The sequence below is a fragment of the Grus americana genome, chromosome 6, assembly GCF_028858705.1.
Source record: "Grus americana isolate bGruAme1 chromosome 6, bGruAme1.mat, whole genome shotgun sequence".
Lineage (NCBI taxonomy): Eukaryota > Metazoa > Chordata > Aves > Gruiformes > Gruidae > Grus > Grus americana.
The window spans coordinates 16,868,680-17,010,429 of NC_072857.1; the positions used below are offsets into that span (position 1 = coordinate 16,868,680).

General features: G+C 49.2%; 2 protein-coding genes across 2 annotated transcripts; one reads left to right on the forward strand and one right to left on the reverse strand.

Moving 5' to 3' along the window:
- Positions 1-7,190: 7,190 nt before the first annotated feature.
- On the forward strand, positions 7,191-70,244 carry IGFBP2 (insulin like growth factor binding protein 2). The gene is made up of 4 exons (XM_054829942.1): positions 7,191-7,730; positions 63,739-63,962; positions 65,385-65,525; positions 67,804-70,244. Exons 1-4 carry the CDS (start codon positions 7,328-7,330, stop codon positions 67,969-67,971), a joined length of 936 nt encoding a protein of 311 aa, XP_054685917.1. The 5' UTR covers positions 7,191-7,327; the 3' UTR covers positions 67,972-70,244.
- Positions 70,245-73,497: 3,253 nt separating this feature from the next.
- Positions 73,498-98,770, reverse strand: IGFBP5 (insulin like growth factor binding protein 5). Its single transcript, XM_054829944.1, has 4 exons — positions 97,450-98,770; positions 78,727-78,953; positions 78,431-78,550; positions 73,498-78,018 (listed from the first exon to the last, which is right to left on the reverse strand). Exons 1-4 carry the CDS (start codon positions 97,778-97,780, stop codon positions 77,887-77,889), a joined length of 810 nt encoding a protein of 269 aa, XP_054685919.1. The 5' UTR covers positions 97,781-98,770; the 3' UTR covers positions 73,498-77,886.
- Between the last annotated feature and the right edge of the window lie 42,980 nt (positions 98,771-141,750).

Consider the following 141,750-nt stretch of genomic DNA (forward strand, 5'->3'; position numbering starts at 1 on the left):
GGCTGTGATACTCTACCAGAGATGTTCATGTGTAGCTGCCAGCAGAAAAGGACATTTTTATACGGGGTTGGTTGGTTCCTCAGTCCTTCTCCTGTGCCTTTGCTGAGGAGGGCAAGGGGCTGTGTCTGGAGGCAGAAAGACAGAGCTGGCGTTGCCCCAAGGTGCCCTACAAGTGGTCCCTGCCTTTACCACTGAGCAGGGACAGAGGTGGGACAGAGCTTGTCTGAGGCCAGGGGAGCTGTGGGGTGAGGACCTGTTTCTGCAAGATGCTCTGTCCCCTCAGCTCATGGCTTCATCTCCCTCTGCATCGGCCACATCTCCAGAAATGAGTCAGACCCAAGAGAGGTGCAGGCACAGGACCAGGGAAAAGGGACTGAGGAAATTCTTGGTTTAGGAGTTGGCAGGGGGTCAAAGGCAGCACAGCCCCATGTGCTCCCTAGTTCTGGAGTAGCTCCTGTTCCTCAACAGCCAGGAGGTTGCAGGGGCCTGGGGTTTCTTTTGTGTTAGAGATAAATATCAGTGCACCTTCAAATACTTCTCTTGCCCTAGGAGAACTCTGTGCTCTGGGTTAAGAACTGAATGGTCTGTCTTGTCCACGGCCAACACAAGACTGTTCCCTGTACTTTTTCCAGTACTTGTTTTATTTGTCCCACGAGACGAATAAAGTTACCTCCCCGAGGAGGCTTTGACACAGGCAGCTAGAGACCAGCAGCTGGAGTCTTTTCTTGATATGTAGTCGCACCACACTTTCCTTTCCTTCATCCTGTTCCATCCGAGCGCTTTCCGCAGGCTCGTGTAAGCAATCCCTGCTCCTCCTGGGGCTGCAGCCCCTTTCCACTCCATTCCTGCATGCAATGTTGTTACTCAAAGCAGTATCCCAGCGTGGTGCCTAGGAAAGAGCTGTTTTCTCTCCTGAGTAGGTTCTCCAAAGCTGTTATTACTTTTCCAACAGCAAATACAAAGCAAGTGGAAATGTTGGCTGATGCTGCTAATAAAATTCTTAAGCATCTACGTGTGCTTTGAAATGCTTTCATCCCGCTGCCCTGTTCAAGGGGTACCAGACACCGAGGGAAAGCCTGTTGATGTAAATGTCAAAGGGATCTTTGGGTTCTCATATTTGTCAGGGGGATCCTGCCCATTTCCTGTTCCCACTGTGTTATGGGGCTGGGAGGCTGTTCCAACCCGCTCCGAGGAGCTAGACCCTCTAGCATCTGAGCTTGCTGAAACAAAGGGATTTTGAGTCTAACTTTTATCTGGGGATCTAAATCCTGATGGAAACCAAGAAGCATGTCAGCAGACTCGGTAGGCGTAAGCAACGTGGTGGCTCTTACGCCTAGGCCTGTGAGTTTGTGGGAGCACTCCTGCCACTGAAGGGAAACCAGGTCTCAGTGGCCTGGAGAGAGAAGGTCTCTGAGGTCAGAGGAGCAGGTCCTCAGGCAAGAAGCTAGGGCTGTTAGCTGCCACACCTAGAGAGTATTAATCCCTGCTCTCGATAGGTTTAGGGCTGGGACTTTGTGATATCTGAGAAGATGCTGAAGTTTTAGGGTCTTTGCAAAGAGGTCTCCTTCTGAAGACTGCAACTGGGAAACTGCAATAGAGAAACTGAGGGTAGTACCAGGTCCTTTAGCCACCCGACCCCCACTTCAAACAGAGATTTGATTAGAGTAGGAATATCTTTGCAAAGATGCGCTGCTACCTTGGACTGAGATAAAGGCTCTTCCTTCCTCTCCCTCAGCTACATCTTCTTTGTCCTTGCTGGGTCCTCTTCTAACAGCAATGAACCCTGGTACCTGCTGAAGTCAAGGACATTCTCCACACAAATCCTCTCTGCTGTTATCATCCCTGTAAGCCGAGTCACTGTGCCTAACCAGCCTAGGTCAATATTTAACCTTTTCTGCATCACCGCCTCCTGGTCAGCTGCTTGGTTTCAAACTGCTTTGTACACTTGAGACTAACGAAGGCATCTTTGAGGGATAATTGGGGATGAGCAAGGAGTTTGACTACCGTAGTGTCCAAATCCACAAGCCTCTGCTATGTTTGGCAACTACAGACCAGACAAACTTGTGGCACCCTGCCTCCCTCTCCTGCACCCTCGCCAGAGAGCGGTGGTGCCTGGGAGATGGGCAGGCATGAAGCACCTGGCCCCTGAGCCTGAAAACCACCACTGCTTTATGCCTTCCAGCTAGTGGGTGGTTTTAGCTCTGCTAATCTCTAATCAGCACTGGAGAAATCTAAACAAACTAGCCTGGACCACTCCAAAGCATTCCTAATTACTGGATCAGGCTCACAGATAATGCTTTTAGGGCTGCTCTAAAAACATCTCAGATAGGGTAAGTGTAAAGAAAGTAGCCTATAATTGACCCTGCTGCTGACATCTGAACTCTGGCCAGGCTGATGCACCTGGGGAAAACAATTTGAGGATGGAGAGGGAAGCCTGGGGCATCAGGCAGGTTCAGACCTACCTCTGAGCATGACATATGGAGAAATACACAGCAGAGCTAAGGGTGCGGGTCAGAGCTGCAGGACCTCGTGGGGTACCCGTGCTCCTCGCACTGGAGTGAGCCAGTCTCTGGAGAGCAAGTGCTGGGGGGAGCATGAAACATGCTGGATGAGTTGCAGGGAGGGGGGAGGACAAGAGGCTGAGGTGTAATCACAGGGCAAACAAAAGTGAGTCACTACCAGGAGTGAGGGCTGGAGGGCAGGGACAGGCAGAGGGTGTGCTGGAGAGGGCGTGCAAAAACCCAGGTGGTTTGTCTTGTGTGGGAGCAGGGGGAGCACTCAGAGCCCACTGATTTCTCCAAGTGAGAAAACACGAGCTTTATTTCAGAGGAGAGCCATTCCCACTTCCACATTCAACCCCTTGTGCTGACCGAGCCCGGTGGGTGAGCAAAATTTGGTCTTGCACCACTTGGAATTTTGCTCCCTCCTGCATGCCCTGGCAGCACCAGGTAAGGTTTGCAGCAAACCTCTGGGCACCTAACCCTGAGGAGGAAAAAGAGGTGATGCTGATATAGCATCAACAGAAACAACAGCTTATTTCTGGGCCATTCTTTTATTTCCTTGAAAGCTTGCCATTTTCAGTGCGCTTGCCTTGGGGAGCAGCTAGTGCTATGGGAGGCTGGCCCAAATGTGTCTCGCAGTGCCTCCTCCCTGCAGTTCCCTGCTCAGCTCACTCCCACCACTGCGATTCGGTGGGTGAAGCTGCTGACTGGGGTGTCTGGAGTCAGGTTAAGTTTCATCCTCCCTGCTCCTGTGGCCGGGGATGGGGCAGCATGGGGCTGGAGCGTTGGAGACCTACAGCCCTAGGGAGCGTGTGGAGGGGCACAGGGAGCCATTCTGCTCCCACTACCGACTCACCCTGACCTTGGGCACATCCCCCTGCTGCTCCCCAGGAGGGATGGGGGTGAGGGAGGGCAGACCCCTTGCTGTCCTACCCTGATGCATTTCGCTGTGAGTTGGTGGCAAGTCCCAGGTCCCATCCCCTTGGGAAACCTTCACTCATGGCCAAAGTTTGCCAAATCTCCAGGGAGAAAGCGGGATGCTGGCCACCAAATACTCACATCAGGTCCAGCACACATCCGTGCAGCCTTCCCTTCCTCATCACCTGCCCCTCACCTTGCTAGGGCTGGGATATGGGAGGCTTTCTGCAGCCTCACCGTAATGCACTTTGTGTCAGTCTATTGAAACTTTAAAAATAATAAGACTGTTTTATTCTTCTTTCCTCTTTTTTCCCCCTCTTCTTCCCTGCGCCCCCCCCCCCCCCCATTACCCACTGAGCTAAAAATGAGGGAAAGAAAAATGCAGGAGGACACATTGTTTTCTCCTCCTCCACCCAGAGCTGTAAAATACTTCTTAATCATTGGGAGCAAGAGGATCTCTGTGCTGGGCCTCCACTTTTTGTTTGTGAGTTTATTTTTCCTAATTCATCCTTGACAAAGGACAGAGCCATAAAAGAATCAACCAGCACGTCTGTGGGAAAAAACTGCCCTGAAAAGGGTCGGAGGAATACTGTAGCATTTCCAAACAATTCCAAGGGCTAAAGCCTCTGTGAGATGCAGCTTCAGCTATAACTTGCCTTTCTAGCAACAAGCCTACATCTGTTTGGCAATGCCATATTTTGTAGGGTAAAATAAACCCTTGAGAACAAACAGGCCAGCTAATCCAGAGGGGTAAATGCCTGGGAACAGAGCTCACTTGTTAATCCTAAAACTGTCAGCAAAGACCCACTGGAGAAATTATAGCTGGCCATGGGCACTCAAGCTGTTTTCCCTCTGCCTCCCTGCCTCCCCCCATCCCCACAACAGCTGTAAAATCTTCTTTATTGTTCAGCTCATCTCCCGGCCGAGGGCTGCAGCAGCCGGGGCAGGGGGAACATCTGATCCATTGTATCTGCACTGGTGTTATTGCTTTGGTGACGGACAAAGAAAATGATGGCGACAAAAGAAGGAGAACAGCCCGAGCACCTACTAAAGAGGCATATGAACAGGAAATCCTGGCTCGTTCCCACATCTGAGCTGCGTACGGTTTCTTTCCCTCCAGGATCATTATGTTTAAGGTCCTCCTGCAATTCAGGCAGCTGAGCCGACGGAGCCCCTTCCCTCCCCCTCCTCTCTCCCTTCCCTTCTCTCACCAGATTTTGAGCCCTCCCTGTGGAAAAATGATTTGTGCGCAAGCAGCCTGCACAACGGTGCTCATAAGGAATTTGCCCCTGCCAGGAGTTATTAATGGTACCCCGGTAAATGCCCCCAGCAAAACTGGCCGCTGCAAGCATCAAGTGCCTGTTGAAAAATCGAGTTAAAATTGTCCCTTGGGGAATGACCTATTGGCCACCTAAAAAATGCAGGATTGGTTCGCTGTATAATTAAGTTCAGGCCATCTCTCGTGCTTACACACGCAGAAACCCAGATGTCAGCTTGGTACGAGTCAAAGTGCTGGGCTGCTTTTAAAGCACCAGCAGAAGACAGACCGTGGGGGCATAACATTTGCCACTGGAAGAAAAACCTACGTTGAATACTTGGAATATTTAACTGACTGCAATAGATAATTAGCCAAACCCTCTTACGCCTCCAAATATAGATTCATTAGTCATATGAAAATATCTCATTGGAACCAAATGTGAGTCATTAGTGAAGTCAACGGCAGATCATAAAAAAGGTACCGAGAGCCTCCTTCCCCCCATCCCTGAGAAGTTGTGAGAGTGCGGTGAAAATAATTCGCTCCATTTTCTATGGAACATCTGCTGGCAAATCTGTTTTAAAGGGAGGCTTTTGAGGGGCTGCTTGTGTGCGGCGCTGTGCATCCCATTCTCCCACTTCGCGATTTGTGGGAGTAATGAATGCAAAGTCTGTGCTGGGCTGTTTTATATATATTTTTTTGTCTTCTTGAAGAAATTCCCTTGAGTCAGGCTAAAATTTGGGTTCTGTAATGCAAAAGGGGATTTTGTAATGGGAAGCGGAATAAAAATATCTTTGTTATTTGCTTCTAATTTCAGGGGAACATTTTTGTTGGCTTGGAGTTTCAGTGTCCCCTACACTCACAGCAACCAGTGCTGCAACCAGCAATGAGTGCTGCTGCCACAGGGACCCCAAAACTAACTGGATTCCTCCAGAAGTGAAATAGGGATGGTTAAAAATCACTGCCCAGCTTGAGCGAGGTGCAAACAAGCAATGGTACATTTTAAAAAGTAAAGCAAATGGGCAGCTCTTCCGTGATGAGCTATCCGCGGCACGATGGGCTGCCAGAGAAAGAGACCGCGCTTGCATAAACTCTTATAAAACCCGAGTTATTGCTTGGGAAGACCAGGAACCGGGATGGGACTGTGTGCTTGGTCCCAGGATGTATCACAGGGATTTCATGGAGCATGCTGAACGCCACAGACTGTCATCCCACCCTGCGCTCATCAATCCCACAAACAAACATGTTGTTGTATAACTACTCCAGGGCCATGAGTAATCCTTTGCCGAAAGTTGTGCCTCACAAGTCATCAACAGCAGCATTATGCATTTTTCTTAATTTGAAAAAGACAAAACCAAACTAACAAAAAACTGCAGCAGCAAATGTTAACTTTAAATGCCCCAAAGCTGACATTCCCTTGGCTGAGGGAACACAGGCTGCCTCAGTGCCTGACTTTAACCATACACACAATGATATTAACTGAGTTTTCCAGCTTCATTAGCTCGGTTGCATTCCCTTGGCTTTGTTGTTACTTTTTATTAGTGAAAAAAGCCACCTCTATGTAATACCCCTTGTACTTAATATCCTCTGGGTAGCCTGTGACAGTCGGGCAGCAGGGAGGAGGAGTGTGATAGGGTTTGAAATGCGTATTTCACACCAAAACCGCAAAGCCCAGAGAGCTTTGCCTCTGCATCCCCAGTTGTACCCTGGCTTTTGGGCACCCTCCTGGGGCAGTGCCGCAGGGGAGGCACTGGGCCTGCTGCGGGCGGCTTTGGTCTGGGAGTGTAACTGCCCTGTGGGGAGCCAGGCTGGAGATGCGGGCAGCCCTACAGGCATGAAGCCCTGCGTCGCCAAGGGGGCTCACCCGACCTGAGGGTCCAGCTGCCATGGAGGCAGGGTGGCTCCCGGGCCCAGCGTTTGGTGGGGGATGGATGGCAGGACTGTCCATGAGCCAAGGTTTTACCCCCCACAATCCCCACGGTGGGACCTGGCCTGAAACGTGGCTGCTCGTGCCTGGCCTGGCACTTCTGGGGCAGCAGGGTGAGAGTGCCCCCCCACCTGCCTCCCAGCCCCCCTCTCGGCTCTCTCTGGGGGTGTGGAGATCACCCAGTCTGTCCCCCCCAACCCCCAGCACTGGGTGTCCCTTCAGGGCAGGCCCCCAACCCTCTTGGGGGGTAGGATCTCCATCCCTCCCTGTACTCGGTGTCTCTGAGAGGCAGCCCCAATCCCCACCGTGGGGCAGGCCTCGAGTCCTTCTTGTGAGGCAGATCCCCATGGGGCAGACCCTGACTCCCACAGCAGCAGGCTCTCGCCCCGTGATGGTCAGACCACCCATTTCCTCTTTGGGGTATCCCCAACCTCCTGTGCGGCAGCCCCCGACCCCTTCTGGATCTGATCCCCTCTCCTCTTTGGGGTAGCCCCCCCTCTGCCCTCCGGGACAGCCCCGACCCCCGCGGGGGGGGGGGGGGGGCGGGCACCGGGGCGGCTCTAGGACCCGGCGGCGACGCGACGCGCCCGGCCCCGCTCCGCTCCGCGCCGAGCCGCGCCGTGCCGCTCGGCTCCGCTCCTCTCCGCGCCGCGCCGCGCCGTGCCGCGCCGCCGGGGGGCCGAGCGGCGTGTCCACCTGCCGGCCCCGCCGCCCGTCAGTCCCGCCATGGCGCTCGGCGGGGTCGGTCGCGGCGGCGCGGCGCGGGCCGCCTGGCCGCGGCTGCTAGTGGCGGCGGCGGCGGCGGCGCTGGCGCTGGCGGGGCCGGCGCTGCCCGAGGTGCTGTTCCGCTGCCCGCCCTGCACGGCGGAGCGCCTGGCCGCCTGCCCCCCGGCCGCCCGCCCGCCCTGCCCCGAGCTGGTGCGGGAGCCGGGCTGCGGCTGCTGCCCGGTGTGCGCCCGCCTGGAGGCCGAGGCGTGCGGCGTCTACACGCCGCGCTGCGCCGCCGGCTTGCGCTGCTACCCCGACCCCGGCGCCGAGCTGCCCCTCCAAGCCCTGGTGCAGGGGCAGGGCACCTGCGCCCGCCGCCGCGACACGGTCGAGTACGGCGCCAGCGCCGAGCGCCCCGCAGGTGAGCAGCGCCCGGCACCGCGCACCCCGCGCAGCCGGCACCGGGGACCGCGGGTCAGGCACGGCGCACCGAGAGCCCCGCGCCGAGGACGGGGCACCGAGAGCCCGGCGCGCTGCGTGCTGGCTAGGGACCGGGCACCGCGCACCGGCAACCGGGAGCCGGCGACCTGATGCTGGGGACAATGCGTTGTGCACCGCGCACCGAGCATGGGGCACCGGGCACCACGCACCCGGGACGGAGCGCCGGGGGCAGCGCCGGGGCAGCGGGGCACCGGCACGTCCAGGGGACAAAGGGGATCCTGAAGGGTGGCCTAAAGGGGGTCCTCCTGGGGCAGAGAGACCCCTCGGGAGGGCAGGGAAGGGGGATCCCTGCGGGAGAGGAGAGGGACTAGGGAGGGACAAAGGGGGCAGGAATGAGAGGGGCGCTGGAGGCGGGCAAGAAGCGTGAGTGCATCCCTGGGAGTGTGGGGAAAAAGGGGTATTTGGGGGTGCAGATACCCCGGGGTCAGAGAGTGATGTTTCCTTGGCACGGAGCAGGAACCCCAGGGTCGGGGTGTAATGAGGGGGGGATGCGGAGACTGCCCCGGGGGACGGGGTGGAGGTTGGTGTCTTCTAGAGAAGAAAACCCATGGGTGAAGTCTGGGGAGATGCAGCTGTGGGGGAGTCCTTCGGGGAGCAGAGGGAGGTGGAGGTTTAGATTTGGGTTTGGTGGGGGAGTAAAATCACCACGGAGGGTGGCGGATGCCCCAAAGATATGGGGAGAGGCGGCATGGGAGGACCATGTGCTGCCTGGTGGGAAGGGGGTTACGGAGGGACTGCGGGGGCCCTGCTATGTGGGGAACCTGTTCCCTATGGCTACCTTCCCAGCAGAGCCCACCTTGGAGTTGGGGTGGCTGCTGCCAGCTCCTGTGGGGGTCGTGGCCCCCCCGGTCCAGGCACTGGGTGCTGGGGGAAGCGGAGCCCCGAGGACGGGAATGCCAACAGGCTCCTGACCTGTTGCTGCGATTGCTGTGGGAGGGAGCGCTCCTGGGGATGCCGATACAGCAGAGGTTTTATTAATGGTTTCTCTCCCTTGTGATCGGCTGCAAGCTCGTTCCCTTTCTGTGGGAGGTTGAAAATTGCCGAATCAGATCTGAGAGTAGAAACCAGCACTTTCTCCTTTGAAATCATCCCTCCTTGACTTCTGCCTCCTTGCTGGTTTTGCTCCCCTTGCTATGACTGGGGCTTTGACCCTGTTTGCATAACTAGTTCAGCAGCACGACTTTGAATAATTCCCTCCCTTCCCTCTTCTTGAGGCTTTATTTAAAAGCACTCTGAACCAGGCTCTTCCTCTCGGCTTCACTCTGCAGGAGGATGGGAGCGCAGCTGGGTACCTGCGCACACTGCTCCGCTTGAGGAGGAGAGATGGAGAGAGGGGGATGAAGAAAAATCGCCAGCAGGGAAAACTTTTGCACGTTGCAAGCTGCTGCTTCCGTGCACGCAGGCTGCAACTGCTGCGGTCCCCACTCCTGTCCCCCCTCCTTTGCCCAGCTGCAAAGGGCTGTGGAGAGCTGGGAGTCTGGAGAACACGTTGATGTGAAATCTTGCTTGACTACAGAATATGAGTGTCGAGGGAGTGAATTTTACACTCTCCAGAAGAAGCCAAGGGCATTTAGATTTAAGGAATCTGGCGCTGACTTCCAGGCTTTTATGCTTTTACAAGAAGTTGGGGGGGTGGGGTGGGCAGAGCATTGCAGTGATGGGTTGAGGTGATTTTCTGAGTTAATGCTGCTTTTTTTTGCTTTTATGAACTTTATTTCAGAATTATGTTACTTCACTGAGTATTTTGCTTGATTTTATTATCTTTATTCCTTTACAATGGATGTGATTTATTTGACCATATCTCTGTGTGTAATACACACACGTAAATAGCACAGTTTAATGTATGTGGTGCTCTGTGATGTCCATAGGGGGTGAATAATAAAAATACTGGCACGTCCTTAACCAGCGTGATGTGAAACATGCAGCTGGAATATTCACAGACGATCATGTCTTGGCAGAGGAGCTTGGACATCCAGAAAAGGGTTTGCTCTCTTCAGATTACAAAACTTTTAACAGGTTGTTGTAGCCATTAGGAAAAAAAAAACCAAAACACAACACCAAACCAAACCAAAACACAAAACAACCAAACCCACAACGAAAACAAAACCCGAATCTGCCAGCTTCACTTGATACTCTTCTGTTCAGGCTCACATCGTCGCTTCCATCTGCAGCGTGCCTGCAAAACATACGACGGAGAGTTTGCTTTTCGTTTAAAGCAGTGACAGGGAAAGCAGTCTGGCACCCGAAAGAGCAGGGATTGGAATTCCCTTTCAAATGCTGATGTCAAGCTAGTTTCAAGAGTGCCCCTAGAGCAGGTTTTTGCCTGCAAAAGGCAGGTGTTGAGGCTCTTTTTTTTTCTTTTTTTTTTTTTTCCTTAAATGTGCTTAAAGGTATTTGCCCTTTTTCCCCTTTCCAGCTTGAAAAAGGCTCCTTTGGCCGATTCAGGACTGGAATGCAGAGCTCGTGCTATTCCTAAATTAAGAGGTTGGCAAGTTTTTTTGTCCCTGATGAGAGGCAGAAGGATTGCCCAAATGAAACAAGGAATAAAACTCTGCAAATTCTCCTGCTGTGGCTCCAGCATTGTTTAGTCTTCCACTTAGGTCTGTAAAGCCAATCCTGAAATGGTTGTAGGCGGAAAGTAACATAAACCACCATGTAACTAGGAAGCAGGGGATGTTGCTCATTGCACAAGAGGCTTTGGGTATTTTGAAGATGTTGGGAATGTTGGAACAAAATAGCAGCAGTCTGTGGAAATCAGGCTGAGAACTTCTCCCCCCCCCCCGGGAGGTGAGTGCACTAACTCCCACCAATGGTGGGAGTGAGACGGAGGCTCAGCACCTCCAGGGATCAGGGCCTCTGAAATAGTTTCAATGCCACAGGACCACACTCTTTTACAGTTTATTTCAGGTCATCACGTAACAAACTTTACGTACTGCCGACTGGAACCGCCTGCGCTGGGGACAGAGGGTTGTTATTGTGCGCGCGAAGCTCGCAGGGTTCATGCCAGTCTTGAGTGTGTTTATTCTTTCAGCACCTCAGCGAGATCAGCACACTGTTTTTTGCAGATGGACTAAATGATGTGCCCGAGGTCTGCCAGGACACAGGGAGCAGAGTGAGGGCTATCTGTACGTCATGTTAGCAGTCTGTGTCTTGGCAAATCATGTCCCGGTCCCCGACAGCCATCTCCTCTCCAAGCAGGTCTAGAGTGGTCCAGGACTCAATGGGTCCTGGAGACACAAAGTGCTTTGAGAGGCGTTACAGGTTCCATTGGGGTCTCAGCCTCTCCGGTCTCAGCTGGAGGGTGGGGATGCTGCCTTCTGCTTTGGCCATCAGGAACTGGAATCAGGGGCTTGCATGGTCTTCTCCAGGTCTCAGCTGCAATGTCCTTCTCCCTTCCTTCTCCTGAGTTTAGCTCTCACCTTGTGTCAGAGTAGGCTGGCTCAGGAGCTAATCTTGCAGAAAGCCAGCCCCAGGAAACAAGTACATGGTTTTCTGTCAGATCAATGACCTGAACTGGCTCAAGGTGCAGCAGGATGCCAGTGCTGCTCCAAGAGGGAACTTGTGCTAGGAGGTGGAGCAGGGCAGATCTTAGCGATGTCAGCAAATGTCCTAAATTGTCTTGCCCAAGTTATGAGAATAGCTGAGGAACATCTATTTTCTCCTAATGGAGACAAGGTCCTAGGGAATAAAACTTGTTCCACTCTGAAAAAAATGGTTCTTGAGCCACTGTTCAAAGCTGACCAGTTAAGGGGTCTTTTTTCCCCTTTGCCAGTGCAGTTCAGTTGGGTTTGTAGTATTGTTTTGTTGTTGGCATGTTTACACTAATTCAGTGGGATCTGCCTCAGAACCCACTGCTGGCTATTGAGTCCTGCTTTGGAATCTCATTTCTTTATTAAAACAAATGTGGGTTTTTTTAGTCCATGCCAGTGCAAAGTAAGCTTTCCGAATGGAAAGAGAGCTGTGCAAAGAATGCAGCCCTGGGCAAACTTGAACTTGCAGGGCTGGGGTCGCCTCATTCACCTGGTCAGGGACTCCACTTTGAACTCCCATGATACAAAACCAGCATCAAAATAGTTAACTGTTAAAAACGCAGCTTGTTTTAGCATCCAACTAAAATCCTTATTTGGGTAGCCCCAAATGCCACACATCCTTCCTTATGGGTCAAATGTCAAAACCTCCATTTCCCCTTGGGAGGCAGCTGCTAAAAGACAGTTTAATGTATTGCTCCAAAACACAGAAGATTTTGAGGTTGGAGGTAGCATAATATAAGTGGAATTTTAACAGCAACTTGAAAACCATGCCAGTAATACTATGAGTGCATTTTTCACATCCAGTGAATTGCCAGGAAGACTTCTGCTTTTCTCCTGCTTTTATAAGGAAATGAAGCATCCATCATGATCTGCATGTGCATGTGTGTATCTGTCCTTCTGCCCCCACAACTTCTGACCCGTCAGTCAAGTTGGCCAGATCTAACTCAGCAGTGGATGTCCTGAGGGCACTGTGTTGCTAAAAAGTGGGTGAGGGGTAGAGGAGAGCCAGGCTATGAGTGTCCCCCTCATCCTGTGCTAGATGCCTTTTGAGGCAGAAGCACATGAGCAAGAGGGAGGTTAATTATGAGTGCTGCAACCAGGCGTTCAGCCTGGCTTATGCAAGCTTGGACATTCCTAGACACCAGCGAAGCCAACTGCAAGAACCAAATCCACAGCAGTGTGTTAATATAGCGGCTCTGCCCAGGATAAACTGAACGTCTGCAGAGCTCCTTGCCTTAGAAGAAATTATGAAAAGTGAAATGCAAGTAATAACAGCTCTAAGGGTGATACATGAATGAAAAAACCACACAGTTCATCTGTCCTCACTGCCTCTGGGCAGTAGGTGGACCAGGTCTTCAAGCTCCTTTGTGACAGCTGTGTCTGGTCAAGAGCTAACCTGGTTGGGCCCTGGGCTGGCTGTCATCTGTAAGTATTACGACAATAAATAACACCTTGTGGAGCAGCTTCTTGAAAATAATGCTACCCCCTGCCCCAGTCCCACTACAGTTTGCTGTGGTGGGGGTGATGGTGGTGTGAAAGTGGTGGTTTGGAGGGAGGGGGCAGCCTGGGAAGATTTCAAGGCCCTGGCCCAAAGGAGAAATGTGTTTTCATGCTGTCCCTTGGCAAATGATCTGTTTCCTTCTCGGTCTTTGCAGTTGTTTCCTTTCCTCTGGGTTTCAGGCACACACTCGCTGAGCATGGTATTTGTCAAGGGAACAGCAAGAAGCCCCGTCTGTGAGAAAGTCCATGTCGTTTGTTTTATCCACATCCAGGAATTGAGCCGAGATAAACAATTTGGGAGGCAAAACAGTGAAAACTGGAATGCAAGAGGTGTGTTTGTGTATGGCTCTGTACTAGACCTGGCTGCAGTATTAGCTGGGGCTAATTTATCTGCCTGATGGGCAGCTGTCGCTGTTATCCACAAACATGGCTGGATTTGTGAGGGCAGGGTTTCATCCCAGAGGCCAGCAGCACTCCTGTACCTGCTTTTCTCGATCGCATGTTCAGCACTAAGGAGCTAGGAGGAACTGTGGTTTCCCTGGTGGATTTTTTGTGTTTCTGCTTGGATTGGGCAATTCCAGCTTTCTGAGCATGGTCACATCTGCCTTCTCTGCTGGGGCTCTGATTCCTTCAGGGAGGATCTTTTGCTCTAGGCAGACAAAGAGGAAGGCCAAGGTAAAATGTGAAGATGCTTTTAAAGCATTTCTGTTACAAGAGGAGGACTGAGCTTGGTGGTATACTGAGTTTCCAGGTGTAAGAATTCCTGGTTTCTTTCCTTGAATCAGGGTGAAATATGTAACTTCGATCCAGTGGCTGCTTAGCAGACCCACTCCATATCAGAGGGATGCAAAGCCATTGCCATTGCATACGCTTCCACTATTGCTTCCACCCATCTTCACTCCTGGCTCTTCCTTGGGGAGGCGCTGCCTGAATCAGCGCGTGTGACTGGTTTTGAGGGTGTCCTTTAGCAGCACATACTGAACACATTGGGCTTGGCTTTGCGTGTCCTTGCTGACTGTGTGCATCTGCCAGAAGAGGCAGGTTTGTCCTCAGTGGAAGAGTAAGGCTTTGCCTGATGGCATTAGCCTTGTGGAGAAAGCTGTGTTAGTGCCCTGTGACTGCCTGGGGAGGGAGGTGTGTTACGTGTGCCTTCGCCATGTGCCGTGCATGCTGCCTCAGGGGTGCTGAGTGTGCTATGGGATTTGGAAGCTAACCGTGGTGCGGTGCTCCTCGTGTTGACTCGGAAGAGAAGGAAAAATCCTTGTTGGGGGTCCTAACGTTGTGCAGATTATTCTCGGCTGCCTTTCATCCCTGCTGAGCTGATCTCATGGCAGTCGTGCCCCACTCCCTCCCTGTCCTGGGGCACATCCTTGTGCTCCATCATACAGGTCTTTGGACCCTGAGTGAGCCATGATAGGGAGTTAACCCAACCAAATCTTCACTTTTCTGGAAGGATGAGTTTTCTGCCAGTTTAGCAGATTGCAAATCCAGTCTTATTACTATTTCCACAAAGAAAAACTGCCTTCAGTAGACCGAGTCTTTGCCTTTGAAACATCTTTGCCTACCTTCAGCAGTCACTGCCAGAAAGCTGGAAGGTGTTTCTCATTCACAAAGTGGCCAAGCATGACCTCATTAAATGTGCGAGTTGACAACTAATTACAAGCAAACATGATGTGGTGGCTATCCTAGGCAAAGGCTTAAGAGAAAGCGGTTAGTGCACGGTTATCAGCGCTTTGCTGCAGCCCAGCATTTGACAGCTTGTTGTAACTGCATTATTGATTGTCTTCTGTTCGGTGTTTTGCCCCACACGTAATTTAGCTGGATACCAGTGGGAAGATAAAGTCTCTTGCTGCATCAGCTTATGGTAGAAATAAATTGTTTTAGAAGGGAAAGGGTCAGTAATCACGTGCCTTTCTTACAGACTGGAATACTGGGAAACATCAGGTCACTTTTATAAGCTTTAAACTATCCTTTGACATTGCAGCTTTTATTCTGAAGAAAGCTGCACTGTGCCTCTTGGCTGGTAAGGGAACAAGTTCACTGCCTGGTGCTCTCTGTAGTCAAAGATCCCATTAATTCTGCCAGCCGCAAGGAACGATTTCTTGGTATTTCTTTCTGGACTGTAATTGAGAGTGACACAAAGCACTGGTGGGAATTGGACCATGTTGAAATCCCTGCTTTTCCTTACAATTTTCTGCAGATCAACCAACTCAGGTGGGATGAGGGGATTTCTAATGCTCTGCCCTTGAAATTAATAATGTCTCCAACACCTTACTGGCTAGAGGCAATTTTAGAGAGGAGTTTTTTGTGCCTCCTTTCAGCTTCTCCTTGTAGCCAGGTGATTCCTATGACAGTGATGTGCTGTTGCAGTCACTTGCATGCAGTTGTCTATATGAGAGTCCTGTAGTCCTATAATGTCTGGAAAATTCATGAAGCTTTGCCCAGTATTTTTGCTCGAGACCACAGCAAGATTTCCTTGGTAAGATCTTGCTTTGCAGACTTCGGCCAAGGCAGTCTGTTCTCAGCTCTTCTGGCTAGTTGTAGAAGACCCGGTCCATGCTAATGGACTGCTCTTGACTTGGTGAGGAGGTTGTCTGATAACCTTCCCACGTTTTCCTCTTGCTGTTTTAAAACTAGAAAAGGGTGGACGCCTGATGCCCACGTCTCAGGAGTGCTTGCTGTTCAGTCTAGGGGGGACTGGTGGGTGCAGTGAAGATGTTTTTGTGGTTTGGAGTGTCCTCCAAGACTTGGTACCTCCAAAGATCAGATGTGTGTCCCCCATCATGACCTGTCTCCTATAGGGTAGGGAGTGCCCTGTATTTTAGAAGTCCCAAATTTTGTTCTCAAGGGGAGCAGGACAGATCCTGGGCATCCCCAGTGAAGGCAGAAAAACAGAAGCAGTGAAACTGTCCAGAATCTGACCTTTTCTTGCATCTGGAAGGTTGCTCAGGGGTCACTTTCTGTTTGAATCCAGGAGGTTTTGTCTATGGTGCTCAGCGCGCCGTTTGGCTGCAAGCTGAGCTGGGGGGAGACGCAGGGTTTGCGACCGGCGCGATGGCAGCCCTCCCACACAGCCCATGTGGAAACACTCGTCTCCCGTTGCTTTCAGCGGGCGAGCGGCTCGCCTCCATCTGGTGCTGTTTCATCTGGCACTTCAAAAGCAAGCAGAAATGGGGAGAGGAACTCAGGTTCAGTGAAGAGGAATGGCATGAGGAAGAGGAGGAGGAGGAGCGAAAGGGGTGGCCAGGATGGGACTCCATCCGCATGTGCCGTTGGAGCCCAGAGCTGGTGCTGGGGCTCTGCCCCATAGACCCGACAGGGATGTGGAGCTACCGAGGCTGCAGAGAATCCAAGGCGGTTGGCTCAGGGGCTCCCCAGGGTGCGTGGTTTGTGTCCCCCGGGTCCTGGCTGCTGGGAGAGTTTGGTGTGGAGGTTGTAGGGTTGGAGTGGTTGGCCACCATGGTGTTTCTGTTTGCAGTGAGGCTAACCCAACAGACCCAGGGCTTTCTGTGGCTGTTTTTTGTTCCTTCTGGTCCTCCTGGCTCACCCTCCAGTTCCTGCGCTAAAGACAAATTCCATTTATATTGGTGAACTATGTCTTGCTTCTTGGGGACCCTTGTCAGGGGTGCCGCAATCCACCCTCCACACGGTAGCTGCTTTGCTCTTCTAGGTTTGCAGCTGAAGCAGTGTGAGGAAAATGCTGAGTGACAACACTACAACGACTCTTACCACTGCTTTATGAAGGTTGGAAGAACTGTTCCAGGCTCCATCCCAGGCTCTGACAAGGCATCTTTTTGGCCAATGGGTCAAGGACAACATTCCTGTGGTGGAACCTTCTCTCCCTCTGTACTACTAGTCTCCAACAGCCATTCTTTTCCTGGCATAGTACCTACCACTAAGCAAGGGCCATGAGTTTGATACGATGCCTGATGTGTAGAGGGCACTTTCCTTTCTTCTGAACATCATATGAACCAAATTGATATAATGGCAGGGAAATCACTGCTGCACCATCTTGATCTGACTGTGGTGTGAATGGACAGATAAATGATCTGACATGATGGAAAGTGGGATGGGGAGGCCTAAAGCAATGATTTTCCATGGTAGAGGACCTTTTCCTTTGGCCATGGTGAACAGTGCTGCGACCACAGCTTGTGCAGAGGTAGTTTTGGGAGGATTTTGTTTAGACTATTAGAAATTAGGGTTGTTACAGATAGTCCGTTACATAGGACGTTTGGGGCAGAAGGTCTGGATTTCTTGTGGTGTTCAGGGAATATTGCCATTCCTGGGACTGGATGGTGGGACAGCACTAGAAGTACTATTTAAAGGCTAACCCTCTAATCCATCACTGAATTTAAAGATCAGTCTAGAACTGGGAGACAAAAACGAGACTAAGGCAAAATGGTGCCTTCTTACACAACAGGTCAGCTCCCTGTGGGTATTCTGAGTAATTTTATTGTTGTTGATTTTAGTGACTAAAATAAGTTTATTCCGTGCTTTTTTTCCCTGCCAGGCCCCACAGACCCTGTCACCCCCATCTTGCAGGGAATGAGACAGATTCCATTAATTCTTGTGCATTATTGAGGGATTTCAGTCAATGAGATTCTTGCCTGGAATTCTCAGTGGAGGAGCTCGGCTTCCCACTGCCTGCAGATGGGACCTGAAAAGCGCAGCCTCCTAGCATGCCCAGCTGGGTGGTGGGAATACAACTTCTGACATCTCCAGGACAAATTTGGTACCTTGCTCCCTTCAAGGCACCTGTCACTGAGAGCATGGCCAAGGCTGGGCAGGTGGAAACGGTTCATTTGCAGAGCTTTGAAAAATGCTGAAATTCCTGATTTGGCCTGATTTTGGAGGTCTAGGAAGGTCTAGACCTCTGTGCACATGACTGAGGCATGCTTGGTCTGGGGGGCACTGGGAGGAATTTGGCATGGAGCCTTCTGAGGCAACTGTCTTGTTTAGTAAAACTCAGGCTGTGGGAGTTGGTGTGAGGAAATAACAACATCCACTTTGGTTTCTGCAGTCTCTGTCCCAGGGGCTGGTCGGGTGTTGCAGGAGGCCACAGGAATCCTGCTTGTGACCACAGCCAGATTAATGGCCATTTTGGCAGCTTTTCAGGAGTGAGGAATTTGGCCACTTTCACAATTATGGCTAGAAATTCCACATGAATTAATTAGTTTTATTATGGGACATGTCCTTCCTGCTCCTCCAGGGCTGCCTGAAACACTGAACTCATTACATGAAGAAATGAAAATAGTACTAAAAATAAGAACTGGTATCCCAAGCCTTTGTGAGGAAACACACAGAGTATACCGACATCCTCCACCGGACGTGCTTCCCAAGCTGTGGCTTTTGGCCAGATGAGATGTAAACCCAAGTTTTAGATCAATTGCAGCTACTAAAACGCCCCAGCCTGCTCCATGAGGGTGTCTTCCTTCCAGGTCTTGGCCCCTACTCAGCTTAAGCCATTCATCTAGGCTTCTTAATGACTCCCACAGTTTCAGTTTGATGCAGTGTTCAGATCTCACCCTTGGATGTTGCACAGTGGAGGCTGCATGTCTTCAGCCTCCTCTCCCCTTAGGATGGGTTTCCATAGTATTATTCCTATCTTGCAAGGACACCGTTTGCTTCTATGGTAGTAAAGTGCTTCGAAATACCCTTAGGAAAGGGTGCTCTGCATTTGAGTTTTGGTCAAGGGTATGCAATAAAAATGACAGCATGGGACTTTGGAAAGGTCTGCTCAAGAGTAGTCAGAATAACATTAGACTGAGTAAATATTTTGGGAGCTCAGGGCTGATAACTTTCCCTTGCTTACGTTTGTGAGGAGTCAACCCACCTCTCACGTGGCTTTTAAACAAAGGTTGTCCATAGACTCAGTGTGCTTTTATTTTAATCCCTTTTTAGAAGCACTGATGTTGTCTTGAGATTTGCCTGCTGGTAAGGTGCAGGTGTGCAAAATGCACGCTGCTTGCCGGTCACTCCAGTGTTTGCTTTACGAATATTACTTCAGATACTTGTGTTTGGACAGGGGGCTCTCCTTTTGAGTCTAACCCCTCCTTTCTGCTCAGCCCCACCTTTGTGAACTGGGACTTGACTTGTTTGCTTTTTTTCCCCCCTTGGTTTGGATGAAACGAGTTCAACATGGCAAAGCTGAACAATGAGGTGGTAAAGTTCCTGCAGGTCCCACTGCACAAAGCATGGTTTGTTTGGTGCTCAGCCCTCTTCAGAATTGTGACCCTCATCCTGCAGGGACTAAGGCCAGCTGAGCTGACAAAAGGCTGAAACACAAAATTTTCAGCATTAACAAAATGTGCCCAGTAAAAAAGAGTAAAAAATGACAAGGCAGATATAGATTCTTTTAATCTCAGACAGTTGGAAAGCTTCTGTCTTTCTAGTAATGTTTGTTATTGATTTCGGTCATTGCTTTCCTCCATTTTTCTGTTTACTCTTTTTATCAGGCTGGTTTCAAGGATTTGTTACCTTAACCCCTGGCCATTTGGCTGGCTCTGCACGTGCTGAAACCAACCTCTGCAAATTCAGACCACCCCAAAAGCGCTTGGGCAGTGCAGATGTGACTGGGCAGCAGACCAACCTGGCCAAAGGTCCATCACGTCCATAATCCTGCCTTAGGTGGTAGCCAGTGGTCTGCAAATTGGGAATTTATGAAAAGAGTATGGAGTGGGCCTTGCGAGGGAAGAACAGTGCTATGGAAACCCATCACGCTGCTGACACCATTCAGCCTGCGATTTCAGGGATTTCCAAAGCACAGCCCGGTCTGCCAGCCACTCACAGAGGCACCTTCTTTGTTGGGTGAGCTGCCCTCCTGACTTCTAGCAGTGGGGTTTCAAGTGCTTGAGAAGCCATGCGACCGCTCAGCTGTGTACATCACTGTGGTGTCTTGAGGCTTTGGGATAGGAAGATCTCCATGTACAAGACCAATTTGGGGTTGCTCTTACAAATCCATTTGCTACCTGTTCCCATCTCCCGGCATCTTGCGTGTCCAGGAGCAACAGCTGTGGCAAGAAGGGAGGTCCCATCACCTGGGCTGTGCTCAGTGGAAGCATTCTTGCCCAGATCTGTTTTTACCCTGAGTTACGTGCTGGGAGAGTTCAGCCTCTGGGTTGTGGTTGGCAGCGTCCTGTCCCCTGGAGCTGATCTGCCCTAGCAGAGCTGAAATGTCCCAGCTGACCTAAAAGACTGCTTGCGATTGAAATGCAGCGCCTCCCTATAAATATTTAACTGAGTCTGTGTTTGTCTGTGTTTTTTTCCAGTTCTATTTTCCCTGTCTATGTGGGGATAGTCAACTGAATGTATATCCCCTCCATGGCATCCTGTGATGAAGCGGCATTTTTGGCAGTTAAATTACGCATCTTGCTTGTCTCCCGCCATTACTGATGTTCAAGACTGACATCAAGCTCAGTGTTAAGTGTGTGAATGCTCCTGTGGGAGTGTTTACAACCCACTGTGGGCTGCCCACTGCCTATGAACTACATCCTGAGAAACTCTGCACAGTCTGCAGTGAGCTTTTGCAGCTCTTCTCTTGAAGCAGTGGACTCCCATCAGATTTATGAAACTTTTTTAATGGGGGAAGTTCCCCAGATTTTGTCCAAGAAAGAGCTGTGAATGGGTGGGACTTCAGGCTGCGTGGCAGAAAGTGTCTGCAATGCAAGACTGCAATTAGTGCGGTAACACAAGAAGGTGCCTCTGTGAGCAGCCGCAGACTGGGCTGTGCTTTGGAAATCCCTGAAATCGTGGGCTGAGCAGTGTCAGCAGCGTGACCTGAGCTGCGCTGACTGCCTGACGCCAGTACCTGGGGCTTGTTGTGCAAGGTGTGCAGTCTGCCCTGTACTGGAGTAACCCCGAGCTGGGTTGCTCTCTTCTCTCCCCAGCCATGGAAGCGTGCATGGTGCCTGGAGCCGCAGCCTGGCAGGGACTGGGACATTGCAGATCAGATGCTGTCCCCGTGATGGAGCTGGGGAGTTTGGCTGGGGGTGTTAGCTTCATTGCAAAAGCAGTGCCATGAGGTAGGGTCACTCACCATCGCAGCTCACCATGGAGAAAATGCAATTTCCCTGTTGTCACAGTGGTGAACGGCTGCATTGCAGAGCCCGAGACGCAACGTTGGTTCCCTTTCGCTCCAAACCTGGCCTCGTGTGGCATAGGGGCTGGTACAGTGTGGTGCTGCCGTCCTTTCCTGCCTTGCGTGTCACGGGAGAGTGGGGCTTTGCTGTTTTCAGCTGGTGAGTCGGACCCTGAGCGGCCTTAGGCCAGAGTTGCAGGTTTGCCCTTTTTCCAGCTAGACACGTGCATCTGTTTTAAGGCAGCCAAGGCACAGAGCGGGTGAGACTGAACCTCCCCAAAAACCCGCAGGTCCCCAAGGAGCTGGTACGGGGACCTCGGAGCTGGTTTAGACACCAAAGTTTGGGCAAACATATGTTGCAATGCTGCGTGGAGGGACTTCTGTCCAGGGGCTTTCCTGTAGGGAGACATACCCAGGAAGCAGAAAGAGCAAGTGACTAAACATCACGGTTACATTCCTGCCATCTGAAAAGAACTCCCTATTTTATTTTGGCTGTGAAAATTAACTTCCCTTTTCTCCTCCCTGAGCAGTCGAGCTGGCCTCCGGCGGCTGTGCCCTCCCGGCGGATACACAGGACGGTCCAGGTCAGGCTGAAAGGAAAACTCTCCTACTGGGGGCTTTTCACTGTTGTGCTCCTTTCTAAAGAAAATGTGCAGGACTTTTCTGGCCCTTGTGAAGGCCAAGATGCAGGTCTGTAGCTGGAATAGGGTAGGACTGGCCTCATTTGGGAGCTCATCAGGGTATTGAGCTGCTCACTTCCCTCCTGCATCCCCTGTGCTGCTGTCTGAGCTGCATGAGGTGGGGGCTGGCATCCAGCTCTTTGTTATTTGTGTAATTAATCTCATCCCTCCCCGACTGTGGTTCTGCTGCCCCCAGGCACAGACTGGCCATGGGCATCTGCGTTTGGTCTCTGCTGCGCTGTGAAAACCTCACCTGGAAGTCAAGGAAACTGAGGCAGGTACCGCTGGGTGTGTTGTTCTTGGGGATACTTATCCTGTGGTCCTGGAAGACTCAGTGATGGGATCGCATCTCAGGAAAGCAAGTTTCTTAGCCTGAACAGCTTGCTAGTTGCTCCAAAAACCATGATGGTGCCACATGTTGCTAGTTTGAAGATGCTAGGGTGAGGAAAACACTGAAAAGGCTCCAATGCAAAATCCCCTGGGATTTTTTGGAGTTTATTTTAATACTCTTTCCAATAGCAGAAGCCTGGACTTTTGTGGGATGAGAGCCTGATGGGTAAGGAATGATCCATCAACTGCTGCACTCAGGAGAAATCAAGAGCTTGGTCCTGATTTGCAAAAGGCTTTTGGCGGCCTTCTGGGATCATCTTGGTGCCAAGAAGAAAATATGCACCATTACCATTATACCCATGCTGACCACGTGCATTCAGACCAGCGTGTTCATCCCAGCCCCTCTTGCCTTCTTCCTTTGCTGCTGTTTTTTTCCCTAGAGCCCTGTACATTTTTCCCATTGTGTTTTTTTGGTCAGCAAATTTATTTTTTTCCTGCCATAACGTGCTGTGCTCTCTTTCTTCCTCTTGTTTTCTCTTCCTGCATTTCTGCCAGCCTCATCTTCTCTCCCCATGCCTGCTCTCAGATTTACTTTGCATATTTTCAGCAGGGTGCTAGCAGGCTCATTTTGACCTGTCTGGCTTGGTGAAGACCTGCTGAAACCTGCCGTTGCTCCAGAGAGAGCATCCATCAGGGGCTGTCCCTTCGGGGTGGGAGGGTCAGGCGCAGAGCAATGCATCAGCATGTTTGGGAGCTGTGGAAGTGACACACTCGGGGTTTGGAGTACGATGAAGTCCACATGTTGGTTCCTGCTTGGGGCTGATCATTTCGGTTTGGCTGCCAAACCATTAAAAAAAAAAAAAGACAAAATCTAAGGTTTTATTCAGGTAGCTTTGAAATATTGGCATTTCTTCTTGGGAGCACAAAGGAACCTCAAAACAGGCTTGCACAGATTTTGAGGGAGATCAGCAGCAAAAAAAGTTTACCATTTGAGCACCTTTAAAGAAAGCAAAGGGAATGAACAGTCAGACTCTCAAAAGTGGCCCCAAAGAGCATGCCACCAGTTTACCCAGTGACCTAGGATGTGTGACAAGTGGCCCCAAACTCTTCCCGAGATGTGAGCACAGGCTGTCTGGGCTTCTGCATGGTAACACTTGGGTCTTTCCAAACGATGGCATTTCAGTTCACGTAAGCAGCTGGTGATGTTTGGGGAAGAGACTGGAGGAGTGCAGGGATCTCGCGTGACTTGGTGAGCCTCCTGAGCAGCAGCTGCAGGAGCCCCAGGATCTCTGGCTCAGTAGGTATGAATGAGTTTAGTCCCAAATGGCCGGGCTCTTGGTGTCCTGTGTTTTCATTGCTCTTCCAGTTCTTGCTGAAATTGTGCCATAAATGTACCTCCTCGGTGGAGCTGCTGGTACGCAGGCTCCCCTCCACCAACCGGCCCCAGTACTGACCATAATCTTCTATTTCTTTTCCTTCTAAAAGGGCCAAAAAGAAGCCTTGGGTTTCACCATAAGCAGACCTTTTTGACTTGGTTGTTGTGATTAAACACAAACAAAACCAAAACCTGGAACATTTTCTGTATGTCCGGGTTTATTTCCTTTTTTCCAGGTCATCAGCCAAACCAAAAGGCCCCAAACAGACCAGGGTGTTTGCACTGTCCTGGTTTTCATGCAAATGCGCAGTTACTTTATAAAAATGTGTGCAAGAATTTGAACTACTTTGGGGTTTTCCTACTTGCTCTCTATCTCAAGGGCATTTGGAGAGAGCTGCTCTTCTCTTGCTGCTCTACTGAGATGTTTTAGCCCTGGCGCTCTCCCTCCAAGATAAGGCAAGGAGAGGCCATCAGGAAGCTATGCAGAGAAGCAGCGTGACTGTGAACCCAAGTGGACTTTGGAGCAAAGCTCAACAATGAAGGTTTTTTTCCTCTGGATGGGTTAAATGTCTGCACCTGTAGCCACCCCTTTTCCCCCCTCCTTCAAACTGAACAGGGCTTTGCTGGAAGCCCATCCCAAAGCTGGGGATGGTGGCTTGCTGTCACGTACAGCGGGGCAAATCCAGCACCTGGTCTGCACTTGGATCAGTGCCTGTCCAGTTTCCAGAGGGTGGGGGGACAACTCTGCAAGGAAAGTTTTCCCAGGTTTTGGCAAGTCGAGTGACCATCAGGGCACGCGGGCTGAGATGTATGCGGACCTTCAACCCCTAGCTCTTTTTTTTTTGCAGTTACCTGAGGTGCTGTCTGTCTCCTCAGCATGCAAATCCCTCTCTGCTTTGCATCGCCTGTAATTGAAACCGGTGCAAATTGCTTTCCTCCGCCGCTGATATCCGTTTTCTGACTTAGCGTTTCTGCTGTTGTTGAGTTTTGGCCTTCACCCTTTGGGGGCTGGCACCCACCGAACCCAGCTGAGAATGTGGCCCTTTGTGCCGGGGCTGTTTGCGGGAGCTGGGGAGCCTTGCCTTCCCTGCTGCGAGCCTTTTTGGCTGGCAAATGCGTGCCCTTTTCTGGTGGGGAGGGATTTAGGGGTGAGGGGGAGGTGAGAGCGCTCCTTGTGCTGGAAGAAAAATGATGAATGACTCTCTTGTGCTTCTGAACAAAACCAGGAAATCGGAGCGGGGGGGGGGAGGGAGCAAAAAAGGAGGAAATGAGAAACAGTAAAGAGGCCTCCCCCGCCTTCATATAAGCAATCACTCCACAGCATCTGGAGCCCAGTAAAAGGGCCATTCCCAGGAGACCTCGCACTCGCCAGCCACACAGATCTCCTTTATTGGAAACTCCCGGGGCTTGCACCCCCACCTCCCCTGCGCTGGCTCAGAGGGCGACCCGCACCCGAAAATGGCTTAACGAGGGCAAACCAAAGCTCAGTTTCCATGGCCGTCGGCACCGGAGATGCACGTGTCCGGCTCGGCTGGCAGTCCGCGGTCTGGATCTGGCCCGAGGATATGGTTGCATTGCTGTCGAACTAGCTGGAGCACCCGACACGATGTTTGTGCTGGCACGCTGCCTTGCAGGAGGAGGGCTGACAGTACCTTGTTGGCGTCACGTTACAGCCGCGCAGATGATGCGATACTCTATCTGGCGTGAAATCTGCTGGAGCGGAGTCGCCCCTCCTGCCCTCTCCCCTGAAGTTGTTTTGGACGCATTGGATGCAGCAGGGATGAGCGTGGAGTGGGTCACTGGCCATCATGGTTTGGGTCTGATTTTAAGCACCCTCAGGATGGAGTTAGCATCTTGAGAAACCCTGACATAAGCTATTTAGTTAAAATGATGCGGGCATACATAACTGGTGGGGCTGGAGGTGATGGCACTCCTGCACGAGCCATGGCTGATGGGGTCTCCATGGAGAGAGCGGTCCGGCAAAGCTCTGCTGCAGCTTGTTCTGATGTAGCCACATCCAACCTCCATCGCCACGAGGCGTTCGAAGCACACTGTGGTTTGGTGGCTCAGTTTGAAGAAGGTCCTTTGCTGTTTGTTAAAAAATATATCTGGTAGGGACCTTAACAGGCCAAACTCTTCCTCAGTGTAACCTCACTGGCATTACTGGGATCCTCTTCCTGTTTCACAAATGCAGTGTCCTCAATGTGTATCTCTGCTTGGTACGTTCCCAAAGGAGCTTCTTCTGGAGGGGCTGGGGAGAGGGATGGCTGGGCACGTGGAAGGGGTTGTGAGTGCTCACGGGGAGGAAAAAAACAGAAACACCCTAATTGCAGAGGAGGCGCAGACACCCTGCTGTTGTAGGGAAAAACAGTGAATAAAATTAAGTTGCATCCTTGCAAAGTGGTATCTTCAGGTTTTCCTAACTAGTTAATGGTGGGGTTGGTGGCGATGCTAGGGATTTGACTGTTTGGCTGGGGCAGCCTCCATGTAAGTCAGCTGAGCTCAAGAGGAAAAGCAACATTGCTCCTGGGTTTAGAGCAGCTCCCAGGGTTGCTCAGGCTCTAGAGGGGGTTGCAAAGAGGGACAGTGTTGTAAAACCCCTCAGCTCTTCTGCCTGAACCCGCAGGACAGAGCCTTCCTGAACTTACTCTACCTCTCCCCTGGTGTCCTCAGTGCTGGGTGCTTGAGGAGGGTGTGGGAAGCCAGGCAGTTCCTCCACTTGTTCCACTGCCTGTGTGAACCCCGGGGTAAGCTTCGGAGTGATCCCTGAATTGCACAAATTTGAGGGCAGTGATCAGAAAAGGCACTCTAAGCCCTGTCTGCAAGCTTATGACTCACCCCATGCCCCCTTTGGTTTTTATATGAATGATGCTTTCCAAGCAGGGTCCTTGGGTGGCCAGGGAGGGGGGTGTGCTGAGTCAGCACTTGTTGCTGCTCCTGTACCAGACCCTGGGCAGGGGCATGAAGTTTTGGGGAAGCCCCAGAGCATCGCACCCTCCTCCGCTGGCTGCCCCTGTGTGAGGGGAACCTTGTGCTTTCATTAGAACCGACTGGTGGCATTTGAGCCTGGGGAGTTTACTTTCTCTGGAAGTCACTTGATCTGAAGCCCTGGGCTGGTTGGCTGGGTCACTGCTGTATTTCTGTCCCAAGCCCTTCAAATTAGCTGGGTCCACTCAAAGGGAGAGAAATCTTTGGGCTCATCTTCCTTGGGAAAAGCACTTGAGGGAAGTCTGACTCCTTTGTGGTTTCCATAACACCACACTGAGGTGTCTGCGTGTCCTGATGTCTTACTAATTTGCCAGTGATGATTTTTTTGGAGTTATTTTTAACAGGCGCATTGTGCAACTAATGGGCTTTTTATTGTGGTAAACAAGCCGAGCTAGGCAGGAATGCTGCCGAGGCTGGACTGGCAGGCTTGCCTCTCAATGCTGTAGAAATAACTTCTTCACTTTTTTCCTTAAAAAAAAAAAAAAATAGAGAAAACCTGTGGCTCTCCTGCAGCCTGATGTTGCTGCTCCCACCAGTCTCCCCCATAGAAGTAGCGGCAGAGGAGCTGAGGTGCCTGCTCTGCACCTCATGGCCTGATTTTTGCATCTGAAACTGCTCTCTGCTTTGGTTTAAGGGGCTGTAACCTTTGGCAGGGAGGTAATGGCTTTGCCCACTGTCTCTGGATCGTGCAGAGCCCAATCCTGACCTGGCACAAAATGCTGCTCCCTGCTGGGATGCTCAGGGCTGAATGCATGGAGCTGGTGGGTCTTGGCAGGGGCTGTGGAAACCCCTGTGTCTCTTATCATGCTTCTTGCTTGACAAGCTCAAAACTGGCTGTGGACACACAGCATTTCAAAACCCTCCTGCAACGGGAGTGAGGTTGTATTGGAAACCTGTGCAATCAGGGGAAACGCAAAGTGTGTGGCCGTTGCCTTCAGCATGCCCGGTGGTGCTGGGTGTGTGAGCCCCGACCCATCACCTCGGGGCTGTGCGTGGGGCACGGGGGCTCACACCAAGCTTGGAGCTGCCCACGGGCTCAGCCTCCATCCCTGCAGCGTGTGTGCCACCACTGTCTGGGCTAACCTCAAGTGAAAAGTAGCAAACTTCAGTGGCCAAGAAAAGAGTGCTGACCTATTTTGGACACTTATTTATATTCAAGTTGCTTCTCTCTGTCTCTGTGAAAAAGCTGTTGTGACTCCAATACTTTAAAAAAGTTTTTCCCCTCCCATAGCTTTTGTTTTTAACAGGATATAATCTAGGACTAACATATGTATTTTCCAGTAGCTGGAATAAATGTCTTATTATCTTTTAGTTTTCTTGCTGAAACAAGGCTTTTGGCAAAGCCAGCTCTGTAATACAGCTAAACCTTTGGTTGCATTGTGTCTCGGTTTTTACAGGTTCTCTTTTTATTTAAAGTCTTTGCTACATTTCAAAGTTTTCAGACCAAAATGGAAAAAAAGTTGAAAATATGTTACTGCTGTCTCTGATTATAAGCCACAATGAAGAGTCATCTAAAGTAGGGTCACAAAAATTATGGAAAGCTGTTGGTTTTAGTTTCTGGTGTGTGTGGTAGGGTTTTTTGGTTTTTGTTTGGGGTTTTTTTTAAGGTATAATTTACTTCTGTCACTTTCTGGCTGTATCACTTTGCTGAAATCTTGATCTTCTCCTGAAAGGTCTCATTGGTGAAAATGTTTTTTAGGGTTATTTTGTCTTGTTTTGACAGCTAGCTATTCTCCAGCTTTATATGCTGCAGTTCACGGTTAATTTCTGATGTCTTTTAAATTGAAACTGTAGTGTCTATGACAAAATTGTATCATTGGAATATTCATAAAATTTGAACAGCTTGGTCAGTGCAGCCATGTGCACTAACCCTAGCTGGATACCTGTCATCATGCTTATTTTAGGACTTGCATTTCTTACTGTCAACAGTAGGAATACAAGTTAGATATTTAACCAGCAAGAAAAACAAAGGCAAATGCTATGGATACGTCATCCATATGAATGAGTGACAGTTGGTTTAGTCCATTGTATTCCAGGATTTTTCCTACCTTAATGTAAGAGCTTTTGTGTGTGTCTGTTTTCTTTTCTTTTTTGTCTTTAAGACCTGAAAGAGCAAGGATGAAAAAACTGGGAGTGGCTCGATTTATGGAAATTGCAAACCCTTTGGCTTCACTAGCCAAGCTTGCAAATTCACTGAACCTACCAGCCTTACGCTTAACTAGCTATGCCCTCTGCGAGCGCGTCTACATGAAGATCATATCCAACCGCCAGAAGGTCAGTGGGAGCCTTTCCATCATCCTTGCCTGCAGCTGGATTTGATCCAAAGTATATCAGAGAAAGATTAGGGAAGTTTCTTTGTTGCGCAGTTGTGGTACGTGGCTTTTGTCTGTCCTATCTGTGTTCCTGTTTTCAGAGCGTCTGACATGAAATTACCAGTGTCATGTGCCCAGACAGACACACAGCCACATATACCCCCACGTGCTCTCAGATGTCTCTGTGCATCAGTGTAGGTGGATTTGGGACAATCCCATTGCACTGTGGCAGAAGGGCTGTGCTTGTCCTGTGGGCTCCTAAGGCTGATGGCTCTGTGGTTGCCATCAAACATAGCTGCTTCTTGACAGTGGCCAGTCTGTGACTGTCCCCGGCTCGCGAGGCTGGTCCTGTGCAAGGTTTTGGAGAGGAGGACTGGAGCCTGTCTTGGCCCTACATGCTATATTGTAAGAGGTTTTTCCCCCGTGTTCCTCACTGGGCAGCCAGATGCTGTGATGCAGTCTGAGGGTGCTGAGTCTGTGGTGGTCTTCATCCAAAGTCACCAGGGAGTGGAGAGCTGGAGGCAGAGCACTCATGATACAGCAAGGGAGAGTTTTTCAGCCTCTTTCAAAGAGGAACAGCATTTGAGATCTGTAGCCTCTGATCCAGGACCTTGTACTGATGCAAAACTGTGCTCAGCATCACTCTTAGCAGGAGTGGAATATAACATGGCCAAGTGAAAGCTTCCATGCTGTATGCTGGGGTTTGAAATGCCAAATGCTCTTCAACTTTCAGTGGTTCGTGTCCATTTAAAATTGTTTGTGACCTCTGTATGTTAAAAGAATTTGTAAAGCTGATCTGAAAGGAGGTACGTCTGAAGGTGAAACTAGTTCCTGCTGCTGCTGGGATCAGAGGTATGTAACAGCTCTGTGTCCCAAGTGGTGTGTTACTTGGGTTTGGTTGTTCAGACTTGGCCATGGAGAGACCAGACTATGAACCCTGCAACGCAAAAGAATTTTTTTATTTTTTTTTAATAATTTACATGCGTATAAGTGGTTTCAGTGGACACCATTTCTTTGCTTTCAGTAGAGCAGTTTTAGGTAACGGATCCCCTAACAAAAAGCATAGCTTAGAGAAATGATGGGCTCCAGAAGAGATGCTTTTTTTGTCTCCTGAGTACCCTCCATAGACTGCTGGAAATGAGCAATGCTCTTGGCACCTCCTGGTCAAACCTGCTGGGGTGCTTTCACATCAGCAAGGAAACCGGGAGTTTACCAAACCCATCTGGGATCTGCTAGATTAGGCATGATGGGAGGCTGCCGAGTCTGGATGCCCAGGGACTCTCAGGAATTAATGATGTGTATATAGTCTGGATTAGTATTATCTATAGAAGGTTTAATGCAATACAGTCATTGAGAATTTAAATGCTCCTTGTTCAAAGCAAGCAGAATACTCCCTGCAAATAAGAAGGTAAACTCAAAGGAGGGATGCTCTGCATTGAGTTGGCATGTTTAACATATTTTAGCTACTCTACTCTGAAAGTGAATTCAGATTAAGCTTCCCCTGTGTACACAAGTGAGTTGAGGGATTTTGTTATGCGATGAATTGATGCAGTAGAGCGGAAGTTGTAAAGGACATCTGTCCTGAGCACAGGGAACGTCGCTGGAGCTGGCATTCACTGTCCCTGACTGGCAACATTGGCAGAGCTGGGGATGGAGAACACTTTGGGGAATGCATTGGAACTCCCACTTCAGTGCTGAGCCCTCGTATATCCTATACATGAAACATCAGGTCTGAAGCCACAGTTTTCCTATACTGGGAGCTCATGGAGAGGATTTTTTCCTTTTCTAGTCCCTTACAATTCAGTCTCTTGTACTTTGGCTTAGTTATCTTCATGGTGCTGGTGGTCTTGCACACATGTGTGTTGGCTCCACACCTTACACACCAGAATATCAACAGGGTAAATTTTTTATAAAGTTACTGGGACAAAGTTCTGGTATTCTGGATTGTCAGGTTTTTGGAGAGGTTTGGATCCAAATCTGAGACTTGGGTGTTCTTCTTTCCCTGTATTGCTGCCACCATATTTGTCTCTAAGCAGGAAGATTCTGATTAAATTACAGTGCAACTCTGTTAATGTGCAAGTATGGCAGCTCCCTTAAGTTTCATATTAATTTTTATTTTTCATGTGGTGAGTAATCATGCTCACACATCCAGAGGACTGAGGAAAGAGCAGTGCACAGCAATTGCTGGATATGCATTTCAAAATTCCCCGTGGAAGACTGTCTAATTAGATTTAATGAGCTGGCTGGTGAGCATGCATGTGCGTGTGTGCTTTCACCACCTCTCTCTCGCTAACAGGATCAGATGTGTGTCTGAGGTAAATTGGATGAGTACGTGGGAGAGATGTTTTTGCCCTTGCAGAGTGCAGGTTTGAAGCGGACTTTTACCTGTGTTTCTCATGTCTGTCTCAGAGCCAGCTGTAATGAATAGCTTCCATCGTGGAGGTGAAGCATTTGACAATGCAGGTGGTAAATTGGAAGTGAGGTTTGCCGTGGTTTCAGCTGCTTAGGTGAGGAGGGGTGGGAGCAGAGCATCTCTGATAGCTGATGTCCCATCCTCTGTAATGTACTCCCAAGAGCTGCTGGTGCAGGGGGTAGCAGAGCTACAACAGGTCACAGGACCTGTGCCACCAAGCTACTGGGGAAGGTTTTAGTTTAACTAGAGACAAACGGTCGGTGAGGCTGAGATTTCAGTGGGTGAGGTGGATAACAACCATCAGGTTTGCACCTTGCTGCATCTCGGGTCTATGCCGTTGGCTGGTTTCCCACCCCTCCATTGCTGGAGACAGCCCTGAGTTGGCTGTGTGTAATTTGGCTTTTTTGCAGGGGTCATGGCCATGGGTCAGTGCTCTGTTTCCAGGAAGGACCAGTCTGGGTAGAGAGCCCTGCCAAGAGGGTGGCCATTTTAATGAGGGGTTTCTCTTTGTGTTTTTTTTTCCTTTTTTTTATTAATTAACCTTTGTTTTCTGTCAAGAAAGCTGTCCCGAGGCACGACTTAGCGAGGCAAACATGCCCGGACAAAGGGAGCATTAAGCTTGCACAGAAGGAGAGGAGAGGGTTACACCTCTAATTACTTTGTGTGAATGTAATTTTTTTTTTTCCCCTCTGGTGACTGATGGGTCTTGAAAGGACTTGCTGGGGTTGTTGCGTGATTCACTGGGGCAGAGCGTGTTCTGGGCTGAAGCTGCGGGCTGTCTGGGCCTCGGATGCCGAGGGCAGGCAATGCCCTCATGCTGGTGTTGCTCACGCCTGAGTCAGCGTTTGTGCAGCACATCTGCTCCTGATCTGGGGGTCAGGCCGTGGGTTTTGCTGCTTGCACCCTAGCCGAGCCGGACAGGAGGATGGAGAGGCTTGGTTCTGCCATGTGAGCACTGTCTTGAGTGGGGTGGTGTGGGAACATGTGGAGCAGCATCTCCTGGTAGCAATGTGGGTGCTTGGAGCCGTCCTGAGCAGATGTGAAGCACTGAGCTGCAAAATTGCTTCTGCCAACGAAGGGGCTAGAGAAGGAGGCAATCCTGAACCCCTTTCATGCATCCCTACCCCCAAATAGAGACATAAGCAGGGAAAAAGGGATCGATGCTCTCTCACCCTACCAATGAGCAGCAGCCTCTAACTACCCAACCTTCCATCCTGTCCTTTTCTCTGGTCTTCAGGCCTGGTCCTGGAGCTCATGATAGACACTGAGTTTCTCCTGAACAAAATGGGACCTAGGTTTGGCTGGGGGGGGCAGTTAGGTTCTCATGATGTTTGCGTGGGAAACAAGAAGAGGGAGGAAGGGGAACTGGTGGAAAATGGTGAAAAAGCAGTTGTGGGGCTGGTGTTCAGTGAGTGGGAGGAGAAGCTGGGGCTGCCTAGGAGAGGGGAAGAGGAACTTACAGAGTGGGCTGCAGTCCTGGCCTCGAAGCCAATAGATTAGGAGGGCTTGGCAGGGAGTTTGGGATATGGTTTTAGGCAAACAGTGTAAAATATGATGTGGAATTCAAGGAGGAAACTCCAAAGCCAGTGGGCTTGGCTCCTAAAGATCCCACTGGAGGGAATGCATTTTAGCCTGGCTTCTATAAAGGTTTTCCCTTTCCCACTAGGTTTTGGATCCATTGACCAATTCACTGCAGGTGGGGTGGTGCAGCGGTCTGACTGATGATTTCCTTCCTGAAAGTTTGGTGAAAAACACTGGCCAGGTAGAGGAAGAAAGGCCCTTCTAGTGCCCTCTTGGAGAGGAAGGCTGTAGTGTGGGCTCAATTACCATATTAGACATCAGGTTATCTACGTGGATGTTAGTGCCCAAGATGCACTCATGCGCAGCACTGCTCCTGAGATAGCTGGCTCTCCCTTTGGGAAACAATGCACTTTCTGCACCAAAGTCATGCAGTCATTTAGGTTGGAAAAGACCCTTAATGTCACTGAGTTCAACCATAAACCTAATGCTGCCAAGTCCACCATGTCCCTAAGTGCCACATCTACATGTCTTTTAAATACCTAGAGGGTATTTAAATGTCAATGCTTGACAACTCTTTTGGTGAAGAAATTTTTCCCCATATCAAGTCTAAACCTCCCCTGGCACAACTTGAGGCCATTTCCTCTTGTCCTATCCCTTGTTACTTGGGAGAAGAGATCAACTCCCACCTCACTACAACCTCCTTTCAGGTCATTGTAGAGAGTGGTAAGGTCTCCCCACAGTTCAGGGATGGTCTCTACCCCTTCTTCCACCTCCTAATTTCCTATTCTCACCAGGTGAAATGCTTTGGACACCCACTACTCCCCTCTTGGGGACTGCTGGTCATTTTGGCTGCTGCTGAGAGGATACTGTCAGCCCCAGGGTTTTGGGATGGCTGTTGGTCCTGCGAGGTATGGACACCTTCCTGTGCATCTCAGTTGGCCATGGTAGGAGACAGGATGCAGGGTGAAAATGGGCCTTTGGTCTGGGTCAGTTTGGCTGCTTTTAGGGTTGTATGGGAATACAGTGAGACCAATATCTCTTGGGGCGATGTGGCCAGAAGAGATTTTTGCAGGGTTAGTTTTTGCATATGGAAAAAGCGTAACCCTGCCGTAGCAGCTGGGAAATGCAGGGGAGGGTGCCCTTCCTCATGCTAGGTGGTTCCAGGTTTGCATCCTATAGCTCGAGAGGTGGGGCTTCCCCACCTCTGGCCATGCCACTCAGTAAGTTCAGTAGATCTTATTGTTGGCACTTTTTTCCCTGCTTTTCCAGCCTTCCCTTCTTCATTTCACCAGTTCCTCTTTCCTGCTGGGAAGTGATCCCATGCTTTAATAAATCTCAGTGTTTTAGGGAAAATATTGGTCAGCAAATCTTTTCCCCCCTCTGCTATGAATATCTCTTACATTGTTTTCATTAATGAAAAATTTTAGCATCTTTGCCATTTCGAGCAAATTTCTCATCCAGCTAGCGTGAGGAAATCTGTCTCCAGTGTTGTCTGGTTGGTTGGTTCCCCCAGCTCTTCTCTGCTGATGGAAGATCAGTTGCATTTTACAGCTTGCAACAGGGTTATAAGATTATTTTTTTTTTTCCGAGGGGGGCGGGGAACCACCACCAAACCACCCAACTGTCTGGGGGTTCTTTCATTAAGTGGAGCTGAGGGACTGCAGCAAACTACCTCTTTCCTCTTTTGCAGGAATCCCTTTTGGCTTGAAAGGAATTATTCATGCAGTTACGCAATCCATGTTGAATTTTCAATTTGTCACAGTTTTCCCCTGCCCCCTCCCTTTTGTCCACCAGCCCAGCTAGGCTCCTGCTGAGTCTCTTCATTGACTAACATGCTTTAGAAAGAGTCCTAATCTGTAGGTGCAGTCCTGATCTGGCAACCCTCCCTTCTCCGAGATCTCTGCTCGGAGCAAGCGGCTGTGGTGCAGAATGTGGGTCTAGAGTCTCTCCCAGTTTAAGGTTACCCCTGCCGGGAGGGAAAGCCATCATTTTTCATCACAAATTCTTTTCTGAGAGGCTGCAGTTGCCTGGTGTCTCGGTTCCCTCCCTGCATCCGTGTGGGAAAGCCGCTAGCATTTCCAAGCGGTTCACATTCCTTGCAGGAAGAAATCTCAGCAGCAGAGGACTGCGTGATCTGCAGCCATAACCTGAACGTGGTCTCAGCGCAAAGGTATTGGGAAAAGTTCAGGAGCCTTCGCTTCAGTAACATTGGCTCAGATGGGCGGTGGCTGAGCTCAGTGTTTTGTTTTGCTCAGAAAATTCAGATGTGGGATGGAGGTGTTCCCTGCTTGTCCTGACGTAGGAGAGCTCTGCCATTTGCAATAGGAACCTGAGCTGCTGCTGGCACCCGTTAAATCTCAGATAGGAGCCTGCCTGTGCTACGCATCAGTTTAAAATCATAGCTTGGCACAGATTATTGCTTCGTTAGTTCTATCTAAAAATAATCCTCTGCTTCCAGGGAACCTGTGTGGGGTTTGAGTCTGTGTAGGCATGAGCATCAGTGTCGTGCAGGGCAGAGGTTTCTCCTGCTGGCAGAAGCAAGGCCATTGAGCACAAGCCTGCCCTTCCTCCACTCCAGTTGTGAGACAAAATGGCTTAGCCTAAATCACCCCAGATGCTTGAGTGTCTTATGAACAGACTAAAGTGGAAGCGAGGGGCTGGATGTGTTGAGACTCCTGGGAGCACTGCATGCAGGTGGCTGCCGTGGCTCAGCTGGTGGCCCGGGAGGCTGCTCTGAGCAGGGTGCGAGTGCCCTGTGCTGCCCCAAATGTACTTGCACCTGTGCTGCTCTCGGCTCAGGGGATCCTGTGCGCTGGTGGGATGCCCGATGGTTGCAGAGTATCTGCAACAGGAATATGAGGATGGGGTTGTCCTGAGAAAACGGTGTGACTCCTGATCACTTTCACTCCCATGTGTTTTCTCCCCCGGAGGAGAGGGGGTCTGAGCTGTGGGGTGGCCTCGTGCTGAAGGAGCCATGCAGTGGGCGATGCCTGGGCAGCACCAACACGCACGTTGGCTCTGATTCATGGCAGTGATGCAAATGTCTGTGGGATGTGGGCTGGAGCTGAGCTGCTGTGAGACGGGACAATGTGGATTATTTTTTGCATTTTACTCCTCCCATTCAATACTTTGCAAGGATCAGTGGAAGGGACTACACATAAAGCTAGCTGTTGCCATCACAAAAGCATTTTCTTTTGACTTCCTAAAAGCTCCAGCAGAGAAAATAATAAAAATTCACTTGCTGTTCTTGTTTCCAGGGTGTTCATGCCTTGGAGATGCACCAAGATGGTGGAATAGGAAGATCTAAGGGAGGGTGTACATCTCCTGGGGCTGTGGTCAGGAGTCTGAAGAAGTATTAAAAAAAATAAAAATAAACCAAAGCAGAACAAAGCTAATCAACCTTTCCCTAAAGACCACTTTTGCTGCTCTCCCTTGGTGCAGCACAGGCCTTGAACCTGACACCCCCATCTTTCCCTGTGCAGATTTCTGTTACTAATTTCTCTTGCTGCAACAAGTGTTAAAATCCCAGCTGCTAAGCAGCAGGCCTGGGCTGTGTTTCAACCCCCCCGCCCCCCTTTCCCAGGGGCTGTCGACGTGCCTGTGCTTGCATCCTTTGTGCTGTGTCCTCCATCCTGACGCAGCTTTTTCCTTTCCCCTTTCCCTCTGCCTCTCTCATTTGTGAAGGCTTCAGGCTGGGGATGTGATGTGTGGTGGTGTTTTGTTGTTTGGGGTGTTGTTTTGGGTTCGTTTTTTTTTTCTGGGGGGGGGGAAGGGGCATGCCAGCCTTGACAATGTTCCTTGAAAAGTGTCCCAACCTGAGGAAAGCAGAAAATTAGTGAGAATATTTGAATTGCTAATTCAATGGCTTCTTGGGTGACGTGGCACAGGGGCAAGTACTGCTCCTTGCAGACAGGGCTATTTGGAGTTGAGAGGTCTCTCACCTGGAGAAGGTGCCCCTGAATTCCTCAGCTGTAGTGTGGCCAGCACAGCCAGCCGGCAGGGTCCCCCTGACCTGCTGTATATTGGGTCCTAAAGTTGCCTTAAGTGAATTCAAACTTATTTCCTCCTGCTTGACCTAGCCTCGTCCCCGGGTTTCCTCCATATGGGATATGCCGAAGTCAGAAATATAGGAACACCTCCAGGCCTGGATGGTGTTTGGGGTAAAACATCACATTCCTACGTGCAGGGCTGCCCATCTCTGCCCCTTCCCTGGGGCGCTACCCCACTGGCATCGTGCATGCAGGGACCACGTCTCTGTCTCCTTGCTGCAGCAGCCGGGGGCAAGCAGTGAGCAAGCCTTGCCTGCAGGCTTTGCGAGGTGAGCAACTGGTTTTCTGCTTCCCCATGGGCTGCTCTGTAATACATCTGTCCCCGCTTGTTTGTGCCACCGCCTGAGCCCCAGGAATGGGGAGAGCGGGCAGGATCCCCTGTGCTGCTCCAGGATCTGACACCGAAGCTCTCGGCATCTTCACTTAGTGCAGGCGAGTGCGTGCATGTGTTTTGTGAGGCTGGGTTTACTGTGCCTGTTCTTTGTCTCTCCCCCACCCCTTAAAATTCCCAAATCTTGCATTTTTGATCCCCGTGATGTGCACGCACGCTTCGTGTATCCACAGTGCTCTAAGCATCTGATCCTTCCCCCTTAACGTCTCTGTGGCGTGCCATGCCATATTAACTCTGTCGGGAGGGCATGTGGGTGATGAAGTGCAAACATGGTCCTTGTTTAGCTCTTGCACTCAGTAAAGACTCCTCTTTCTTGTTTTAAAGCATCGTACTGGCTGTCCCATTTTGAGGCTGGCTGTCTTCCAAACAAGCCTTGTGTGTGGGCACGTGTGGATTATCTTTGTCTCTATGGCTACCCTGAAAACTTTTGAACCAGAAAATTCACTGGAAGGATTGAGCTAAAAGATACTGGTTTTCCTACAGCTTTTATGAAAATAGTTGCTGGGTGGTGGGACTGTACCTTGCTCATGTCTCCTGATGGATTGTAGCAGAAACTCAGCCAGTATTAGACATCAGAGAACCAACAACCTACATCTCAACCACAGTCTCAGGAAAGAGCTACATAAAAAAAACCCAACCAACCCTTAAAAATCAAGCTTTGTTGGCTCTATCACTCCAGTGTATTAATATTAATTAGGTCATTTTACTAATTACCTGTTCATCTGTATGTAAGGGGCAATTGATAGCTTGCTGATGGGTCCCAGCTGGAAACTGTACAGCATGAGAAACAGACCTTGAGAGTCACGTGTGGGCAAGAGGGGGTTGATTATCACCTCCAAGAGCTCTTGCTTGCTAGGGTTTTAAATCATTTTGGCAATCCCTAAGGTTGCATGTGGGATGGAGAAGTGCTCTCGCTGATGAGGGTTAAACATGTGCTTTTTAAGAGAGAATTAGTGCATGTAAGCTATTCACTGCTGTGTGCTTGCTAAGAGCTGCTGTCAACATTTTGAGAAGATAACAAGTAACAGCAGTTACCAATATCATCATCATCATCATTATTATGTTTTGGCTTTTTTCAGGCACCTCCCCACTTGGGGATTTAAAGATGTTTCTAATTAGTCAGTGTTTTTGGCTCTGGGAGATGACTTGCTGTGACTCCTGTTGCAGGGGTGTCTGTCTTCTGGGCTTCTCTGGAGCTTATCCTGGGGTGAGCATTGTCTCTGCTCCCCTGGTGAAGGTCACACACTCTGTGGTGAATGTGAGGAGCTAAAACAGGGGACTGGAAGGGGTGCCTCATGGACCACCTTGTGTTATCACATTTCCTGTGGGTGTTAGGTCTCTTCAAGGGGAGACATTGATTTGGGACTCATTGGCTTGTCTTGCACTATCAGCTGGATGTGCCAAATCCTCTGCCTTGTCCAACTGCAGTGGTATGCAGCTGCTGTCTGGCATCAGGAATTTCTCCAGCTCCACCTTGATTCCTGGTGCTTCCATGCTCGGCTGGACTTTGGGGATATGCAATGCTCAGGGAGGAAGGATTTGGTGGTAAGCAAACTTATAGCCTCTTCTCGCTCTTTCTAGACTGACTACAGGAGTCAGGTCTGATGGGTGACTTTTCAGCCTGTTTTTAAGCAAACATAAGTGGTGACATTCTGCATGTTTCAGTTGTTCCATTGCATTCCCAGTGTAATAGTCTTTGAAGCCATTTAAGCTATTTGTTACTCATTTTGTGAAAACTGGCAGAGATGAGACCCTTTTAATATTTTGAATTTGATGTCAGAGAACTGCACGGAAAGCATTCATCCATGTTGGTCCCCTGGACAGCTCCTTGGTTCTGCTCCCAGGAGGACCCACCAGTTCATTTTCATTTTTGGCAGAAGGGATGCTGAAAATGGCCCCATCCTCCCTCAAGAGTATTCTGGTAGAAATCTGGCCATTTTAAGGCAATTGTTCCTTTCTGTCTTGTCAAGCCTTTTCTTTCCTATTCTCTGCATTGTCCCCAAGAGCTGCTGCTTCCACCCCTGCTGATGGCAAGCTAACATCTATTGGATTATCCTAGTTCCTTCCTCAGTTCCCTTTCTCCAAGTGTTTCTGGATCATGCAGCACAACCTTCAAGTTCAGAGTAAGCAGCTACAGAAACTGGTGTAGTGCCCAGAGGCTCATCCAGGTCGAATCCTTGTTATGGAGTGGGTTTGGACTGGTGCTTATTTGGCATCAGAGCAGAAGGGAGGACAGGGTCACAAAATTAACATTGCTCTTGGAAGACAGACAGCAAAGCCTTGGTCCAAGATGTGGAAACATGGAGGGGAAACAAAGAAAAGAGGGAAGAGTGTCCTTTCCTAAAACAGGAGTTGTTGCTTAAAGCAGGGAGTGAAATAATGTTAGATATAATTGATGTTGTGGCATAAGTGGTGGAGACAAGGCAACAGAAGCATGGGATAGCTGCCTCTGGACATCTGTACGTGAACAAACAGCTGTCTCAGGAGGAAATTCATTTGCCCTGGGAAGAACTTACTCTGGATGGGGACTGGTTAGGGCAGGTTTACTTAAGCACAAGGTTGCATCATGCACCCTTTTTCCCTTCCTGTAGGCCATCTGGGGATTTCCTGGCTGATCCTGTTCATGCTGCTTTCCCTGAGTGCTTGAGATATATCTAATAGGTGCTTGTGAACAGCTGTGGTGGAAGAGCACAGAGCTGGCCTAGCTCATTAAGGGAAAATGGGTTCAGAGTAACTAAGGTGATTTGGGGGCATTAATCAGTGCCTTCAGTAGAAGATAAGGGTTGAGGTTTTCTTTCTTTTCATTGCAGCAGTCTACTGAAGGCACCGATGGATCTGGTGAGATAGGTAAATGCATTCATGGAAGCAATGAAATAAGATTCTCCACTGCCTTTGGCAAGAGTCCTTTGCCCTGCTGTGTTGCTTCAGCAAGGATCTCTCATCTTCCAGTCATTAGTCATCCTCTTGTTACTTTGTTTTGTGGAAGAGATTATAACCAGCTGAGGAGATATGGCAACATGAGAGACCAGGCTGCATCATATACCATTGTATTGTTCCTTTGTCTTTGCCTTGTCCTCCTTCCAAACCCGTGGCTATCCAGATCATACAATGGAGAGCAGGCAAGAGCATTCTTTATGGTGGGAGGAGCAGCCAGTCCGGACTTGCGCAAGTCAAGTTGCCTAACCCTGGAATTATGCTATCCATTGTGGAAAAAACAAGGGCTGGAGTCTGGGAGTCAGTTCCCAGCTCTGCCACTAATGCCTGCATGATCTTGAGCAGATGACCCTCAGTTGCTCCAGCTTGTCTGTATGTAAGCATTGCAATAGTGCAGTATTGATTTCGGAGAACTTAGAAACCTTGATGCATTCAAGGAGAGTGAAGGCTCTGGGATGGAGGTCTTCTCCATAATATGGCTGGTTACTGCAGCCTTTGAGGCAGCCAGGCCCCAGGAGGTTCAGCAGGAGCAGGTGGATTCGAGGGAGCTCATCTTCAGGACTTGAACCTGAAGATCCGTATTAGCTAATCCAGTCATGAAGCAATGAGATTAGGGGTGCTCAGCTCTTCCTTTAAATCCTGACTGTTTTTCTTTGATGAAGAAGTCTTTAGGAGACAAGATTATCTCTAAATGGGTTTGTTCAGCAAATTGTATGCTGGGACTCTGTTGTCCTGAAGGGACCTCAGGTCAGCATGTTCGTCTTAAGTGATAACAATAGCATTTGATGAAGTGGCTCAGGTGTAGAAATAGATTTATCACTTCTAAGAGGCAGAGTCTGATCCGGGGTCTTACGGTTCTTTCAGGACCAAACCTTGGTCCCTCTGAAGATGTTCACTGACTGGGGAGCTTGTTACTGCCTAACTTTTCTCAAGGGCAAGTTGGAGACTACTGTTTCCTCTTACGTGCCTAGACTCACGTGTGTTTTGGCACGTACACCTCTTTGATATGAAAAATGACTGGGTTGAGAAAATGCAAATCACTTCTGCAAAACTGCTGATTCTTGTTGTATGGGAGGAAAAAAAAAGATGCACCCAAATCTTTCCTGAAAGTCCCGGGTTTGAGGAGTGTCCAACCTCTGCCACACTTAGTAATCACAGTGCCTGGTGCCAAGCAAGAATATGAGTTTTTCAGCAGGTAACAAGGGGATATGGTTAGGTGGATTGTGTTTGGTGCTGCGGGGAAGCAGCTGTGTTTCCCCTGCCTTGCTGGGTGGTTCAGGGTGGGAGCCACGTCAGGGTAAGCATCCAGAGGCAGCTGTCTCTCCTGGGTTTCTGCATGGGGTCAGCTTTGCTTAATCTGCATAGTCTGAGATAAAAAGCAAGGCAGATGCACAGCTCAGGGTTAATGCCTGGGGTTGTCTCAGTTTGGGCAGCTGCAGTGTGTGAGGGTTTTTTGTGAAGAGGTGATCTTTGGAGTGAGGCAGGTGAGGTAATTACCACAATCCTTTTCCTCTCAGATTTCACTAAACAGCTCCAGCCTTTGCAGGGCTAAAGAGAGAAAGAAACCTGACTTTTTTCTTTTTTTTTTCCTCCCTTTTCACTTTAACCTGTATGTGCAGAGATCATAGTGTGGCAAAATAAAGTGGAATTATTTATGTGGCACTAAAAGCATGGTCAGTGTCAGAGCAAGGGACTTGTACCTAAATATCTATTCAGTGTGGCTATATGACTGTCCTTGCCATAGTTACAAGGACTTCTATCTGCTGGCTTGATGCTAACAGTCATTCTGTCAAGGATGAGATTTTTATGATCCTTTTTTATAGATGTGTACTGCTGGGTAGACTGATAAAATTACTTCCTCAAGGTCTCTTAAGAAGGGGGAAGCAGGGTAGGAGGGCTTGAATCCAATTCTCTTGAATCTCAGTTCGTGAACTTGGCCCTGAGATGTTTACAGGACCTTTCTGGTGTCAGGATTGACTTCCCTGAAGTCAGCTATATTGCACCAGCGTTAACTGCCTGAAGCGGATTATGGCCAGGGCCACGTTAGCTGCTTTCAAGGACTTTACTATGAAACAGAGTGCACAAAAATTGGAGTGGGAGCAGGAACAAAGACAGTACTGAAAGCACAGCTCTTTGGCCTCACAGTCAGTAACAGAATGGGCACTGGTACTTAGTCTACCAGAATCCATTTTTGTCTTAGTCTAATTCATCCTCTTTCTTTTGCATTTTCCCTTTTTTTGGATAACGTTAGTTTTGATGAAAAAACATGCCAGAGCCTGTGATTTCCATGACAAGTCCATTCACAGTCACTCACATTGGTCTGTTTGAGCATTGTCTCAAAGATGAGGAACCAGTAGCAAAGACTTAAATGATCTTTAGTGAAGGGTTTTTATGGTGGATTTTTGTGCAGTAGTGTGTTTTTGTTTTCTTTAATAGTATCCTCAGAAAGGAGGAGAGTCTGGGTTGCTGTGACCGGAAGTCAAGGCTCCAGAGTTCATGACACCACAAGCACTAGCGTGTAGACTATGTGGACTGGTAGTTGTGTTGTCCTAGCTGTAGCAGTCTAAAGACATAGGCAAGGCAAGCTTTGTGGGGAAGGATAACCTCTCTTATCAGGCTGGTGGCCAAGCTTTCAGGCACACAAGTTGAAGTCTGGAACAGAGATTGCAATCTTCAAAGCTACATTCAGTGTGAGAGCAAATACTCTGAGCTTAATGGGGTATATCGGTCAGGTAGATTGTTGGAGAGAAAGGTAATTCATACCTGCATATGAGAGGAGTGTTAGCAAAAAAAGTGAAATTAAGGAAATTACCTTCTATGGGGAAGAGGGAGAAGAGAATTTACCAGCTGTTGAACGTCGGATTAGCTGAGAGGATGCAGGACAGAACTACAGCAGGCAATAAAGCCAATCTCCCTGTTGAAACCAGGATTTCTAGTATCTAGCAGAGTTATAAATGCTTGTTTCCAAGCTTGCCTTTTGAAGGTGTTTTATGAGCCTCTTTTGAGGGCCACAGCTTGAGGGGTCAGAGGCTGCTCAAATAAAGGGATGTGCCTTTTAATAGCATCAGTAACTGAGTTCTGGGACTACTTTCCAGAAGATGGTGTGAATGCTCAAAATTTCGGAGTGCTCAAGGGGAGAATGGGGAAATTAATGTTTGAGGAGATTTTAACCCCCAGTCTTCGATCTCCGCCCACTGTTGTCTACTGTAGGAGATAAGACTAAGTGGACCTGTGGTCTGAGCTGGTACAGTTGTTCCTGTGATGGTCTGGTGGTTTTGGGAGACATCCTGGTGATAGGACCACTTGAAGGTATTCACAAAATACTTCAGGAGACTGCAGTTCATTTAAGTACCCTGGGAAACAGCCATGGGAGGATGGATGGATACACAGATAGAGCTTCAGACTGTGAAATGAGGGGTGGCAGGGGTTGTGTGGATAGATCTCTCTGTAATGTTATTAGAAAGATAAATGTTACCAGAATAATATTGCTGTGGGAACTTAGGAATGTATCTTAATATCTAGGAATACACATTGGCAAACACATTGTATTAATAAAGTAAAACATAGATATTCCTGGATATGATAGCCCAGATTTTTTTTTCATTAAATAGTAACAGCACCAGCAAATGGAGGTGCTATTTTAGGTTTTGTTTTGGTAACTAGTGTTGATGTTACAGGAGGGCCTGGTTGTACAGAGGAATCTTGGACTTAGTGCTCATAAAACGGATTCCTTTTAAATTAAATGGAAGCCTAAACAAAAGTAGGTCTGGAACTAGGATACCTGTCTTTGAAAGGGCAAACTTTGAAAAATGAAAAAACCTAGTGGGTGAAGTCATCAGGGCAGAGAAGTATGAGAATCTGAATGCAGAGGATGCAGAGCCTCTCTCGAATTCAGAAGTGCAGAAACTATCTGGACCAGCAATCCCAAGCAAAGGAGGAAAACATGGCAGGAAAGGGCTCCAGGCTGAAGCTGGTGAATAGCCACCTTAAAAAAGATAGCTGGGATTAAACAGAGTCTGTAAGGAATGGAAAAAAAGACTAATCGGCAAAAAAGCAGTATCTTAGAGGTCAGGAGGGGTAGGGATAAAATGAGCATTGCCAAAAGTCAAGCTGTGTTAGGCCTGGCAAAGGAAATTAAAACAAATAGCAACAGGTTTCTCAGCTATATAAATAAAAAGAGACTTGAAGCCGCTGTGCAGTGAGGACCAACTGGAGATTAAAGATGATCTAGGTATGGCTTCGGTATTAACCAAACTTTGCTTCAGTGTTCAGTACAGTTGGAGGGGATGAGGAGATGGAAGCCTTGAAAACTGAGGGGAGAACCCAAAAGTCAAAGAATTAAATTGACTGAAATCAGAGAGCGGAGGCCAGGAACATCGGCCTCACTTTCTGAAAGGACCAGGACAAAAAAAAAAATAAAATCACTGTGTCATGTATAAAGATTTTTAGGTCATGGTAAATAGGAGACAGGGACCCAGTATTTCAGATTGCCAAAGGTGGGGGAGTGATTCGAACAAATACATACCCATTAATTCAGCCTCAGCTGTGGATGACACTGGCAGATCTGGAGGACAGAGTAATAGAGGACTTGAAGGTAAATGCCAAGCGGATGAAGCAAAGGTGGACTGTGCTAGGCTGAGCCGATACTTTTGTCTGGTGGGATTTGGCTGCAGAGGACCCCAGGGATAAGAAGTGAGGTGTTCCTGGCTGTGGGTTTGCAATGATGGCCCTGGTGGAAAACTGTAGGTATGAAGGTGTTAAACACTTGTGCTTGTGCTGAGTTAGGCTCATTGTCGTGGAGAAAGATCAGGAAGAATCTTCAGAATAAGTGATGTGGAGGGGTGACAGGGTCAGGAAAGGGATAAAACTGAATAGCACAAGAGTGCTGGGATGGGCAGTGAAAGATGAGGCTGGAGACTTTGAACAGGATTTTGCTAGCAAAATCTGTCAGTGGACAACTAAGATTTGTGTGGTTTAAGCGATCCCAGGGTGAGGGTAGACTGCCACTCGAGCCCTGCTTTGCAAAGATCACCCAGGCTCAGCCTCTATCCAGAGAGAAGTGTCCCACAGGGAGAGGGAAGTGTTAACCCCTCTGAAAGCAGCTGGCAAGCCCTTGGCTGCAGTCATGAGCTTGAAAAAATGGATGTGGGCAGGCACAGGTGCAGGGACGAGCTCCAGGGGAGTGGGAGCCTGTGCCACAGGGAGTGCTTGGCAGGGGAGGACTTGGCTGCTCCCTCGAGATACAGGAGGGAAACAAAGACGGGGAGGGGAAAGAGCGCCGTGAGCTAGAGAAGAGTACTGGCACAAGGACAGCATACCGTAACTCGGCCCTAATAATATCCCATCTAGAAAACACAGCATCTTCTGCTGGCTGGAGCACTGTCCTTCTAGGACATCTTCTCCAGGTGAAAACTTGAGGGCAGGGCAAATGCTTTGCTCTTCCCAAGGAAGGTGGTGTGATGTGGCTGATGGCAAGTCCCACATCCAGTGGTCAGGAGGCCCTTGCACTAACACCAGGGAGGATTTTGGTTTTGCCTTAAACAATATGTTTTTTTAAAATCTTTTTTAGTTCTGTTTGTGGGCCCAGTAGGTTTTGTCGGTGCACAGGGAAACATAGGGCCAACCTTGCCATACTAATGTTCCTTCGTCTTAGCAAAAGGGAATTTTTGTCATGGGAGAGTGGTTGTTAAAAGATTGGTATTTATCCACCAAATTCAGAATAAAATTGTGCTCTCAGAATTTGGGGTCTGGTTCAAAGTGCTGTTGGATATAGGCTAAAGCAGTGTTCCTCTTTCACAATAAATTACTGTACTAAATTTTCAAAAGGAATGGAGATGTAGAGATTTTTTTGCTGTCTTTGTTAATACTGTTTTCTAGGTGCAGGACCCCAGTCTGCCTGCCTGTTTTCTTTTTATAAAGAGATTTTATTTTTAATTGTAGCAAACCAAGCAGCATGACGTACTCTGACCTAAAGTGAGTTTCCATGTATTTATTTATTTACTGAGATTTTATTGCTCAGCATTTCAGGGTAACAGAAGTGTCGTGTGTGTTTGTTTTCTGTAGGCTCTGGAGTTTGCCCTGCAGCCAAACCAAATTACTGCATCTTTGGGGGAAATTGAATTGAGGAAATCTGTACTTTCAATGAAAAGGGATTTGGGGAGTGGAGAAATGGCAAGTGCTCAGAAAGTGAGTATTTGCAATGGGGACATGGCGGAATATTTTAAAACAAAGCCCTTGTACAATGCCAATAACTAGATCATGTGGTAGAGTTAGGAAGCCCTTGACAGAGAATTGTTTGCTCAAGAGGAGGTATCAGGTACGTTGCTTGAGGCCAACAGCCTGGACAGAAAGAAGGAAAAGGATAGCTGGCATCTCTGGTACTTTAATTGCAAATGAAACAAAAATTGGCAAGAGAGAAGTTGAGAAGTCTCATATGCCTTTAAGGCCTCCAGAAGGCTCTTCCCCAGCTTACAGTGGTCCTTTGTAGATTGCTGTAGAGTGATTTATTCCTGTGACTCAGTGAGGGATGGATTTTAGGCGTTTGCTTCTCCCCACCTCTGAGCTCCCCCGGCACGGCCATGCTGCCTTTGGGGCAAAGGAGCAAGATGCACTTCAGACTATTTATGGCTTATTCTACAGTTTCATTCTGGGAACATCCCAGGGAGGCTGATGGCTGTTTCGGTGCCAAATATTCATCAGCCTTCTGCCATTTTCCAGTTAATTTGTCTGGATGACTTCTCCGATGACTTCTCACATTTTCCACCACCTGATGCTCTGTTAAGAGTTTGTTCCTTTGTCCGTCTCTGGGACTGTTTCGTTGTATCAATGCTGCCTCGTTTCCTGTCTGATTTAAGGATTTATGCTAACGTGATCAGTTGTGACAACTGATCACAGTTGCTTTTGCAAGGAATCATCATCTGGAGACCTCCGTCCTGTGCTCACCAGCTCTACAGTAGCAAGTCTGATCTGAGCACTGCCCTTTTCTTTGGTGGAGGTATTTGGTTTAGGGGTCAGCCTATGTGATGTTAGGCCTTCTCCTAGGTGCATCCAGCTCTGGTACTCTCAGGTTCATTTCTCCAAGCTTTAAGGCCAGAAGCATGGTGTCCCATCCTCAAGCCTGACTCCTCGTCCAGTTCAGATCACAAATTTTTGCCATCTGAATTGCTGTTTTGACTAAAGTACTGCAAAAAAACCTAGCTTTGACTTTAAAATCACTCACAAGAGGAGATGCTATCACAACTCCTCAGTAAACTGTGCTAGTGGCTAATTATTTGGATTGTCCATGTCTGTCTCATCTGGTAAATCTTCAGTAACAGTTGAGTATTTGCAAGAATCATAATTCCTTTCTGGTCTTCATAGTTAACTATAGGTGAAGTAAAATTTTCCCTGGTTGCTCTTTTTCCATTTTAATATCTTATCTGACCAATTTATCCTGTTTTCCTCTGCGGCACTCCATTGCATTTGCATTTTAGGAAAGAATAAGAAGCTTGTGGGGAATTGTCTCTACATGTTTTATTCACTTTTCATTATTGATTAGCAGTTTCCATTCTCATCTTCTCTTACACTCACTTAATAATAAATATTTATGCTGCACCATCAGTTTATATCATATTTTGCAGACATCAAGAAGCAGAGTCCTGCCCCGCTGATCTCTGGGCTTTCTATGTATCTCCTGTGCTGCTTGGGGAGGGCAATGGGAGCAGAGATGACACAGCTTTGCTGGGCGAGACCCAAATACTGGAGGTGTTGGGTGCATTTTGCCCCTTTGGAGCTCACTGTGTAACTGGAAGATGCTCCTCACTTCTCCCTCAGAGAGGTGAGGACATAGCTGCTGTGATATTTCATGCAGAGAGAGTGGAAGTACCCTGATAATTCACTTGGTGTGTCTAAAAGAGGTGGCCCATGCGGTGCATTATGCAGTCTGATCTGTGGACGGAAACAGCAGTCACTGTTAAAAACCCCACTGATCTTTTGTTCTCTGTGCGTTGGGCTGTTGTGTGATGGGACCTGCAGATGAGCTTCACAGGGCTTGCTCAGCCACCTGCATGAGAGTCCTCCTCTGCTGGGATGGAGGACCCAGCCTGCTTCCACTGAAACTGAACCTGCCAACTCTGCTGTCTCGGCTGCTGTAACAAATCCTGTCTTTGAGTGCTTCCTCCCTGCAGAATTTGCATTACGGCTCCTGTGAGGTGTTAAATGCCACCAGTAACTCTTCACTGCTGACTACAACCCCCTCCCTCCAGGGCTACCTGTTTGCTGCTCCTCCAGGCACACTTTCTAAGTGAGTTGGGAGGGAGACTCAGTGAAATGAGTTTAACTCTGCTGTTACAGCTTTAAGGATGTCTCTGGTCTGGAAGAGCTGGATGGTGAACAGATTTGTGGCTGTGTAGGGACCAACCCAGTGAAGCCTATAGAGATGAGATCAGCCCGAGGATTTTCTTTACCCTGGTATTCAATAGGAAGAGTCAAATGCAAACATGATGATTGCAAGCGCATGTGGCTGTCCATCTTGAGGCCCATTCAGTGAAAACTGGATTTATATGTTTGCCAAGAGAAACACACTTTTTCCCCCTTTAACCCTCAGCAAGCCTTCCAGCTTTAGCCCGGCTGACATCATCATGGTTTATTTAGCAAGGCAAAGCACAGCGAGGCAGAGGGAGTGGTGTGAGAGAGGCCACGGCTGGGCTTTGAAAGGCGGGGATGGGGCAAGGGAGAGAACAATTAGGAAAAAGCAAGTGTTTTGGTGCAGAGTTTGAGTGGGACTTGTAATGTTCAGTGGTAAACAGCTGGTTAATCAATGCCAGATCGTCTGTTGGATGTCCTCTTAATTACTTCAGTGTGTGCCAGACACTGATATCCTTGAAACCTGAAAAATCTCATTAGAAGGTGCTTTCATTGGGGCCCAGCCAACATGCTTTGCAGGCTTTTGAGAAAGAGCAGCCCGTGACGAGAGCGACTGCCGACGGGCTGGGGCTGTCAGGGCAGCGACAGGGGTGGCACTGGGGGGGTCTCTCCCCACGTCGGGGTGCCCTGCGCAGCTCGTCAGGAGCTTGCGGTGAATCCCTCGCTCTGGGGTGGCGTCCTGGCCCTCCAATTAGACAGGCAGCAGTAAGAGCTGCTGCTGCTGTTTTCCATGTGCTTTGGCTTTGTTCCTGTGCCCTCAACTTGTGCCAAGGCCTTCTGTATTTGTGAAAAGGCTGGGCATTTTTCTTTCTCTTTAAAGAGGAGGTGTCCTGGCTTCCAGCCCCTCGTGAGGGCTGCAGTTGATTTCGGAGGCATGATGGAGGTGTGTGTGGCACACAGCAGGTGCGTGTTGCTTTCTGAAGGTCACCCCTTGATTAAGGGGTCTTCAAAACCTGTCTCAGCAGAGTATGAAGACCTGCATTTTGGTGTTTAGGTCTTTCTACTGACTTGTTCCTGTAGGCTGAGATGGAAAGCTATGGAATTGTGAATAGGGGAAGGAATGAGAAGATCACTATTTTTCAGTTTCATTCAGCTTCCCATGAAAAGATCAAGCAGGGCACAAATTGAACCATGAAAGTCATTGCTGTAGAAAGATGGAAATGTCCTTGACATAAATGACTTCTAAAGGGAAGTATAGAAATTCATAGAGGGATGGGTGAAATATGAAGATCCATGTGCAGCCTCTGGCTCGGAAAGTCCCTACATCATGGTTTTCCAGAAGCAGAGGAAAAGATCGGTTCTTATGCTCCTAACATGTGCTGCTGACCACAGCTGTAGCTGCTGGTGGATCATGGAGATAGCAGCCCGGTGCTGGAAGAGCACACTGGTGCCTTGGCAGGGAGACATGAAGAAGAGTCATGCGCTGGGACCTCAAACAAGCTGCGTGCAGCTGGATGGGTCTGCTCTGCTCCTCCCTCAGTGTGGATGAGCCTCTGCGTCATGGTCAGCTTGTATTTTGGACTTGTGACTGGTTTGGCCTCTGCACAAGGAACTGCCACAGCCCTCTCCCTCTCTGTGGCAAGCATTGCTGCAGATGCCCTCCACTGTCTCCTCTCCATGGCTTTCAGTTGAGGGGGGGGTTAATGTGTGTTGCACGTAAGCCATACTCGGCTCATGGGGCGCGTGGACCCTGAGTGGAGGACACACAGTCAGCGGCTGTCATTGTAGGTTTTGTTTTTTACAGACCTGCGGTCTCTAAACTCTCTTCCTTCCCCAACTTCAGAAGGTGACGTGTCCTTGTGAGGATGACTTGGGTTGGTCTTCCCATGGGTAGAGTCTAGCTGGGTTCAGTTGGAAAGCCTAAAGAGGGATTTTTTTGATAGGAAAGATGTCTCTGCTTTATGCATATGAGCCTTCCTGGAGGAAGGCGAGAGGACTCTCAAACCCACAGCAACACCCACTAGCAGTTTGTGATAGGAAGTGCAGAGCTTAATTACATTTTGACCCTCTTTCACTTCACTATTCAAATGTTTCTTCTCCTGGGCTTGAAGTCTTGTTGGACTGGGGCAGGAAGGACCTGGGGAGCTCATTCAGCTGCTGCTAGTATGTCTTGCTTTTTGCTTGCTTCAGGGGTGGCTTTTGTGTTTAGACATCTGAGAAAAGATACCAGGCAGCAGGGATAAAAGATGGTTGGACTCAGCAATGCAGCATGAAATCAAACTGGAACATGGCATTGGGAAAGCTGACAGTGCTGTGAATATCTTACTCTTGTAGGAAGGGAGACAGGCAGGACATTGACGCCTGCTTCCATCGGAGGAGTTGAAAGCCAGAGCTTACAAGGAGGGATCAGAGTGATGCTGACTGAACAGGACTCCCTTGTGGGTGGGCGGCAGGGGAACAAGTAGCTGATGGTCAGAGCTGGCAATTTGGGGAAATGACTGGTGGGGGTGAGAAACATACCTGGTGGGTACAGAAAGCAAGTGGTGTCACTGAGGAGCTTGCTTCTGAGTGTCTGAAGCAGATTGTGGGGATTGCTGCATCACAGCTATGATTTTATCTAGCTGCTTACCCTGAAGCTGCAGTAGTCCTGGTTTCAGCAGGTCATCCTGCTTTTAGCAGGTATAAAGCTCCTGGGCTGCATGTATGGGTTGCATCCTATGTTAGTATCAACTAGCATAATGCATCTGCTGTGCATTTGGTGCTGGGAGAAAGCCAGGCTGCCCACTGAGCGGTCCCAGCCACGGCCCCAGAGAAATACTGTCTGGGGCAGTGTTTTTAAAGCCAGGCTTCGGAGATGCTGCTGGTACCTGCCCATGCCAGATCATGGCCTGAAAGTTGTGGGAAGATGCTGGGCACAGGTCCCTAGAAGGGGGCCAGCCGTGGTGCCCCAACCCCTTCCCACAGGAGAGACCAGTCCTGTTGTTCTCCCAGTGGCTGGGAAGCACTTGGGGTGGTTTAGCAGGAAAACAGCCAACTTTGCAGCCAGTACTCCTCTCCGTTCCCAGCTACTGCGTGCCTGGCTTCTACTTTCACAGGGAAACACAAGCATCTTCCAGCATAGGAGCTGGCAAAGGGACTTGCGGGTAACCTTTCCTCTGTCTGGGGGCATGAAGGACCTTTGCGTTTCCTGGAATGGATTTCAAGCGCCCCATGCATCGGATGCAGGCTTCCTGAGCTGGGCTTTTCTGTTGTTCAGGCCACCTGGAAGGATATGCCAGAGCAGGCTCGCAGCGTGATTGTTTGTGAGTGGTAGCTGGCACTAGTGCAGCCTGCGCTGGGTGGATGGAGGGGGACGTGCGGGCTGTGTTTTGATTCTGCTTTTCCTGTTTGTTGTAACTTGGCAGAGGCAAAGTTTCAGAGACTGCAGGGGCAGCAAGATCCTTTTTCTTTTCTTTCTTTTCTTCCTGGCATGTACTGTGACACCTTCTGCCAGTAACTGATTTTTTAAAATATTTTTTTCCAGGGGAAACAGAGGCAGAGTGGGAGGGGAGGATTGGTGTGTTGAGGTTCTGCAGCTTTGGAGCACATACACCAGAATATTTAGGATGGGGTTCATTGTCTAGAGGGGAGACCTTCCGAAAAGCAGCCCCCAGTGTGTGAGCAGCTGTCACAGGGGCTTTTGTTCCTGCTTCAGGTGGGCTTCCAGTAGAAAAAAATTTTAAAAAAGAAGGAAAAAAAAAAAGCAAACCCAAACCACACAAAACCCTCTCCCCAAGGCCTGTTCAGAAAATGGAGATAAAGCAGCAATAAAGTCAAGTGCGTAATTAAGCCAGATGTACGTGCTTTAAAGCACTAACAGATGTGGCAACTGTGGCTCTCATGGAGTTTTATGGACCAAGCGCGATGCATGCGGGTGCATGTGCCTATTGCTTCTAACAAGGAATGGTGCAGCAGCACTTTTATTCTTGGGGGCGATGAAAGCCCTCGGAAGGTATGTGGGTGCTCAGGGCTGATGTTTCCTATTGCCCCTGTGGCTCCTGCCCCCTTGCCCCTGGGTTGGCTGCAGTTATGGTGCTTTTCAGTTACAGTGGTCTGTCTGAGAGCAGTGAGGGTGGGTTAATTATAGCACTCCAGGGCAATTTTATCTTATGACAGATTCTCACCTTAGTCCTCCTAGGAGGTTGCGGCAGTCCCCTGGATGTCCTCCTTCCCCAGATCCTGGGGAGTTACATGGCCTCAAATGACTGCCACATTTTGTTTTGTAAATTTGGGGGTTCAAAGATGCAGCAGAAAGCTGTGAGATGCTTTTGGCTGTAAGAAGATGGATAAAGGCCAGGTAAAATCTGTTATTCACATGCTGTACAACACCTGCAACGTACAGGGTGAGTGATACCTGCTGCAGAGCAGCCAGCTGGGTTTTGGCTGGGGAGGCTCAGCTGGGCCACGCTTAGACCATGTGCAGGGCTGGTTTGGAGAAGGACTTAAACTTACCAGTATGCCACAAGGCAGGCAAAGCTGTCCAGTGTTTTGAGATGAACTCCATGCAAACACCCATACCTCTTGAAGCCAGAGGATTCTCCTGCATTTTCTTGCAGAAGCTTGCAAGCTTCTTGTCTGGCTTGTTAACACAGGCATGGGTAGCTTATTGTAACTTGGTGACCACCCCACCACCATGTACCATCAGCTTTCCCCTTTAAAGGGCTCTTTGCCACAAGCCTGGGTATCTTCCAAGCCTTTAGGTGGTACCTGGATCCTCCCATCAGGAGAGGGGTGCTGTGTAGATCAGGTGCACGGCAAACACACCAGGGCACTTGGTGCTGAGCGTGCTGGCTGGATGTACATGAAAAGGTTTCTGGAGCTGTTTGAGCAGAAACTGACTGTTGCATGTCCCAGCTTCCCTTCCCGTGGTTCAGCTGGCTTATGACATCTGTCTCCATCACTCCGTGTTTTGTGGCAGTCTGTTTTTTAAGCTTTGTGATGCCTCCCTCCTCCTTGGGAATGCAGCTGACTGATCTTCCCCTTTCTTTTCTTCCTTCCTCTACCACAGTTTTATGACTCTCTCTTCCTGCCTTTTCTCAGTGGGAGTCTGCATACTCCTGAGGTTGGAGCTTGGGCAGCTTCATGGGTGGCCCAAAATACAGAGTCATTTGGAAACAAAGTGAGATCCAGCCCCTTTCTCTATAAAGACAAGAGACCAAAGCAATGACACTGCAGAGTGAAGCAGCAGGCTGCCTTGCACTGTTTCCCTCCCACCTGTGTGGGAAGAAACTTCCCCTTCTGAAGGCCAAGTGACATTGATCTGACCATGCTGTATGTTCTGGAGGTTGGAAGTCACTGAAGGACTGACCATAAAGATAACTTGCGTTACATGGAAGTGCATGACTGTTGAATGCCATAGACAGTTATTACAGATCAGCCGATCTGCAGTAAATTGTTGCCTTCTGGTAGCCTGTCCATGAGTTTGAGCCCTTCATGGCATTACTGCATGTGTGTGCGTGTCATTCAGCAGTGGGACACATCCACAAGTCCTAATTTTGGCCGAAGTCCTGTTTATTTCAATAGCAGTGTGGTATCAATATAGACTTCATGCCTAGATAGTGGCAGTTGCCTTATTTCAGTAAATTTGCATTGTATGTTAACAAATAAACGTGCATAATATACACATGCAACACCATGTTCAGTCCCTTCTCGTGGTGTACTCTAACATGGGGGTTCAAATGCAGCTCTGCCGCTACCTGGGAGAAGGATAAAACAAGGGTTAAAGAAATCCAGCAAAGTGACTGCACAACTAAGTGAAATATTGCCCCAAGAACAGATGAACAAAGTACTTTGACATAACTTGAAACAATTGCAATGTTGTTTAGCTTGAACATCAAATGAAGAAAAAAACCAAACCCCACAATCTGTGAACAGCTCAACTTGGGGGTTAAATGTGGGTTATGGCAACTCGGTAATAGCCCGTTGAGGGGGGGAAGGATAATGTCTGTGAGTGCTGGAGGCAGCTGGGAGGTTCTGGTGGGCAGAAGAAACTCACGACTGAATTACAGCAGATACTGCTTCTTTCCACTTACAGTTCAGTGCTCTGGCTTTACTTGGAGGCACGTGTGCTTTGTCCCTGGGGAATGCAGGTTCCTGGGGAAAAAGCAGTCACAGGGTTGGCTTTGAGGGCTGGTGCTTGGCTAGGGGCTGCATGGGGACAGTAGGTCCAGCAGACCTCGAGATGACACTGGTGGTAATTGCTGTTGGGCTCTGGCAGGGTTTCTGAGAAGGTAGGAAGGAATTATCATAATAATAGTGCGTTTTGAAAAAGGCAGACTTCAAGGAAATGCGCAATGATATTTGGGTGGGTGGTGAGGGGAGCCCTGGACTGAGCCGCTGTCTGGAAAATCGACTGTGGAAAAGTGAGATGTTATTTAAAAACTAGTAATACAAATGGCTGAAGTTCATTCCATTTGCATGCAATAGTCATAATAACTGGAGAAGCCAATGTGGCTAAGGGAGTGGAGCAATACTGGAGATAGGCAAGAGACAGCTCTTGCAGGCAGGGTGGGGCACTGCTCTGACCTTTTGGGGGTTTTAAGTCTTTTTTGCTTTACTTGTAGTATTTTTTTCCTCCTGATTTTGAAGCTTTTCCACCTTTCTGCAGGGTGGAAGGTCAGACTTTTGGCTGGTCCGCACGCAGCCTTCCCAGATGTGCAGAAACACTCTGCAGTAGGCTCCTCTGGTCGTACCCTGTCCAGAGCTGCTTCCCCACCAGCTGTTGATCTTCATGGGGGTTGTGAACAGGCACCAAAGGGCACAGTTGGGCTTCCAGAGCCAGATCACATCTTTCTGGTGAGCTAAGCCATCCTTGAGGAGCCAGAACAGGCAGAGGGCATTGCCAGAAACAACCCCTAGCTTCTCATATGATAAAGACCACAAAATTTCCCTCAGTCACCTCTCCTTGGAACCAGATGTCTTGTATTTGGCTAAAGCACCCTATCCAAGAGATGCATTACGTGGGTTTGAAGACCCCGATCGGTGGCTATGAGCACTTCGTCCAGTAGCACATCTTTCCTTGGTGCCAGTTTTAAATTGATTTTTTGACAGTCTGTCTCCAGCTAACTTGGTGTTTGCTTGTCACTGCCTGCACCTAGAAATGTAATCATCTTAAAACAGGAGAAGAGTCTGAACAGGTCCTGTATATTACACTTTTTCCAAAAATGCATGAGGGAGGCAGAAATGTTCAGTGTGAATGCGGAGAGGAGTTCCTTCTTTGTGATTGTGTGTCCCTCAGATCAGCAGTCCTTCATCAGCCCTTTCTGGCAGGCTGCAGAGTGTCGTACCTGGGAAATCAGCCTCGTTAAGATTCACAGCTCCTGTAACTCTGCCAGGCTCTGGCTCTCCTGCAGGAGAGAGAGGTGCTGCATCCCAATGGCGATCAGAGATCATCTAGATAATTAACGTGCAGGCACCCTCATGGAGGCTGCGGGAAGGAAAGCTCTTCTGTGCTACGTAGTCTGGCCTGTGAGATGCAAATTGGACTTGGGGTCAGAGAAGAGCCGATGTTTCCTAAAACAAACTGGGGAAATAAAGGTAACTCAAACACAGCAGTAAAATCAGTAGGAAATGAGTGAGGTGGGTTTGTGATCTGGTTTCATTCTGGAAATTCATAGGAACTGAGGATTTAGGAGCTGAGCTTATACTAGAAGTCAGTGTAGGCTTTTTGGGGTGGCTGGGGCACCGAAGACCACACGGATGCATGCGAGTCACCAGGGAAGGAGAGCAGACACTTGGCCTGGTAAGGTTAATGGCTTATTTCATTCAGGCAAAAGCTCCTAATGACTAAGTAGCAGCTACTCTGGAGATTTTACAGACGGGGTCAAGGTCAAATCAGGAAGCTGCAGTGCAATTAATTTAAGCTTGGAAGTGTTTTTAAGTTAATTCATTTGGTTCTGCTGGGAAGGTCGCAGCTTTGCGGAGGGCTAATCGGAGAAGTGCATTGAAAGGGCTGAGGTATGGTTCACTAACAAGGGGGAATGCTTTTTATGGTGGCAGGGAGCTCAGAGAGCCTCACTCAGCAAAACCTTCCAAACAAGTTAAGGCCTTTTGCCTGAGCTAGCTGCCTTCACACATGTGGAAGTTAAGCACGTGCCCAAGAACATTGTCATCAGCCGCAAGATGAGACCCTCTGGCTCCTCAGCTTTTAGGCAAGTTGGAGAGTCTCTGCTGTAGGTGCACATTGGGATGCTCAGCAGCCCCATGCTTGGGGGAAGAAGTGGGTGGAGGAAAAAAAAGCAGGATTGCAAGTGGAAGTTGGGTAAATGAGAGGACTTGAAGCGTCCCCCTGCATTTTTGAGGAACCTGAACAGCGTTATCCCTTATCGTTCTTCGCACGCAGTGAACAGCTGGCGCGGGAGGGAACAGGATGTTGCAAACACCACTTGCAGGCTTGCTGTTGGCAGGAGGAGGGCTGGAGCAGACCTTCCCCAGCAGTGGTTTGTGCTCTGCTGGGTCCACAGAGAGTGGGCTGGTGATGTGCTACACAGCCCCATCAGTTGAATCGTTTGGAAAGAAAGCAAACCCTGCTATTTTATCTCTCTTCAGTCTGGCTGCACATTTCCATGAAATGGTGGAAACTTACTATTTTTGAGAATTCTGTTCCTCTTTGAGATGTAGTTGGCATTTGCTGACGTGCTTGTAGATATATTGGGAGGTGGAGGAGGACTAATAGGGAGACAGGCAGTCATGCAAACACATGCACATGCAGAAACACATAGAGGCAGGCTGGGTTATTGCACAAGTCCTGACTGCTTGGGAAACCAGTCTACAAATATGATTTAAAAAAAAAAAAAGACTGTTTGAAGTAAAGCCCAGGGGAAGGGACATCTCGGTTCCTCTTCTTCCCTCATCTGACATCAACTCTATTTCAGTATCAGTTCTGTGCTTGCTCCAGGGTGCCAGAGGAGTTTGTGTTTGATGGGGCACAGTCACACTATAGGGTACTGTGCACTGGGTAAGAGGTTTTTCTCTGGCTCTGGACCTAGGTGGATGGAGGAGGGAAAGTTGTTCTCTCCAGTCACCAGGAATGGGCAGAGAAAAGAGAGCGAAGCAGGCTGCTTGAAAGCTGCGCTGCACCAAGTCAACGTCCCTGGCACTTTGCAGGAGCATAAAGCATTTCCGGCGGGATGCCCGAGCCAAAGGAAGGCATTGGGTGCCCCTTGGATCACCCCTCGGTGCCAGCTGCTCGGGGCAGGGAGAGGAGCTTGCTAAGCAACCCCTGGCCAGAACATGCTGTTCCCTCCCCAGTCCTGCCCTCCCCGCTGGTAGAGATGGGCTGAAAAGATCTCATAGCAAAAAATAAAGGGTGTTTGCAGAGCCCCAGGGCTCTCGGCCCCAGGGGGTCTCAGAGTGCTTTGTGGACTGGTTATCACAGAGGTAAAACAAGCTCTTGGAGACTGATGCAGGAATTTTCTGGCTATGATGTGCAATTGCCTTGCTGTTACTGAGCAAGTTGGTGTGATGAAATAACCCTGGGGAGTGCAGTCAGGCAGAGGATCCCAGGAACCTGCCCTGAGGAGCTCCCTGGCAGATGGAGAGATGCTCCGAGCTGATCTCCATCTCTGTGTCTCATGGGAGCCCATGGTTCTGAGACATGTGGGAGATGAGCCTTCCTGCCAGCCCTCCCAAAAGCTGGATGGCACAGACAGACCTGGGCTGCCCAGGAATGCTGACTCTGTGTCCTCTGCAACCGAATCAAGCACTTAAACATCCTGCGCAGAGCTGGATGAGGCGAAGCGGAACAGGCTGCTGACTGGGGAGAGGGGGCCAGGAGGAGGTATGGGGGTTCCCTGTAGTTGAATCCAGAAAGGGCTCATGCATGACTCTGCCCCAGTTAGGCCTGTCAATGGCTGTTAAACCCAGTCTAGATGCAACCTTTGGTTCCTGAACCGCTGATTTCCAGGAGGAGAGCTGGCGAGGGATTGCTCTGTAATTTTGTCGTTTCTTGTGTTCCTCCCCCGAGCATCCATTATTGGCCTCTGTCAGAGATGATGTCCTGGGGCAGGGAGGCTTCTTTTCTGCTCTGCGTCCCTTCTGCATCCCTTCTCCTATCGCCCCCTCTTTGACATGGCCCATTTCTCATGCTCCTTCTGTGGCATTTCCCAGCCGTGCTTTTTTTTTTTTTGGTGCAAAGTGAAGAGTGAAACTTGAGCAGCTGCTTTGGTTTTGTCTGCCTCTGGAGAGCTGCATCCAGCCCAGCTTGATTATGCCTGGGGCCAGACCGTGTACCGGTGCCCCCGCGTTTCCCCTCCGCTGCCAGCTGAATGCTGACGGATGCTGTGCTGTGGCTCAGCGCTTTGCAGTTTGGCAGCGGTAATCAGCAAACCCTGGGTCCTTTTTGGGGTAGGATGGGCCAGAGGGCCTGGGGGGGACTTTGTTCTTGGCAGCTCCTGCTGCGAGGAAATTGCAACGCTGGTATAATCCCTGCTGGCAAATGTTTTCAGAGGTATCAGAGCTCCAGGTCAACAACACCCACAGCAGAGCTATTGCACAGGAACCTTTGCCCAGGGCTCTCCTAGAAATACTTTGCAGACTGATGAGGCAGAGGTCACCGGGACTGAGGTCGGGGTTTGTCTGCTCCTTCCCCACCTTCCTGCAAGTAATTCTCTGGCCATGGCTGTTGCACATATTAAAGGTCAGGTTTAAAGGCCCTGTCTGCTTTCAGGCTGTGAAAGACAAGTGCTGGGCTCCTGGCAGCCTGGGACAGACAGGTCTGCTCCTTAAAATAAAAAGTGACAAGCAAAACCCAGAACAGGCACTTAAATTATCCTAAAATGGTAGAACTTGTGGCCACAAGAGACTAAAAGTGGAAGGGAAAAAACCCCCCAAAACTAGATGAGACATGCAAGACTGCTCGGTGTGAAAAATCACTCTGTGGATGCTACGTTCCTGCAGCCCCAAGTGCTGTTGGTCCTGTGCATGGTGCAGTGCCAGGGCAGGAGCACAGGTTCCTGGGTTCGCTCATCGATTCCCTGTGTGGCTTTGGGCAACACTCTCAAGTTTTTTTTGTGCCTGTATTTTTTACTGTGTGCAACCCAGGATGAACACCTCTCAAGGGTAATTAATGAACTGCGAAGCACTTTGATGTCTTCAGAGGGAAAGTGCTGGCCAAGGGAGGCTGCGATTGCTGCAGGAGGGAGATTTAAGCCCTGTCCAGCCTGGGACGTAGCTGGGACCAGAGTCTAGCGGGGCTCCAGGCAGGTTGTTGAAGGCCACTTGGGTGAAACTTTCTGTGGGTCTGGGACCTTAATCAGTACTTTAACACTATGCAAACATTCTGGGCAGATAAACAAATGCATGTGAAACCCTGTGGGCAAGCTGTTGTCAAAGGAAAACTAGCGCAGAGAGAGAGCAGCGATGGAGAGGGCGGCTCTGGTCCTTGGCATGGTGCATGTTCCCCGTGATACAGGCTGGCCCTCTCGTGCTAAGTGAGTGCTACTGGCTCAATCCCGTCCCGCAGCCCAGATACGCTTCAGGGCTCTTCAAAGGGATAAAGATGTATTTTTAACTTCAGGCAGCTGCCTTTGTTTGTGTGGTGCTTTTTTCATCTTCTAGCTCTGGAAGTGGCAGGTTGTTTTTAAGCCCCTCTGTTTCTCAGCCGTCTCAGCGGAGGTGCCTAGAGGTCTCAAACCAGATTCCCAAAAATTTCAGCACTGGAAATTGGTAGCCGCTTTTGAAACTCTTGGCAAGACTGTGCAGCTCCCTACAGACGTTAGTTGATGGCCATTTGAACATGCTTTTACCTCAGCCAAGTCCTCGCCCCATTGAAGCAAATGGGAATTTTCCTTGAAAAAGGCCATAAAGAAATCATTTTCTTGGCATGGAGAGAGGTGTTTCATGGGCTCCACATCAGTGTTCGGGAGAACTTCAGCTATCTGCTTTGATTCCTGCCACACTTGTCCCACCCTGCACAAAGTGCTCTACCTTTTGATCCAAAATAGCACAGGAGATGTTTTCCACATGCCATAGGAAAATGGAAGAACTATAAAACTTGTTTTGGAGTTTGGCACCAGTCCATTCACAGATATATTTAGCGTGAATTGAAATTGGGCAGCAAAAGGGCGTTTGCCAGGATGACAAACGGATTAGAGTTGTATATCTGAGGCAATTGCATACCTGCCCATCCCATGCCAGTAGGGTTGATGGGTGGCTTAATTGATTCATGTATAGTCATAAGCAAGCACGCACAATTTGCTGCTTTTGGGCAGTGTTAAAAAGCATTCGCTGGCTGTAAAAAGCATTGTTTGGCTCACGGCATGCTCTGTTTTCTCCCAACCTCAAGGCTTGATGTCTCCAGTCGTCGGTTGTTGCTATCTGGCCCATTTGCTCTTTAAAATGTGGTCCATCACACCTGATGCTCAGCTTCCTCCTGTGCATACAGCTTGTCTGTAAAGGAAATCTGGGTGCTTTGCACATGTGGCCAACTTCTTCTGTCCTGTCTCTCTTCCCCAGTGATTGAGCCATCTGTGCAAGCCCCAGGTCAGGAGAGTTCCTACTTAAGAGCAGCACTGGGTTTGGGAGAGAGGAAAAGCTGTGATGGGGCTCTGGCATTAGCCCCATGTGGCTCAATCCAGCTCAGCGGCAAGGTGATGGTACAGCTTGCAGTTGATAGCAGCTTGACCTTCCTAGCTTCTACTCCGGGCTTGCTCCTGTGACGGTGCCTGGGGAGCCAAGACCAATCTCTCCTGTCCCTGGGTGTGTTCATGCACAAGGGCTTGCACGCTCTGCTCCCATCGGTGGTTTTCTTTGGGCTGATATTTGTTAGCATTGGAAAGTGAGAAAAATGAGTGAAAATATTATCAGAAGCAGGTTTTGTGAATAAATCAGCCGACAAGAGGCTTACCAGCTCGCCTTCGTTTACTAGCACAGTGCTTATTTGGGCAGATGTCTATATATTTTAGTTGGAGGCAGGAAGGAGTGAGAATCGATGGGGGAAGGCACCACTTCCAGTTTGCTGCTTTTCTGTCAGTTTGTACCATCGGTTTTCTGAATGAAGCAGGGGACTGCAATGTGTCTGAGATGCTGCCCTGCTGCTGTACTTGTTCTCCTGTTGAGAGCTCGGTGGGATACCAAGGAGAAGAGCACAAAAGACTGTTGGAAGGCTAAAACCCCCTTAAGAAGCTCATTGAGGATCAGAGCCTGGCCGGTCTTGCCCGTCTCTTGCACGGTGCTTTTTCATTTGATCCTGTCTGAAGGGCGGCCTCATGGCCTTCTCTCTTCTCACTATGTGTTTCTAATTAACGGGGAGACTGTTGTATAAACAGAAGATTCCTGCTCGAAATATTCCTTGACCGGCTCCTAGGATGACAGCCAGATGGCAATTGCCAGGCAGCAGCCCAGACTTTGAGCTCGCCCATCTGGCTATCAAACCTGGTCCCAGTTTTCATCTGGAACCAGTATTGAGGAAAGTCATGAACTTTGCCAGATTGGTTTTGCCCCGTGTTTGCTTTTCAGTTGCTACCTAAGCAGCTAAAAACCTGCAGACCAAACGCATTTAGTATTTCTGGGAAGTGGGACGATCCCAGTATTGGGAGATCTGAGGCCAAAATGGTGAGGAAGTTCAAAAGGATATTGGACAAATCCATTGAGGGATGGGTCTGTCAGTGACTTTTAAATCCTCTGGGTCAGATGCAGTCTCCAACCATGAAAGTGCTTTTACTGCTGGTCTGCAGCACAGATTGGGAATGGTCCTTCTGGCATGTGTCCCCAAGCAGCTGCTGATGGTCTCCTGTGGATGGTGTGCTGGGCTGGGGTGGCTCTTTGATCCATCCCACTTGGTCCATTCTCTTACCATCGGTCTGCAGGCAGCCGCATGTTTGCTGAGTAAGTTCAGACAAAACTCTTCTTGCAGTTTCCCCTGTGTGAACCTGGGGTTGTCACACCTGAAAAGAGCTTGGAAAGCTGTGGCAGAAATAAAACACTTGCTATTATGATTTTTCACTCTGTCATGACAGTAGAGCTATGCTCTGACAAAACATCACGATGCAGCTTCTGAAAAAAAGGAAATGTTAAAGTCTGTCAATGCTCTGCGTGCTTGCTCTTCCAAGAAGCAGGAGAGATCCATAAATTAAGCATTGTGACATGAGCTAAAGCATTGCTTGCTCTCCATTGTGCACAGTTTGATGTGATTTCTTTACTTCTATGTAAGTGCCTGAGTTCTGGAGTGCTGAAATCAGAGGTGCTGGAGAGAATGCTGATGTTGGGAGGCTGGGTGCTGCAGTTCCTCCTTGGCATATGCTAAAAGATGCTTCATGTTTGTCACCACTGTGGGATCAGAGTGGCCTGGTCTGTCCCTGTTGTGGGACCTGTGGAGCTGCTGAAGAACTTGTACATAGAGAGGTGTACTTAGCCTGGGTTATTGCAGTGAGAGGTGATGTGCGTGCGTAGGTTGAACCATAATCTGGGCTGGAAAGGATCTCAGGAGGTCTTGGTCCAAGCCCCTGCTTGGGGCAGGGCCAGCTTCAATGTTAGATCCAGCTACAGTTAGACATGCTTGCTCCGCCAGACCAGACCAGGCACCAAGGAGGGCTCAGCTGCCACTTTCTGGGCTTCTGGAGATCTGTCCTCATTGCCACCGCAAAGTCTAAAGGGACTGGTGTCTGCAGCATTGTGACCATTGTGTCCTACTTTGGCAAGGATTGCTCTCAGAAATGGCACCCAGTGAACTGGCAAACTGCACAAAGCAGAGAGTGGAGGAGGTGGAACAAGTCCAGTGACTATCCCCAGATTTCTGTGAACTGATTTTGAAATGGCTGAACTAGCTGGGGGTCTTGCAGCTTGCAGCAGTGGCAGAATTAGGCCCAGGACATGTGGGGCTGTTCCATGGTCATCAGAAGTGGCCAAATGCAGAAGCAGGGAGGATAAATGAGTAATGCACTGTACGACAAATGAGGTGAAAGACGATATGGCGAGGACAATCGCTGAAATGGTAGGATCTCTGAGGGAAAGTAGGGTGGCCATAAAACAGAGGCAAGGTATTTTTGAAAGCAAGCCTGAGAATTTATTTTAGCATGCTAATATTGAGTAAGTATTCCTGGAGATACTCTGGGGGATGATAGATGGACTCAAGGTATTTTACTAATCACTGTGGGTTTAAGTTTTGGAGCCGAAGTACACTTGGCATTCCTAACCCAACTGGACTTCTGATGGGAAAATTACATTCTTTGGGAAGTAATTTAGAAGGTCAAAGAAAAATGAGAAAGAACTTCTCCAGCAGCGATTTCCCCTGCTCTCTAAACTGTCTTTTAGTGTGGTAATAACTCCAGAATGAAAGGATCTATTCTCACCTTCCAGATGAAAGGGCTAATGCAATTTAAAATTTTTGCATGGAAAGATTTTATGGCTTGGTAACCAGCCATGCTTGAAAGCGATCCAGGATGGGATGAACACGTGAGAGAGCGCCTGGCTGAGCTTGACCCTTTCCTTGTCTGCCCTGTCCTCTGCAGATAATGGCGATGACCGGTCCGAGAGCATCCTTGCCGAGAACCACGTGGATGGCACCACAGGGATCCTGAGCGGAGCCGGCGGGAGGAAGCCCATGAAGACGGGCATGAAGGAGCTGGCGGTTATGAGGGAGAAGGTGAACGAGCAGCAGCGTCAGATGGGCAAAGTCGGCAAGCCTCATCACAACCACGAGGACTCGAAGAAGTCGCGGCTGTCGGCGGGCAGGGTGAGAGGGCAGGGGGGTGCAGGGAGCTAACGGAGGCAGCTGCGGGCTCACCAGGGAAATGCTGAATGCAAAAGCCTTGGTGACATTGTGACATTTGCAACAAACTGTCTTAAAAAGGGGGGAAAAAAAAGAAAAACCGGGGGAGAGGGGGAGAGGAAAAAAAGGAAAAGCAAACATTTGTTTTGGCCTGAAGCTAGGGCCGAACACACCATCTGATGAACTTTGATGTGCTGGCAAGGAGGTGTTATTTTCATTGCAGCTTCACCTCCTGACAGCAGAGCTGGAGAAGGGGGGTCCCGCTGGCTCGACACCTACCTCCACAGGGGTGCGAGCGTGCCCTTTGCCTGCCGACTGGCTTTCTCACACCCTTTTTCCCTAAGCAAGACGCAAGGGGATTTGGGGGGTGGGAGGGTGTTTGCCTGCTGCAGGGCAGCCCCAGTCCAGGTTGAGGGGGGGCCCCAAAGCCCCTGAGGATGGACTGTGGGGCTGTCACATAGCGGGGAGAGTGCCCGGAGTCCTCCCTGTCCCCTTCTTCGCCGTCCCTGTCTCTCTGCTCTCCAGTCCTTGGCCGTGGTTTCCCTCTAGTGGGCAGATTGGTCAAGGCAACGAGATGGGACAGAAAGCCACCCTGAAAGGTCTGTAATACATCTCCCTGTAAACATATAGAGTATTTATATCTGAGGAGTGCAGGGACAAAAAGAAAGGGGCCTTAAGAGTCCTCACTCCCTCCAAGAAACAGGCAAAGCAGAGGTTCAAAATAAGGTGCAGGCACTATCAACTTAGAGAGCTCCCACACTGCTGCTGCTCCTTTGGATAAAACCCCAGCAACTGCAAAAGCAGAGAGGTGTGGGCTCCCTCCGGCTCACATCAGGCGTAATTCAACCAGGCTGCCTTGGCTGGGAGCCCTGGCTTGGGGCTGCTGTGGAGCAAGAGGGGTGCCTACTGAGGCTGGCTTTGCTGGGTGCTCTCGTTCCTGGGGCTTTCCCTCCACTCCCATGGGGTCTCACGTGCTTTGAGTTGCACTTCTGGGCCAAAACTGCATCACAGGTGTGGGATCTGGGTTATGCTTATGGAAACCGTCCTGGTCTGTCTGGATTAGTCCTGCTTCACATCACTTGTCACCACCAGTGGGACCCATGGGAGCATCTCTGAGGCTTCTCCTCCTCTGTGTCACCAGGGCGGGTGACCTGGTGTCATGTTGGCTCTTGGCCATGTGAGGCATGTGGGAGAAATGTGTGCATCTCCCCATGTGTATCTCCGCACGTCGGCATGTGCGGATGTGCCTTTGGGTGCCTGCACACACACACACAGGTGTTCATCCTTACTGGTGTTTCCATTGTCCAAAATGTTGATATTGTAAATGGTCCCATTGTCCTGATGTGGGTTTTTTGTTTGTTTTTCTGCTTTCTGGGCTCTTTTCAGACCCCTTGTCAGCAGGAGCTGGATCAGGTCCTGGAACGTATCTCCACTATGCGGCTGCCAGATGAGCGAGGTCCCCTGGAACACCTCTACTCCCTCCACATCCCCAACTGTGACAAGCATGGCTTGTACAATCTCAAACAGGCAAGTGGGGAGACCCAGAGTCCCAGGGCTGGCTGTACTCCCAGAAGTTGCCCTCGGCTCGAAACACGTCCCCCTCCCCATGCACAGCCAAGGGGGACATGCAGCAGCTGAGGGATGGGCTGATGTCACGCACATGGTGTGAAGTGTGGGGTAAACAGCAAATGTCGCATGTGGCATGGACAGGTTTAGTAACGCCCAGGTGCATCTGCAGCCACAGGCAAGCAAGTGGAGACGTGAGACCCACATCCACACGTGGCTGCAGGCAGCCCAGAGATGGGGAATCAGTTTAGTTCAGAGCCCCTTTTTCCCCTGTGAGAGCTCCTTGTCTGCCTAGGATTATTTTCACGTGCCTTGAGCCAGGTCTTGTCCTGGCTGGACCCTGCCACAAGGGAAAAGCGGAGAGGGTCTGAATGCTGGCCAGTCTTGCAGACAAAGCAGAAAGCACTTCTCCTGGGGTCAGGAAGGTTTCTAGCACATTTTACCAGTTTTTCTCCACAAATCGAGGTTCATCCCACAGCTCCAGGAGGGATTCCTTCCAGGCAAGGTGGCGTTTTGGGTACAGCATCCTCCTGAAAGTATTTACAGGACCCAAAAGGACTCAAATGACTTAATGTATGTCTGAATTTTGACTTCTTGGCTTAATTCATGCAAAACCAGCAGGTGTCAGTGGCTGAGGCATGGGGAAAGAAATGCCAGGAAAAACCTCTTGGCAGCAAAACTCCAGGGTCGACTGGCAGCCACGTGTGAATAGTACCTGGATACGAGCCCCCCTTACAGCCATGCATAACTGAACCCCTGGAGGGGACCCCAGAAAACCTGCTGTTTTCATGCCTAAGCCTTTTTTTCAGGGCTACTTCTACCCCTTGATCAGCAGCATTAAAAAAAAAAAAAATAGTATGCTCTGAGATAATCTCCCTCCATCCCTTCTCTCCTCCCTGTCCTGACTGGACCTTCACCCCCTGCCTCCCCCTGAAGAACCCCACAGGCTGGCTGGATCCCTCAGCATGAGCACACGTGAAAGGGGTGCATGGAGCAGAGCTGGCAAATTCCCAGTAAGGAGATGAGCTGTGTCTGGGGACTGAGCCTGGGCAACGCAGCAATGCATCGTGTACTACAAAAGAAAAGACAGTTTCTGCTGTTCCTTGTGCCTGGGAAACAAGTCAGCCTGCACTGGAGGGTGCAGATGGGTTACACGCTGGTCACTGCTGCAGAAAAAAAGAGAGGGGGCAAAAATTGCTTTCTCTTCTTGCCCCCCACCCTGCCCTGGCTAAGGGCAAATAAGGCAAATGTGAAGCAATACTCATTTCCTTCCATCTGGGTTTCTAGAGCTGAGTATCAGCTCCTTTGCATTTTCTGGAAATCAGATGCCAATAAAAGCATTCCCAGTTGCTCCCACCTCCTATGGGTCAGCACTTGGGCAGAGGGTGCCGGATGCATTCTGCTCCTGGGGAGGCTTTTTTCCCCTCTCTTTTTGTACTTTTTATTCCCATGAACAAGGCTGCATTTTTTTGCCTCACTCCAGCTGCAGAAAATGGTTTGAATTCAGCTTTATAAAGTGCATGCAGAGCCCAGCCTGCTGGAGTAACCTCTGTGTCTCCCACTATGCCCTGTTCAGAGATGTATCTGCTGGGGATGGAAGGATGAGCATCAGGTTCAAAGTGCATGCAGCCCTGCTAGGGCAAGAGGTGGATGATAATCATTAGGGCAAGAAACTTCTCTCTGACCAGACTAGGCTGTGGAGGGGGCAGAGTCCAGGCCTGGATGCACCGTGGTCCCTACCTCTGTGCTGGGACAGAGCGAGACCCTGTTGGAACACGTTTGGGTCTGAGCATGGAGGCCTTGCTCTCACATTTGGTTTGTTTAGCCTAATTTGGAAGTGAAATCAAGCTTATGCAGCCCCTCTGTCAGTCTGTCTTCTCTCTCTTCCTGCAGGGATTTTTGACTGTGTGGCTGCTTTCATCCACAGCTGGTAGAGGGTGATGCATCTCGGGGACAGTTGTCCTTGTGGTTCATTAAAATCAGCTTTTTGGTTCCTGACACAGCCCCTGGGGGAAGAGGTCCAGCCATCAGCCTGGACCCTTGGAGCAGTGATGCTGGTGCACCACAGACCCTGGGGTGTCCGAGTGCAGCATCCCTGAATCCTAAATCCAAACTAGTGCCAAATTGCTGGAGAAACCCAAGCTCTGCCTGTGTTTGGACTTTGGGCTTGTGGGGCTGGAAAGAAGGTTTTGTCTCCCAATTTCCTCACCTGATGCCTGCCCTCTCCCTCTCTGTGCAGTGCAAGATGTCAGTGAATGGGCAGCGTGGCGAGTGCTGGTGCGTGGACCCCATCCACGGGAAGGTGATCCAGGGTGCACCCACCATCCGTGGGGACCCTGAGTGCCACCTCTTCTACACAGCCCATGAGCAGGAGGACCGGGGAGCACATGCCCTGCGGAGCCAGTAGACGGACGTGATCCTGCTCGCTGGAGGTGGCTTGCTGTGGCCCCAGTGCTGGATTTTACATGGGTTTCAGCGTGTCTCTTTAGGCTCTGGAAGAGACTGGGGTTGGGTCCTGTGTGCTGCCCTCCTTCCCCTGCTGCCCAGCTCCTGGGGAGGGGAGGGATAATGGGAGGGGAAGGGCGGTGGGGGGGTTGCAAGGAGAAGGGACTGCTTTCCTATAGTCTTTCACCCAACGTAAGCCAGAGAACTGGTCTTTTTTGCTCCTCGCCCTGTGACCCTGCCCTCCCTGCTGCTTTGTGGCATCTTCCTGCACCCTCCAGCACAGGGCGCCTTGTGCTCCCCAACACATCCCAGGGGATAAAACCCCTCGCCACGGGCGGGAGTGGTACAAAAAACAAAGGAAAACCCCACACTTTCCACCTCTTTCCCTCCCTTCCCCGAGACCAAAGACTGTAAATACTGCGTCGCCTGCCTCTTGCGTCCTGCCTGTCCCCTGCGCCCCAGCCCGGCCATCGGTCTTGGCCTGGGATGTGGTGTGGGAGGGAGGGAAGGAGGAAAGCCCCTGGCTGCCCAGCTGGAACATGCCACTGTGGTTGGGATGCATCCCCCAAGGAGGCATCAGCGAGGGAAAGAGCTAAGGATAAGACAGCCCGCCCCCAAACACCCCTGGGTGCTTCCCTTCCTGGCGCTGGGGCACAGCCAGCCCCACAGGGACCAGGCTCCAGCCGCTGGTCCAGGAGGACGGGGCCTTTGGGTGACAGCGAAGCTAAATGCTTGATTTTCCAGGGGATTTGAAGGGCTATTGCCCAGTATTTCTTAGGATCAGCTTATGATGAGGGAGCTAAAGTGAACTTGCTGGGGCTGGGTGGAAGGATGCCTGTGTAGATTTAGGATAACAAGCCAGGGAATGTCTGTCTCTTTCTCTCTCATTCAGTCTTTCTAGATAGGAAAAAAACCCATCTAAAACCTGCACTCCCAAGCAGCTGCCCTTGTCCCTCCATTTTTGCTTGGGACTGGAGTGAGCATCTGCTATTCAGCACACACTTTTTCTTTTTTTTTTTTTTTTTTTTGTAAGTAAATTACAGTATATATCTTGCTTTGTAAAGGCCCTGACACACATGCACCCCTCTGCCCACGTACACATTTGTATAGATTAAATCCAAGCGATTCCAGGCACTCTGAGAGGTTTTGCTCTGGACATACTGCTCTGAGGAGAGATGTGTCTCTGCTGTTATTTCACCTGTTGATTTCTTTCTGTACAGAACACACCGACGCTGAGAATAAATAACTTCCCCCGTCGCCTAAGCAAGGAGATTTTATTATTTTCTTATCTTTTTTATTCTTTTTCTTTTTCCCCCTTTTTAATATGGGTACTATTTGCAGAGCAATTGCAAAAAAACCTCTCCTTACAGTAAAGTCTCTGGCTTTCCTTAAATGAAATCCAGGGGTGGGGGTGGTGGAATAAAGCATCTCCCCATTTCTGGTAAATGCTTCTGAGTAGCAAACAGCCTCCAGATCCCAGGTCCTCTACGAGGTTAGGTTCAATAGGGTGGAGGGAGGGGGTTCCTCGGTGAGCGTGGGTGCTAGCTGGGAGCTCCCTGTGCTTGCATGGTGGGGACCAGGCAGCAAAGCTACCTGACCGTGACTGGGACCTGCAGCGATGGGACCAGCCCCTGGTGACTGCCAGCACACCCCAGAAATACCAAATGGTGCTGGAGAAACACCACATTGGGGTCCCCACTGCTGATAGCCCCTCACCTGGGGACTTTGATCTGTAGAAGGAAAAGCAAAAAGCCCAACAGGCTCCGGAGGAAGGGGAGCGCTGGGGTTTGTTGTTTTTTTCCCCCCTTCTTGGCCCCACATTTCAGATCCCAAGTGTGAAGGGCATAGGTGGGCTCTGCAAATTAAGCCCCTCATGACTTTGCAGGGGTTTGGGTGTGGCAGTGGAGGAGACAGGGAAAGGAACCCCTTTGGAAAGTCAGGGATGGGGATGTGTGCATGTGGATGTGTGTGAGAGGGCGCGAGTGCATGAGAGAGAGAGAAAACACACCTGCATGCAAAGCCAAGTAACTGTAAAAATGATGCTACCTGTTTTCTGTTAACATCTGAGGGTGTTCTGCTTTTTCATGTAAACCTTGCACATGCTGGCTCTCATCTGCAGTTTGTACTTTTTGGTTTGTTTAGGAATCAGGAAGTTTTCTTTTGTGTTTTTCTTTTTCTCTTTTGGAAAAGCTGAGCTGCATAAAGTTGTAATAAATTAAATGGGATGCCAGAAAACTCTCCTCTTCCCCCCTCCCCACTCCGCTCTGTTCATAGGACACATTTCCTGATGCATCACATGCAAATTTGGGCCTCTTCAGCTTTTGTCCTGGGGTTGTTGTAAACACCGAGCCCAAGAAGTGGCAATGGGAGTTGGGCCTTTCATCATTACTGGTCCCAGTTCTATGAGCAGGGAGGAACTGGTGTCGCTCATCCACTGGCCTGCTATGTTCCTGCTCTACGTGTCGTACTTTGGGAGTCTGCAAAATGCAACCATGCCCTCGAGTCCTCTCAAGTCAGCATCTGGCCAGCATGTGTGCGGAGACCATCTCCTTGCCTGACAGCAGCTAGGTTTGGTGGAAGAGGGTGTTTGGGTCCTGCTTGGCTGGGCAGAGAGGTGGCAGCGTGAATGTCCTGTCCAGCACGATGCTCATGAAGCTCCCTGAGGTGCTGAGAGGCTGCACGAGAGCAGTGGTTTCCTGCTCCTTGAACAGGGGAGCAGCTTCACAGGCAAGGTCCCTCTACCCAGCACAGGGACCTCAGGGACCTTAGCAGATGCTTGGGCAAAGGCTATAAGGAAAAGGGAGCTCTGCTCTCTCCAGCTTCCCAACCTTGGTATTTCAGGGCCTTCTTGAGTGGCAGTTGCATCTAACCATGCTGTTTATTAGCCAGCAGGTGGACCTGTTCTCCATGAATCATCCACGCTCCTTTAAGCATCTCGCCATGGTTTTGGTCTCCTCTGCACCTCATGCAAAGAGTTCCTTGGCTGAGCAGGGCACTGCAGGGAGGAAACCATCCATGGATTTCCATGGAGGAGCCTCCAAGGGCTCTCCCCTTGGCTTGTTCAAAGAGAACAAAATTTGAGCCAGCCAAAAAGCCAGCCTCAGTGTTTCTTTGTGAAGCCTTTGCCCAGAACGGGCTGCTGGGAAGGTGCAGGGAGGCCTGGACTGTGTGTGGGATCAGGGCTTGGCTGAACTGCTTCACTCATGGGGCTGTGGAGATGGATCCCTTGAAGGTCCTGCACCAGGGTGAAAAGTGCTGCCTAAGGGAGCATGGTGGCACAGCTTGGTGATTGGGGCACCATGGGGAGGCAAAGAACAATAATAATTAAAAAAACCCCAACCCACACTGCATTCAATTAAAATTGCAGCCTTGAGGGTGAGGCTCCATGTGGCCCCCAACTGCCAGCACCCAAGTGACTGGTTTCCCTTTGGCCTCCCCAAAGGAAGGCAAAACTGTGGGGCTGCTTCCCTATCTGTTTTTTCCTACCCCATATCATGATGTTGAGTGGGATCGATGTGTGCCAAGGGACTGGGCAGTGGCAGGGAGCACCAGGACAATGCATGGGGACAGAAGGCAGCAAGCACATGGGGCTGCAGGGGAGGGGGGGAGGATGGGCAGGATGGGGGTGGGATGTAAGCTGGAGAACATGGGAAAAGGAGCAAAATTAACACTGAATACCATCCTGTTTTCTGCCCCTGGGGGAAGCTGAAGGCAGCTCAGGAGATATCACAGGAGGTATGCCAATAGCACTCTGGGCCACCAGGATGCTTCAAGCCAGGTGCTGCCCAGGGAGGGCTGGGGGTGGAGAGGTGCCCAAGCCCAGAGTCCAGCCATGCCTGGAGCTACACTCCGGTGCAAGGGCTAGAGGTGGCCTTTGCACCTGAGTCAAGAGCCTGAGGGGGACAGGAGCCCTCAGCCCAGCAAAGGGGGCTTGCAGCTGGCCAGGCTCCTTGCAGAGGGGCAGAAAAACAGCAGTAAGGCAAGGGGAGAAAAGTGCTTCTGGTTAGGTTTTCCCAGGGCTGCAACACAGCCTTGAAGGCTGCAAGCACATGTGCACATGTGGGATGGGTGTCACTGCTTGGATCCTGGCTCTTCTGGGGTTTCTTATGGGCTGCCTTTGTGCCTCCTGTACGCTGGGTGATCAGGTGTGTGTTTGGGCATCAGGACGTGGCCAGCAGCCCGTGGGGTACTAGCTGAAACCCCGGCGACTCTGGTGTACATACACAAAACTATCTACACTGGCAAACTACAGTTTTAGTGCAGCACAAAAATTATACACTAATATAACTAATATAATTACTATAAGACTGTATGGCTATATCTATGTACAGCTATAGCTACCTATATACATGCATATAGCTTGTGGATAGGAGTATGACCTACTAGCCCACTAGCTGGGGGTAAAAAAACCCAAACAACCTTTTGGGTGGAAAGCCCATTGTCAGTGCCTGTGCAGCTGAAAGCAGCAGCTGGGCAGGCAGCACAAGGCAGCACGGGCAGCGCAGGCAGGCTCCGCGCGCCGCCTGGTGCCGGCTGAGACTCCTGCACCGTGGGGTGCCCAGGGGGGATTGGGCCCAGCCTTGCAGTGTGGCGTGGGGGGACAGCAGGGTGCAGACCCCCCCCACCTCACTCACTTGGGCCAGCAGGTTTGGCCCCAGCTGTGCTATGGGGTGAGAAAGCCGTGGGGGAGCAGGTGGCTGTCCCAGCTCCAAGCGGTGCAGATAGGATGGGGGATATGTGTTGGCACACCCACAGTCCCCAGTGGGGGCCAAAGGGAACCATTTTGCCTCCCACCCTGCTCTGGGCACATGGGGTGATGCTGGCAGCCAGTCGAATGGAGGGGATGGGGGACACAGGAGGAGGGAGATGAGGGGGCAAGTGGGTGAATGAAGGGTGATGGCTGCGTGGGCAGATCCAGCAGTGGGGAGGACACAGGGCAGCGGGAAGGGCCACCAAGGAGGGCTACCATGAGGTGTCCGAGGACCACAGCCTGGGCTGCACCAAGGATGGCACAGGCATGTTCCTGCACACTGGGACATTGAGACAAATCTTCCAGCTGCCCAGAGAGAGCGGAAGCTCAAACACCACGTCTGATCCCAAACTGTGGGGCTCAGTTGGGGATAGCATCTAGGGGCTCAGCACCACTGGCAGCCAGGCAGTCTACCCCCATAACCCAGCTGAACGTGGGTGCTGTGCCCCACCGCCACATCCCTGCAAAGAAATTGCTAAAAAAGGCAGGGCAGCTCTACTTTAAGGATGCTCTAAACTCAAACTTGCAATTTTACCAGTGCCTTAGCAGATTGCTCCAGTGTCAAAAGCTCTCCTAAACTATTGCCACCTCGTTACCCCATGCCCTGTACCTCCTCAGCACCTCTATGGAGCTGGCTGAGCCTCCCAGGGGCACAGCGCGGCTGGCCAGGGGATGCTCGGGGCCGGAGCAGCTTGCTGGCAGGCCCTGGCACAGAGAGGGTCCACAAGGGTCAGGCACAAGCTAACTGAATGCATAACTTTATTAAATAAATGCTTTGTCATGAGAAAAGACAAAGATCAAAGAGTAACATAAATTATAAGTTGAATAAATAGTATACAGCAATCTTCACTTTTTAATAAAATGTGAGATTTTTTTTTTTAAGTACAAAATGCTAAACAGAGCATTAAGCTCTTCTTCCATTGTCAGTTTTTCACAAACTGCTTTTTTTTTTCCCACCAGTAAGATTATGAGTATTTCTTGTTTACTGGAAAAAGAAACCATAACAAAAACAAAACAAAACGAAACAACAGAGCTACTGTATGTACGTAAAGCTATAAAAAGCTACCGTAAAATGTGTAGTGAGTATTGCTTAAAGATAAAAACCAGGCAGGAAACTCGGAATCTGGTGTGTTTTAACAACTGTGTTACAACGGTGAGTAACGCGCGCGGTGATGTCTGTCCCGGTGGCAGCGGCGGGGGGGCTGGCGGGGCTGGGGAGGGGGAGGCACATTAGGCAGGGCTCCTAGCCAGTGCCAGGACAGCGGTCTGGAAGCGAGGTGAATTGTCGGTTGTTAAATATACAATGCTCCGTTTGGGAAAAAAAAAAAATCAACAATAACAACAAAAAAACCCCCCCAACAACAAAAAAGAGTTTTCATGGGGAAAGGGGAGAAAAAAGAGAAGGCGGGGGAGAGAGAGCAGAGAAATAGTGCAAAATGCTCTTGTACTAGTGGTTTTCAAAGTCCACTGCAGTACAGACAAGGGGTAGCCCAGCCGCCGAGCGCTGCTCCCCGGGGAGATGTGGTGGAAGGGCTGTCCTGACCCCTGCGCCATCCTTGTTCTCTCCTTCCCAGCTCACATTCCGGGTACAGGTGCAGGCTCAGTGCGAACACCGTGGCTGGAGACCGCCCCCCCCCGCAATCCTCACCACCCCCCACCCCCCCCCCCGATGCACAAATTGCCAGCACTTCCCCATCTACCTCAACCCACCCCCACTGCTCACCCAGCCCTCCCCAGCTCCCAAATCTGCCCCTTTTGGTATTCTCACCTCAAATGCAAAGGAGTGCTGCTGGGTGCTGAGAATGGGAGCACCTCATCACTGCCGCCCTGGGGGGTGGCCAACCCCTCCTGAAGCTGCTCTCACCCCCCCAGCCCAACCCTGGTCCTAAACATTAGTGCAGCCTGCAAACAGCCTCGTCCTGCTGGGGATCCCGGAGGGAGCAGGCAGCCAGGGCGCTCCTCAGTGCCCTGCTCCAGGAGCCAAGGTGGTTTTGGGGGTGATGGCAGCACAGTCCCCCTCCTTGCCTCCTCCTTCTTCCCCCAGGTTGGTGGGGACAGGACAGGCGGTGCCATCCCAGCACTGGATGTGCAGGCAGAAGGGAGGTTGTGCGGGATGGATTTTTGGTGCTCTGGGCTCCTGGGGCCATGGCTGAGACTCCCTTTTGCAGGGGGAGGTCAGGGAGGCACCCTGTGTCCCCCTCCCAAGCTGACCCTCACCCTGCAAAAGCATCAGCCTGAAAGACAAGGTTCATGGGGAGCTGCTGTCCCTCTGCCCACTCCCATCCCGCCCTGGCAGCACGTCTCCTTTCTCTGCAGCCAAAGGCTTTCAAGTTTTGGGAAATCAAACAACAAAACAAACAAATGAACAAAAAAAAAAGCAAGAAAGAGAGAGAAGGAGGGAAGGGTCCTGGGGAAGGTGGTACTGGCCTACAACAGTCAGGAGGTTTTGCACGGGGATTGGCGAGCGGAGGAGATGAGAGACAAGTGGCAACAATGGCGACCTGTGGCCCTTGGGGCTGGCACAGGGTCCTCCTCCTCTTCCACCTGCCTTCTTCACCCATTCTTCACCCCACCTTTACTGCACCATTAGCCCCCCCCACCCCAGTCAAACTGACCGTGCTCCATCAGCCCCACTGAGCCCAGAGGGGTCCCTCTCTCGGCCCTAGCACTGTGCTCCCCTTCACCAATACAGGGGTCACTTCGCTCCTGCAGGTTTTTTTGGGGGACAGATCTGCTGTTGGTGGCACCCCCTTCTTTTCAGCAAGGGAAGACACCTCAGCCACAGCTCCAAACATGCCCCACCATGGGATCTCCATGGAAGTCCATCGGCAAAACTCGCCCCCACCATAACTCCAGGGGAAATAACCACAGGACATCCAGTCCTGCCCTCAATTGGGGCAAGTGTCCTTGTGGGGGGACTGCAGGATGCTTGGGGGAGCGATGCTGTGCCATGGGAGGCTACAGGGGTGCCCAGTCCGTGATGGAGAGGACCCTCCACCAGAGCCCCTTGGCATCGAATCCCCCTTGTCCCATCCCTGCTGGGTAGGACCCACTGGTGCTGCAGACCCCCTTTCCTCCCTGCCCAGCTCCATCAGGCTCAAAAGGGCTTTTCGGGGTGCAGACACCTTCCCCCTGAGACTGGCTGTGTCCTTTGTGCAGTGCTGGCTGCCAGCTCCAGCCGTGGCAGTGGGATGTGGTCCCCAGTGGGTGTGTGTTTGCCCACTGGGATTGGAGTGCCCAGACCCCACAGCTCGCTTTCCTTTCCTTCCTTCCTTCATTGCAGGATCTCCTCCCAGCACCAACATCCTGGAGGCCCTTGTCATGGGGAAATGAGAGGCAACAGTCCCAAAATCAAATGTAAAAAAATAAAAACAACAAAAAAGTCAGGAAGGCAGCTGAGGGCTGTCCCAGCACGCCTGAGGCAGTGGGTCTCCATGGCGTGGTGCCTGCTGTCACTCAGCAAGGAGCTGGATCCCAGGTTAAACGTGAGGGCCAGTCGCAGGATCATACTGCAGGGTGGCGGGAATCAGCCGTGGCAATGTGAGCAGTATCCTCAATGTGAAAGGATGGAGACTGACATTTTCCTACCCATGGGAAAGGCTATAAACCAGCCTTAACAAAAATCCAAGACAAAACAAAGTGTAGGTTTGTTTTTTTTTTTCCCCTGGAGCAAACTGCTTTTTTGGCTGTGAAAAAAAAAAATTAAAAATATATCTCCATAGTTGGTCTTCCTTGTGGTGGCAAAGGGTGGTGAAGAGTTTTGGCCCCGATCCCCCTGTCCCCACACAGGGATGCTTCAGTGTGGACAGCAATGGAGTATCTGCGGTGTCAGCTCGGATGCAGCCCTTGGCGTCGGCAGGGCCCTGATCCCACAGGCGCTGATGCTCCTCTGTAACTCTGCTCCCGTGTTCAGTCTGGCAGGTTATTATGCTTTTTTGGGAGGGGGCAGCATCTCTCCCCCTGCTTACAGTTAAGCCCTCCAGATTGCAGGTTTCAAGGCGAAATTTTGCAAGGAGGAAAGCCACGTCCGTGCACACACACACTCGCACACATGCACAAATGCTTCCACACCTGGATGGACAACAGTCAGAGTTCCACTTGTCCAAAAAGATTTCTGACCTCCTGTTTGAGAGGAACTGGATGGAGAAGGGTGTCTTTCCTTTTTGGATGATTTCTTTTTGAAGTCCACGAATATTTCTGGGGGGAGGTATTCGTGCCGTTGCAGGAGCTGTATTTCCCTCCCCAGCTCATCTCCAGACACGAAGCCAGCAGTCCCACTCCTCCTCCCAACGTGTCGAAATCTGCCTGGACCTCGGGCGGTCGTTTGAGACTGAAGTCAAATCAAATTGACTCGAGTGAGTCCCAGCGATGTGGGGAAGAGACTCTGGAGGACTGCAGCGAGGAGGGGGAACACTGGTGGCCGCAAGGTTTTCTCTCGAGACCCTTTAGAAAATGACTGGCTAAACTGAAGAAAAAACCCCAAAATTAACCCGCCTGAAACCCGTACTGGAAAATCACCAACTCGGAGAGATTCCTGCATCAGGGTGGCCTCTGCTTGCGGCAGGGGGGCACAGGTGGCATTGGGGAGAGGCGCAGGATGGCGGAGCGGCCGCGGCAGGTTTGTCTCTGGCTCTGTCCTTTCCTTGCTGAGTCCTTGTTGTCAAGAGGCTGCTGTAGATTCCGAGTCCTCTTTTCTTTTCTTTTCTTTTCTTTTCTTTTCTTTTCTTTTCTTTTCTTTTCTTTTCTTTTCTTTTCTTTTCTTTTCTTTTCTTTTCTTTTCTTTTCTTTTCTTTTCTTTTCTTTTCTTTTCTTTTCTTTTCTTTTCTTTTCTTTTCTTTTCTTTTCTTTTCTTTTCTTTTCTTTTCTTTTCTTTTCTTTTCTTTTCTTTTCTTTTCTTTTCTTTTCTTTTCTCTTTTTACTTTACTTCTTTCTTTCCCTTTCTCTTTTTTTCCTTTTTATTCCTTTCTCTTTTTTCGTTTCCTTCCTTTCTATTTTTTCTTTTCCTTTCTTTTTTTCTTCTTACATGAGATGAAAAGAATCGGAGTCCCGGGGCGCGGGGAGGTGCGGAGGGGAGGGTGAAAGGGAGCCTGGGTAGGTAGTGATGGGGCGGAGGGAGGGGATGCGACTTCACTCCACGTTGCTGCTGTCAAATGCATGGCACTGCAGGTCTCCGCTCAGGTAGTCAGTCCCTGGCAGCTTCATGCCATATTTGTCCACACACCAACACAACCCACGCTTCCGGCCTCGGGAGGGCTTGCACTGGGGAGACACCCAAGGGCAGAGATCAGGAGCTGGCCACCAGACGCCCTGCGGCTCCCTCGCGCTAGGGATCCGGATCAGCCCTGCGCTTCGCCCCTTTCACCCCAGTGACGCAATCCCCTGGGTAGGACCTAGCTCCTGCGCTCTGCTTTCAGCACATCTCCATCCCCGCTGCTACCCCAGCCCAGCGCTCTCTGACTTCTCCTCCTCCCACACCAGCTCCTTCAGGCTGCTTGCCTCAGACCAGACTGCACTCGGAGCCATCAGCAAGGCCACCCACCACCAACTGTGCCTGGAGATGCTCACAGCAACCTCCCCACCAGCCCAGCAGAAGAAAAACTTCCACCCTTTCCATCCAGAGCAGCGGACCCTCCCTGGGTGGGAAGCATCCCTCCATGGGGCTCTTTCTTACCTGCTTCCTCTTGTAGAAGCCTTTTCGGTCGCAGTTGGGGAGGTGGACAGCGCGAGGGACCATCCGCTGGCTGCTCTTGAGCTCCTGCAGGGATGCCTCCATGTGCCTGCGGCAGGGGCCCTGCAAGCAGGGAGAAGATGGAGCATGAGAAGGGAAGTGCCCTACAGCAAGCCTCCAGCTGCAAATGCCCCCAGGTCCCCTGTCCTCCCCATCAGCACCCACTCCCCAGGGGGACGAAGCCTTCCCGCAGCCCCCTGCCCACGGGAGCCCCGTGGAAGGAAGGCGAAGGCACCCACCAGCTCAAACTCTTGCCGGAGCTCGGGGATGACAACGCGGGGGTGTGCCGTGTTCTCCGCCATGCCCACAAACTTGGCCAGGGTCAGCTTCTTTCTGCGGTCCTTCTTCAAGGCCTCAGCCTTCAGCTCAGAGAGACGCCCGTGCTTGGGCCGGTAGGCCTTGGGCGGGTAGGTCTCCTCTGTCATCTCCGACGTGGTCGGCTCCTCATGTTCTCGGGACTCCCGTTCTGGAAGGGAAGGGATACCAAACTGTCAGGTCTCCATGAGCTGACTGCGGCTTGCTTTTGCATGGAGAGCCTCCTGCCCAACCCCAGAGGACATCTTTGCACCAGGCAGGACGGGAACAAATGACCAAAGAAATCCCTTTCCCAGCTGCTGCCTACAGCCCTTGCTTTATCCCACTGTGTGGGACTTGGCATGGCTTTCGTGTGACCCCCCGAGCTCAGGACAGGAAGATGTCTGAGGGCGCAGAGGAGCTAGGGGTCAGGATGGACTCCTACGTACAAGGCCACCATTGTTTGCAGCATGTCAGTGGAGGACTGGTGGGAGGGTTATCCCAAACCCAGAAAGGACCAGATGATACACAAAATGTGGCAGAGAAGCTCCTGTTTAGCCATGGTGAGAGGATTAAGTGACAAATTCACACCAATCCCGCCTTGCAGATGGAAGAGTAAAAGCCAGGGATGCTTGAAGATGAGACAACTCCAAAATAAAGGTCAATCCCACAGCAAAGCCACCACGTGGTTGGGCAGACATTTCGGCAGCGATGCTGAAGATGTGGCTGACAAGTGCTGGGATCTCCAGGGTCCTCAAATCTGCAGCCCCACGCTCATGGGACCGAACCAGCCCTTGTCCACTGGCATCTACTGAGCAGCTGGCAAAGCCCAGGGTAACGCTGCCAAGCGGTGCTGCCTAACCGTAGATGCCACCAATAGTACTGATGGCAAGGGAGGAGCGCGTATAGGCTCTGCCCGCGGCACTTGCTTTCCTGTACACCCCCTGGATTGCCCCAGCATGACCTGTGCCAGCAGGATGCAGTCAGGAGCCCTGTGCAGTTATATATAGGAGAGAGCTGGTGACAGTCTAAACTTAGATGACTTGTGACATTTAGTACAGCCACCAGAGTGAAAAAGGGTTATTTCTGGACTAAATTTGAATAGAGTTTAAGGCTCCTGAGGCTCCCGGTCTTCCAGTCCCTGGTTCCCAGCAGCCTGGCACTGATGCCAGGTTTGTGCTGGGGCCAGCGGGCAGGCATAGAGGAACCCACCGTGGCGGGAGGCAGAGCACCAGGGCAGCTGAAATCCCTCCCTGCACCATGTCTCCTGCAACTTCGATGCCAGTGAACCCCGCTCGTCCCCTCCGCAACACTACGGTGAAGACAGCAGGGCACCAATTCTGCCCCTCCTTCTCCCTGCAGACTGGCAGCTCCCCGGAGCCCAGATGCACCCCCATGGGGAAGGAGGATGGCTCTGCTGCCCAGGGGTGCCCAGGGGTGCCCTGGGAATGCCTGGCGAGGGGGGACAGAGGCGCTGCTCAGTGGCAGATGGCAGCACCAGCCCATCACACACAGCCCTAGCGGGGTGGCCTTGGAGGTGGCCAAGGGGACGGGCTGGTCACTGGACGCCCAAGCCTGCCACGGCTGCCAGTCTCCCCTCCCTCCTTGCCAAGACAGACCTGCCTTCTCCCAGCAAAACTGGAAAGTTTTCCATGGCCGCTTATTTTATTAAAGCAGACTTTATTTCTTCTCTTTCCACAAGAACAGAGTTGGGTCTGCATCCCAGACTTAGCATCCTCTTAACTGCCCACAGCAATGTAAATAACCCCATGCACCGTCCACAGGACTCGCACGTACCCCCAGGATGGGATTCTCTTGCCATTTTGCCCCGTGATGCTCATATGTTTGGGGTTTTTTTCTTGCTGCAGGACTCAAAGGCCCACACAGGTTGGGGCTTCTCTATTATAAGGGAATGACAGACAAGCGATAGGGAAGAAATTGATTAAATTGGGAATGACCTTGTCCCCCAGGAAATTACACTGTACAAGGTGCAGTAGAAGAGCATCCTTTGCTACAAGGATGTTGCAGCAATCCGAGGTTCGAAGGGAAACCAGAGACATTTGCAGTGACTAAGCCCTTCCACAGCAATGAAACACGCTGTGATGTGTCCCAGGAATCCCCTCTGGCACTGACTGCCAGGGACGGACATGGCAGAGCCAGGGCTTCTCCCTGGGCTGCGCTACGGTAATTAAGGGCAGGGGAGGATTCACACCAGCGTAGGCAACCCTACAATAACACAAGAGGGGCACAGCTCATTAACTCTGCAATAACAAATATGAGAAGCACAGCTACCTGGGAAAACCTAAAATAACAAACAAATGGGACAAGGCAGCAAGGATTCAGTCAGAAAAACAGTACGGGGTGTCCAGTCCCCAGGACTTGTGGTGCAATAGGTATTTGGAGCAGCTCGGCCTGCTCATACGGTCAGCAGCTTCAGCCTCCGCAAATACATTATTTCTCTGCTTCCTGCAAGCTGCCAGCCAGCCAGAGTGGGCTGGGAGCTGGGCACTAACGTGGAGGCCTTTCGGCAAGGGGAGATGGGAGCCGCAGGAGCCCACTGCTCTGCAGTGGGAGCCAAGGGCTGGCGTGCACTGAAAGCTGCCCAGCTCCCAGCCCAAGTCCAGTGCTTCCTGCATGGCTGAAAAAGCACCTGGAAGTGACCCCTTTCGTCCTGCCCAGCATGCACGGGTCCCTGCTCAACTAGCGATACGACAAGGGTGGCTGTGGTGGGACTCCTCTGTCTGCTGCTCAGCAGTGGTATCTAGTTTGAGTCTTTATTTCCCAGTGAGAACCACATGGATACCTTGGAGGGATCCCTTTCTTCCACCCTCTGATGTTTTTCATAGCCTAATTTCCTTCAGCAACAAGGAAAATTCCTGGCTCATGTACTCGAATATCTGTTCCCTAATTTGATACTAACAAGATGATTTTGACAAACTGAAGGGCAGAGTTCTCTGACACACAGACTCCTGACAAGCTCCAGGCAGCTGGTGAGGGACCTTCCCCGTGCCAACGCAGAGGGACGGGCAGAGCTGGGGCGGGCAGCACCCACACAGTGCCCCCACTTCGCCTCCTGGCCAGCTCATCCACACCAACCTGCAGCCGCCCACTGCATCCGGGACCAGACACCCATGTCAGCATCTCCAGAGCCCCTGCACCCGCCTGCCCATCCTCACCCACCAGCTCATTCGTTAGCCTCCATCTGCCACCCCAGGGCTGGCTTGTGGCAGGGAGCGCGGACATGGCTGCACCTGTGCTCCTGAGGAGGTGCTGGCAGGAGCAACACCCAATTTCCCCGAATGAGCTCTAACTGTGCCTGTCCGAGACTCAGGAAGGAGGCTGGAGTTCCTCCTCCCTCGCTGTCAGGATCTGGCCCACTGCACAGCCCCTTCCTGCCTACTCCCATGCACCTTGCCAACCCGGCGACTGGGTTTCAGGTATAGGCAGGAAGGTCCTACTTACCACGTCTCCAGCCAGGGGACAGTGGGAAGCAGGAGGTGGGTGGCTCTCACATCTCCATCCCTTCTCCCCACTCCTTAGGAGGAGGTGGCCTCTCAGCAGAGGTCCCAGGCTCACTGGCGACACAGAAGACTGACATTGCTGGCCAAGCCAAGGATGCCTGGCTAGATTTGAGGTGAGACCTGGACTGTAGTCACCTCAAGGGGCTGTTGACCCTACAGCCAAGGCAGGAGACTGAACTCAACTCAGAGCCACCTCATGGCTTCATGTCTGGTCTGATGCTGTGGTGCCCCATGGAGGACCCAGGGAAAGAGGGGCGAGCATCTGGAGATGCTCCTGACACAAGTCAGGCCAGAAGGACTGTGGTGGTGGTGTCCTAATTCATGCAGGCTCCCATGAGCCCTGGGAGGCAGAAAATACCCATAGCAGAGCATGGGCTGTCCTCTGCCCCAGGGCTAAGGGCTTAGTACCCTCTCCTCACTCCAGGCTGGGCAGAGGGAGCTCCCTAGCAGGAGCCGTTTCCAACCCTTTCACCCTGCCCCTACACAAGGTACACGGAGTAGCAAAATACCAGGCACAGTTTCTGGGAAGCTGCAAATTGCTCCTGTGCAGCTGCCTGCCGTCCTTGACAGACATCACCCAGAGCAGCCTGCACACCTTCCTGAGCCTGGGCCAAAACCCTGCCTGGGTGCTTCTGTGCTCCAGAAGTTTTGGACGTGTGTGAGGTCCCCACGGGGTGCATGTGCGTGTTCACACGTGGGTGCAGGGCGTGTGGGAACACTGCCTCCCTGCTTGCTGACATGACAGAGAGGAGCAGGAAGCTTGTTCCAAATGGCTAGGAGGCTTGAATTTTCATAACACATTTTCATCGGTTTCTGGCAGGAAGGTAGGAAAAGTATCTATTGACTGCTGCTGCTAATGATCCGTGCTCGTTACATCCACAGCCCACTGCTAGAGGACTTGCTGTCCTGTTCAAACACCCAAAAAGAAGTCACATGTACCTAAGACGGACAAGCACAATAGCACAACCTTACTAAACAGCCCTCGTGATTATTATCATGATTATTATTATTTACAACACGAGCTTAAGCAGGAAGGTGTTGGAGAAAGACTTAACGGGGATCTCAGTTAAACCTCTAGCATAGGAACTACAGCAAATGTCACTGGTGGAGATCTTGAGAAGTTGCCCAGTCTTTCCTTTGCCCCCAAACTCACCCACCTTTGTTCAGAGGTGCTCGTCACAAGGTGGAAATTAAGGCTTACGTTACCCAGGAGCTGAAACATCGTTGCTTAGAGCGCAAGTGTCTCCCACTATACAGTGCAGTGCAACAGTGCACAAAGTCTCTGCTCTCCACCAGAGGAGGATTTACCCCCAGGATGAAGAGCCACCTCCCAGTATTCCCATGAAGGGAATATCCTCAGCTGCAGGACTTCACAAGTGACCCCCCACTCCGCTTTTCCAACAGGCTGCTTGTGATTTTGGGCCCTGCTGGCAGCTGTCTTTGGAGGACCCTGGTTTCTGTCCCATTGCCGCTTACAACAATGTGGCATTTTCCAGACCTAGCTGGGTGATCTCTGACACCTTGGCTTTCTTTTTGAGGGGAAGGACAACATTCTGGGATCAGACAACTAGGCAGCTGACACTGGCAGCAGAGAAGGGAAAAAATTTATGGGAGAGACTGGTGGACAGAGGGAGGGATTTTTCTCCGGTTCCCACCAATCGGGACCCCAAAATGCTAATCAGAGCCAGATCAGGATGCTCCCTCCAAGCTTCACCCATAACAACAGCTGCCCAGCACAAACAGCTGCAGACACCTATCTACGGTGGCTCCGTTATCTGCCCAGCCCCACGCTGGCTTCTTACGTCTTCCTGATGGACTTTATGCGCACACAGAGGCAGAGGTAGTGACTGCTGAAATTAATGTTTGTCTTCTTCCCTGTACCTGCTGGAGGGACAGGATTCTCCCATTTCTCCTTCTGCCCCCATCCTTTATGGTACTGGTTCTTGCTGGGCAATGCTTAGCAGCTTCCCTGGGCTCCCTGTGGCTGGGAGAGGAAAGCACATCAGTGCTGTCCCTGAAAACAGCTTTTGCACTTGCAAATCATGTTAGAGATGTACCTATTTTTCTTCAGATTGGGTCTTATACAGGAAGTCTGTGCTCAGGTCCCTGGCCGGTAAAAGACCCCATCGTGCATTTCCCCCTGCTGCCCTCCCCACTTGTCCCCGCTCCAGAGGAGGGGACGTGCCTGACCTACGCTGAGACCTCCTGGGATGGGCAGGCAAGTTCCTCCCCAGCCTGGACTTGCACCTGTAACCATGATGGCAAAATAAAAATCCCTCCCTCCTGGTCTGTACACAGGGACAGCCGTCGTGTTTGCATTCCTGAAATGCAGGCAGGGAAAGGATAATGCAGGCAGGGAAGGGGTAATGCAGGCAGGGAAGGGATGCAGAATGAGGAGGGTCATCTCATCTCGCGCCCTTTGGCAGCTGGAGAGCACAACTGAGCAAAAGCATTCCTGAGTTCCCCAGGGGCCACCAGGATCAGCCCAGACAGAGGGGAGCTTTCACCGCCCTAATGAAGAACAGCTCATTTATGTTCCTGTTGCAGGCACAACACCCCAGCACGGAGGTGAATGACCCCCAGCCCCTCGTCACAGCCCCGTGGGGGTGGGCAGCGGAGCCGGCTCAGGCACAATGCCCAGGGCCAGGGTCACTGCTCTGGACCACCGCCCCGGTGAAGTCAGGCAGTGATCTCAGGCGGCCGCCCAGCCCGAGGACGTCTGGCACCCACTGGAGGAGGAGCAGCCAGGGCCGGGGATGCAGGCTCCGGCCGATCCCTCCGCTAGCCCCGGGCGTTGGCTGCTGGAGAGCCAGCTGCAATGTGCCTTGGACTTTCGACGAACTTTTGTGCTTTGGTGGGGACTTGACGGCAGGCCGGCGCGGCCGGTCTGGTGGGGACTGGTGAGGGAGCACGCTGGTGATGCTCGCAGGCGATGAGAGACTGGGAGGAGACACCACACACCGAGAAGGACAGAAAAACAGCAGCCCTGCTTGGACTGCCACCCCATCTCCCCCAAGTCCCAGCAACATGCAACAGGCATTTACGACAGATCTGTGTCAAATAATGCCTGTTCTCTAACACAGAGGTGTTGGGGCTTTGCTGGATAGCTCAACTCCATGTCTAAGTCATTGCCAAGATGCTGCACCCTACAAATTGTGACCAGCCCTATCATTTGGCTTGGGCACTGATTTTAGGGTGGAATGACATATCTCTGGAGGCTCCAGTGTCTCCTCCTGTGATTCCAATGGTCTCACTTAAGGTCTGAAGTTAAGAAAGATAAATCCCACCACCCCTTTAGTACTGATCCCCTTGCAGCCTGTGGTGCAGCTCTCATGGGCAGCAGGGCCAAACTATTTTACAGGCACAGGAGCAGTGGTAAGAACACCCAGACCCTATTTCCTTTGTGATTTGCAGAGTGTGGAAGGAAGTCTTTAGCAGTCAAAGCACATGGAGCACCCACAAAAACACCCACTCTGCCTCACCATGCCCAGTCCCCTACCAAAGACATATGATCAGAGTCCAAATAGTCCACAGCCCAAAAGCCACCCAAGCTCTTGGAAGAGAGCTCTGGGGTATCCCAGTACCTTAAATCCCTGTGACAGCATGGTGAGAGTTGCTGGGACCTCACTCTCTTGTCCCACAGAGACACCTTTAAAGAGAAGGATGTGGATCAGTGGGACCAAGCTCAGAGAAGAGATGGAAAAGCAACCAGAGGGCTAGAAGGACTCAACCCTAGATTAAGACTTATCTCCACTTTATTAAGCCAAGGCCCAAGTAGGATGCTTGGGAACAGCTCAGGAATACCTGAAGAGCCTCGGAGAGCAGGAATGGATGGCAGAGGAATGTGCTATAGTGTGGGCTTTTTTTTTTTTTCTTAGTTATTGTTTGGGCTTTGCTGAACTAGCCTGGAAGACCAGCTCTTTCTCAGGAGATTTTTGTCTCCTCAGCAGAAACCTGCGGATGCAGATTCTGCTGCATCAGCCAGGGCTCACCTGCAGAGCATGAATATCAGGTGCTTGGGCTGCCCCCAGGTTCACATAGGATTCATGGGAAAGGGAGATCATCGTCCTGATGACCTCAGTGTCCTCATACAGAGCTGGATGGGGGAGAAATGCAGCTCAGCATGTGGGAAAGGAGCTCTCAAGGGAACCAGCTCATGTTTTGGTCTGCTCTGGAAGCGCGGGGCCTATCTGTAGCAATGGATCTCTGGGTCAGCACCACTTCTCTGCAGTGCCAGCAAGTGCCGCGTAGGTGGGAGAGGTACAGGTATGGGAACTTGAACTGTAAGGAAGGATCTGCACTGCTTGCGTGCCAAATGATACTTTCCTGAGCTGCCCTTCCTTGCTGCAGCCACAAAATAAAACTCCCTGGGAGCAACTCTCTAGAACAAGGAGAAAAGCAGGTTTAGAGATGGGAAGCTCCATGATGTAAGCTCCTTTCCTACATGTAGCTAGCTGTTAGTTCAGCAGGCTCCAGGCATCTATGCTGTGCTGGAAGAGCCAAGCTTGGCCATCAGCTAGAGGGCTGGGCTGGTTCTGACCTGGGATGTACAAGCAAAGACTGGGGCTCACTGCTGTCTTTGACCTGTCTCTTTCTCTCCAGAGTTCCTAAACCTGGCTATGATTAGTTCTCAACAGAGGCTTGGTAGCTAGCAATGCATATACAGGGCACACCAAGATCAGGTGAAGGTCTGGGCCTGTGGTGGACAGGCAGTGTGGCCAGCAACTTGGGGATCCCAGCAACAACCATTTTGGTGCACGAGGGAACCCAAAATGTCCTACTAGTAAAAGAGTTGGGTAACTTTCCAGAGTTTCTCCTTCCAGTAAGATGATGAACAAACATCCATCCATTACAATTAAATGATGCTAACGTGCACCATCTTGCAAAACTGCAGGCACTCTGTTTTTAGATAGCTGCTTGTATCAGCCTGACATTTCCTGAACAAAGTTATCGTCCAGGGAACTGAACTGGCAAGTGGAGGGGAAGGAAGTATTTCAGGATTAGATTTACATCAAGAAGCTCCTGTTGCTGATGCACTGATGATAGGAAGATAAAACATATTTCCTTCACATCATCTGGAGACTACAGATGTTCCCCATTCCATATGCTGAAACTGCAGAAGAAGCTGAGAGCTGAACTGAAGAATGACCCAGAGAAATCTAAATAAATCATCTTTCAATATCATAGTGACCAAGACGTATTTTTCCTTCCTGGAAAGGATGAAATCATTCGGTATTTCTTAGTCTTGCATCGTTTCCAACAAAGCCACCCTAGCGGCAGATTCCATCAGCTGTAATAAAGGCAGCAAAAAACCCACTAGCCTGCCAAGGAACTAAGAGCAGAAAAGAGCAAAGAAGAAAAACTCGGGGAAGAAGATTGTATGACAGTCTCTGTCTAACTGACTGTAAAGGTGAGGAAAATCTAAAGTAACTCCTGATAAGCATCGTTTAAGTGTTTATCAGAAGTTTCTCTGTAGGATTTATCTGTGGCAAAAAGACAGGAAAACCCTTCCTAGAAAACAAATATATTGTCAGGTCTTCTGAATGAAAGCAAAAGGATGTGAACTGCTCATCTGGCCACCAGGCGGGAAGGGATCACCTGAAAAAAATCTTGCTATGTCTTTAGAAATGAAGGAGGTGTGATGGGTTGGAAGAGAAGCCTAACAGCATCCATCAACTATCATTACTGTATGAGAAAAAAGGGGACAAGGAGGGCTTTTTTGGATGAAGGTAGCTCAACAGCAGTGGTGGAGGAAACATCACTAGGGAGAAAGAGTAGGTAGCTTTGCCCCCTTGGACTATGTGGGGCCTGTCTCCAAAATTCAGATGAAGGCAGGTGTCAATATACACAAGATGTCAAGAAACCTGGACTTGAAAGCAGGATGCTGCCAGGACACTGATACTGTTTTGATCACTGAAACCCAAACGTGACAAATCATAGGAGAGCCAGGTGTTAAGAAGGCCTTAGAAAGCGAACCATAACTAGGAAGAGTGTTGCTGGCAGCCATCAAAAGCTGGGATATCACTGTGGATATTGTAGCATTCTACCCTGAGAACAATGTGCAGTTAAGAGGAAACCCCTTTATTAAAGGAGATGATCCTGAGAAGAGGATGTCCTACCAGAGATGTAGCCACTACAGTTTATGCTAAGCTCTCTGGCCTGCTTATGGATGAAGGTGGCTTTTGCCTTTTAGTCAGGGTTTTGATTCTCATTTAGTTTCATACCAAGCAGAAGCTTTTAACAACTGGCCTACTGGGACTCAATCTGAGAGAGGTTGCTCCTAATGGAGGCTGGTGGTCTCCATCACATGATCCATCCTCACTTAAGTCATTCAGGGTCTCTGTCAGCCTCGACAGCAGCCAGTAACTGGAAGAGCCAAGAAAGCCAAACCCTTTGCCTGTCCCAGAGAGAGGTGGAGGCACGTCAGGTGGAGTCTGGAGATGCATCTGTGTCAGGTGCTGGACAAGAACTGGTCCAACACCGCAAGTATTTCAGGTGTGCAGCTGTGATTGCAACCTCCAGCCTAGCCTGGATTAATTTCTATGCCTTCAGCCTGACTTTCACAGCTCTGCCTTAAACCAGATGGAAAAGATCTGTGAGATCATCCATTGCTCATCTCTGTGTCAGTACCAGATGACACATCATCACATGTACCGTCCGACCTGACTTTTATGAGCTCTGAGTGATGAGACTTCCACCTCTGCCCTCAGGACTCCCTTCTACTTTCTTAATGACTCCTTCTTTCAGAAGGCCTTTGCCTGAAGTAGGCCTGGCCATTATTTAATCTCTCAGTCCACCTAAGTAGTACCACAAAAAAGTACCAGAAGTTTGATGTTCGTACTCTGACAATACTGATAAGCAGAAACTTGCCCAAACTTGATCCTAACGGATGACTCTTGCCTCTCCTAGCCATCTCCCTCCTTGCGCTGTACCACTGCATACACTAACAAATTCCCTTTGGTCCGACACGATGCAGAGATGCTTTTCAATGTGAAAAAAATATCACGGGTCCCTTGATGGAGCAAAGGGTGCAGACCTCCATTTTGGGGTCTGAAACTCCAAGAAAGACAACTGACGCCACTTAGCCTTTTTGGAATGATAAAATTCCTGCTGCACTTTGTTGTTTTTCCTGCAATCTTAAGCCACCTCTTCTATTACAAAACCAGATAACTGAACATGGAAATGGTTATGAAATAATACAGTAAAATTTCACCCGTTTCTGCTATTTCTTCAGGAAAGCAGGAGTCACAAGTGAAAGCAAAGTGACTGTATGCCACTTTGTGTTTAGACATTATTAAGATGTATTAAGACATACATGTGGCTATGGCAGCACCATAATTGACTGCTGGACAGGTATAAGACATGCAGTCCCTCCCTAATAAAACTTTTTTTTCTTTTCCAGCATCTCCTTTAAATTAAAAAGTGAAAGCCAGGTTCCATAGTTGTCCACTGCCTTATTTAATTACTAGATTTTCATCATTAGTCCAATGCATAATATCTGATTTCTTAAGCATGAATAATAAATAGGTCTGTTGATTTGTCTTCTGAGGATGAATCCCATCTGAATTTGGAAAAAAAAATATTTCTACTGGTTTTCTACAAAAAGAATTATGACTATTGGCCAACTTTTCCCCCAAAGTTACCTTTAAGATACATTCCCTCTCTTGTTTGGCTAGGGGATCATTTCCTTGAGTATCTGTTAGGATTACCTTCTTGCCCTTAAATAGCAACCAGACCAGTTATCTCCATCAGTGAGCTAGCTGCGTCTATCCAACAAGCAAACAAACCAAACTGCAATAACAGCCCTCAAGGCAGGCAGCTGCTAAGAGCTTTCCAATCCTACTGAAGCCAACAGTGTCTTCAGCTTTGGCCTCACAGTCCTTCGAGGACTGAGATAGCTGGTTCCCACAAAGGGAATTAGGTGCCTGAAAGCCTATGATGCTGTGGGCCTAGCAAAAAGGTGCTCAGCATCTTGCAGGATCAAGCCCTGCCAGGCTAATAGGGAACGACGTGCCAGTTTGCTGTGGGGGGTACTGACACCCCATTTCCACATTGTGCATGAAAGAAGCAGTACCGAAAGGGTGGAGGCACAGGGAAAAATTATGGGAATATCAGAGAGGTCTGGAGAATGAGGGCAACAGCGCAAGCAAGGCTTTATGGAAACACACATAAGTGCCCACTGACTCCTCAGCCATAAATTTAAGGTGCCTCCTCAAGATTTAGTCTGTTGACCAGAGTCTCTCTGCAGCCAGGGAGGCCTGGACCTTCCCTGCAAGCATATCTTAAGGCAGGTGTGGTCTCCCAGCCAGAAGCTGATGGTTAAAAGACATGGACTGATAGGCAGTTAGCGCACTTGTCCTGGAAACATCATAAAGAGACAGGAGATCCACCAAAACACGCTGAGAAATGGCTTCCCTTGAGAGCGATTTTGCCCAGATCAGACCACTGAGAGTCCCAAATTTCTGCAAACACATTACGCTGGCTTCTGCTGGGATTAACTGCAAGCCGTGGATTGACATAAGCACTAAGGGGTCCTCTCAGATGACTAGCATCAAAGAGCCACCTCAAAAATAACATCTTGCTGAGAGTTGCCTTGGCTACACAGCTGAAAGAATAGAGGGTGTCTCGTGGGGGTTGAGTGGTGAGAGGTTGGGGGATTTCACTCCTTCATCACCAGATGCGACAGTGACCCTTCCCAGATGGGCAGGCATCAAGCATGACCCATGCCCAGTGATCTCAAATGGGCAGCCCCAGGGTCCGGGAGCGCTGGCACACCTGCCACCCCACTCTGTGACCCATGGGCAGCCCTGCACATCGCCCCGGGGAGACCTGGCATGGAGGCTCTCGCTAAATGGGCCTGGGGGGTCCAGGTGTTAGAGGATGGCAGCATGTGGGATAAGGTTCCTGCTCCTCCTTGCCAGCAGAGCCTCCTCATGCTTTTGGCTACACCTGTCCTGAGGATAAACAGAAAATATCTATATTTTTACCTGTAAAAAATCTCTTTACAAATGACTAGGTGGTTATTATGCTGCCAGTGAATTCATCCAGGACAAACTCTTTGGATCATCTTTGACCTCTGCATGCACCATGTCGTCAAGTCCTGCTGCTTCCTCTTCCTCAACGCTGGAGATTGTTTCTCCTGCCCTCAGCTTGCCATATTTCAGCAAATTTGCCATCTTTTCCCAATCCAATTCTTCTTTCCTGCTTTCCCAAACGCCAGTTGTCGCTGCCTAGGCAAAGAGAAGTTTGCAGGGTTCCAGTACGCTCAGTGCCCCTGGCACCATCTCCTCTACCAATGCCACCAGGTACCGCTGCCTCCCGCACATGTCCTCCAGCTCTGGCATGCAGCAGAAGGATCGACCACCCTCTGCAAGCCACAACTTATCTGCACCTTCACTGGGATATCTGTCGGGGTATTTAACTAATGTAGACTTAGTGCATCCAGACAATACAACCCACCTCCAAACACGGGGGGTGAGTTCAGATCCACACAGCTGGCTGGGAGGAATATCTGGCCTCTATCTCCTTCCTTGCCTCGCCTTGTTTGATATGCTCACCTGCTGCACCTCATTTCTCAGCCCTCCGTGGGAGGATAGCGTAGGCCGGTCTGTACACCAATATCTGATCTTGATGGCAAAATACCAATGTGCCAGTCATAAGCAGAACCACTGCACCTAAGAAAGGTTTGTGTGTACTGCCTGGAAACCATTCTGCCCCCAGAGACAAAAATGCTCCGTGTGTATGTGTTTGCATACATTAAATGTTTGTGTAGGCATGCGTGGGCATGTGAACACGGGTACATGTGTGTGTTAGGCTCACACGCATATCTGCCTCGTGCATATTAATCCTGCTGCTCTGCAGCCCACATCGAGGGGCAGGTGTGTTCCAGCCAAATTCTGCTTTTATTTATGTCCGACCTTGAATTTGCACTACTAAGTGCTTGGTAAAAAAATAGTCAGGATTTGCTGTGCCATGGGCCCTTTATCTCCCCTGTGACTTAGGTGAAATGAGCTGCAACTGTTCTTAGCGGCATGCCCCACTGAGCAGAGGAGGATGAGCCCTGGAGGGGCTGAGGGTCCTGCCCCCCTTCCCAGACCGCTCCCAGGCTTTCCAGTTTGGTGAAGAGCGCTGGGAACCACCACCACTATAACAGCTCCTGCAGCTGCTCCTACATCTGCGACGCCTTTCGATCCAGCATGGGTAAAACTTCCAGCAGACGTTAGGAGGAAGCAGAGCACCACGCTCTGTGCAAGGCAGCGCCTGCTCACTGCTTCTCCTCCTCTCCTTCCTCCCTGGCTGTCCTGACACACATGTGCCAAACTACGCGACCAAAAGAAACAAGGGGCTGTCCCAAAGCTGGCACAAAACGTACCCGAGCTCTCCTACCCCTCTCTTCTGAGCCTGACGGGACACCTCACCCCGCAGTCACGCGAACGCTTCCAGTCGCACACGACTGTGCTCACGCCACCAGTGTGCCAAAGCTGCGACAGTCATCTGGGCACAGGGTGCTGGTGCTTAAATATTGACATGAGGAGGCACGCAGCCTTCCTCCAGCATCCCTCAGGTTTGCAGAGGCTCCCATTTAAGGCCAGCCCCTGCTCTCGGCTGCAGCGGTACAGGCTCTGGAGGGGCTCCCTTCGTTCACCTGGAGCAGATCCAGGCTGACGGCGCTGCACGGGAGCTCGGGACCGGCTCTATCACTCACGCACGCACGCACGCACACACAGAGCCACGTCTTTTCTCTGGTGAACTCTGCTGGCACCCAGGAGGAATTTCATTTGTATCAACTACTTAATATTCTTGCTCCTTCCTTAGAAACCAGGCTGCCGAAAAATCTTTCCAGCCAAGGCCCCTCCTTTCCTGTTTGAACCACCCCATCCCTCCCTCCCCCATACACACACACCGCAGAAACCTGGCTCTCTTGCTGGCACCTGATGGATTTCACCATTTTTTTTTTAATATATTGTTATTGTTGTTGAAACTTCAGATCAAAAGAAAAATGGAGATTTTCCTGTTTCGGATCCGAGGCTTTGCAGGCCTGTTGCTACTAGCTTTTGCCTTGACAGCTCGGGAGCTGGTTCGCACAAAGGACCTGCCGCTCGGCACCAGCCGGGTCCCTCCCCGAGCCACACATGCTGGCAAGCCCGCGCGTCCCAAGCGCCCCGCTCCCACGACCCCTGCCCTAACCCTCACCCTCGCCCTGGACCTTGGCGCGGGGCTGCCCACCTGCCCCGCTGCGTCCCCATTGCTCGCCCCTGGAGCCCCACATCCCCGAATGGAGAGGAGAAGCGGGGTGGGGGGAATATGCCAGGGAGGGATAAAGGACTGCACCGAACACGAGCCGCAGGGAACTTGGGCTCGGCAGCACTCCTCCTCCGCCTACTTCCAGCTGACGCAGCAAAGATGATTTTCTTAGGGCTAATTCTGCAACACCCCCCCCCGCCCCTTTCCCCTCCTGGTTATCGTTGGCTCACAGTTTCGTGAGGAAACTTGCCAAGTCTTGCTCGCTTTCTAGAAAGAGAGCAGGAATGAGAGAGGAGAAGGAAATATTTGACAACCTTTGTTTTTCCACGAGCCTTTTTAGGGCAGCAGGCTCCAATCTGTGCCCTCCGCTCCCAGGCGCTCGGCCTGACCTTGCTGTCTCAGCAGGAGGAAGTCTGGCGGGAGCACGGGGGAGAAAAATGGAAAGACGTGGTGTATTTCAAAGGAAACCTAAACAAAACAGAGAAAACCCAGAATCCTGCAGCCTGTGCCATAAATGAAGCTCATTCATGGTTTTTTACCAGGAACAGTCAATTACAGCCGTAATGTTTGGCTTTCGGTAAAGGACAGTGTCTGACTGTCGTGCCAGGAAGGACTGCAGGGACCGTCCCGTCAGTACCTACATATCCGTCTACTTAAAATGAGCCTTACCAAAGCTCTTTAATCCCACACTTGCTTTCATTTCCGAGCTCTCAGCAAACTAGGAGTATATCCTGCCCAGAAGTTCCGGCATTTCTCAGTACCGCTGTGCCTAGCTTACAGATGAGGAAACTGAGGCATGGTACCTGGAGCATCTTGTCCCCAGGCGAGACATCCAATCTACAGGAGAGCCAAGCCCAGCCTCCCAGGCTTGGGCTCTTGCAATACTGCTTGCTGCTCTCCACCTCAACTATAAGGAGGAAAGCATCTGTGATTTTAAACTCGGCCAGCGCAAGAGCAGAAATAGATAGAAATGCAGTTTGATCTAGTCCTCGATGCTGTCACATAGTTTATTTTGCAGAGTGCTGATTCTTTCTCAGCGGTTCGCAGCTCAGGGCCAATTTTGGTCATTGATAGATGGGAGGGCCAGGCCAGCTTCCCCAGCACACGGTCCCTGCACTGCTGGCCAAACTGGCAGAGGCCAGAAAGTTCAAGTCAAACTTCATTTCTTTCCTTGCCTCGTTGCTTAGAAACATGCCTATGAAAATATACTTTGTTCTCACACGCTACCAGTCGAATGCCAAGAGAGTTTTTTCGTTCTCCCGTCCTCAGGAATTCCTGATTTATTTTTTATTTCTTTTTTGCAATCACACAAATCTCAAGAGGAGCCTGCTCTCCTCACGCGGCTTCTTGCAGCAGCCTTTCCGATCCAGGCTCATCTCCCGGCTGCGAACAAAACCCATCGAAAAGAGCCCCCTGCAGCACTCGGAGAGTCCAAACTGGAAGTGCAGGTAGTGCCAGGGGGTTGATTTTGCAACAAACCTGCAACCTCTTTCCTGTCCCTCTCCTTGTTCCTTCAACGGGTGCTCCCCATTCCAGGAAAACCAAAGCAGCGATATTAGAGGGGACCAGCCAAAGCTTTCACACAAAGCACCTGCCAAAGGACCAGTTTCCTTGGGAAGAGTGAGGCAGGTGGAACGACAGGAGATTCACGCTGGGAGCCAAGTGCCCAAGCTTTTTCGAGTGCCTTCGGTCTGCATGGGGCACTCTCGGCCCCGCTCTCCCAGCCGCCGCTGTGTTTTGGCTGCATAGCTTTGCCTTCCTGACCACACTGCCTGCCCCCGGCCGTGCACACACACGCGCAGAGTAAATAAACACCGGGGATGACGCGCTCCGGGATACTTCACATAGCTCCGTTGCCAGCGGGTTATTGCCCGGCTTCCTGGGCTCCACGGCAGGAACGCGGCTCCTGGCTTCACCCTCCGCTCCCTACACATGTCCCCTCCCAACCCTCACCCTTTCCAGCTCCCCTTCAGAAAACCAAGCTCAGCTTTGCTGTTTCTGGATGATTTTAAGGGAGTTTGGACATTTGTTGTCATTTGAGGGAGGGGGAAAGTTATACACACAGAATTTGGTTTTGCTTTGAAGGATGGAGCGTAGCAACACAACCGCTGCCTGCAAGCAGCAAAGGGGAAAAAATAATAAAAGCATCAAGATTTATTAGGTGCTAGAAAGGAGAAACGGATTTCCATTGTGCGGGTATAAGCACAAGCTTGCTAACAAGCAAAAATGACTTTTTCATGGACCAAAAAAAGCGGGGGGCTTGTTTCTGCGATTATTTTGCCAAGTGGTTCCCCGTTCCCCTGTGCATGCAGACATCCTCCCTGCCTCCCCTTCACGCTGTGGCAGAAATACAGATGTATTTGGAAGGATATAGGAAAAGTGTCCTTGCACAAGCTACAAGATCCAGAAATGGGAGCTTAACGTGTGCCAAAGTGAAGCTTTCTTTCGCGCTTTTGTCACGTGCAAGGTGCAAACATTTCAGAAGCTTGGCTTTGCACTGCTGCTTCCATGCCAGCCTTCATGCTTGCTTTTAACCTATTCTTTCTAATTATTAGCAAGACCATCATTATTTTTTGCTTTCACAGATTCCCTGTCCCTAATGCACCTGCACCTCTCCGGGCTAAAACCCGTTGCCCAACAAAGACATCCAGCAGTGGGCAACCAGGAAGAGCAGGCTGCAATGATGGCAAGGAGAACGCCGGAGGCTGAGCAACAAACCTGGGGGGGAGCTGAGGATTTTGGGGATGGGGAAAGTGGTTGCATGGAAGTGCCCTGCCCTCTCCTCTATCTCAAGCTGCAGAGGCCAGCTCAGGCCCCAGAGCAAGGTGGTGGATATGGTGAGAGAAAGGGGTCAGGGAGAGGGCGAATACAGGGACGCAGGAAAGATGTAAAGGATGCAACTGGGGAAGGACTGGGATGCAGCTGTGACTAAGAGGGTGCATCTGGAAGGTGGGGGAAGAAAAGCTTTCCACTGAGGATGGGACAACCCAGAGGTGATGATGGAAGGGGGCTGAGGGAGGCTGTGAGACGATGCAACAGGAGGTTTGACCAGGGCATGGATGGAAAGAAGGATGGGAAAAGCAGTGGGGGGCACGGAAGAACAGCTAGGGGGATGGAAGAGTCCCCACAAAGATGGAAAAGCAGCTACAGGGGTGGAAGAACATCTGGAAAGAAGGAAAAGCAACTGTGGGGGGTGTGGAAGAGCAGCTGGAAAGACAGAAAAGTAGCTGGGAAGGTGGAAAAGCAATAGGGGATGGCAGAGCAGCCAGAGGAAGTGGTGATGGTGGAGAAGCAGTAGGAAAGCAACCAGGGGCTTGGAAAAGCTGCTGGTGGAGTGGGTGGGGAGGGGAAGGAATGGGGAAATGGCTAGAAAGACGGAAAAGCAGCTGGGGTGTGTTTTATATGTGTGTGTGAGAAAAATCAGGCAGAAAGATGGAAAAGTAGCCAGAAAGATGGAAAAGCAGCTGGTTGTGGTGGAGGGGAATGGAAGAGCAGCCGGAAAAGCAGAAAAGCACACGGTGGGGGAGGGTGGGGATGGAAAAGCGGGCGGAAAGATGGAAAAGTAGCCGTGAAGGCGGAAAAGCAAGCCGAGGCATGGAAGAGCACCTGGGAAGATGGAAAAGCAGCCGGAAGGGTGGGAAAGCAGCGGGGGGGGGGGGGGGGGGGGGGGCGCAGGAAAGAACAGCCAGTGGGAGGGAGTAGAAAAGCAAGCGGAAAGATGGAAAGGGAGCCGGAAAGGGGGAAAAGCAAGCGGAGGGCCACGGAAGAGCACCCGGAAAGAGGGAAAACGTAGCCGGGAGATGGTGGTGGGGTGAAAAAAGCAGGCGGAAAGATGGAAAAGGTGCCGGCAAGGGGGAAAAGCATCCGGGAGAGATGAGGATGGGAGAAGTGGTGGTCACTCACCGGCCTTGGCTTGCTCGCGGTAGCTCTTCTCGCTGAGGCAGACGGCGGTGCCGTGGAGCAGGGCGTGCAGCGGCTTCTCCTCGCCCTGGCGCGGGAGGCAGCGGAGCCCCCGGGCGCAGCGCTCGGTGTAGACGCCGCAGGGCTGGCCGGCGGGCAGGGCGCAGGTGAGGCAGCAGCCGCAGCCCGGCTCCTTCACCAGCTCGCAGCCCAGCGGCGGCGGCGGGCAGAGCGACAGCGCCTTGCCGTCGCAGGGCTCGCACTGCACGAAGGAGCCCAGGCACCGCGACAGCCCCGGGCAGGCGCCCAGCAACACCAGGAGCCGCAGCAGCATCGCGGCGGGGATGCTGCGGGATGGGGCGCGGGGGGCTGCCGCCGGCGGGGGGGCGGGGGGCGGGCGGTGCTTGCTTTCCGCTTGCCCCTTCGGGGGCAAAAAAAAAAAAGAAAAAAAAAGAAAATTAAAAAATTTCAAAAAAGAAAAGGGTCGGAAAGCGCAGCCCCTCTTGCAGGCGTCCCACTCTGGGGTTTATTATCGGGGTGCGAGACCCTCCTGCTTTTCTTTTGGCGCTGGGGGGGGGCGTCTAGGTTTGCTTTTTGTCTTTTTTTTTCTTTTTCTTTTTTCTCCTTCTTTCAGCTTTTTCTCGCTTCGAAAGGAGGGATTCGCACCGCGATCCGCGGGAGCGCAAAAAGAGAGGGGGAGGGAAGAAGGGGGGAAAGGGAGAAAAGCCTGCAGGGGTTGCACAGCCTACAGGTTGCAGGGGGAGGCGTGGGGGAGCAGGGGGGTTTGGGGAGGTGGGACGGCGATTTCACACACACACACACGCACGCACACACACACGCACACTTCCCAAAGGGCTGGGAGGAGGCAGATTGGGAAGGGAGCAAAGTTCCTTGAAAACCAGTGTCCTGCTATTAATGCATCAAAGCAGTCAAGACGCGGGGGGGGGGGAAAACGGCAGGAGAAGGAAGAGGGGATGCAAAGCTCCCCTTCCTTCTCTCTTCTTCTGCAAGAGGAGAAAAAGTCTCTCCCGACGCAGCGAGCTGCTGGGAAGCTTGGTATGAAGCAAAGTTGTGTTTCGATCGGCTCTGTTCAACCCTCCCGCTTTCCTCTTCCAAGATTTGCAAAGGCAAAAAAAGCGGAAAAAAAAAAAAAAGCAGCCAAAAAAAGGCAAAAAAAAAAAGTTTTCTGCAAAGTTGGAGTGTTTTGTTGCAAAGCCTGCAGAGGAGCGGTAAAAAACAGGGGGAAGGGGGGGAAAAATAGAGGAAAAAAAAAAATCCACTTTGTAGATCTCCCAACACTTTTCCCCTGGAGAAGTTTCTAAAGAGACTGAATACTGCAGAACAGGCTGTCTTTTAAATAGACTGCCTCTGGCTGCCTGCCAGCCCCTCGCTGCAATTTGAGATCCCAATGACACCTCAGCTTGACTGGGTGCCAGCAGCGAGGGCCCTATCAGTGCACACTCGAGCCGTGGGGGTGGGGTGCGCAGCTTCTGACTTCTGGGCTTCAAACCCCGGGCAGTGATCAAGGATAATATTATGAGGAGAGACAAGGGGAGGAGGAGGGGGAAGGGGAAGCCGAGGATGGGGAGGGGAGAGAGAGTGGGGAGGAAAAAAAAAATAATAAAAAAAAAAATTCAGATCTTCACGGTTTAAGAAAAAAAAAAGGAGAAAAGTGATTGCAATTGGGTTGCACGGCAGCCTGCGCTGCAGGGAGTCTGGGAGGGAGAGGTCAGGGCTCTGAGTTTGTGGAGGAAGGGGGGGATTGTGTTAGCAGGGCCTGATCCTGCACACTGTACCTTGTGCTGGTGGGGCATGGACCCCCATCCGCTGCCTGGGCAGCTGGTGGGCTGGGGACCCTCAGAGGGGTACACACCTTCCCATCATCTCCGAAGGTGAGCGCAGCAGGGAGATGGCTGGATACACGCCAGGGAGCCACTCTCGCCTGCCCTGCTCAGGGAAGGAGCCTTTGTGTGTGCAGGGCGCCCAGCTCTCCTCCTGCCCCTCTGCCCCTGGGCGAGGGGTAACAATGCACTAAGGCTTTGCCCAGTGCCAGCGTGCACCCCTGATACCCCCAAATAGCAAGGGTTAATGCAGCCGGACGGCGAGCAGGAGGGAGGGCTGGGCTGCTTGTAAGAACTGTGTTAGATTCCTCTTTGGAAAAGTTCACTGTTGCTTAGGGCATGCCAGAAAACAAGGGGAATTTTGCCATGTGAAGTCCAATTTGCACGTTTTAGCTCATTCTTCTGCCTCTTGCCCTGCACGAAGTGAGGAGGGAGAAGGGGAAAAAAAAAAAAACCCAAAACCACTTTGCAGTGCTCATCCTCTGTCCTGGGCAGCTTGGGGTTTGTTGTCTTTTGTTCCACCGCTGCATTCCTAAGGGTTAGAGCTCTCCCGGCCATGGTCCTTCGCACTTGCCTCCCTCAGTGCTCATTCATTGCTAGGAGTGGGGAAGCTGGAAGCATGGTGAAGGGAATCTCCAAAATTGCAGTTTGCAGCCCCATGGCCCGCCCAGGCAGCTGTGCACAGGGATGTTACACCTGGAGCAGAAGGACAAGCTTGAGCCCAGCTGGGAGGAATGGCTGAGCGAAGGGGTGGGAGTTCACTCACAAGCATAGGGTTATCTACCAGGGGAGTGGGAAATTAAAATGGATCAGCGAATTCTGGGTGAGGTTTACATGCGATTCAAGTCAAACCCCCCCCCCCCTTCCACATATGCACACGCTCCTCCAAAGCCTCATACTCCCCGCGTTTCTGTTTAGATCAGTCATCCATGCAGCTGCATTGCATGGATTTTGCCACTAGAATGCACCCTTATCTATGGTAAGAGGACGGATGGTTGCTTAAAAGCATTAACTCCTTCTCCAAAATTTTCAAGCTTAAGGCTTTTTTTACACCTTTCAGGTGTTCCTTGTTTTACTGCCTTCCTGCCCCACATGGACGCTGTAGTAAAGATCAACTCCCTCCTGTCCTCCCCTCCCTTTTCAAAAAATAAATCCACATTTCTAATCTTTTTTTTTTTTGCTTTTCTTTCTACCAAGAGGTTTTCCAGAGGTTTTATTTAATGCCACCTGAATCTCTGCTTAGATCGCAGTTAACTGCCAAAAAATAGGCACCCTTAAGGTAAGAAAAGCCACCCCCTAGGATTTTATCTAGAAGTGTTTTTAAATGGTTTCTCCAGTTGACACTTATGACTTTTACAGCATATCAATTGCATCCTGCCGCTCATTTTTGTGAGAATCTGCTGCTGGTCTCAATGGGTGCTTTGCAGAAAATAGCACTGGGCAGAGAGCAAACACTGTTCACCTGGAGATCTGGAAGCACTCTGTGAGAGGGCTTAGGGCAGGAGAGAATTTGCTTTCCTCATTCTCTCCTCCACCCCTTAAGAAACAGCGTGCCCCGTATATTATTACCTGGTATGGAGAGAGCGAGAGTACCTAGAGGGGCGGAGGGGAGGTTTCACTCCCACTCCAACCTGCGAGACACAAAATGGTGAGGCATGTAGAGAACTGCCTGCATCGAGCCCAGCTGCAAGCCCTGGCATTGGGCTTGGGCACAGCTGGATCGCCATAGGGCAGAGATCCTGCAAGGGATCCCTGAGGAAGCTGCTTTAATTTAGGTTTGCCCAGGAACTTTCTCCTGGGCTTTAATGGAAGCCAAAATCCAGGTGGTGTGAAGTTGTCTAGCGGCCACCCTCATTTCAGTCCTACGCTGTGCTGTGAGGACCTTCATCCACGAAAGCATGCCTGGAAACTGAGTCATGTCCTCAAACATAACACAACAAGGTTTTAGCCATGAGATGTGCCCTGATGGTGGGTTTTCCCCCACATTATGAAAGTAGTCTCAGCGCTGCAGATCTTGGGGCTACCACCTGCATTGAACCACAGAGCCCAGCAGTCAGGATGGAGTTGCAGATGAACACCTAGTCCGTGCTCTTCACGAGGGGTATTTTTTTGGCATCTTTTGCTGACAGTCCAAAAAATCCCCACTACCCTGGGAAAGCAATGGGGCAGTGTGCAGCGTACGGCTGGTCATGCGCTGTAGGAGAGCCTGCAGCTAATGAAGATCACGTTTCTCCTGGCTTGTGCTCTTCCAACGGAGATCACAATCATGTTTTATGTTTATAAGACATGCTTTCTTATTTTGGAGCAGTGAACAGAGAGCGTTTAGAGGAAACCAAGGTTTCTATTAGCGTCTTCTAATATACTTCATTGCTATAGGCTCCATGTGTTACATATGGCTCTGTTGCAAAAAAAGAAATAGCTATTTGGAAAGCAGTTACTGTTCTTTACATCTCAGATACGTCACACTTCATTACGATACTCTCTGTAATGTGCAGAAGCACTGACTTTCCTGGGTATGATAAAGAGGATGTAACATATGCTTTAATCGGTTTGGACTAATCTGTGTGTTTTGGAGGCACTTAGAACATCAAACAAGTTCAGGCAATCTAGAAAGATTAAGAGCTGAATCACAGATACAAGAGTGAGATTTTTTTTTTTCTCCCTCCAAAACCACTGTCCAGTTTGTGTAGATCTGAAATTCACTAGCAAAATAATGCTTATACAGAATAATGTTGGGGTTTTTTTTTCATGTGCAAGTATAAAAAACACCAACAGGTTGTGAAATCAGAGGCCTGAAGCATCGTTATGAAAAATAGCCAATATTTCATTCTTGGAGGGAAAAATAACAAGTGACAATAGTGGAACTGATGGACAAGTCTGAGACAGCAAGTGCAGAAAGGGAAGATGGGCAACAGCAGGCAGTGCAGATATTGACAAGATATTTCACTTTGCATGGAGACCGGGTTGAGTGTCAGCAGTAAAATGTGATTTCTTCCCAAGATATTTGTTGTTCCCTTGGACAGTGCCTTCTTACTTGCGATGGTAACCCCAACAAGCGTTCACAGCTTCATGCTGGGAGCCCCTTTCCAGCAGGCAGGAGCAGCCTGTCCTGCAGCGGTGGGTGTAGTAGAGCTAGCGAGGGCTAGGTGGCATACTGGATACATTGGAGAGTCACCTCCAAGGACTTCCACATCCAGCAAGGGCTAGGCTGAATGAAATTATCTCTTTGCAAGCAGCTTTCTGTGTCATTAAAAAAACAAAGCAACCAATGCTTCCAGTGAAGACAGCATCAATGTTTTGCTTTCTAACATGCCTCATGGGGGTATCAATTTTAAACCGCATGTAGAAATGGAGTCTCCCCTCACCAGATCAGTGCCTGGGTGTTCTGTGGGGCTGCGTTGGCTCTGTTTCACATTATCAAGCCTTGGCTGCCAAGATTTCCAGCAGTGACTGGTAACTGGGGTGCCTCCATCTCCCCATGACCCACCCAAGTCGGCTTGCAAGGTGGAGGGATTCAGTAAGCTAGGGACATCAGATCCTGAGCATCAGGAGGTCCTCAGAGTCTTTCACAACGACCGAAGCATAAAGGCTGTACTGGATGTTTAAATGATAGAGGCAGAAATGGCTCAGGGGACAAATTCCTCTTGCCTGAGCACAGACAAAATTAGTTTCTTCTGCTAACGGGGAAAAGGCAGATGTTTGATCATGAGCAGACAACAGAGGTTCTCCTTTGCACCTTCCTGGACGGAGCGGAGAGCAGGCGGCTCTCGAAGGAGCTGAGAGCAGTCCCTGACTGTGGGGCGAGCGGCTCCGCATCCCTCCCAGCACACGTGCGTGGCCCAGCCACGAGTGGGTGCTGCGACTCTCCCACCCCCCCATCCACACGCACCACGGGCACGGGTCTGCATTCGGAGTCATGAGTTGTGCTGCCCTGGGGCATCGGGAAAGTGTAGTCTGGCTCTGGGGAGGAGGCTGGCTCCCTTCCAGAGACTCTGGATGACCAGGGATCAGTTGCAAAAGCAGCTTCAGTTTCCCCTGTCTGTGCAATGGGGCTGATGAGGCTTCTGTATCTCGGAGGGGACTGGGTGGGTTTAAAGGGCTGTCTTTGAAAGTGTTTGGAGATCTTGTTGAGGCGCTCTGCAAGCTGGAAATATCCCTGTGATTTGCTCGCTTTCCACCTCCACCTTCCCCCGCTCCATGCTGCCCACATTCTTTTTTTGTTATTAATTGTTTTAGATTCAGACAATGCCTCTCCTTTGGCCTCAGGCAGACGCACTGGCTGAATCACTAAAACACTTTAACACACATCTGCTGAGGCAGCAAAAAACGGTATCTCTCTCTTTTTTTCTCTCTTTTTCTCTGTCTCTCCAGTATCACAGTCAAAAGGTGACCAAGACACAAAGTAGATCTGGAATTGGATGAAAAGGGAAAGTGCTCCCAGCTGAAGTGCAGAAAACACCTGCATCTAATAAAAACAAATGAGAAACATCATCAAAAAACAGAAGAAAAAGTGGTATAAATAAAAGGAAGAGTATAAATTCAGATGGTCTCTGGGAAACTTGAACAGATGCCCCAGCCTGCTTGTCTTCTGGAGGTATTGTCTAATTATTTACCTTGTAGTGCAATGAAATACAGGGGGTTACCGTGTCTCTCTGGCATAGACTAAGGAGCTTTAGAAACCTTGCTCAGCATATGGGTGCCATGGTGATGGGTGATCCAGAAATACAATAGATTGTTGCTGTGGTAGGAGAGGGGCATCTCCTGGAAGAAGCAGTTGTCCTCAGAAGGATGCTTCTTTCTTCTCTGTTTTGCAGGTTCTGCTGTGAGCATTAGGATGATGATTTAGTGAGAAAATACACTTGGAATTGACTGAGAATCCAGAGATCCCTTACAAGGTGTGCTGGGTGTGAGGTGGGATACCCTTTGCCTCTGTGATCAAGTACCTGCTGCCTGGCCCTGTGAACTGGCAGTAAGCAGTGCTTTATCTGGAAGAGATCATAGAATCATGGAATGGTTTGGGGTGGAAGGGACCTCAAAGATCATTTAGTTCCAACCCCCCTGCCATGGGCAGGGACACCCTCCACTAGACCAAGTTGTTCAAAGCCCCATCCAACCTGGCCTTGAACACTTCCAGGGATGGGGCATCCACAACTTCTCTGAGCAGCCTGTTCCAGTGTCTCACCACCCTCACAGTGAAGAATTTCTTCCTTATGTCTCATCTAAATCTACCCTTCTTCAGCTTAAGGCCATTACCCCTTGTCCTGTCACTCCATGCCCTTGTAAACAGTCCCTCTCCATCTTTCCTGTAGGCCCCTTTAGGTACTGGAAGGCTGCTAGAAGGTCTCCCTGGAGCCTTCTCTTCTCCAAGCTGAATAACCCCAGCCCTCTTAGCCTGTCTTCATGGGAGAGGTGCTCCAGCCCTCTGATCATCTTCGTGGCCCTCCTCTGGACTTGCTCCAACAGGTCCATGTCCTTCTTATGTTGGGGGCCCCAGAACTGAACACAGTGCTCCAAGTGGGGTCTCACGAGAGCAGAGGGGGAGAATCGTCTCCCTCGACCTGCTGGTCACGCTTCTTTTGATGCAGCCCAGGATACAGTTGGCTTTCTGGGCTGCAAGCGCACATTGCTGGGTCATGTTGAGCTCCTAATCAGCCAACACCCCAAGTCCTTCTCCTCAGGGCTGCTCTCAATCCATTCTCTGCCCAGCCTGTAGTTGTGCTTGGGATTGCCCTGACCCATGTGCAGGACCTTGCACTTGGCCTTGTTGAACTTCATGCGGTTCACACGGGCCCACGTCTCAGGCCTGTTCAGGTCCCTCTGGATGGCATCCCTTCCCTCCAGTGTATTGACTGCACCATGCAGCTTGGTGTCATCACCAAACTTGCTGAGGGTGCACTTGATCCCACTGTCCATGTCTCCCGCAAAGATGTTAAACAGCAACAGTCCCAATACTGACCGACCCCTGAGGAATGCCACGCATCGCTGGTCTCCACCTGGACATCAAGCTGTTGACCACAACTCTTTGAGTGCGACCATCCAGCCAATTCCTTACCCATCAAGTGTCCATCCATCAAATCCATGTCTCTCCAATTTAGAGACAAGGATGTCATGCGGGACAGTGTCAAATGCTTTGCCCAAGTCCAGGTAGATGATGTCAGTTGTTCTTCCCTTCTCTGCCAACACTGTAACCCCATCATAGAAGGGTATCAAATTTGTTGGGCACAATTTGCCCCTAGTGAAGCCATGTTGACTGTCACCAATCACCTCCTTCTTTTCCATGTGCCTTAGCATAGTTTCCAGGAGAATCTGCTCCATGATCTTGCTGGGCACAGAGGTGAGACCGACCAGCCTGTACTTCCCTGGGTCTTTCTTTTTTCCCTTTTTAAAAATGGGGTTATGTTTCCCCTTTGCCAGTCAGTGGGAACTTCATTGGACTGCCACGGCTTCTCAAATATGATGGATAGTGGCTTAGCAACTTCATTCGCCAGTTCCCTCAGGACCTGTGGATGCATCTCATCAGGTCCCATGGACTTGTGCACCTTCATGTTCCTTAGATGGTCTTGAACCTCATATTCTCCTACAGTGGGTGGTTCTTCATTCTCCCAGTCCCTGCCTTTGCCTTTTATGACTTGGGCGGTGTGGCTAGAGCACTTGCTGGTGAAGTGCAAAAAAAGGCAAAAAAAGTCGTTGACTACCTCAGCCTTCTCCATATCCTGAGTAATCAGATGACTCCTGACTGTGGCCATCAGCTCCCTCCAAGCCGCTGTGCACGTTCATTCCTGAACCTTTGCATAGCGCCTGAGGAGTTGGCATAAAAATAACCTCCTGGGCCCTGCTGATTTTTTCTTTTTTCATCTTTCAAGCACTCTGGATTCCCTCCTGCTCTATGCATGAGCCAAGATGCATTTCGGATTTTAATTTCCTTTTGCATTGCCACTTGTCTGGAAATGTTCTTGTCTGAATCAATATCACCACCTGGAACACCCCAAAACCCCTCTCCAAAGGGCAGGGAGGTGTAATTTTCATGGAGAGCCCCATGGGGGGGTGTCTGGCTGCACTGTTGACAGGAGTATGGATGGTTTGGAGGCTTTCTGGAGGTGAGGAGATGTGACCTCTACAGCCTGACTCTGAACAGCTCTCAGAAACCAGGCTGTCTCTTTTGCTGAGGTGCCATAGAAATTCCCAGGAACATCCAAACTTCTCTGGGATGTGGGGATGGGAAGAACTGGCTGTTCCAATTTATAATCCTTTTGACTAGGGAAAACTCTCCTTTCTCCTCCCTTTGGCTGTCACATCTTGATTTCTTGCAGAGTTTTCTGTGGTGGGATGCCTGTGTACAGCCTCCTTCATTAAATACCTACAATGAGTAGAGCAGTCACGTCATTCAAGGGACAATTAAGATCCTCACCGATCTAATCCAGGTTGCAGCTTAGACCCTCAGCTTCCCTGTTGTGAAAGGAAAATATCCTGTCTCCATCCCATCCCAAACACATGCATGGAGCCTCATCCCAGAAGGTCTGCAGAGCACTGTAAGGTCAGGAATGCGTGCAGCATTTTGGGGTCCTGCTGAGACACTGGGGACAACAGCTTCTGTGATGGGGACGCAGGCTCATGCAAGACTGGCTGGAGATGGACCCAAACCAGAGGGGCTCTCAAACACCACTTGGATACATCCTTTTCTTAGCCACCATGGCCTGGATGTGGGCTCATGATTATATCCCTGAAGTAATTCCCTGGACTTCCCCTTACCCCCACTCTATAATTATTCATAGTTATTTTCTAATGGCTGTCCTGCCACTTGTTTTCTTTTTGGCTTTCTTCTTTTTCCGAGTAATGAAAACACATCAATGGCCTTTCTCCAAGAACAGTTATTAAGGCAATCACCCCTGCCTATACCCCCTCCCCTCATTTAAAGCCTATCAAGCTCCATTGGATTTGTGGCCAGAGTTTGCATCAAATTACTATTTTGGGGGTGCCAAAAAAAGCACAGCCAGAAAGTTTGGAGGGGAGGTGGGAAGACGAAGAGAAAGTTATAATCTTTCCAGATCACTATTAATTACATTTACAATAATTATACTGTTCCAGACGGGTACACTGCTGACAGGCAGGAGGATCAGCTCTTGCAGGGGAACCTGTGTGTGCATTTTGGCCTTTGCTTTTCCTCTAGAACAAGTCCTTTGTGACTTTTAGCTGCTGCTGGGACACTCCCATCCCCAGTGGGATGGAGAGAACAACGTGCACGTGCAGGGAGGGTGGATGGCTTCACTCCCTTGATGGCAGAACTTGGTCCCACGAGTGGATCCTAGCTTGGCTTGCCAATTTGCCGCCTCCTCTGAGGCTGAATTTCAGTGCCATGTTTGGTTAACCCAATCCCCTGGCAGGCCAAAGCATGGCAGAGGCGGGGTGTAGGGTGCAGGACTGGGGGTGACTGTCTAAAGCTGTTACTCAAGGCAAAGAAGAATTAAGGGATGCCATCTTCTGGCTATGGGCTGAGCTGTGCCTCATCCAGACCTGGGAATATGCCTTTGTGTGGATGGGTCTAGTGGATAAACACAGCGATTCAGAGCAGCCTCTGCGAGTCAGACCATTCCTGATTTATCCAAAGGGGTGTAGCAATTAGGGAAGAGAGCAGAGATGTCAAAAGGCACTTGGCTGTCCTCCAACCAGCCCCTTCTGGTGCCTCTTTCTGAGGCCACCGTCCTCCCCAGTTTCCTGCAGAGATCCCTGACAAGTCTCTCCCTTGTACCACAGCCCAAGTTATTGTCTCCTCTCATTGCCTGTGCTTGACATTTCCTGCTTGAAACACCCTCTCCTATCCTAAGCCAGAAGTGTGGGGACCCAAATACTCATCAGAAGAAAAACCTCAAAGGCATTAAAATAACATGTTTTGTCATTGACCCAGTTATATGCATTTTCAGAGCTGTCTCATTTCAGACCCATCAAAAGCTTTGGATCCCACATATTCTCACCTGTAACGCGATATATTTTATGCCTTATATCAAATGCCTTCCCTAAAACTGCATATCACACAGACCACTCAGTGAAGAGCAGAAACACCCACTTACCAGTGGGGAAACATTTTTATACAACATCTACTTCATCTCCAGCCTGTGAATTCTGATCCTCAAGGGTAAGCTAAAATAATAACGACTCTTGAACTAAAATTCATAACTCTCCTGGCTGTGACAAATCACAGCCTCAACAAGAGATATTCGGTTTATGGCATAAAATAGCTTCCCTTACAATTTACCTGTCCCCCAGGATCCTAAAGGCAATAATTATCCGTCTGTCTGTCCATCCAGGACCACCTCCCCTTTTCCATCATTCTCCTCCACTCTCCAGTTGCCAGCTCCCTTAACATAGGCATAGCCATCACAGCGGAGAGCCATGGGTGGTGTTTGTGAGCCAGGGACAGATCTCCGTGACACTCCTGACAAATGGCTTGCAGTGGTGGTCCCCCTTGTTGTCCCACTTGTGCAGTAGTAGCAAAAGTACATAGAGCAAGAGCTGTAGGGCCCCGCTACCACTCTACTACCCTAACTCCCTCGCCTCGTTGGTGAGGGGAGGTGTTTTCACCCTGTGAACAAGACGTCCTTTCCCTTGCACGTTGTTTTCCCTAGCAAGCATCCTGACTCCTGTTTCTGCCCTGCTGGCCCTCCCAGCAGAGCAGAGCATTGCTCATGGGTGACCCAGCAAGAGTCCTTGAGCTCTCTGATGAACAGACCTGGGATGCACTGGTCCATAGAGTTGAGACTGGCCCATAAAACCTATCATTGTTTCACTCAATATTAAAAGGAATAATAAAAAAGTGCTATGAAAACATATGCATAAAAAGGTAGTTTAAATAAGAACAGATGCAATCCAGGAGGTGGTGAGGGAAAACAGAGTCTGTGCCCAGTACAGAAATAGTGGGGCATTAAATGTACAACTGTCTTTTGGGCTCCCAGACTCAGAGCACACATCAAAGGCCTGAACTTGGTCCAAACCATAATTTCATTTTTTCTTTCTTCCTCCCCCCTCCCCCCCCCCTTTTTTTTTTTGAGGGGGAAATCTCCACAGCCTCATATGAACCAAGCATCACTGGGGCAGGCGCATAGCTTTCTCTGGACTCTTCCTGTTTTCCTTTCACAGCCATGCCATGGTAGGCTGAGAGAGAGGGAGAGGGAAAGGCAGACCCACTTGTGCCTTGCATTGGTGCTAACTCCTTGGAAAAGTCATTGGGAAGTCGAGCAGAGCACATGGGTCTCTCGGCAGGAGCCAGCACCCTCATGGGTCTGTGCTGGGAAGCGGTTATTATTCCCGTGCTTTTGCAGCCTGGGGAAATGTAGTGACTCAACACGCTCATGCCAGTGGGTGACATCTTCGTGTTGTGATGCATGTAACGGCATCAGGAATTAATTCAGTATTCCCCCCACACGTCAGGCTGACAGGAACTCACTCAGACAGGAGGCATGCTCCAACACACGTGATGTCACATCTTTGAAGGCACTTCTCGCAATGGTCTCGGGAAAATGCCAGCCAACTGTGTGCTGCTTGGCAAGAGGAGGGTAACGGGAACATGGCAAGGAAGCCGAGCCCTCCTATGAAAGGAAATTCCAGGAGAGCTTCTTCATAGCTGTGGGTTTCACATTCCACTGGGATCCGTGGACCTTTGGTCACTGTTCCTCTGTCTGGAGCAAGTCTGGTGTAAATGATGCCTTAAGACATTGGGCAGTTAATTTTTACATTTCAGATGGGAGCCTGGGATTGAACCAGTGTGTGCTAAATGGGCAAGAAAGGGTTAGGGGTTAAGAGAAATGTGGACCAACTTGACAGAGTAGACTTAGAGGACACAGTGCCATGAAAAGCAGGCAATTTACAACGGAGTTAGGGAGGGGAGCAGGGATCTCCCTCTCCTGCAGCGTAAGAAAGCTGGAGAGCCCGTTCTTGGTGTTGAAATGTCACATTAGGAAGCAGCACAGTAAACAAGCATCCTGGCAATGATGCCAACGTTCATATACCAGAGTGATGGATTCTTCCTCAGGACAAGAGCATCTGTGAACAAAAGCCTGTGCACAAATTTAGGCCAAAGGAGAGAAATCATGCTTCCCACTTGCCTTCATTTTTATGGCCCATTTGCACTCTCTTTCCGGAGTTTTCAGCAACCTCTTCAATCTTCCTGCAGAAATCCCTCAGGACAGCCTGATCCAATATAAACTGTACTGTAGCAGTTTTCCCAGGTGACCGGCTCCTGTAGCTGTTCTCTCTGCTTTAGCTCTGCCTGAAGCCACTACTTGTTGCCAGATCCTTGATGCTTTTCTGAGGTCTCCAAGTCTGTGAATAACATGTTGCCTGATTTCCCATCTCTTCCTTGAAGACCTTGTCTGCCACTTAAAATCTCAACTTTTCAAAGAGAGGGCAAAGTTTTCAGACCTTGTACTGTATGTCGCAGTGTCCACCAAAACCTTCTTAAATCTGAACATATTTCAAGTGCAGTGGTGCAAGATGTTGGAAGGGTCATGGTGAGAGTCCTGTAAGATCTTCATCTCCATTCTTCCGCCATCTCATCCTCAACTTCACTCACACTTTTCCAAATCAGTGTAGTAGCCTGTACACTCTAACTAGCTATGCTTGCAGACTCCATCCCAACTCTCTTCACATATCTAAAAGTCGGTTGTCTGGTTGAAGTTAGTCGTTGAGCTCTTTCATGGTTAAAGATAGGTGCAGGGGATCTGAGATGTCCCCAGACCTGAGAGTTTTGTTGGTTGTTGAGAAATCCTGTCCTTTCCAGGGTCACTTGACTGAGCGATGACTACTCCAATGCTCGCAGGACTAATGCTTTCAGTCCTTCCTCCAAACCAGCCTGGCTTTCCTGCCTTGGCATCTGCTGCTTTTCCAGCCGGCTCAGGAGCCCTTTGGCTGACGACCACCCAGCTTCCAGGACCAGGCAGGGGCGGATGGCTGCAGCCACCCTGGTACAGCTGCAGCCTGCACGGGATGTCTTAGGCTCAGTCATGCCTGCATCCGTTCCAGCTGGTGGACGAGCCAGAAAGGCTGCTCTGAAAGGGTAGCTGGAGAGTGGCCTTAGACAAAGTTTGGACTCGGGACTTCTGTTCCTGGAGCTGCCTGGATACAGTTTTAACCGAGCGTGATGTATGTGGCTGCTGAGTTACCGTCCCTAAAGTTTTTCCCCTCTACCATAACCAGTTTCCATAAGCATTGTGAGGCCAGCTGTGAAAAAAAAAAAACAACCCTACAAACAACCAAAAAAACCCTCCCTCTGTTGAGGAAAAAGATTAGTTAAGCGACTACATTTCCTGTACATCAAATGGCTGAAGACATACAGGCTTCCCAGTTTCCAGGGCACTGTAAAATGAAACACAATAGGAAAGGGGAATGAGATTAACGGGAAAAACGTCACGGTCTGCTCTCAGCCAGAGCAGTCGCACCAAAAGTGATGGGACCATGCCAGTGGAGGTATGAGCAGGATTTGGCCTTGAATCTGTTAAATGAGGACATTACCAGAGTACCAGATTACACAGCCCAGTTCTCCAAAACAAATCCTGCGAAAGTATAAAGGATTTGTTAGGAGGCTGCAAGGTCAGGAAAGCAAGATTATTGGTTTAGCAGCCTTCTGCTGTGCTGGGGACCCCAGGTGGTGGCAAGCACAGCTCTGCCTAGTGTTTCACATCTTTTGCTTTGTCATTTAAAAACTTGTAAAAAGGAGAATGAGACATTCTCCTTTCTTTCTCTTCAATATTTGCACAGTTGGAGTAATTCTTACGCTGTGCTTTTTTTTTCTCCCTTAGAAAACAAGTGCTTCAATGCCCTTATTTTCTAAACAAACTGAACATGCCTACACAAGTGCACCCACGAATATTAGCAGCCCAGAGCGCATGACCACAACAACGAACCATTTTGTAGTGCAGTCTTCATGAATATCCTGTTCAGAACAGCCGAGCCCCCTGTTCATAAACAGCTCTATAGTTTCTGTTAACCAGCAGCCCTCCAGTAATGATCTGTTCTGTTCAGCCCTGTACCCTTTGGTGACCTCCCAATAAAAGACTCCACTATCGCTGTGCAACTTGGCCACAATTAATCAATGTAGCTCAGGGCTTGCAAATTACTTTCACCCTTGCCAGCCATTACTTTCGAGTGACCCTACAATAACAAATCGAGATCCACTGCTGGCAAAATAGTCAGATATTTTTGGTTTTTTGTGAATACCTCAAAACAGCTCTCTAGATAATTTTAATTTTTTTTTAGCCACTTCAGAAATTAAAACTTATGGCCAGAACTTTGATTAACATGAGCGCAAAGAAATACTGATTTGGAGGAAAAGGTAGAGATCACTTTTAATAGGTTAATTGTTCAGTCAGGAAAAAGAAAGAACACCCAATGTCAGTCTGGAGGATCCAAGACTTAGGGCATGGCAAAGATCACATCTATGGGACTTCATTCTGTGCCCCCCCGCCCACGCAAAGAGGAGGATGTCACCCATCTTATGCCTGGGCATGTCTCTTGCCTGTGTGATACCCATCCCAAGGCTTAGAAGATGCTATGACAGCTGTGACAAAGAGTGTGCTAGCAGTTACATGGTGCAGACAGTCACATGCTGGTGCTTGAGCCCCTGTCCTCTTTAACTTGTTTGTGCAAGTGCAGCCACAGCATCTGGTTCCCTCCCCCACCCCCCTGCCCCCCATTTTCTCTGGTGGATTTGCTGGTGGCTAATGCTGTGGCTGAGTCACCTTTTCCTACAGCGGGTACTTAATTTCCAGCTCTCTCCTTTTTTATCTGGTTGCCAGTTTTCATCAAAACTGTAGAATGTTACATCTTGGAGGACCCCGCAGTTCTGTCAGATTGGGTTGAAATGGACCAGTGGGTTGAAATCTATTGCAAAGTCACTGGGACACAGAAGTGCCCGTACCCCTAAGCATAAATATGACTGAGCATTGTTCAGTCCGCAGTGTCTGGTGTCACAGCATTGTGGTGGCATTTTCAGTGTGTCCTTCGTAAGCCTCTGCCAAAGTCACAGTCTGGAATTTGTCCTGTTTCACCTTGTTTTAGCACCTGGGGTTGAAATGAATTTTAAAACCAGAGGGAAGCACAAAGAGCTGGCACACAGTGCGGTCCTGGCTCTGATCTCTCCAGAGCCACTGACTCACTCTGTGATCTTCGGCAAGGCTATTGACCTGCCTGTGCTTTGTGCTACACAGCTGGAAAATGGAGTATAAAAAAAAAAAAAAAAAAAGCAATGGGAACTTCACTCAAAACAGCAGATGCAACAATTTTCTAGATAAACAAATCACCCAAGCCCTGCCACTCCAGCCCCCCCAATCCTCCTCTCTTCTTTGCACCTTATAGTTCAAGCAAGAAGCAGTTTAAAGTGGAAAGTCTGCGGCTGTGTTTTCTTACATGTTCTGGATCCTCCTTTAACTGTGAAAATGTTCAAAGTGAAAACTTGACCTGGCAAGTGTTTCTGAATGACCTCTCTTTGGCTGTGAAATCCACTTCAGCTTTGCAGGAGCAGATTTTTATAGTCTTCTCTGGTAGAGGAACAAAAAGATTTTTTTATTATTATTATTATTTTTCTTCAAGAGGAAACTTTATACAGACTGTGTGTTATGCTTTCTCCCAGCGCTCAAGGTCAAATCAGCAGTTCTCTTCTCACTGTTCCCCACTCACTTTATGTCACCCAAAAAAATAAATCCCTTCCCTGCCTTTTCACTGCAGATACTCCACAACAGCAGAGAGGAAGGACAGAAGCGCAAGCAGACAGCGTGACATCTCTGCCATTGCAGCCACGCATGGTAAAGCCTCACATCTAGGCAATGTGATCTTGTAGCTTAAAGTTGCTAATTATAATTGCTTAACAGAGGCATGCCAAATGCTCCCTCCTAATTCAAAGGAGTAGTGATTCACGGGAATCCTGAGCTATCCAGGACTCCCAGATCCGAGTTCCTTATACTATAAGCCACAGCACTGGAGATAAACACCTCTAGTGGATCAGCTTCAAGCTGCAACTCAAAAGTGGCCAAAGACACCACTGGTGAAGATTTGATAACAACTGCTCTCCAGCTCAGTAGTAAGCACAGGATCAGAAGCTGTGGCTGAACATCTGGGGCTCAGCTGGAGCCAACTTGATCCTCCTCAAGCACCCTATGCCGGAAGCCCTCTGCTGAACACTGCAATAACTTGCTGCAGGCCATTTTTGCCAGGACACTATATGCAGCACCAGCCATGTACTGGTTGAAATAGAACACTTATGTTTGCTGAAAAGGCTTCAGTGTGCACAGCAGCAGTTGTTTGCATGTGCAGCCTCACACCTTGGCAAGACTCACAAGTGCACACAGCACAGGGCATTAGGATTTATGTGCCTGCACGCTCTTACTAAGTTGAGCCTTAGGTGACAACTAATTCTGAATAATGTGTTAAAAAAAGCAACAGGTATGCAATAAGGGCTAATCCTAATCTGAAAAAAATGTTTCTCTGTCTCCTGGTCTGACCCTTGGAAAGGAAAGGCTGGTCTCTGACATCGACTTTCCCCATGGCCATAGGCAAGCCTTAGCCTCAATTTCTTAGCCTTATACATTGGGCATAATAAACATTTCCTTTTAGTTGGCCAGCTCATACCTGTGTTTCCTAGGCTTGGCCTGGGGAATAGCATGTCCCAGGGCCATTCCCAGTAAGGATTGTGGAGGTGGCTACCACAGATGGAGGAGGGAGGGGAAAGGAATTTAGTTATGAGCCAAGCTGAGCTAACTTGTGCCAGGCAGACTCCAGAGTACAGTCCCTGATCTCTTAGTTACAAGGATATATATGGCCTGCATTTCCAGAATTATAAATGAGACATCACATCATCAGGGTTGAGAGAGTAACACACTGAGGAAAGGGAGACAGGCCAAGGACATATTACAGTATTATCTTATTATTCCTTTACACTCTCTTTCAATCAAACTGTGTTCCCCATCCAGCATTTTACACATGATTATGGGCTCTTTGGGGGCAGAGACCATCTTTTAGCTGCATTTGTGCAGCCGCTGAAACAATGAGGTCATGTCCTTGATGAGGATTTCCGCACGCTAGGGATGCTAATGATGCCTGGAAGCTCATGGGAAGGGCAAAGGAGCGCTCCCCTGCTGAGATGCTACTCGACAGCAGAGTCGAAGGTCTATTTTCTTGTCTCGCTCATTCCAAGTTGGAAAGTGTTTGGTCATGGCAATCTAAGGAATACCTGCATGATATTTTGCAACCAGACAGCTCGTTCCTCTGCCAAAGGTGCTCACACATTGGGAAATGCTCACCAATAGCCTCACCTGCATAAGAATTGCCCCTGCCACCAGAAGTTTTTGTGCCTACGTGTAACTGAAATGTGAGGTCTAGGGAATATTGTCAGAAGTCTCTTTAAGGCAATTTTTATTAGGTGCTGGATGTCCTAGTTGAGGGTTATTTTCCCTCTTAAAGGCTAATGTAGGAAAGAATCACACCATCAGCTCAGCCCTCCCATGAACCGCCTGCAGACTGTGTCCACAAGGGGAACGGAGGCGGTCGGATGAGCCACACTAGATTACGGAGTGTGGCCAGATGTGCCTAGGAGTTTGTGAAGCCTGTTCCTTGCTACGGGTTTGACATGCGTGAGGGGACTGCTGTAGCTGATCCTCCTGCGGAGCTGGAGCTCGCTGTTGCTTCAAAATCTTCTCCTCCTCCCTGCTCCCTTGCTGTGGGAGGCATTGCCCCATCACTGTGATATTGATGGCTTTTGGGGCACTCTCTTTGCTCTCCCCACACTTCCAAGCAAGCTTTTCTTCTGCAACATCTCCAGTGTCCACACTTGTCTTCCTGTCCATCTGGGTGATGTAGTATAGCTTTGCCATCTGCCCACCGTTCACCCCATCACTGTGCTCCAGGCTGCTTCAACCAGAGAGGCTATGGTGGGTTAGGGAGGGAGGGAAGCAGAGCACGGAGACAGGAGTTGTGGTGGCCTGAAAAGGCCACTCAAAGGCACCCAGAAGGAGTCACTTCTCTGTGTGCACCATCCTGGCCCATGCTTTACAGCCATAGCCAGGCAGTGATGGAGAAGGCACAAGTGGCTCTGAGCTCTGAGCTGAAGCTTTCCCATGCATCGCCCCCAGCAGAGTGGAGCACAGCAGACTGGTCCATAGGTGTTACGTAGCTCTGAGAAGTGGATGGTAAAAATGGCTCATTACGCACTGGTCTGTGGCACATGCTGAGCTTATTCACCCCTGGTACTCGGGGACTTGACAGAGGGGGTGAGCTGGTGGGAGAAACATAGCCATCCCTACTCTAAATCCACTTTCATCCTTGTCCTGGGGACTTGTTGGGTCACATTTCTATACATCCTGTGTAACCCTGCTGCCCAGTGCAGATAGGGTAAAAGATCCTTAAAAAGCCACTGGTGTGTTTGGCTGCACAGCTACAGACCGCCTATCAGGGCACGCAAATTGAGGCATTCCTGAAAATCTCATCCACCAACCCTTCAGTTCTGCCTGGTAACTTCTTACAAAACCCTCTGAAATCAAAGAGAAAGAAATCAGGCAGCCCCTGCCCAGGACAAGCCCCAGTGACTAGATAAAAAGGAACAATCCCCAATTAGCAGACGGTGCAGAGCCATCTGTGCTCAAACATAATCCGTTGGATGTGGACCGTGTGAGGAGAGGAGAGCCTGGTGTCAGCTTCTTGTGAAACCTACTGCGATGGCAGGACAGCAGGAAAATCTTTTGGGATGTTTATGGCATGATGAGGGTGGCCAGTCCCACGTGGGCAACATCATGTCAGGCAAAGCAGGAAGGGTGGTGGGGAAGGAGGCGGTAGGGAAATTTAGATGTATTGGTGTGGTCATGATTGTGGCCGGGATATTTGCTCAGCTGAGAACTGGAGAAGCTGTCACATTTGTTACATCACAGGTGATCAGGATGGGAGAGTGGGGAATGGGAAGTCCATTGAAACTATAGAAGACAGTAATTCTCATGGTTATATCCAGGAGGGAGCAGATGGGGGTAGTCTCCATCATGAGCAGTCCTGTAGTTCAGTGCTTCTCTTTTCCTTCCCCTGGAGAAAGGAAAACCTGGTTGAAGGGGGCTTTGGCTTCTGTTTTGGACAGAGTTGGATATTTCACCTGCTTTATCTAAACCAGTCCACATTTTGCAGAGTCTCCGCCTGTAGCAGCATTTCCACATCACTAATCACAGTTTTGTTTTGGTTTTTGTTGTTGTTGCACAGATCTGAACTGGTTTTGCTTTTCCCAGAGGGAGAAATACATGCATGCTATTATATTGATGAATACGTGCAGGTTTACACTGCATCCACATGTGCCTGGTAGACAGTTGTACAGTGTGTTACGTTTCTGTCTTGCATTATTAGTCAGGTTTTGACCCCACGGGTGCAAAGCAGAGCTCGTCAGCAAACAGCACACTTAGAGAGACAGAGGGCAGCAGCCTTGGAAAATGATGCTTTCCTCCATCAAGTGCTGGGTGATTGCATGAGACAACCCCAGATCTTGATACTTTTTGTTTCCAGTAGTGCCTGGAGTTTCGGCCCGTTGCCGTCATCCGCACTCACACTGATTTTGGTGCTGGCTCCCAAGTCTTCCTTTCAGCAATCAGATCTCCTCCTGCCTGAGGTCACGCTCAGGTCTGAGTGTTAATACCACTCTCATATGTATTTCAAGGGCTGGATTGAACTGTAGAGGTGGCTGAACCTGGGAACGAATGTCGTGTTATGCACAGAAACACTGTCGTGCTGATTTTTGATACACCCTCTTTGTGCAGCCGAGGTTCTGGCAGGCAGTCCATGTTTAGTTGCCCGCGGTGCAACAGGGTGCTTCATGGGACTACAGCAGAGTATGCAAAGCTGTGGGAGGTTAGGTTCTCTTGCTGAGAGCACTGTTTGCAATTAAAGCCTATAAAGTGACCAAAGGTTGTCACCTCTCTTTAGTATGAGATACACAACCAGCCAGGAAAAGGCAGTAACTGCCGACTTTGCCATTTTACTAGGCTGTTTGCTGCCTTCCAGCTGGCTGTTAGCTCTCACAGTCATGTTGTTCTCCAAGCTGAGCTGTATTAATTGTCTCGAGAGACCCAGCATCAGCTGCTTTATTGTAACTCAAACTTGCGACGAGTAATTCATTTTCTCTTGCTGTAACTGCTAGTAATAAAACAGTATTTCCACCCATCAGAACGTCTCAGTGCAAGAGGCAGGTGCTCTTGGGCGCAGTTGTGCCAGCCCATCAGACGAGGACCTAGTGCTTGAGACTTGAACTGCGCCTGGATTTTAGTGGTGCCAAAACCAGCACATGGTGACATAGAAAGATGGGAGTTGACATCTCTTTAGCAAAGACTTGTAAGGTAAGGAGCCATGGCTCCTACCTGAGGCAATTTCAAACAGGTTTCTAGCCGTACAGGGGCCACTCCCCCCAGACTGTCAGTCCTCTTTTCATACCCCATCTGATGTCTGTTTTTCTGTTGGGTTTCTGTGCTGTGCTTAGGCTTGGTGGGTTCCCCCAGCCATGCAGAGCTGAGCGATTTAGCAGCATGTGCGTGTGGTTTGTAGTTCTTAAGTTGCAAGATTTGTAAGCTATCATAAACAGAAAGGCCCAGCCAAATCTTGCTGCCTGACTGAGCTATCAGCATCTCTAGATGTGTAGGAGAGGCCATCCTTCCTGCATGTTTATTTGTAACACAAGGGAAAAGAAGGAAGCATAGTAAACCTTAGTACCACATAATTTACTGGAGAGTGACAGCTAATTTGCATTTTAGCTAAGACATCCAACAGCAAAATGCAATTGCTTTCACACATGTTCCAGGATTCCTGCTACATGATCTTGGACACATGGATTTGATGGACAATGAGTTTTGCCGAAGCCCGTTACAAATAAGGAAGAAAAGTGATGAGGCTCCAAGGAAGTTTTGAGTGTGTGAGAAAGTTTGCATTACAAAAGGCTCCTGTGAAAGGTATCCCCATGTGAGCTCAGTATTTCTCCACCGAAAGGTTTGTCTGTGCCTCTCCTGTGAGGTGGCCAGTTGAACAGGTCTATAGTGGATGCTGAGAGATGGACAGGAGAGAGCTGGCTGAGCAGACGACTCCTGAAGAAAGGACTGACTCTGGGATGAAGGATCAGGCAATTGGGACGAGGACTGTGCTCATTTTACTCTAGTGTCCCCACTTAGAAATCCTCCATTTGCTGGTAATTTTAAATCTTGCTAGTCAAAAGTAAGGTGCTTTAAATTTGTCTTTCCATAATATCTAGAGAAGCTGGCACAGTACTGTCTTTTTTTCCTGAGGACAGAAAAACTATCCTAACACAGAGACCTATTTCTGGCATGTTATCGGTCAAGCATGACAGTGGAAATTTCTATGTTTCATTATTTACTTTACTCCCCCCATACAAGGAGCAGTCTGTGATCCAAGTTTACTGCCAGATGAGGGGGCTCGGTGCCTCTGGTCGCCAGTAGCCAGCGTGACACCCGGCCATTACTCATGACAGCTCCTTGGGCCGAGATTCAGGCTCAAGATCCTTCTGCTGGAAAAGAGCCCTGCATCTCACTCCAAAGAGCATCACTTGATTTTCCTCACCAGCAGCTAAATAAAAAAAAATCCTCATATTTGCTCCTCTGGGCTCTTGTGAGTGCTGGGGTGTGCAGCTCTGTGCCACCTCTCCCAGACGGCTGCAGCAGGGACACAGCCGGCCGTCATTTCCTAGGTCCAGAAGCCGAGCCCCACTGGGGTAGGAAAGCAATGTGGACAGATAACAGGACCAGCATCCCAGCACTGCTATTTGCACAAGCACCACAGGTGAGCTGAAAAGTGCTGCTACAAGCCTACCCTCAGGCTGGGAATTCATATCCAGGCTGCTCTTTCATGTCTCCCTCCCCTTCCTTCTCTTTTACCAGATGATATAGAGCAAAATCAGGACTGACACACCTCATGCAGGGCCGTCATGTTTCCTTTCAGCTGCCATTCCTGGGGTGGGTTTGCGTCTGTCCTGGCTGGAGGTGGAGGCACGCCCTGCTGAAGAAACTATACGACCAACGGGCTGCACCTGGGACCATAACTACTCACAGTTGGATGGGTTTCTGCTTTCAGACCAGCCTGCTCCAGCCAGCTACACGCATCCTCCAGGCAATTTTAATGTTCCTGGAAAGTCCTCCCAAAAACAATCACATCATCCAGATCAGCTGAACATGTGGCCCACTGAACAGCTGCCAAAATCAAATCCATGTGCCTTTGAGAGGTGCTAGGGAAATTGCAGAGACCAAAAGGCGTCACGTTAAACGCGGAGAGCGAGACACGCTGTCTTTGGACAAGCTTCTCGATGAGTCTGCCCTTGGCAGAAGCCACTCAGCCCATTTGGAGAGGAGCATGCTCCGTGGTGCAGGCGAGCGCCTTGGGCAGCTCCTCTGCTTGCTTTTCCTTTTGCCTTTGCTTTTAGTACCCAGCCGCTCAGAGAAATGCTGGCCACTCAAGCCCAGTCTCCCCAGAAGAGCACAAGCTCTGCTGAGACCACCCGGTAGAGGGGCTGGGTGCGAGGGAGAACCTCTCCTGCTGGGTTTGGTTACCAGAGCTTGTCTCGTCCTTATTCTGTTAATACAGAAAACAGTGGGTCCTCAATCCCTGCTTTGAGTCTTAAAATAATGAATAACAGCATCATCAGCTGAGGCAATCAGGCCATATTTGGGGAAGATGGACTCTTTCCTTCCAGGAAACGAACCCATGGAGCAGCTCAGCCCCTGTCAGCAGCCTGAATGTGAAACCTGTGTGACAATAATGTGTTGAAGACCTCCATCCCCCCTCTGCCTTCCCTCTGCACTACACCTGCTGCATTGCCCTTGACACTCATGAGAGGTTTTTAATAACCAAGAATATCAGTGACCCTCAAGGATATTTTGGAAGATGTGTCATTCCTACTTTCTTACAAACAGCAAAACTAAAGCCAGAGTTTCCCATTGTTGCTTTACCCAACAGGCTTTTCCTTGCTGGCTCCTGGGAAATGTACTTGTATGCTGCTATTGAAGTCTTAAAAGAAATGGATGAAAAACACGTGACCCTGTGTCCTTGCAAAGAACTTATCTGATAACCATCTTCTCCCATTGCTGGTTTGTCAGACTTACAAGCCAAAGGAATGTTAGCAAAGGTAAGAAGGGATGAGATGTCAAATCTCCAGTCTCCCCCCTCCCTTTCCACCTAACATCTGCCAACACAGGGCTGGATGCAGAAAAAACAGAGGCTGTGCCTGCCAGATGGCTGATGGATAGTGGCATCATTGTAAAAATTGGCCAGAGCAGCTCAGACAGCAGCCCAGCCACCCATCAGAGTGTGGGACAAGGGCTCAGATGGCTGTTATTCATCTCCAGCCATAAAGCAGGATCTTCCTTCCAAGACCCAAAAGACCTCATTCTGCTGGGTGCAAAGCTCTCTGCAGTCTCCTGATTTAAGTAGCAGTGGAGCATTGGTTGGCATCTCTCAGGAACAAGCATTAATCCTTTGGGGTTTGTTGTCGTGGGGTGTCAGGAAAGGGATGGCTCTGATTTTTCCAGGGCAGGCTGTTGCAGAAAGAAGGTGCTGAGATATCTCCTGTAGGACCTTCTCCAGGGCTGTCAGCCCTGATACATTCCTAGCTTTTTTTTTTTTTTTCCTTCCATCTCTTCTGCTCATTTGTGCTTTTTTGGATTGCTGTCAAGGAGGAAGGTTTTTATATTGGTTGAATTTATACCTCAGTGACTCAGAACTGGGCTTAACCAGAAATTCAGTTGCCCTGAGGAGATATGGATGGAAGAAACTATTGTACATGTGTGTGTGTGTGTTGGCAGGGGATAACTTCTTCCCCAACCTCAGCTATTCACGCACTTTGATTTAGGAGAGCCTGAAGAAAGCTTTCTTGCTTCCTCCTTGCTCGTGCTGAGCAGAAGAAGGACCAGGCATCATGCTCTGACATGCTGAGCCATCTCCTTCCTTCATGCTCAGCGTCTTTTCTCGTGGTGCGTGCGAGGAAGTCTTGGAGAACAGCACTCCCAGACGGTTTGTAACTCCAAAATGCATCAGCTGATTGCTATCTTGTCTCAAATACCTGTCTAGTACAGACCATGTGTGGAGTATTAACTCTGCAAAAGAGGGGCTGGAACACTGGAGCAGGATGTGCGAGGAGCTGAGCTTTAACTCTTTCACCACAAAGGTCCCTGCTCACTGGTCACAGCCCCCATATATTACCAGTACCAGTGCGGGGGGATGTGAAGCCACCCCTGAGGATGCATGGGGACTGAGGTGGGCACCCATGGGGTGGGCACCGCATGGAGCTGAGGGGGACCAGGTCAGAACCAGGCAAAGGAGACATTTCCTCCTGCAGCATGTAGTCAGTCTGTCAGATGCATGGCTAGAGGATGCCATGGAGGGAGAAAAGCTTCCGGAGGACACTGAAACTTCAAGATCTACCAAACCAGTGATAGGCTATGAGGAGGAAAATATCACATCAGGAAACAGCAAAATCACTTTGCTGTCCTATAGGGGTCTGTCACAGCTTTACCAGAGAGGGAACGACCCAGCAGATTAGAGAAACAGGATAAAATGGGGGAATTCACCCAGTGAGTGGTATGGTTAATGTTAAATAGGAGGCCAGATGCAAGATGAGGTCAAACTCATCTAATTTTAAGCTGTCTAGTATTTAGGTATTTGCCACGGCAAGATGTATAGATCCAAGTTTAGGCAATGGAGAAAGATGTGTAACTCTAAGGAATATTTATCCCAGCCTGTCCCAGAGGTGGAGGGCATTCCTTGTTGGAAATACCTACTTTTCTTCGTTAGCTGAATAATCTAGACAGCTAGTTAATTTGGGCATCTAATTTACAAATGGCCAAAGTGGGTGGGATGAACACCAGTGTAGATAAGAATGAGTCCTTCCAGCCTTCTTCATCTGATTCATTACATAAATATTCTCCTGCATCACATTTAAGAAGATACAAATATTTTACCATGTGAGTAACAAAAAGAAGTACTTGACAAGACTGCAGAGGACCCCAAGGCCTTTGTGCTGTATTGTAGACAAAATAATTACCAGTGTGGACTATTTTCTTCTTTCCTTTGCAACTAACAGAAGAAGAAACAGATTTCCAAGAATTCTGGGTTTAATGTAAATGTGTCAGTATTATTTTTGGAGATGACAGAGCCTTTTATGAAACTGAGATTTTAAAGGCAGCTTGCATATACAAAGATGTCACCATGAATGACTCGTGTATAACTACTACAGCAAGTATCAGGCTCTTCTGAATACAAATCCCCATTTTCTCTGCAGAAGTGTTCCTCATATTAGTGATGGGTATCACTGTGGGGTCTGGAGCAACTGAGGGCTATTAGTTCGCTTAATGTAGCACAATTAGATACAACTTTATTCATTGGTCTAAAATGCTTTTCAGGGAAGGGCAGAGAGAGTAATCCAAAGGTTACAGAGGCTGGAGCCAATGTCATAGAGATTGAATTAATCTGAGGGACGAACAGTCTCTGGTATGAAGAAAGTAATGCTCCAGGAATGAAGGTGGGATGAGTCATTGCTGGTCTGGGACTGGAAATCACAACTGCTGCTTCACCGTCCACGGAGCCCCACTGCAGTGAATGGGGCAGTCCTGTCACTGGCTGTTCTTCAAACTGGGGCATTGACTCAGCAACGTCCTGAGGCAGGTGCCAAAATTTAAACCTTATGAGTAATCCAAGGGGTTCCCATGAAGATATTACAAGAACAGCTCGTGTATTTCAAACTAGGCATGTGCTTCAGAAAGAGGTGAAAGTCCCTCATTCTGGGAGTATGATGAGCTGATTAGGGACTGCCATGTTTCAGTCGTAGTTTTATATTCTTCTCTTGTATTTTATTTGTTAAAGATCTACATCAGAGGCCTCCTTTCTAAGTCTTTTCTATGTGGAAGTCTTTCCATGTTTCTGCTCTAGATCTTTTTTGTTTATGTTATATATTTTCTGAGGGCTAGTCACTCAAACTATGTTTGAGGTCCGGGAGTGATATTGTGTACACAATGGCATTTTAGCACTTTCAGTCATGTTTTTTAGCCTCTTCCTAAGAGTCATGTAGTCTCTGCTGGCCACCAAGACCTTGAGACTACAAAGGAATTTGGCACAGGACTCGGGGAACAACTCTCCGAATTTCCCTTTAGAGGTGTTCTTTTCTCAGCACACCTCATTTCTGTCTCACTGAGAAGCCAGTTTGCTTTCACCGAGGTCTGCAGAACTTTTTATAGTTTCCTTAGGGATTTACATATATAATATACAAAAAATATGACTATAGCTAAGATAGAAGGTGGCACGGAACAACACCACTCAAGTATTTCTTGTGCAGAAAGAAGGATGCTCTGTCAATCACAAACCACAAAAGGGATTTAGGAAGAAGAATGCAATTTCTCTGTAGTAACTCAGCCAGAAAACCAAGGCTAATAAGATTTTTCCTACTAAATGCAGGCTGGAATCCCCTACCATCACAGACTGATGTGGTCTTCACTTAAGTCCTCTGTCCTTGGAGTGGCATCAGACAGAGGCAGGGTGTTCACCTCCTAGCACTTCATGAAAAATAGATAAGATAAAGGAGTATTTTATCATGTTCACTGCTCTTTACAGCACCTGATCATTGTTTGACCATCTCCATTTCAGGTTAGCTGAAGGGATTCAAGAAGAATGATTCTGCCAGTAGGATACTTGAACACTTTTAGGCCTCATACATGGAAGAATCTCTTGGGACTTTCTTTTCCGGCAGATGTGGATGTCCTAAGCTCACAACTGGAATCTCACTGGGAAAAAGGATGGTCCTAATTATCTCCTACTCCAGGACAGTCTGGCTTCAAAAAAGGTCCATTCCTCTGTGCAGGGTGGAGTAGAGCTCTGGAGGTGTGGAGCAGCCTTTTTCCCACTTAGTTTTCACAGGGATGTATGCAACTATCTCAGAAACACTGTGCTCTGACTCAGGCAGATTAAGTGGTGGTGTCTCTGAGGAGCCGTGATGAGGTATCATCAGGGACAAAAGATACTGACGCAGAATGTTTTAAACGCAATCAGTCTGTACGACTTAAGACAAGAAGCATCATTCACACTTGCACACATCCAATTGGCAAAGCCTGCCAATACCCACAGAACAGCCCATATAGCTGGATCCTTTCTCAACCACTAAAAACATACCAAGAAGAAAAGAATTTCACTTCTGTTAGCCTGAAAACACATGAGTTTTTAGAGGGACTATTAGTATCCTGAACATATGGCAACTCCTTGCATTGCCTGGGGAAGCTCTTGGCTTTCCAGTAGAAAAGCTGTTAAACCAGTAATGGGGGACTGGGTGTATCAAGTGTTTATGAGTCTCCCATCTGTAGGCCAGACAGAAACATCTCATACTGAGTGTTTTGCAGTATCATCAACCCATCTGCAGAACTGTCTGGTTGACCCCAGGTACGTGATGGACTTGGCAAGAAGCAAGAAAGAAACAAGGATGGCAGGGGGGAGGGGGAGAGGTGAAGAAAGGAAGAGGGTTGCAAAAGGAAAAGATATAAAGTGAGGAATGTAAATAAGCCTGTTCAAATATCACAGAACTGACATCATTACATTTCTTCACCCAAGTCCTTCACACTCAAACTGATAAACTAATTAGAGAGATGCATTTTACAACTCCCTCAGCCTACTGCATTAAAATCCATTTTTTCAGCTGGTCTGGCCTAATTCTGAGGACTCCAATCACATGTTTGCAAGGGAAAGTGTTAGTGCACCGTATGGTCAACTATGTGACTGGAGGGACCCAATTTTTATTGGTGAAGGAAATAAACAGCAAAGTAGTTTTTGTTTTTATTTTTTTAATTTCTCTTCTTTTTGGCTTTGGGCAGTGCTGAACTTCCCACCCTCTGCAATGCTGTCAGCCTGAACCATACAGACATCTGGAGTGCAATCAAATTGCAGCCTAGGCAAATTCTATCTTGTAGTTAAGTTCGTCAGTCTCTCCATCTTGCTTGCTTGCTTTCTCTTACTCTTTCTTCCTTGCTTGCTTTCTCTCTTTCTCTCTCTCTTTCTTTATTTCTTGCTTTCTTCTTTTGTGCTGTCTCCAGCACCTGTCTTAGTAGTAGATTAGTGGTCCAGCCGCCTTCGATTCATCCCAGAGGGAAAGAATTGGAAGGTTACAGTGTGATGACACCCCCACGGCTAACAACTAGACTCATAAAGCATGTTCTCATTAAAGCATTTCAGTTTTTATGATGGAAACCAATCCATCACAGTCAACCATGGCGTCTGAAATACATTTTCATTTCTACTATAAAAAGGCACTGACCGTGACAATATATGGTCAATATATTCTCAACATGCTTTATGATCTGTAAGTGTCAGGGATGTTTACAACAGCTCATGAAATCCCTGACAGCTGTAAATACCACACAACAGTCCTCACTCTTTTCTGATTACTGAAACAATGATTCTAGGTAGGAGAGATATGTAGATCCAATGGGTTTTAATTAGTCTGGACAGAACTGGCCTGAAGTTATACAACAGGAAGACAGTTCAGATTTCATTTTCTTTCACACTTTATCTGTTTGACACAGCTCTCCTAAAAAGAGAGGTGATGTGGGCAATCAAAGGCGTCCTTTTATTGAACTGTAGCTCCAGTGCCAACACCAGCGCTTTTTAATGGCCATTTCCAGGAAAGAAGGAATCACTTGTAACTGTTTCCCAGCCTGCTCTTTCCCATCTTATTCTTTAAAGAACATTTTCTCAACCTCAGTTTTTCCACAGAACATATTTTCTGTCTTTGAAAGAGAGGAAGAGGATAAAAGCATCACATTTAAAAAGCATGTTATGAACAGGGTTTATTTATACTCATTGGTGTTCACGAAATTCATTCATAAGCCAACACTAGATTATTTGATAAACTATATAAGGAAAAGGATAGCCTTCTGTAAGAGGGGGGACAGAAAAATGTATGCAGAAATGCTGAACAATGAGAACAATGAAACATAATGATCAGGTGTCTCAGGATATCAGAGATCTAAGAAGTGCTGAGACTGCCTTCCATGTTGTAAAGAAGGGAAGTTTTAAAGATGGATTTCAAAGAAGGTAACATTGTAACTTTGTAGATATTCATAGCGGGCTTCTTTAAAGGATGTGGGAACAAGTTACGAAAGGAGTTGTCTGAAAATGTAAAAAAGTTTTTATATAGAAGTTGATCCTCTTCCATAATTTATTTTATAACTTTTTTTTTTTCTATTTTATTAATTTGAAGCCATGATTGCTGCCAGGCTCACTGCTGGCCCTCCCACATGCCGAATGCATCATAACAGTCTTGGCTTGGCTGTGCATTCCAGCTGAGCTGGGGAATGGCAAGAGCTGGGTGGCGTGTGCAGGGCAACCAAGAGAAATACGGATTCTTATCAGCCTTCCCGATCTTCAAAGTACTGCATGAACTGAGGTTGGTGCTGGTAATTGGTTTGGGAGCAAGTCTGAATCATTGCTAGCAGGGTTCCTGGCTGGAACCAATGAAAGTTGGTGAAATGTGAATATTTGGAACTGATTGTTAATGGAAGAGGAAGAACAGGTGGTATCTAATCCAAAGAGGGTAAGCAAGACTTGCCTGGATCTGCCTTTTCTTCAAAACTGCCACTTTTATCGATTGCAACAGCAGAAGAGCTAAATTTTTGTCATGGATAGTGAACTTTATTTGCTCTTCTTTTTGCTGAGGTTCCAAGCTGAGGTCTCGTTGCCAGTGGGTGGAGTGGTGAAACTTATATTGCATCTACTATGGTTAAGCAGAGGACCTCCATTTCCAGGGCTGTCAGCTGAACCTTCTTCACACTACAGAGAGCACTTTATAAATGCAAAAAAAAAAAAAAAAAAAAAAAAAAAGAGAAATGTGATCTTGCTGGAATGGGGATGTATCCAAAAGAACTGTGCTTTGGGTTGTTCAGCCTTCACAAGGAGTCAGAACAAATATCCAGACTTCAATGCGAGACCAATCAGAGTTGCTTAGTCCCTGTGGAGATGAGATGTAGAACTGGAGAATGTAAACAGATGTGCAGACATTTTGAAACATTTCTGAAAAGACAAATTACTTTCGTGCTGCTATATTTTAGAGTCCACTCCATCTCCTTATCAAAAATACGATGCAAAAAGCAATAGTCACTTCATTTTCATTTCTCAATCTGTCTGGAGAGCAAAAGGCACAGTCATCTGGTAGATGAGGTAACAACAGTGCCTAAAAACTGTTGGGAAAGACTTGGAGAGATTAAAACACTGAAGAAAAAGGAAAGAATAATCAAGAAAGTAAGCGTCTGAAGAAAATCACTATGATCGACCGAGATCTTGAAATAGCATGTATTTATTTATTATTGCAGGCGGGTTGATTAGTGCATGAGAGATTCCAGCACAGCCTCATCCAGCTGGAATAGAGAATGCAAACGATGAGTATCCAATTAACCCTGTATGGATAAAAAGATTCCATAGAAGTGAGAAACTATAGGATACAAAACAGGTGGAACTTCAGCTTCCTAGTCTCGTTGCTCTTTTTCTGCGGGGGAGAACCACTCCATGAAAAAGGTAAGGCTGGAACAGTAAAAGGCAGGAATATTCTCGGCATCTGTGGAGCTGACTTCTGCGCGTGGACAGAGGACGTGCCAACAGCCAAGAACGTTTCTATAGCTAAGGGTATTGAAATGGCAAGGCCCGTTGTTCAAGGATAACTCAACCAATTTCAGCTAACCAATGTGGCCTGCTCAGGCCAATATTATGGACAGCAATAAACAAGAGGACACTGTGTCTCATCAGTCTCATGGATATAACTTTCTGCTTACAGCTGTATTTGGCAAAGGCCTGTAGGTGGTTATGGACTTTGAGTCAGTGGCTGGGCTTGGATGGAAGCCTTCTGGCTTACAGTCCTGTGCTCTAACCATCTAATCTCTCAGCCCAAAGGAAATTGCGGTGTCCCTGTGGGCCCTTGGTAAGACACCACAGCTTTGTTTGTTGAGTGCTTAGCTTTTGATGGGAATATTTGAAGGTTTCACAGATGGCAGTCAGTGACTCTCTTCCCTTTTTCTACCTGGAGGCTGCCAAAGGATGGCAGCAAAGAGGCAGACGTTAGAGGGACACCAGGATGTGAATAGAGGGGGTATGTGCAATAGAAGTGCTGGAACTGCTTTTTCTGTGAAAGAGAAGCATACCATCCTGGAAAACAAACTATCTGGACTACAATATTTTCTGCAGTTTGGTGCTGCTAAAAAATGCCACACTGGCATCTCTGCAACATGATACTCTAAAGCAAGAATACGGTTTGTTATTACATCTGCGGCCAGCAGGACTTCGTGGTGGTGGAGGAAACATCCTCAGCTATGGCTGAGTGTTTAGTTTCCATGTCCTTCTGTCCTAGGATGGCAGTCAGCAATAATTACTTCAGTGGTTTATACCCTGCAATTCGTAACCTATAGGGACTATACACAGCTCCACAAATTCGTTCCATGCGAGCCCCTTCTAGCAGGATGATGACATCCAGTCTCTGCTAAACTTGATGTAGATTCACGTGGGAAAGCTAGAGAAGAAATGCCAGTTCATTGGAGTGGCCAGTGCCAGGCCAGCTTTCTGTAATGAGCCTTCTACATTTGGAAACGATCCTGAATTGACAGAGAAACAAAATAATGATCGATCTGAGACATATGATTAATGAACTACCAACCACCGGATCTAGACAGGAGACGAAAACTCATCACTGATAACAACTCTTATGCACAGGAGTGTTAGGAATATCTCCTGATGACACAAGAAGATGGACCTGTGTCCTTTAAATCTGTTGCAAATTCCTGTTATCTAAACATGCTTTTCTGCAGAACAAGAGAAGAGGCACTTTCTTTTTGTTTTCTTGTTTAACAGAGCTCCTGTGCCTGACATAATCTTTACACTTGCCTCCCCAGTTAAGTCTCTTTTTTCCTTTCCTTCCCTGGTGTTTGCATGAACTTGGTGAACCCTCATCACGTGTGGCAGTGTTTATATTTGCACAGGCTGTTCTGCGTGTCTCTGTTTGTGTTGCCACCACATCTATATGGCTTGGCAGCAGCCCCACGGCTGTGTTTCAGCTGCATATAAATCAGCTTCCCTCCATCCCCCTGTGTTTCCATCTGTCTGTCTTCTCTGATTGCTCTGAAATGTTACAGGGCATGGGGGTTGGCCCATGGCTGAACCCTTCAAACAGAGATGGTACAAAATAAAACCTGAGCTGCTCCTCCACAAACTCGACTCATCAAGGTATGAAGGCGTGTGGTGTTTATGTTTTTGAAGGGAGAGGAGAGGCCTCAAGACAGGGACTAACCCCTTCTAATGTAGTTTTCAAGTCTGTCGTTTCCCCCAGAAAAATTGGTGCCAAAGCTCTGAGGTCACCTCTGGACTGAGGATCTAATCATCCCTTAGACCTTCATTACATGAAGATCTCCCCTTCCTCACACAAATTTCATTTCTGCTCTTTCTTTAGTTATCATCTGTAGTTTTGTTAGTTATAATATCATTAGTTCACTTCTTTCATTGGAGAAGGAGCTGTGAAATAGGTCCAAATATTGGTGGCACAGGGAACTGGAGGTACCTGGTCATGCAGGAAAAAGGGTGTAAGGCAGAAACTGTAGACCTTGATATTCTCCATGTACAAAGACATTTCTCCGGAGATCTCCTCCCAGACAGAGTTCACAAGGGGGTTAATCACATAATGCAGCTGATATTGAATTGCTGTGAACCCTGGAAATAAACTTCTAGCCTGCACAGAGTGTCCATGCTTATCTCCTGGCCATTCCATCAGGGAATGGATGCCCCAGGGGAACAGAAAATGGAGCATGTTGCCCTTTGGCCATTGGCACTAACTGGCCAATCCAGTAGAGATGACAAGGACTAACTGGGGAGTCTATATCTCTTTCAAATGTTAGAATTGCCTATTCAAAGAAAACTGAGAAACGCCAATAGGACAAAATAAATGGGAGAGGAGCAAGACCCCCCTGTTGTCTCAGTGTACTTCAGTCAGGTGTCAGATCTAAAGAGGAACATTTTCTCACCATATTTGTATTGGTTTAGTATTTGACTTTCTTCTGAGCATAAAACTGAAAACAGGCTCTTCCCTTTTACATGTAAGTGCTAGGAGGACTTTGCATGGACGCTCTAGCTCTAGGAGGAAGAAAATACCAAGGACCTAATCTCAGAAACATTGTAGACTAAGTGAGAAAAATAGTGGATAAACTTGAACTGGCCTCCCAAACCACCCAGATTCTACTTCACAAAGGAGACAATGTATCCTTACCTAGGACAAGTTGATTATAAATCATCTGTGACTAGTTCATCTCTCTTTCCAGCCTTCCCTCAAACTGGAAGGTGTTTGGACTTGGTGCTCTACTTTTACTCTCTGGCTCCAAATTTGAAATCTTCAAAAATTATGTAAAGTTGTATCTAATGCTTAATTTTAATAGATTCCAGAGAATGATGAGGAATGCCTGTTTCGCTACACAGATAAATCCTTAGTAATAGGATTTATCCTATTTCTACATCTATCTAGTAGTGCTTTGTTACTAAATGTTTGTTGGAGTGTGGGGGTGTCTGTGATTTACTTTTTGATGGGAGTAACTAATTTAGAAATTCAGAAAAGGCAGATATCCCTGTGACGTGAACATCCCATCCTGTTGCACTTCTACCTGAAAGAGAGAATCTCTAGATTGTTTTCCAATATTGCTGGTGTCCCAGCCACATGTCTGAGTAGATGTCATCAAAAATCAGACTTGCAAGAAACCTTGGACAGTATCTATCCACAGAAATCTCATAGAACCAGAGTGGGTTTAATGTTGACCAGAATATTTCCATGAAAGTTCCTAGGATGCCAGGGAAAGCATTGACTGCTCACAGAAAACAGATATGAGACAAGTGCATGACAGTATTTATATTTATATTAGGGAACAATATTAAGTATCCAGCTGAGAACTATACTGACATATCTATATTTACATATATTTTTTTAAAAAGCTGGATGGTAAATTTTAAGTCTGTGTTGTCCAGTCTGTAAAACAGTTCAAGAACAGAACATGACTGGCAGTACAGGGTTAGGGCCATCTGAATTCAGCATTTAGAGTGCGGAAGAGAAGCAATCAGGTGTCAAAAGACAACAGTAGTTTAGATCACAATGAGGAGACATCCTTCCCACCCACTGGGGATGTCTTTGCTCCTTAGAATGAGATGCAGCTGTTCAGACCTTAGGGGGGGGGGGGGGGAGCAAGAAAAGATTGATCTGGACACAAATTCCTGGCAGGAACTGGTGAGGATAGAAGTCTGGAGAGTAACAGAGCTGCACTACAGCCAAGTTGGGGGCTGGGGGAAACATCCCCTACAAAGGGATCCAGAGATTGCTACTGAGGTGCCGAGATATTGAAGATTTTGCCAGGGGTGGAAATAAAAGTGGTTCGTGCCCCTCAGACTAACTCCAGAAGCCTCACTCATGCCTGAGAGCATTAGTCTGTGTGCTGAGCTTTTTCGGCTGGAGACACGTTTATGGCTTCGACTTTTTCATGTTTGTACATTTTATAAAGCCACAATCATATTTTATTGGGCTTTTATAAAAAGGCCTCTTAGGTCTAGCAAAATTCCAGCTTAACAGAAGAGGCTGAGATAGAGAGACGTGCAAGAAGGGAGAGACAAGAGAAGGAGCTTGAGAGACACAAGTAAATACAGAAGGGCAGGTTGAGGGTAAAGCAGAAATAAGTCCCCATAGGGAACTTCCTGGGCAAAGCTGAAGACGAGGTAACATTGTGTCAAAGCAAGTATCTGATTTAGACACTTTAAATTTATCCATCAGACTAAAGGCAAATGTACAGCTTGATTACGCACCCCACCACCCCACCCCTAAATCTTACTCAGCTAGTCCCTGCTTGGACCTGGAGCAGGGTGTGATACCAATCTACCATGCCAGCCGTCCCACCAGAGGCATCTTGTTAGCTTTGCTGTGGCCAAGAAACGAGGGGGAGGTGCAATGCGATTAAAGGTGACAGGGCAGGAAATGCATTTCCCTTTCTATGCAACCTAGAGAATTCAGTACTGCAGATAATTACTGAAACACCTTCCAAAACAGTAGAGAGTATAACAGGAGAGGCTATTCCTCTGCATTCAAATATCACCAATGGTATAGGTATTGTCCCTAGTGGGATATGCTGTCATAGGGGAGGGAGTATACATTAATATCCACTGTGCTTAGAGAGACGTTTCCCCTCTCCTGCAGAGTCTGGCAGCAGATATTAGATTCCTTCTCCCTCATTTTCAGGTCCTGTCTTCCAAGTTTAGAGGACCTGGGCAGTTCTCTAAAACACTCCTTCTAGCCTGCAGTGACTCTGAAAGTATCCATCAGCTCACGTCGAGACTGCTGGTGGGGCGTGGGGGCATCCCACATCAGCAGGAGGTGACTTCGTACCCAGGGAAAGGAACACCAGAGCAGGCGGGACACTGAAGCCAAACCCTGCAAAACTAAATTTGATCTTGTAACAGTCTATACAGCATTCACACCGTTGCATACACCCGCCCTGAACTCTTCCCAAGCCCCTGGAACAAATGTGACTCTTTTGCAAAAGAACAAAAAAAAAAAAAAAAAGGCAAATAAACCTAAGAGCTACAGTTTGCAATGTGTCAAAAACTAGGAAAGATCTGGCATGTAATTTTTGTCCCGTGTCCTTCCTGTAACAGAAAATGTTAGATGAAATGTTCTGGTCCTCCAAAGAAGTGGGCCATGCTCCGTGCAGCACGGAAAGGCAGCCCCTCCAGCCCCCTCATGATCCCCAAGCCTTCGGTGCTGCGATCAGCACAAGGAAGGACGCCAGACAAAAAGTATGAGATTACCTCTCAGCAAAACCCTTTGGCCTGAATCACTGACATCTTTGATTTAAACAGTAATTTAAAACACGCATGATGAGAAGTCAGGGAAGGGATCCAGGAAGGCCTGGGGTCCAGCCAACCTGGCGTGCCTGCCAATTTGCTGTTCAGAAGGTAGGTTTGCTAGGAAGGGGCAGGATCATGGCTGAAACCTGTAACTGCCTCAGCTAAGCCACGAGACCCTTATTCAGAAATGACCGGTGATTGCCTGGCTGTGCCAGCACTGCTTTGCCAGATGCCTACAGCTCTGGTCTTTTGCTCAGCTGCTCTAAAGCGATGTATAGAAGGATCTGGGGTAAATCCTACCATAGTCTCTCCGGCTGATCAGAAAGCCCTGCTAATGTGTGCCCCGTGGGTTCCTCTCCGTGCCGCTAAGCCAATGGTAGGTTCAGTGGTGCAGCTTGAGGGTGAGGAAGGCATGCAGCAGCAGGAAACAGAAGAAATCTGAATGAAGGCAAGGACAAAAAGAGCACACATACAAAGGACATGTGTCTCTGGCAGCTTCTTTTCACTCTTCTGTCTCTCCCAGACCACTGGCTTTCCTGAGTGACACTGCTGGCACCTGCCTTTTGCCATGAGGAGCCAAAAGAGAGCAGGGTAAATCTATTTTAACTGACGTGTTAATTGCTTGATCTCAAAGGAAGAAGTATATAACTTTAGATAAAGGTTTCCCAGGTTGAACGCTGCTGCAAAATTGACTCAGACTCATTGCCAGCGGGAATCCAGATTTAGAAATATCAGTGGTTTCACTTTGGTGAAGGGAGAGGTGAGTTCTGATCCAGCTCTGAGTCCAGACTCTGTAGGTCTGGTCCACCATGAGTCTCTGGTGACTAATTGCCTGTTGGGGCTAGATGCCAATAGGTTATTCTCACGGAAATTATCTTCTTCCTTGCTAGGCAATTTCAGATTCTATCCTGATACTGATTGTTTCACTTTTCCTCTCTCTCCTGGGTCAGGTTCAGGTTGGAAACTCACTTCTTGGAGAGGGCAGATAGAAGAAGAGGTCTCTCTGACTTTGAATCAGATTCTGTATGATCATGACTCAATGATCATAAATCCTCCAGGGCCTGAAACCTAACAAGGGAATAAAGGAGGAAGCTCTGTCTCTCTTAGATCAAAGGGAGAAGAAAAAAAAAATTAAAAAAATTGAGATGTAAAGGAGACAAAACGTGCTGCAGGGTATGTGAAAATCAGAGCTCCCATACAGCTTGCTGAAGACTGCCAAAATAGGGTTCTCCACAACCATCCCATACCTACGCAATACAGTGATGGGAGCGTTTTTAGATAAGATCAGGCCCAGAGAGAGCATGCCCGGCTCTGTTTCTTCCATCAGAGCAATATGGAAACCCAGTGCTGGGAAACCATTTTTCTGTGCCAGGAAGGAGGCAGGGAGTTGTGTGCAACCACTCAGGAGCCTCCGCTCCCACGCGTCCTCCTGTTCACTGAAACCCTGCCAGGATGGCAAAGGAGGAATTGATTTATGTGCAGTAAGTCAAATGAACAGATAAATAAATAAATAAACAAACAAACAAAAAATTATGCCCTTTCTACCTTGGTCAGCTAAAGAAAGAGAGAGGGACTAGAATCAAATTCAGGAGGAAGTCATCTGCAGGTGCTCAGAGCTGGGCATTGGGTGCTGACAGCGCTGGTAAACTTGATATTTATTCCCTAGGAGAGAATTTCAGACTGCTCTTTGTGAGAGCTGTCACTCACTGTCTCCTGTTCTCACTAGTGAAATCTCTCTGCTGCATGAGCTCACCAGGGTCAGACAGTACTGGATGGGTCAGCATTGAGTTACCCCAACATTTTAGTTCTCATTTTGATGAGTTTGTTCCTGAAAGGGTTCAGATTCACTGCAGAAAGGTATCCGCTTGGCTGAATGCAATCCACTGGCAGTCATTTTTCTTCCCCGTTTGCCTGTGCCCGTGGCACTCCAGTCCCCAAGAATTTTGTCAAATGTCCTCTGCAAATGTCAGACTGAATGTCCACCCAGCTGAGCAGGCTCTTCTATCATGGTCAGTGGCACGTTGCCTGGGGAAAGAGCATAAGAAAGTAAGTTACAGCAATATGCATTCTCTAGCTGGGACCTCTATTAATCAGCTCCTTAAAGAACTTGCCAAGAAGGCTGCCCTGTGGACCATTGTGTTTAACAGGCACCATCCTCAGTGAATCCTCCTCTTTCCTGGTTTGGCATCCTCAGCATTCGGTAGCAAAGGAACTTCTCGTGGAAAGCGCACCTAATGTGAAATAATACCACTATGCTTTCAAGCAGCTCCTTTGAGCTTCCCCAGACTTACCCTCCTGTTTGCAAGCTGGTCTCCCACAACCATGCACCATTTCTCCCTCCCTTGTCATGCCCTCAGCTGCCCACACACCTGCAAAAATGCAGAGAACAGGTCTGTAATCCATGATTTGTTCTCATGAATTATCTCCCAATAAAATAAGTGCAGTTCTAGTGATTGCATTAGCCCATCTACTCCTGGGAATTCAGGAGGGAGCTCAGTGTCCAGAATTGCCTGGGGACCCAAATTCATGACAGCAAAGAGGGTCTGTCTTTGCCTGCTCTCTCCAGGCATTCAGCTCCCTCTCTATTCGAATACAAATGCCCTTTTCCTCTGTGCACCACAAGCAGCAGAACTAAGCCATCCAAGTGAACAGTTGTTTTTCACTTTGTCACATAAGTTGCTCAAGTGATGTTTTGACAGAGCTAAATTCGTCCTTGTCCTGCTACCAGGCTCCCATAGAAGGTACGACACGGGTTGGGGATGGAGAAGAGTCAGGGTCAGGAGATTTCCATGTACCAGCTAGTTCAGTTTAACACAACGACCGATAGAAAACCGCAGCTGGAATAAAACTGAGAGTAGCTCTAGTTGCTTTAACACCTCTTGGGGGGGCCACACAGGCTTCCTTAGCCTTCAGACAAAGGAGAAAAAATATTCTCTACTGTTTGTTCTTATGCCAGCATTTACCTGCCTTCTCCCAGAGCAGCGGACTTGCTGCTCTTTAATCCCAGTATAGGATAGGAGCTAAAGCCCAGGATTCCCGCATCCAGGAGGGTTCTAGAATTGCCACATGAGCAAAAGAATAGTTAAAAAAATGCCAAAAAAAATTTGGATGCTAAAACTGGAGATAAAATCATGGATTCATCAGAGACACACAGCTTCAGCTATCTGTACCTCTCTTTCTCTCACACTATTACCTTGACTCCTCTCTCTTTGCTAATATCTCTTACCCTTGCTCCCCAGAGGCTGATTGCTCTTTCCTCAAATTGCCTAAACAGCTGACATGGAGACGTTAAAACAAGAACACGTATCTCCCACCTGTGTGTAGCTGAAGACGGTGCACTCCAGTTTCAGACCCGAAGAAGGGCCTGTGAGCCTCAAAGTGCATCTGTTTTTCTAACTCTCCTAGTTAGTCTAAGGAGAGATATTCTTTCTCTTTGAAAAACCCACTTCTAATAAAAAGAATTCATTCTACCTCTGAGTGAAACCTCAAAATGTCCAAATTTGCTGGAAGTGGGTTTCTGACCTTTCGACGTGAAAGATGAGCTGGCACATTTCCCTGGGAAACCTTGCTTTCAGGCAAACGGTTTGACAAAGTCAACCTGTTCCCGCAGAAACTCTCCAATCTGTCCGGTGGTGTTTCCAGCCAAAACCCCCCTCCTGCCCCACTCCAGCCCTCTCCGTTACAGCCGGAGAAGAAAGCATTAGTGAAACAGAAGGATCCCTTCTTGCTTTCAGAATGGAAATGAAACCAACATTAACCTATTTACAGAGGATCTTCATGTGAAGGCTCAGGCCAAGAGCAAATGCCAAACAGGCCTGGGGTTAGCTTTTCCAAGCAGCAAAAAAAGCTATAAATGTGTCCCTAAAAGAGAAAGGAAAAAAAAAGAAAAAGAAAAAAAAAAGAGAAAAAAAAGTAAAAGCAGAAAAAGAAAGAAAAAGAAGAGAGAGAGAGAAAGAAAAGAAGGCAGATTAAAAAAAAAAAAAAAGGCAGGTGCTATTTCAGCAGAGTTCCTGACTCAGCAACTTTCTTTCATAGCTTTCCAGTACCACTGTTTGCTGAGTTGCTCTGGGCTTGGCTGCAAGGCAGGCCAGAAAGTACATGTACAGGCCATTATTGCTGGGCTGGCTCTGAATGGCTTCTCACCATGTTTGGATGCTGTTGCATTGTCTGAGCCTCCTGGCACGCTCCCAAGGGGGCTTCTTGTTTGCACTGCCACATCTGTTTGAAATTCTGGCACATCTCAGCCTGAGAAATATGGTTTGCGGTGTCATAGCAACTGCTTTTTCTTGATCTGACAGGCAAGGCAAGGTTATGGAGGCCTGGAAATGCTCCTTGCAGATCTGGTTGCAATGGATAGAAAGCTCCTGAGACTACTGATTACACGTATAACCTGTGATTTTATTTTATTTTTTTTTTTCTGGCTTGCTATCTCCCACCCTACTGTGCTTTAAATCACCATACTTGTGGCAGTGGGTTAGTTCAGAAGCCTGGATGAAACCATCATGCCTGCTCTTGAAACTTCAAAGATGTCCAGCTTGGACCTCTGTTGCTGAGCTGCAAAATGCAAAGACATCGCAGCTTCCCAGACAAAAAACATCTTGGGTACTAGGGGATCTGCACAGAAATTTGGTTTTCTGTTCCTGTGGTATGAACATTAAGTTATCTAAGGGACACTTGCTGAGCACATCTGTCCTTTCTGCTGAGGAGGGACACAAGTTGGAAGGTGCTACCTGTGCTTCTCCAGCAACCCTCTCTCTGAGCAATATGGACAGAGGCACCAAATTTCTCCTCCAGTGTCTTTGGTGCAATCTGTAGTGAAGGAAAGATCCCAAAGCTCTGACTGGAAGATAGATGGGGAATTTAGTTAATCACTACCATTGTTAATGAGTCAAAGAATCCTCTACTTTTGGGCTGGGCAGCATTGCTAATTAGCACACAGTCATCAGTATAAAATGTGTTTGCTGGGTCTCCTAGCGGGAGCCACGCGAATCGGTCCTTTCTCAGTTGCTCCATGCCCTGTACCATGCAACTACAGCCAGGGAGCGGAGGCCAGGCTCTCCTGCCAGTGCTCCCGCCTGTGACACAGCTATCCTGCGGCGTCAGCAGGAATGTAAACGTTTGGCAAAGACAAAGGGAACGAAGCCACCTGAATCCTTTCCCCTGGAAAGGAGCCTGGCAGGAACCACAGGAATGTTCCTCGAAGCAAACGGTACCGGAGAGAAACTGAAAAGGATGAAATCCTTGCCACCACTGCCTGGCTTCAGGCTTGAGTCGCTGCAGAAAAGGCATTGCAGGGCAGTATGAAAGGAGAGCTGAGCACCAGCGAGAGGCATCTCTGAATGTTGGCACTGTTGGGATGGGTGGGCGATTTCCCTCAGGGGAAGCACCTAGCCTTCCTGCAGAGACCAGCTGCCAAGTGTGACTTTCCCCCGCTCTCCTGCAGGTGTACAAATGACAGCTGAGCGGTATGGATTTGAACAGTAGTAGGCTGATCTGAAAGCAGAGCATTTGTTGTATAACTGACAAGTAGGTCAGAGCCAGGTTATCCCCAAGAAATGGACTTGGCTTGGCGAAGATGAGTGAGTATTTGCAGGGCTGTTAAAAACTTGTGCTTCCCCAAAGAAAAGCAGTTGCAAGCAGGAGAAGAACGGCAGTGGATCCAATTAAAAACACACGCCAAGGCAAAAAAAGAGAGAAAAAAGAAAACAGATTTTTTCAAAATGTCTTAAAAATATACAGTGGGAGAATCCAGACTTGTTTGCCATAAATGAAGAGGCAATCACGGTGCAACACAGGTGTCCAGGCCCGGAGGGAAGGCAGGGGAGAGGGCAGCCAGGCAGCAAAGAGAATAATTACAGACTCCATTGAGGGTATCGGCACTTATTTTGGGATATGAGTCCAGCTTTGCTGTGAGGACTCCATTTGGAGGCATGCCATGGAGGAAACTCTGAGAAAATATTGGCTATCACTACCCACAAGGGTGGGAGGAGCTGGAGTCTCTTCCCAGCTCTGACACCAGCCTGTGGGGTAGAGCGTACCCTGGTACGCCCGTGCCTCTGTTTCCCCACCAAGACTCTCCCCTGAGAGTAATAATGCTCCTGCTCAATTTGTCAGATGTTCTGAGAGCTCTGTAAGGAAAGCAAATGTAAGAGTAGGAAAGATATAATTTTGAATATGCTACAATAGCTAACCAGTGTTCAGATCTTCCTTTATGAAATTCTTTGCTTGAGAGGCACCACGTGCCCATTGAGGAGCGATGGTTGTATGCATTTGTTTAAAAAATGCAAAAGCTCCCCAAACCAAGCCCAAACCAAAACATTCTCCAATGACTTGGCACAACACAGACCCAACACATTTTATGGTGTGGGTTGTTTCCCTCCTTTTTCCTCTTTTTATGTCATGCTTCCCTATCAAAATGTTGTTTCAGAATCAAATGATAGCTGTTTGGGAGCAAGGATTCCTGATATCCTGATGTCTCCTGCTGAATCATCACCATAACGTACTCCTTAGCTTGGCAGGGGCTTCCATAAGTTCTTCCTCCTCCTTCTACCATGGGTTTCAAAGAAACTGTGAGTGAACTCTAGGTTACTTAGGTGGGGTTTGTGTCTGGGACAACCCAATATAATGGGAATTTTGCTGCTGAGAGGGGTGGTCCCACGTCTCCACTTACACGGCTTCTGGAATAACAGTTTTCTAAAGTGAAGAAAAATTAAGATGAAATGGTAGTTGTTTGTGAACAAATATGGCAGTGGCTGTGAGATGAGAGTTAGAAATGGTTAAGTGTTGACTGACCTCTCCCAGACAGCATGAGATAAAGAAAATCTTAGAGTCTTCATTGCTCTGATGCAATGAAGAGGTGAATGCAGAGAAAGTGGAGCAAGAAGAGGATTTTGCATGGGAAAAAAACTTGCCCATCCCTTGGTTCAGCTGGTTGCAATAAAGGACTTATCCAACTTTATTTCAGCTGTCTGTGATGTGGAGGTTGCCATTCGAACTAGTTTCTCCAGCCACATTTAGGGAGGAGAAATGGGCACTTTCAGATGCAATTCATCTTTATGAATGTAGACAGTTGCTTTTGGATGTGGTGATCCATGCCCAAGTCTCCACTGATTACATCCCAATGGGCTGTAGCAAACACTTAATGTGATTAATTGAGATGGGACTGTCAGCACCATGTCAGATGAGTCCCATCCAAATCCTGTCAGTCCTTGGGCTGTGAGCCAGTGCCATACCACCATCAGCTGGGATTGCAGCTTAGGCCAGAACAGTGATGGCGCTGCAGGATGCTCTGTGCTGCAATCAGGGCAGAGCTGCAGCAAAGATGGAGGGAGAGGAGTATGCCCAAAAAAGGAGATAAATATGACCCAGGCCTCTGCCTGCCCTTGCTGTCATCAGAGAAGAGTTGCGATTCTGAGCCAGAAGGAATTTCTGGGGGCTGGATGTAGCTTGGGGTAGGGCAGTGCTCTGGGGTGAGCTGTGAATGAAAGGGGAATTGAGATGGTTATGCCTTAAGGATTAGGTGTCTTGCAAATGAGTTGGTTAAGATAATTTTTTCTTCTGAACTTACCTGACATCAGCC

Coding starts and splice junctions, on each gene's coding strand:
- IGFBP2 (XM_054829942.1), top strand. CDS start 7,328: ATGGCGCTCGGCGGGGTCGGTCGCGGCGGCGCGGCGCGGGCCGCCTGG. Junction 7,731..63,738: donor CAGCGCCGAGCGCCCCGCAG/GTGAGCAGCGCC, acceptor TGTCCTCTGCAG/ATAATGGCGATGACCGGTCC. Junction 65,526..67,803: donor GCTTGTACAATCTCAAACAG/GCAAGTGGGGAG, acceptor CTCTCTGTGCAG/TGCAAGATGTCAGTGAATGG.
- IGFBP5 (XM_054829944.1), bottom strand. CDS start 97,780: ATGCTGCTGCGGCTCCTGGTGTTGCTGGGCGCCTGCCCGGGGCTGTCG. Junction 78,551..78,726: donor TCCGGCAAGAGTTTGAGCTG/GTGGGTGCCTTC, acceptor CCCTGCTTGCAG/GGCCCCTGCCGCAGGCACAT. Junction 78,019..78,430: donor GCTTCTACAAGAGGAAGCAG/GTAAGAAAGAGC, acceptor GTGTCTCCCCAG/TGCAAGCCCTCCCGAGGCCG.